General features: G+C 45.3%; 5 protein-coding genes across 8 annotated transcripts in view; 3 read left to right on the top strand and 2 right to left on the bottom strand.

Moving 5' to 3' along the window:
• CILP (cartilage intermediate layer protein) overlaps window positions 1–23,315 on the top strand; it is a 25,496-nt gene extending 2,181 nt beyond the window's left edge. Inside the window, exons 2-8 of the mRNA XM_029575523.1 lie at window positions 4,929–5,092; window positions 11,566–11,835; window positions 12,533–12,706; window positions 14,468–14,782; window positions 15,344–15,452; window positions 17,056–17,213; window positions 18,574–23,315. Of these exons, the coding sequence (XP_029431383.1) occupies window positions 5,026–5,092; window positions 11,566–11,835; window positions 12,533–12,706; window positions 14,468–14,782; window positions 15,344–15,452; window positions 17,056–17,213; window positions 18,574–20,915 (3,435 nt within the window). The 5' untranslated portion in view covers window positions 4,929–5,025 and the 3' untranslated portion in view covers window positions 20,916–23,315. The remainder of the gene's footprint in view (window positions 1–4,928; window positions 5,093–11,565; window positions 11,836–12,532; window positions 12,707–14,467; window positions 14,783–15,343; window positions 15,453–17,055; window positions 17,214–18,573) is intronic.
• A 2,317-nt stretch (window positions 23,316–25,632) lies between these two features.
• LOC115075330 (uncharacterized protein HI_0077-like) lies at window positions 25,633–42,620 on the top strand. 2 transcript variants are annotated; one of them, XR_003852471.1, is made up of 13 exons: window positions 25,633–25,896; window positions 29,095–29,183; window positions 30,741–30,859; window positions 31,633–31,735; window positions 34,135–34,235; window positions 35,853–36,002; window positions 36,794–36,961; window positions 37,044–37,113; window positions 38,440–38,518; window positions 38,902–39,055; window positions 39,764–39,868; window positions 41,547–41,774; window positions 41,943–42,620. XR_003852471.1 is itself a non-coding variant. In XM_029575626.1 (12 exons), exons 1-12 carry the CDS (start codon window positions 25,790–25,792, stop codon window positions 41,631–41,633), a joined length of 1,332 nt encoding a protein of 443 aa, XP_029431486.1. In that variant the 5' UTR covers window positions 25,633–25,789; the 3' UTR covers window positions 41,634–42,620. The 2 variants fall into 2 exon arrangements, 1 of the variants encoding a protein (XP_029431486.1); XM_029575626.1 differs by having other exon boundaries at window positions 41,547–42,620.
• Window positions 42,621–53,036: 10,416 nt separating this feature from the next.
• SLC51B (solute carrier family 51 beta subunit) lies at window positions 53,037–66,622 on the top strand. Of its 2 annotated transcripts, XM_029575467.1 has the most exons (5): window positions 53,037–53,224; window positions 61,013–61,110; window positions 64,820–64,969; window positions 65,071–65,161; window positions 65,612–66,622. In XM_029575467.1, exons 1-5 carry the CDS (start codon window positions 53,115–53,117, stop codon window positions 65,817–65,819), a joined length of 657 nt encoding a protein of 218 aa, XP_029431327.1. In that variant the 5' UTR covers window positions 53,037–53,114; the 3' UTR covers window positions 65,820–66,622. The 2 variants fall into 2 exon arrangements, with proteins under 2 accessions (XP_029431327.1, XP_029431328.1); XM_029575468.1 differs by lacking the exons at window positions 53,037–53,224; window positions 61,013–61,110 and adding an exon at window positions 63,257–63,388.
• A 4,738-nt stretch (window positions 66,623–71,360) lies between these two features.
• On the bottom strand, window positions 71,361–142,056 carry RASL12 (RAS like family 12). 2 transcript variants are annotated; one of them, XM_029575020.1, is made up of 6 exons: window positions 141,933–142,056; window positions 94,439–94,560; window positions 91,365–91,421; window positions 88,832–88,905; window positions 86,743–86,933; window positions 71,361–74,775 (listed from the first exon to the last, which is right to left on the bottom strand). In XM_029575020.1, exons 2-6 carry the CDS (start codon window positions 94,554–94,556, stop codon window positions 74,397–74,399), a joined length of 819 nt encoding a protein of 272 aa, XP_029430880.1. In that variant the 5' UTR covers window positions 94,557–94,560; window positions 141,933–142,056; the 3' UTR covers window positions 71,361–74,396. The 2 variants fall into 2 exon arrangements, with proteins under 2 accessions (XP_029430880.1, XP_029430879.1); XM_029575019.1 differs by lacking the exon at window positions 141,933–142,056 and adding an exon at window positions 100,173–100,739.
• On the bottom strand, window positions 104,661–108,047 carry KBTBD13 (kelch repeat and BTB domain containing 13). Its single transcript, XM_029575018.1, has one exon. It carries the CDS (start codon window positions 107,920–107,922, stop codon window positions 106,591–106,593), a length of 1,332 nt encoding a protein of 443 aa, XP_029430878.1. The 5' UTR covers window positions 107,923–108,047; the 3' UTR covers window positions 104,661–106,590.
• Window positions 142,057–143,285: the final 1,229 nt, after the last annotated feature.

Below are 143,285 nucleotides of genomic sequence, written 5' to 3'. Positions count from 1 at the left end.
ATCCAGTTCAAGCTTCTCTTACTTGTCTATAAATGCATTCACTCTGCAGCTCCTCATTGCCTTACCTATCCTCTCTTCTCTCTCCCTCCACCCTCCACCCTTCTTCCTGATCTCCATTCATCAAGCACGGTTCTCCTGACTCTGACTCTCTGCTTTCCGACTTGCTGCCCGAATGCCTGCAATAAGCTTCCTGAGTCAGTGTGTCAAATCCAGTCTAAAAACTCACCTTGTAGAAGCTGCTTTTAAATCCCAAACAATTCCCTATAATAAATATTCTTCCCATAGACTCCTGTTTGTCATGTGTGTTTGTCTCGGCTAATTGTAGCCTCCAAGGAGCAGGGACTCTCTTATGTGTATCTGTACAGAGCTGCATACAAATGATAGCAGTACCAGTACTAGTAGTAGAGATCCTGTGTGTCCTGTAGTAGATGTGCATTCCCCTGCTCCTTAATCCTCTTTCCAGATGAGGAGAGGGCTGTGCATAGCTCATTCAGTCCTTCTCACTGGGCTAGGACCCCAGACTTGGATGAGATCTCCAAGGCTCTCAGCGTGAAGGAATGCAGACACATTCTGGGCTTTGCATCCCTACTGTGGGAGCACCACCGATTTCCTGATTCCTCTGGCTGTGGTTTTCATAAAACCTACTGCAGAACAACTGGAAGCAGAGATGGAAAAGTGGCATGTGGTAGGTCTTCTATCTCATGCTACACTTTGCTGAATGTGTGATGGCTTTGCCACAGTTTGTGTTGTTAAATTATATCTACCTACTTGTGTCTGAATCACGAGGGGTCACTGGCAATGTCTCTTAAACTCTTTAACAGAGGTTAAGAAAAATCACACAAACTAGAAAGCATTGTCCAAGGAAATAGCTTGGTAGCCCTACCTTTAAACATCTGTTAGCTTAATAAGGAGATCATCTTGATATCCTTTTTCCTTAAAAAAATTGCATTCTAAAGCTAGAAAACTAAGCTCTATATGTCTACTAGTGATTGCTGGCTGCAGTACCAGATGTGCTTGATGAAAAATTCACGAAGTCGGGCATGAGACGGACCTGCAGCACACGACTGACAAATCCCTTGGTCAGCAGCACACATCTGGAAACAGGGGCAGTCCAAATTCACTCTTTAATAGAGTTACACTCCCTGCAAATTCATTCTGTGAGATATCTATATTAACCTAAACTGTGTTTATTCCCAATTCATTGTATGGCATATTTACATTAACAAAATATTTATTCTATATTAAATGTGTCATATACTGTATTGACATTGGCTTGAGCTTTGCTTACTTCAAATTAATTCTGTAATACTTTTACTTTAATTTCTGTATTGTGCACAGTAGAGGGGTCAAAACTATTGTCCCAGATATAAAGGTGCCTCTTTAACTGAGATAAAGGAGTATGTCTATTTATTTAGCTTATATGCAAAATGGATATTATCATATAAGCGAGCAGTAACACTGTTTTATTGTAGAAGAAATTTTAATTAAAAGCTGTTAGTGTCAGTTTAATAAATTGTTCCTCACTAGTTTTCTCCACAGGAAAAATACCGGTTGTCAGATTGATCTTATGCTCCTGCAGCAATCTCAGAGCAAGTCATTTGCCAAAGAAACAGTGTCTGTCACTAATGTCTGTGTTGATTGCATAATAGATTTATTTAGATTAGTTAAATGTATTATTCATGTAATGACCAAAGCCACTCTAAGCAGTGTACAATGAAGTAAATGACTTTTCTGTAAGCCAGAGGCGGTAGTTCCAGCAATGATGTCCTTAACAGAGTGACATCTTTAAAGGAGCACTTCATATTAAGAGAAGCAGCATCTCATGATTGCCAAGCCAAGTTCTGCAAATAATAAGCAGAAAATTATGTGAAAATTGTCATGTGCAGGGAAATTCTCAAAAGCCACATCTGAGAGGAAATAGGGTCTTTTAAAATTGCTTCCCCTATCTGGATATAAAGACAGGTGTGTAACTTTACCCACAGTGAGAGGAGGTGTTACTGGGGGAGGAGTTCACACTTACACACCTAAGCTTATATTTCCAAATATATGCACAAAATATTACCTGGGAAAACAGCAGGTGAAAATATGTGCGTGCACTTTTTCTTAGCCAGTTTTCAAAAGGAAATTTTTGATTTTGAAAATGAGCGTAAAGTCTGCGGGCAGAAAGGACCTGCAAACTCTGGACTTGCGTGGCTAGCTTGAAAGTTGCCCTAGTGACGACTAAAGTATTAATGTGCTTCTTCAAACTGGGAGATCCTCGGAAGTCCTAGACAGAGCATCACAACTGGGGGAACCTTGAACTGCAAACCGTTCCATTCAGCCGCCCCCCAAGCCCGTCACAGAGCTGGATTTCTCTGTCCACCAGGCAGATGTGTGCCCACGTTTCTTGGTGGATGCAGCCAAATTGTGCGACATGAGCCAGGCTCTGTATGGATGAGCAGCTCATAAGGAACAGCTGAGTCAAAACCTGGCATTTCAGTTCCTGGTTCAAAGGATCCCGGGAGCATTTCAATGCCAAAAAAGAACCGCTCCTCTCCAAACACAGCCACAGCTGGCTCACCTGCCCCTTCTGAGCTGGAACGGAGTCATCACCTTGGTGCAGAGCTGCCGCGTTTTTAAAGAGAAAATACGCTCCAGTCCTGAAGTTTGAACTTCAGCTCAGTGCACTGGAGAATCTGTGGTCCTACTTCTTTCACTCTGACATCAGCAGCACAGGAGCGGAGTTGCAGAAAGCCAGGACTGGCCTCTAGTCTCCCTTTGGAAAGTGGATCCCTTTGCAGTTGTGCCAGTGTCTGTGAGACTGGCACATATTGGCAGAACCAGCATGGACAATGTAAGTTAAGCACAAGCTGGTGTGGCATTCCCACATTGTCTGAATTTGTATCACAAAAAAAAAAAGCCTTCACGCGAGTTAACAGCACCAACCAGTCGCCCCACCCTTCAAAATAATCTAACTGAAAAATCTAACTTCGATCTATGGATTTCACTTCCATCCTACCCAGATTTCTGATGCCAACTAAAAACTCAGCAGACTGAGGTCCTCTGTAATCTTATCCCTAGATTGGAAAAGACTAACCGCTAAGAAATTGTAATGTTTAAAAGCTAGGAAGCAGAAAGAACCAAGAAACGTGATCTATGTATAGGACCCAATTTAGTACCGCTAATGTATCCCCCTACTCTGACCTAATGCCCCTCACTGTGATGTAACAGAACGCAGCTCTTCACAATGCACTCACAGTGATGAAACAGAATGCATCTCTTAACAATGCACTCACTGTGATGTAACAGAATGCAGCTCTTGACAATGCACTCACTGTGATGTAACGGAATGCAGCTCTTAACAATGCACCTCACAGTGATGTAACGGAATGCAGCTCTTAACAATGCACCTCACAGTGATGTAACGGAATGCAGCTCTTAACAATGCACTCACTGTGATGAAACAGAATGCAGCTGTTAACAATGCACCTCACAGTGATGTAACAGAATGCAGCTCTTAACAATGCACTCACTGTGATGTAACAGAATGTAGCTCTTAACAAATCACCTCACTGTGATGTAACAGAATGCAGCTCTTAACAATGCACTCACTGTGATGTAACAGAATGCAGCTCTTAACAATGCACCTCACTGTGATGTAACAGAATGCAGCTCTTAACAATGCACTCACTGTGATGTAACAGAATGCAGCTCTTAACAATGCACTCATTGTGATGTAACACAATGCAGCTCTTAACAATGCACCTCACAGTGATGTAACACAATGCAGCTCTTAACAATGCACTCATTGTGATGTAACAGAATGCAGCTCTTAACAATGCACCTCACAGTGATGTAACAGAATGCAGCTCTTAATAATGCACTCACTGTGATGTAACAGAATGCAGCTCTTAACAATGCACCTCATTGTGATGTAACAGAATGCAGCTCTTAACAATGCACTCACTGTGATGTAACAGAATGCAGCTCTTAACAATGCACCTCACAGTGATGTAACAGAATGCAGCTCTTAACAATGCACCTCACAGTGATGTAACAGAATGCAGCTCTTAACAATGCACTCATTGTGATGTAACAGAATGCAGCTCTTAACAATGCACCTCACTGTGATGTAACAGAATGCAGCTCTTAACAATGCACTCATTGTGATGTAACAGAATGCAGCTCTTAATAATGCACTCACTGTGATGTAACAGAATGCAGCTCTTAACAATGCACTCACTGTGATGTAACAGAATGCAGCTCTTAACAATGCACCTCACAGTGATGTAACAGAATGCAGCTCTTAACAATGCACCTCACAGTGATGTAACAGAATGCAGCTCTTAACAATGCACCTCACTGTGATGTAACAGAATGCAGCTCTTAACAATGCACTCATTGTGATGTAACGGAATGCAGCTCTTAACAATGCACCTCATTGTGATGTAACAGAATGCAGCTCTTAACAATGCACTCACAGTGATGTAACAGAATGCAGCTCATAAATATGCACCTCATTGTGATGTAATGGAATGCAGCTCTTAACAATGCACCTCACAGTGATGTAACAGAATGCAGCTCTTAACAATGCACTCACTGTGATGTAACAGAATGCAGCTCTTAACAATGCACCTCACAGTGATGTAACAGAATGCAGCTCTTAACAATGCACTCATTGTGATGTAATGGAATGCAGCTCATTAATATGCACCTCACTGTAATGTAATCCCACCATAATGTGTAACTTCCTAACCTTTGATATAATTCAGCACATTGTAATCCATTTTGAAGCAACTGACCAGCTATGAAAGGCTGAATAGAAAGATTAAATTAAATCATAATGTCCTTGTGCAACCCAGTGCTTGCTGTATTTTGAGCCTCTGTGGTGGGGGAGTCCAAGCTGCTCAGGTGTGACTTGAGACTAACTGGAAGTGTTTTTCACGCAGGAGACGGATGTGAGGGGACATCACAGGGACTTAGCTTAGCAGGCAGACCCTGCAGGAGATCCGAGGCCCTGGTGACAAGCCTGGAAGGAAGGCGAAGATGATTGTCGTAAGCGGCTGGCTCTTTCCTCTTCTGCTGCTGGATGTCACACGAGGTTTCATGCAAGGTCTGTGTTCATAAAATATCCCGATTGAATGTTTAAGAGGGACTAGAGTAAAAGCTTCATCTTTGGGTGTCCTCCAAGGCCAGTGACGCTCCCCATTATCCAATTGACCCCAATGAAAGACGAACGTAAAATCATCATCTATGGTCAGCTCCATTTGTAGATATAGAAAAAAAAAGCTGTGGCAGCTTCCCTTCCCTGATCTAATTGTCTAGAGTCTCGATGCTCTTAATGAGCTGTTTTTCAAGTACCAAGCCCGGGTCACTCAGCTCCAGCTGTATCGGTGAGTTACACTTTTATGTGCAGGTAATCACAGAGGTCACTGACTGAGCTCAGCTTCTGTACTTTTCATGCAAAGAAAAAAAAATCTCATTTGCTAGGCTATGTCCAACACGTACCTGTAAGCAGCGTGCTTTAAATAAGATGAAACCATGGTGTGCCGAGACTCATTCACATGTTTTTCTCCCTGCCTGTTCTTGAATGATATTGAGCGTCACTTGAAACCTCCCCAGGACAAGGAAGTAATGTCCCAGTTAAAGAAACAAGCCTGGGTCTGGCCTGGTGTCTCGGCGCCAGGTTCACTTCCTGAGCCGGACTTCTTATTCTCAGGCTGAATGAGGCTGGGGGTCCCAACCATCCATCTAACAGCGGGAGCATCACCAGGCACGGGTGCAGTGAAGGGCTCTGATTCAGTTCTCTAGTGCCCTGGGTGGCTCTGTGCTTGCACCGGGATCAGGTTGGACAGGACTGGAATTCTGTGTGGCCGTCCTGTCCCAGCTCGCCTCCTCGGGTCCCGAACCTTCAGCGTATCCAGCGACCCCTCTGTCTTTCTGATGAGACTTGCTAATCCACGCAGGGTGGAAGAGTAGCCTAGTGGTTAGAGCAGTGGCCTTTGAACCAGGAAGACCTTGGGCAGTTCATTTCACCCTCCATTACCTCAGGTACAAAACTTAGAGTGAGAACCCTTTGGGGGACAGAGAAATAACTACAGTGCCTGAATGTGGAATATAAAAATCAGATCAATAAATAGTCAGACTGCAGACCAGGGACTGTCACTGTAGCAGGGAGCAGCTGGAATAGGGGAAATGAACGCTCATGGCAGGGGATCCCAACCCTGCTTCCGTTAGAGGAGGGAGAAACTGCTGGATCAAAAAAAAACAACCCAAAAGAAAAGAAGAAGGCAAGCAAAATGACGTTAGGCTTATGAGATGAGACGGAAGGATGTAAATATGAATATCCTGGAGTGAGAGGGAGACTTTTAATTACTCGAAAGCTGTAAATGATGCACAGGAATCAAACCTTTTCCAATGGAAAGGAAGCTGTGGTCCAAGGGGGAACGACTCAGAACCGACATCAGGAAATATTTCTTCATGGAGAGGGTGAGGACAAGAACAGTAAAGGAGTTCAGATGGGCATGGGATAAGCACAGAGGATCCCTGCTGGCTATGAAGAAATGAGGTATCCCATGTTAGCACTAAGTGTAACATCTCTGCATGGAGCAGCAGTTTCAATGCTAAAAACCAGACCAGATGGACCATTAAAGGGCTTTATTTGCCCTCATGCGTTCCTAAATAACAGAACAATCTCAGCGCCAGAGAAGCCTCCAGTTAACTGTTTGGTGTCCCCCTTAAAGTGAGGCCCGTCTCTCTGTACAAATGAGACTCAAATTCTCTCTACATGAGAATGTTCTATCTCTTACAGATGATATCTCTTTAGTTTTCTGAATCTAATTACTTTTTACATCATCAGTTCCTGCAGTGGAAAAGCCTTCAGACTTAGCAGAAGTCTTTCAGGAGATGTGACATCAGTGGACAGCACTGTCCTAGTGATTGATGATGTCATAGCTTGAGCTATGCTTTCTGTTCTAAGTACTTTCAGGAGATGTGACATCAGTGGACAGCACTGTCCTATTGATTGATGATGTCATAGCTTGAGCCATGCTTTCTGTTCTAAGTACTTTCAGGAGATGTGACATCAGTGGACAGCACTATCCTATTGATTGATGATGTCATAGCTTGAGCCATGCTTTCTGTTCTAAGTACTTTCAGGAGATGTGACATCAGTGGACAGCACTGTCCTATTGATTGATGATGTCATAGCTTGAGCCATGCTTTCTGTTCTAAGTACTTTCAGGAGATGTGACATCAGTGGACAGTACTGTCCTATTGATTGATGATGTGATAGCTTGAGCCATGCTTTCTGTTCTAAGTACTTTCAGGAGATGTGACATCACTGCACAGCACCATCCTATTGACTGATGATGTCACAGCTTGAGTCATGCTTTCTGTTCTAAGTACTTTCAGGAGATGTGACATCAATGGACAGCGCCTTCCTATTGGCTGATGATGTCACAGCCTGAGCCATGCATTCTGTTCTAAGTACTTTCAGGATATGTGATGTCACTGGATAGCACTGTCCTATTGACTGATGATGTCTCAGCCTGAGCTGCTCATTCAGAAGATGTGACATCACTGGACAGCAGCATCCTATTAATTGATGATGTCATAGCTTGAGCCGTTCATTCTGTTCTAAGTACTTTTGTCAATAAAGGGCCAGATCCCAGGTCGTCTGAGGAGGCAGGAACCCAAAGGAAAGAGAGAGGCAGAGTTTACTGTAATGGAAAAGCAGTTACTCTGAACTCTGTCCTGTAAACATTTTAAGAAATTATGTTGGAATGTAGCCTGAGAGAGCCGGGAATATACAGCACAGTGCTTGTATTTGTCATTATGAGACATTTAAAGGCAGGGAAATGCATTATCAGAAATAGATCCCATGTTTTCCAATCCCATCCTGTCTGAATTTTATATCCTGAAAATGAATCTGATGCTACATTAAAGTTCTAGTTGCCGAGTGGTCCCCTGGCGAGACTTTAAGCAGAACTGGCTGGTGATGCTTGTAGCAGAGCATGGAAACGAATGTCCTCAGTCCTCCGAGAGCACCCAGGAGAGCTGCTCCATACGTTTGGTGCCAGAGGTGCACGCAGTTCCTGGCTGGAAATGTTGACTGTATTTCTGGCTGCTTTGTGAATGTGATGTCAGGCTCATGTGGAAAAATGGACATGAAATTATCAATCTAGAACATTCTTTGAAAGTCCCTGTTCTATGAAGATTTTTCATGCTATGCTGAGTTTGGATGTATTAGTGTAATCCCTTACACAATAGGTGAAAAATCAGGCCTCACTTGGCTTCTGTCTACATAGCATTCAGGACATGCTGCAGTGACCACCTTAGATGCAGTTTACGCCACTGTCTTACTTATTATCATTGTTTATATAGAGCTACCAGGCATTTGCAGTGCTTTACAGACACATAAGAGACAGTCCCTGCTTCCTGGAGCTTACATTCTAGTCAAGTCAAACAAATATGAGTCTTTGAGTTGAAACAGGGAGGCCATGATTGGGAAAACCAGCTGGGTAATAGCTGGGATTATTAGAGGAAGGAGCAACTTTAACCGAGTAAAACTGCCAAGAGTGAGGCCTTTTAAGAGCCTATATAAATGTATTTATTTATTTATTTAACAGCTTTTCTATACCGTCGTGGAAGAGACGCTAAGTCCTTGATGTATGAAAGCTGCAACATGACTGGACAATGAGTTAAACACAGAAGTATTAGTTTGACCAGGGGTTCCCAACCCAGTCCTCGGGAAACACCCAGCCAGTCGCGTTTTCAGGATCGCCACAATGAATATGCATGAGACAGATCTGCATATAAGCAGCGCATGCAGATCTATTGCATGCATATTCATTGTGGAGATCCTGAAATCCTGACTGACTGGGTATGTCCTGAGGACTGGGCTGAGTCAACACCTTCTATGTGAGACCATCTTATTAATGTAAGAACATCTTATGTGCTGATGATTACTGGCACCAAAGTATGAAATGTTCTGCATCTTTTTGGCATCTTTTGCCTTTTCCAGTCTTGCCAGTAATTGTGCATGTGATCACCACTCCTCTGCGCTCTGCCTGCTCTGAGGATACATGGAGAGCTTCAGCGTCCAGTGCAGTAATACCATTAAAACAAAACATTCTTTCCTTCCCTCATCGTCCGCTGAAGGTTCTCAGAACCAGGCTACTGTCAGGAGAGTGCGGATCGGGAAAAAAACAAACCATTGCTTCTCTGGAAAAGAAATCATCCCACGTGCTTCAGAGACAGAGGGCTCTATTTACTCATCTGCAATGCGCGTCATTAGTGAAGAGGCCTCATTAGCAGTAAATAATGTCCGTTAACGCGCATCACAGATTAGAAATCCTTCCTTACTAAAAGACAATTTTTTTAAATTAGCCAAGTAACTAAACACTTACCTAGGTGTACTCAGAGGCTAACGTTTGCACCTCCATGGATAAAAGAACAAAACATGAATAGATCCTAATGTGAACCCTGATAAGAGAGTAACTTGGACAAAAAGGATATATTTTGATTATTTATTCAATAAAAAGACTCAACAGTAAGCGTCGTTGTGTGAAAAAATATTTGAACCCTTCATTCGGAAATTGGTGGCTACCTCCTTGACCAGTGATGACGTCAGCAAAACATTTCCTGTAATTGTTGCTCAGCCCCTCACATTGCCCTGCAGGGCCCATTCTTCCATGCGGCTCTGTTTCAGCTCTAACATTTGAACCGCTCACAGCAGGCCTTGCCACAACATTTCAGAAGAGTTCGGTAGGGGACTTTGACTTGGCCAAACCAAAACATGAAGTTTTGGTAGATTTACCTGACTCTTTCGGGTCGTTGCCTTGCTGTGTGACCCAACTGGCTCAGCTTCGGTTCCCGGATGGAGGGTCTCACATTTATGGTTCCATCAGTGATGGCCATCCCTCCAGATTCTGATGCAGCCCCACACCATTTTACCTCCACCACTATGCTGGACGGTCAGGATGAGGTTCTTATGCTGGAAGGCTGTGTTTAGTTCTCGCTAAACAAAATGTTATTGTGACCAAAATGTTCAATGTTGACTCATCTGTCCAGAGAACATTATCCCAGAAGCTTTGTGGGTCATCCAGATTCTCTTAGGGGAAAATGAGCTGGGCAGCAGTGGTCTCTTGCTAGCTATCCTCCAATGAACACCATCCCCATTCATTTGTTTTCCCAATTGTTGAAGCATGAACCTTCACATCTGCCACAACGAGAGAGTACTGCCCATCTTTAGGTGTTAGTCTGGGGTTCTTTGTGATTTTGTGGATGATTTTCCAGTTTGCCCAAGGTGATTTGTCAGGACGACTGTTCCTGGGTAGAGTCGCTGTAGTCCAGCATTTTCCATTTGTAGACTGTCTGACAGTGGATGGACAGAACCCCAAATATTTAGAAATGGTCTTGTAACCCTGTCTATAGACAGATGAGCATCAACTACTCTTTCGTGGGTCCTATGAAATTTCTTTTGATTGTGCTTTGAGGAGTTCCCAGTAACATTTATGGTGAAGATAAAACGCAAAAACTTGTAGACCTTTATATAGAAGAGGATGCCCAAATTTAGTCATGCAGATTTACTCCATAGGGTGGTTGACTTGTTACTTAATTATTTAAACATTATTTAAATGTAAGTAGCCAATTAACTGTGTTCCTGATTCCTGCATTCCTTTTCTACCTTGCCTGATCTCTCCATCCTTCCCTGCCTCGTCATATCCAGTTCCTCTCACCTCCCTGCCCATCCTGCATGTCAGTCTCTCCTGTTCTTGTCCTCTCTTCAGACAACACATAGTTAAGTTCTGGAATTCAATGCCAGAGGATGTGATTATGGCAGTTAGTGTAACTGGGATTAAAAAAGGTTTGGATAAGTTCCTGGAGAAGGCCATAAACTTCTATTAATCAATAAGGAATAGTACCTTGGGATCTATTTAATGTTTGGGTACTTGCCAGGTACTCGTGACTTGGATTGGCCACTGCTGGAAACAGGATGCTGGGCTTGATGGACCCTTGGTCTGACCCAGTATGGCATGTTCTTATGTTCTTATGTTTGATGACACAAGACTGCTAGCACCACAAAATTCCAAGAAAACATTTACGAGAATTAATTAGCATGGAGAGCGAATGAAAATTACCCTATAACCATTCCGATTAATTGTTTGTAATAAAGGCCCAATCACAGAAAAAAGTTTGACAATTATGTAACCTAATTTGGGGATAAAAATGGGCAAGTAAAATTCTATATAAAGCTGTGTTATCCGCACAATCATTTGAGAAGAAGTTCATGCTGATGCCTCACATGGCATCCTGCCTCTCCATAAGGTACCTTATTAGTTAATGCTTAAGATGTAGATTATTTTATAGCATTTAAATAAAAAAACCTTTTCTCTACAGCTGTTGGCTCTAAGCGTTTATTTGTCTTTAAAACCACAACAGCTTGACTGTTCATCCTGGCCTTCCTTAGTTCAGTCATGGCGGGAACCAGTGTTGCTGAAAGTGCTATAAAAACTGCAGTGCTCCTTAATAGTGCAGTAATAATTGCCAATGGGGCTGAGAATTGTCCTTTCTGTTGGTTAGACTCTGGGGAATGGACAACGTGGTTTAATATCGACCACCCTGGAGGCAACGGCGACTACGAGCGTTTGGATGCGATCAGGTTTTACTACCGAGATCGAGTGTGCCAGAGGCCAACCAAGATGGAAGTGAGGACGACCGAATGGACTCCGGCGGAGAGAACGGGGGAGCTGGTGCATTCCAGCCTGGAGAAAGGATTCTGGTGCATCAACAAGGAGCAACCCTCGGGCAAGAACTGCTCCAACTACTCCGTGCGCTTCCTGTGTCACAGAGGTAAGGACAGAACAGGAAGCGGCTCCAGTATTATCTCTGACAGAAAAAGTGCTCAATGCTTTGCATAGGCTTTATGTGTGCAAAGTTGGATAGGCAGCATGCACTCTGCACACTTTTAAAGGTACTGGATAGATCCAGTTACAGACATCAGCCGTGGAGGGGTGTGTAGCACACACTGGGACACACCGAGACTGATGCCGTCAGTCTATTTAAAGCTGCTGCTCAGAAGCTAGTGATAGAGCGTTGCTAGTACTGTAGTGATAATCCAGAAAAGATATTTGTAAAATCCCTGCAGCGAAATCATGAACACTCAGGAATAATGAGGCAAAAATAAAGAGCCTTAAGGGCCTAATTTTAAAAAGCATTTAAACTCGGGTTTTACACATTTAAAGGCACATCACCTGTGCAAGTGGGCTTTTGAAAATTGCTATAATATATGCCATTGAATCGTCCAGAGGAGATTCATGTGTAAGTGCACTTTACGCACGTAAATGGCTTTTTTAAATTGCTACAATAGTAGTTACATTTACACGTGCAAACTCCTTTTAAAATGACCTCCTAAATATTCAGCCCCAGACCAGGTAGTGCATGGGGTAGCAGGGCAATTGTAGCCTGCAATGCTTCAGCACGTACACGGAGACACAGTCTTTGTAAACCGTAGATGACTGACGTGGCCTTTTCCATGATTCACTGACAGGTGACGCCAAGGAGGTTTGGTCCCCGTGGTCCACCTGGAGCGAGTGCCAGGTGAAATGTGGTGAAAGTGGGGTGCAAACCCGGAGTCGGTATTGCCTGGCTGAAAGTCAGGGGGAGGTGCACTGCAGCGGCCGCACCCAGGAAGGAAGACGCTGCACAGGAAATGCCTGCACCGGTACTGACTTCACACTGCTTCCCAAATACCACCTCCGATCAGGCGAGATACAGTCAAGTGGTGGCAATAACTGGGGGGTTTTTGATGACCCAGAGACAGCGGCCATGCTATGTCAGATGCAGACATCAAACGTTTATTTACATGAATCACTTTTTAAATGACTTCAGCCTATGACAGGAAGAGTAATCTATTAACAGTAAGAGAGTAAGAGCCAGAGGAATGCTTAGTGCACCTAGAATCTAATCCCAGCTCTGCCACTGACTCTCTGTGGGATCCTGAGCAAGTCACTTTATGTCACTGAGCCTCAGTCTGTATAACTGTGATTGGGTAACTAAGATACAGAACACATCAGTCCTAATGCCTTATAATTACGATGAAACTGTCAATGAGCCACAGGACCAGATGCTGAGTGTTTTGAGGTTATCATGATGACAAGCCTGTGGGGCCATTACTGTTTGGTTATGTAACTTTTGAGGACAGTTTCTTCTTCGTAATATTTGAAATCCACTTGTATAAATAATGTTTAGAGGAGAAAAGACAGAGAATTGAAGCTATGGAAAAAGACCTAGGGACAGAAATATTGAAGGAGAGGAGAAGAGAGTAAGACAGGATTGCAAAGAAACAGGAGAAAGAGACTTGAAAACCGGGACTAGTGCAAGGAAAACAAAAAATAGAAGCCGGTATATTATATACCATATGTATTATATACCACTAGGATACAGACAGCGAATAAGGTACTATATTTATTATATACCACTATGGGTCCCTATGAGATATAGATAGCGCATTATGTTCTGCATCTATTATATACCACTATGAGTCCCTATGAGATATAGACAGCGCATTACGTACTGCATCTACTATATACCATATGTGTCCCTATGAGATATAGTCCGTGTTTTATGTACTGCATCTATTATATACCACTATGGGTCCCAATGAGATATAGACAGCGCATTATGTACTGCATCTATTATATATCACTATGAGTCCCTATGAGATATAGTCCGTGTTTTATGTACTGCATCTATTATATACCACTATGGGTCCCTATGAGATATAGACAGCGCATTATGTACTGCATCTATTATATACCACTATGGGTCCCAATGAGATATAGACAGCGCATTATGTACTGCATCTATTATATACCACTATGGGTCCCTATGAGATATAGACAGCGCATTATGTACTGCATCTATTATATACCACTATGGGTCCCTATGAGATATAGACAGCGCATTATGTACTGCATCTATTATATACCACTATGAGTCCCTATGAGATATAGACAGCGCATTATGTACTGCATCTATTATATATCACTATGAGTCCCTATGAGATATAGTCAGTGTTTTATCTACTGCATCTATTATATACCACTATGGGTCCCTATGAGATATAGACAGCGCATTATGTACTGCATCTATTATATACCACTATGGGTCCCTATGAGATATAGTTCCACTCTGACTTTAGAACAGACTGCAGGTGAGAGATAAGGACTGATTTGTAAGTAGTCACCATCCATTGTCAGATGCTATAGAAAGCAGTCAGCCTCTTCCCTAAAGGACAGCCATTGTTTCTTGCTGGCAGACAGCTGTCTGCTGACCTTAGCGCAGAGGAGAATGCATCACAAATGTGGGTTTCTCTTCCATTAGAAAAGGAAACGTCCTTTGAGCCAGGAAGAAAAGCGCTGTGTTAAAGAGAGCAGATGCAGACTATGCATTGTAATTTGCTTTGCATGCTTGTCTTTTGCAGCCTGCAACATGTCCTGCCCTATGGGCCGAGTTGATGCCGACTGTGAAGGCTGTGTGTGTGAGGGGCACGTGCTGCATGGAGTGGTCCACCTGAAGGATGGTGCGCCAGCTGCCAGAGCCTCCATCTACCAGCGAGCCAAGACGCTGAAACTTTTAACCATGTCGGACAACGGCGGAAGATTCACAGTTTCAGGGCTATGTCCTGACGGCAACACCATACTCCAGATCCAAAAAGAAAAGTACTCAACAGCTACTGTCGCTGTACCCAAAAGCAGCAGCAAAGCAGCATCCATCAGCATGATTTTCAAACGAGCAGGTAAAAGCAGTCAGGAAGGGGGTTAAATATTGTAAAAGCTTATTCACTTTACCTTGCTGGTAAGAGTTAACTTGAAAAATGACGAGGTATGAAAGATGCACAGTGATGGTCTGGGCGCACATCAGGAAGACGTTAATCTTAGCAGAGAAAGATGAAGTTTGACACAGAGAAGCCACTTCAGAAGCTGGCTGCTCTCTGCAGTCCTGATGGTAGATCAGAAAGCTTTGATTGTCTTTCTTATTGCTTGTCATGGGTCTGAACAATACTGCAGGATGAACAATGGTGAGATCCCGTCTTAAGCTCTCTCTTTTGAGAATGATACAGAAGGATGTGAGTATCAAGCATTAGCTCATTCATGGTTGCTTGATGCCAATGCACACTTGAGTTGGGTGAGGCACAGTATGGGGCAAAGCTTATGTGTTCTGGCATCTTGACAGAGCAAATGCCATAAGATGGTTGAACTGACAGGTTAGCCTCAGTGGAAGGTCTACAATGCACCCACATCTTTGTGCCGCAGCAGAAGCGTACTGTAGTTACTATGAATCTTCTCTTTCTTCCCAGCAAAGCCATACATTGTGGAGAATCCAGAAAGTAAAGCTAGACGTACCGGACAGAGTGTCACTTTCTGCTGTAATGCTGTGGGGGAGCCCTCACCCAACCAATATCTCTGGTAAGAAAAAACTCCAGATGGAGGATTAGCGTCCCACGTCCAGGCACAGCTAGGATGCAGAAATAAGAAAGGAGGAAGTGTGCTCTAGACGAGAGCGCACGGGTTCTCACCCCGCTCTGTCACTGTCTCCCTCCATCGCCTGGGCATCGTGGTTAACGCATAGAGCTGTGACCTTGGAAGATCTTGATTCCATTCTATCCACACTTACAGGCCCCGATGCAATATCATGCGCAGAAAAAAAAAACATGCGTCCAAAGCGGACGCAGGCACATCCACTTCTTCTGGGCGCTCGATGCAATACGCAAATGAGCTGCCGTGCTACAAGGGACACACAATGGATAATTTGTGCCTCCCTAGAGCTCTGCATTGGGCGCCCAGGAGAAGTGGCTGGGCATCCACAATAGCCTGGCCAGAGCTCCCTTCCCCCCTGATTGGTTCCTTCACTGGCATGTGATGGTGAATGGACCAATCAGCAAGAAGTGAAGCAGTAAATACATTAATATTAAGTGCCCTGTGTGTGCAGGTTACCAAAAGGGACACTGAACGTGTATATTGTGCACTCTGAAATTTTTTTTTATGTCAAGATGGGGTTTTTTTTGCATGGTGCTGCTTTCTGCGGTTCCTCCTACTTAGCATCGCGACAATACTAAGTAGAAGGAACCACAGAAAAGAAGATTTTTTTTGTTTTTAAGTTGAGCCCTTGAAGTGCGGGAAAACTTTACGCCTGCTCCGGGCAGGCATTAAAATTTTACAGGTTACAAAATGCACCTCAGGAGCATAGGGATTTTTTGTATCGCGGGGTAATAACCTCATCTACATGGAATTTACATGCAATGAGCAGTTTTGGACGCATTGATCCCTTTAGTGCATCGGGAATTATGGACACAAGTCCAAAACGTGCGTCCAAGCGCTCGATAATTTATGCGCTAGGCTCAGTGCACGATACTGCTTCGGCCTGAAAGTGTGTGACCTTCAGTACAAGCCGAGCTGGTATCAAAATGCTGTAAGGCACTCCGGTCAAGGCGCCATATAAAAACAAAACTGGGAAAAAATCCTTTGAGGAGGGAAGATTCTGACCATGTAAAGTGCTCTTATTAGTGCTGTGCTCAACAAAGATGCTACATAAATATTTAGATTTTCTCTCTCTCTCTGCTTATATAATATATTAGTATTCTGTGTATTACCCTTAAAAAAGTGGTCCATAAAAATCCTGACTCTTCAAGACGATTCATAAAATCTCTTGAGGGAATCTCTTGAACTAAAAAGAAGAGCAGGGAGGTGACTTTATCACCACTGAATGAATTACTGGAAAGAAAATTATAGCTGTGACGCTAGGAAGGGTTACGCCGTCCCGGAGCATCGTAACCAGTTGTCTAATGACATTAACTAATTCCAGTATCTGATGATGGGGCAGCTGAGGGAAGGACACATTTTGAAGTTTATATTCTGTTTACATTCTGGATCAGGCAAACTGACCCGCAGGGCCACATTGCACAAAATGGCCTTATCTGGGTGACAGACGTCCACCTTTTGCTCACCATGAAAGGGGTATTTGTGTGACCCAGATCTCTCAAACATGTTCCCATTTTAACATTTGTCACAGGTACCACAATGGAACTCTGCTGGACCCCATGGTACATAAATACAACAGCAAGCTGGCGCTAGCACAGTTACAGATGAAGCAGGCTGGAGAATATTATTGTCAGGCCAGCAATGAAGCAGGAAGCGTGAAATCCAAGGCTGCCAGGCTCTCCGTGATAGGTAGGTACTGCTACTGTGCAAGTTGCATCACTCATAGGATGTCCCAGGAAACCACTCTACTGTGCACGTTGCATCACTCATAGGATGCCCCAGGAAACCACTCTACTGTGCACATTGCATCACTCATAGGATGTCCCAGGAAACCACTCTACTGTGCAAGTTGCATCACTCATAGGATGTCCCAGGAAACCACTCTACTGTGCAAGTTGCATCACTCATAGGATGTCCCAGGAAAGCACTCTAGCTATTTCATCTTCCCGAGGATACTTTGGGGCCAGATGGTATTAAGCAGATTTACCATAGCCATAAAAAGGAGGAGACCCCTTAATACAGCTGGTCCAAAATGCTTGTCTCTCATACACAGTGTAAATCATCAGGCGGTTACTGGTTCACCTCCTGATGCATCAATTTACTCAACAGTAACATGGTAATTATAGAACATACGACTTTTATGATAAATCATGACTGGCAAGGTAAGCATTAACACACTCAAAACTGGGTTTTACCCCTGCAAATGCACTTCCCCATGTAAGTGGGCTTTTAAAAATTGCTACGATATATACCATTGAATGGTCAATAGGTTTTATCCGCGTTCAGTGCACTAACTGCGGGTAAGTGGCTTTTGAAAATTGCTAGGATAGTGTGTAACATTTACATGCATAACTGCATTGAAACTTCACCTGAGTACATAGATGAGCAGTCATACTCTGCTATAACAAAGCCTCTTTTTAATACATTTATTGGTTCCCAGCCCAGTTATTCTATGGAGGTACCACTAAAAGAGCAATAGAGTTTTTCTACCTCACCCTCCCTTTCACAGTCTGACATGCAGCTTCTAAATATTGCATTTTACTCTGGAGATGGCTGCATGCGTTCCTCTAAAGAGATAGGACTATAAAGCACATTGGATCTAATTTGGATGAAAAGTTTCTGAAGTAGAAGTGATTGATATTATTCTTACTAGGACTCCACGCTCTGGTTACATTTCACTGAGGAGTGCCTTGTGCAAAAAGGACATTTAGTAGGGACTTCGATTCACTTAGAAGCTACAGTGCAGCTCTGGCTGTTATTAAACATGCAGATGAGCTTAGAGGTTGAGAAACGGCTAAGAATTTCCAGCTTAGAAACTGCACATTTGATGCAGTGAAGTCATTAAGCAGCAAATCCTGAAAGTCTGTAATCCCTCTGGCTTTCACTTTCCTTCTAAATTAGCTTTTAAAGAGACAGAAAATACAAGCGCCATAATTCCCGCCTTACCCTAAGTTACCATCCACCAAATCTTGCAGCAATGAACTCCAATATCCCAACTAAAATGTTTTATCGCTATTTAATATGTCTTCAATAATATTTATTTCCACAGCAACAAGCAGAGCTTCCTGTGATCCCAGACCTGAAAGTCACCTCATCAGACTGCCCTATGACTGTTTGCAGAATACAACGAATTCATTATACTACGACGTGGGTAAATGCCCACTACGAACGTGTGCAGGAGAGCTCGAGAAAGCCCTTCGGTGCAAGGATTCGGTGACGTATTGCTGCGGCGTGTCCAAGATGGAAGTCAGGAACATCTCGTGCCACGGATACACGCTGCCCACCAAAGTAGCCACAGAATGTGGCTGTCAGAAATGCACAGAGACTAAAAGCATGGTGCGGGGAAGGGCCGTTGCTGCCGATAATGGAGAGCCCATGCGCTTTGGTCATATCTACATGGAGGGGAAACGCGTGAGTATGACCGGGTACAAAGGAACCTTCACCATCCAGATCCCGGCACATACGGAAAGATTGGTCCTGACATTCGTGGATCGTTTGCAGAAGTTTGTGAACACAACAAAAGTTCTCCCTTTCAGTAAAGAGGGCGGGGCAGTGTTTCATGAAATCAAGCTCCTGAGGAAGCAGGCACCCATCACTATTGACGCCACCCAATCCAATGAGATTTCTCTGGGTGATTCATCAGAAAACAACCCAATAGCGGAGTTAGAAATCCCTCCTCTTAGCTTTTACAGGCAGAATGGTGAAATCTATACAGGAAAGGTTAAAGCCAGTGTGACGTTCCTGGATGCGAGAAACCTATCCACAGCCATGGCAGCCCAAAGTGACCTGAACTATGTCAATGAAGAAGGTGATATTTTTCCGTTACGCACCTATGGCATGTTCTCAGTGGATTTCTCTGATGAAACGACCAATGAGACTCTGAATGCAGGAAATGTCAAGGTCTACCTAGATTCGGAGCAGGTGAAGATGCAAGAACATCTGGAAAACATGAAACTCTGGTCCTTAAACCCTGAGACAGGGCTGTGGGAAGAAGAAGGTGCTTTCAAGATTGACAATGGCAAGCGTGGCAAGCGAGAAGAAAGAACGTTTCTGGTTGGTAACATGGAAATAAGAGAGAGGAGGCTCTTTAATCTTGACGTGCCAGAAAGCAGAAGATGCTATGTCAAAGTAAGGGCTTACCGGAGTGAACGCTTTCTGCCAAGTGAGCAAATCAAAGGCGTTGTAGTTAATCTAATAAACATGGAGCCAGAGGCAGGTTTTGCTTCCAACCCCAGGGCTTGGGGTCGCTTTGATAGCATCATCACTGGTGCCAATGGCGCTTGCCTGCCGGCTTTTTGTGATGATCAAAAGCCTGATGCCTACTCAGCATATGTGATGGCAAGTCTTGGAGGGGAAGAACTTGAAGCAGTAGCTTCGGCTCCTAAATTAAATCCCAATAGCATTGGAGTTCCACAGCCCTATCTCAATAAGCTGAACTACAGAAGGACAGATCACGATGACCCAAAAATTAAAAAAACAGCTTTCAGGATCAGCATGGCCAAGCCAAATCCCAATGCAGCTGAGGAGATCAATGGTCCTATTTATGCCTTTGAAAACCTAAGAGAGTGTGAAGAAGCATCATACAGTGCAGCTCACTTCAGATTTTACAGAGTAGAAGGTGATCGATATGACTTCAACACAGTGCCATTTAATGACGATGATCCTATGAGCTGGACTGAGGACTATCTGACATGGTGGCCTAAACCAATGGAATTTCGAGCTTGCTACATTAAAGTTAAGATCACTGGACCCCAAGAAGTCAATGTGAGAACTCGAAACATGGGCGGCACACATCCACGAACAGCTGGCCAGCTGTATGGCATCCGAGATGTGCGCAGTATCAGAGACATGAATCAGCCCAACCTATCTACTGCATGCTTGGAGTTCAAGTGCAGTGGAATGCTCTATGACCAGGATCGTGTTGATCGGACGCTGGTGAAAATCATCCCACAGGGAAGCTGCCGTAGAGAAAATGTCAACAACATGCTGCATGAATACCTCATCAACCACCTCCCTGTGGCTGTAAACAATGACACAAGCGAGTATACAATGCTGGCTCCCCTGGATCCTCTAGGACATAATTATGGCATCTACACAGTTACAGATCAAGATCCAAGAACGGCCAAAGAAATAGCACTAGGCCGATGCTTTGATGGGACATCTGATGGTTCTTCCAGAGTTATGAAGAGCAACGTGGGAGTAGCACTAACATTCAATTGTGCGGAAAAAGAGCCAGGCCAAAGTAGCATATTTCAGGTGCGACAGAGTTCATCAAGTGCACCCTTGAGAGGAAGAACAGGGAATACCAGACAGATGAGGTCCAGCATTACAGGGATTAAAATCCCTGTCCTTAGGGGCTTCAGAAAAGCTCTTCGTCAACTGAGAGACTAAGGATGTACTGGGCAGGAAAAATATTTGTCTTTTATTGACCCAGCAGTTTCCTCCTGCTCCTTCTGGCTTTCCAGCTCAGACAGAACCAGGGCTATGATCTGGATCCATGAACTTAATTTACAACTACGAAGGGGTGGGTCTGTTCTGGTGGCTTAGGTACACAAGCTGTGGACTGCCTTGCAAAAGATCTCTGGCTTGATCCTTGAGTTGGGTCTTCCGCTACCTGGATCAACTGGGACTGAGGATGCTGCAGAGGCAGCACTCACAGCCCCAGGAAGGAGGAAGGCATGGTCATTGCTTAAGGGGTGACAACTGGTGGATGGATTCAAGGCCCATGATTGCAGGGAGCCCTGGTGCATGGCCCCCAGTCCAAGACCGTGACTGCAGCAATCCAACTGGGTACATTATGGGGTGGGGGTGGGGGATATACAACTGAGGGGAAAATCCCTGGGGAGTTCAAGAAGCAGGAAACTTCAGGGTCCAAAAAAGAAAAAAAGCTTCACAGGGATTTTCCCATTTTGCATCCTTCTCTCAAATTACTTTAGTACTGAAAATGCAATCCTCGGCCAGGGACCATGCACCAGGGCTCCTTCCAGAATTCTGCATTCCTGGGCCCTAAGGTTGGCTACTAGGTGTCACCATTGCATGATGACTAGGACTCCCCCAGGAGGTTTGACCATTGTCTCCACAGTATCCCTAGCCCCAGCTGAGCCAGGAATCCATTCCAGGTCTCTCCAATGAGCCATCTCAAGGAAGTACGTTTAACAATAAAGACAGACAAAAACAATATCTTTAAGATGCAGAAGCTGTTTTGGTGCACTTGAAACAGCATTTGCTGGAAGACTATTTTCATGCATTACTCATGATCAAGTTACAGCAAGATGTAGTAACTGTGAAACCAGACAAACTCTTCTCGATTTAAGGAAGTGCAAACTAGAGTTCCAGAAGCTGAACTGGCCCAGGGAAAAGCGGGAGTCTTTGTGGGTTGTGAGACCCTTTAAAAGAGCAAGAAAAAGGACATAAGCTTTCAAGACCTGGATTTAAAGAAGGGAATTATGTGATCTTGGAAGCTCTCTAAAATATTTTGTTGCTTGTTTAATTGATTTACATCTCCTTGGAGTGTCCATAGGTTCAGATGCTTTTTAAACATTAAAAGAATGGATTTATAAAGTCATACCTAGTGCTGTATATTGTCAAAGAAAAGTTAGGAAAGTTAAGAGGTTTTGTATTTTGTATTTTTCTTCTTTAGTGGACTTTCACCTATGATTTCCTAATATTTAATATATTTCTTGATATTTCATCCCCATATTAAATGTATTATTCTTTGCAAATGATTTTTAAAGGCGCTCTGAGGCATCAGAAGACACATCCATTACTTTCCAGACATATCTGTTCTTTACCCTGGTCTCCAGGATTTTTGGCTACGATTTTTACCCAAGTTACCTTTACAAAATCACAGCCTTAACCATGATCACATTGTACAGATAACCCAGAATGCTGCCAATTTCCGTGGTAACAGAACGTTGAATTAGATCGGTGTTGGGCTGGGAGTGGACTCCTGGAACGTTGAATTAGATCGGTGTCGGGCTGGGAGTGGACTCCTGGTACTTCTGAATTCTAGGACTTGCTGTACCTTTGCAAGTAACTTCATTGCCCTGTGCCTCAGTTTACCCAACTGTAACTGGGGGGTAACAGCATGTGTGCCCCGTTCACCTCTTCCTATTGGCAGCTGTCATGAAGGTCCAGCCAGGCTCACCCACCCCAGAAAACATTGCATGTGTGTCTCAGAAGTACTGTAAAGCACATGACATCTTTCAGCAGGAAAGTACAATGTCAATTTTAATTATCGAGATTGTTATAGTTCTGCTTCTCTGACAGTCATTAAAAAAAAGAGACAAATGGATTATTTTGCAAAATGTTGTACTTGAAAGTGTAAATAACACTTTATTTATGCCTTTGCTACCTTAGAATCACAATGTACATTCACTATTAAAGAGAAAACATGGATTCAGTGGCTGCCAGCTGGAAGAGCTTCATGGGATTTCAGATTTATGGGTCTAAATCAGGGGTGGACAACCCTGGTCCTCGAGGGCCACAATATGCATGAGAGAGATCTGTGCACTCTGCCTCGGTTGTATGCAAATTTCTCTCATGATTATTCATTAGGGCTTATCCTGAAAAACCGACTGGTTTGCGGACTTTGAGGACCAGGGCTGCTCACCTCTGGTCTAAATCCCACTGCTAGTAAACAGCCAGCTTCTTTTGCCTCTCACTTTGCGGGACTCCCCTCCAATACTACGGCCCCTCTTAAGAGAAACATTCTATTGAAAGCAATCTGCTTTTTATTTTTGCAATTTAGAACATTTCACATTTGTAATAAAATATATTTTTACACTCTGATCGTACTGCTCGTTTCCTCTTTAACAGTGTAAATGGTGGATTTTTGTTAAAATAAGATCCTTAGAGGTCGCTCTTTGAATATATGGCCGGATTCAGCGGCCGCCACTTAGCCAGATAACTGTTTATCTGGCTAAATAGTTATCCAGCTAAGTGATGAGCAGGCCGGGAGCGCTCCGGGGCATGGCATAGCACTTGATCCAGGGGAAAGATGACTCTGCTGCCTGAAGACTGCCCATGGAGAAGAGGTGTATGCAAAGGGAGATTAAATACTAAAATATTTGCTGCACAAACATTTTCCACAGCTAGCATCCCCTTTCTACACCCACCTCCATCTCCAGAAGAGGCAGGAGAGCATCCTACTAGCTGCAGCCCCATTACTGGAACAAGTCTAGAACTGCTGCTGGGCAGCTCCGACTTCTCTTGTCACCCTCCCCAACCTTTTCCTCGTTCATTTCTTCCTCATTCTCTCTCTTCATTTCCCTTCTCTTACTCACAGCCACCAACTGACAGGGTTTCAAGCAGACAGTTTTTGGCAACTCCTGTTTTTTGAGCTTACATCCCAGTGCATTGTAATTGTTTCCATTTAAAATTAGCATCATGTGTACCAGCATCCATTTCTGCATGGTAGGAGGATGGACTATCAAAATCCCAGGACTAACTAAATCTTCCTCCAGAAATGGAGTCCGTCATTGGCTGTCATGTTTTTAATTCAATTTGTACTAAGGCCCAGGGTTGTCAGAAGGTGTGGGCAAGACAGGTACCTGCCTAGCTTGCCAAGGTACCTGCCTAGGTTGCAAGCTTCTTTTCAAATTCTATTTTTGCCTACTTTATCAGTGTTTTGGGTCTAACTTGCCAGGGCTTATGCTTTTTCCTATTTTCTTCATTTGAATCCTTTTTCCATTTTTTTGTCTATAATACACTATTTCACCTCACCTTTTCACCATGCTAGCAGTCATTCTGCCTTTTTTAATGTGTGGAATACATCTGATCTGGGCTTCCAAGATGGTATTTTTAAATAATGGCCAAGTCTGATGTAAATTCTTAATCTTTGTAGCTGCACCTTTTAAGGTTTCTTCCCTATTTTCCTCATTTTGTCTCCCTTTTAAAAGTCAAATGATAGAGCAATAGTTTTCCTTAATGTCCTCCCTCCAATTATTAAGTAAGATTTGATCACTATTGCCAAGTGGCTCCAATACCATTACCTCTTACACCAAATCCTATGTTCCACGAAGGATAAGATCTAAAATAGCTCCTTATGTCAGTTTCTGAACAAGCTGCCCCATGAAGCAAATAGGAAGGATGATGTTTTGAATAATTTTAAGTCCCGATGCTTTAGCAAAATGTGTGCAGGCAAGAAATCTAGATGTTTAAGCTCATAATGATTCTGTTGTGGCTGAAACTGTTATGCAATCGGAGCTGAAAATTTGCAGTGATTTCTCAAACCTGATTGATCAGGCTCTGTAATATTTTATAACAAATAGGAATAAGTAGACCTTATCTGCAATTATTTATGTTTCCTCCAAAAGCTAATTATTAGGGAAGCTTACTAATTTGGCAACACAGTAGTAAAGATTACAATTATCCCAGTATTGACTGGGTAAATGTCACATCATGACCATGACAGGGAGGTAAAGTTTCTAGAAGAAACACATAATTCTTGAGCCCACTCTTCAGCTCTCTACATCTTATGATTAAATTGATCTAAAGAGCCTTCTAGACACTAAATTATTCATAAAATCTTTTTTAAAAATTAGTAGCGTACCGCCCACTTGTAATTTCACGATGGTCCATCTCTATTTTTGGCCCTAAATAGAAATTGAAGACTCCTTCATGTCTTTCTTCAGTCTCATTACATCGGAGACTCCTTAGAGATTAGGAAGTAAGCTGTAAGGTAGAGCCCCCGCTGCAGTTACCATCATAGCTAACGGAATGGGGTGCACCACAAAGGCCATAGCCCTACCAACTTTTTGTCCCACATGGTATCAGCGACTAGGCAGTTAGGTAGGTTTATTTGCTCCTACCCCCAACTAAAAGATATTCCACTGTCCTTGCCCACTATGAAACGGTGCAAAGGACAGCACGCCAGCCTTCCTTAAACAGGACTGTAAACTTACAGCGTCACACTTCAATTTTAATTTTTTGGAAATAAAAAATTATTTCAGAAAGGTGCACACAAAACGAAGAGCACCTTCTATTAGGGGAGTACAGAATAAGTCCTTTTCATGCCAAAACCTTTGTGATAACTGAAAGCCGGGCGTGAAAGTAGAAAGGTTGCGTTGGATGAGACACCCAGGCAACGAAAGCCTCTGTCAGCCAGCCTGAGCCGCGCTGCCACTGCCACCCTCTCCTCTTCCGGCTCTGACGGATTTCCGGCGGGGAGCGGAAGTGACGCAGGGAAGCTTGCCCGCGGTCCCCTAGAGACCTGCTGCGCGTTGCTAGGGAGGAGGCATCTGCTCTTCCCGTGGCCGATTCTGATGGAGGGCTTTCAGGAGGAATTAGTATGCGCCCTGAGGGACGTGGTGAGCGGCAGTAACTGGCAATGTGTGGGCGAGAAAGAGAAATCCCGACTGGGCTGCACCAAGTAAGAGCTCCTGGGAGAGCCCGAGGGCATTAAAGGGGGTTTAAAAGGAGCAGGGCAAGGAGGGGCGATGCATGGAGGAGTGATGTATGCAAGGGGAGCAGGGCATAAAGTGCTGGATATGATATGAAGGGAGCAGGGCATGGAGCCAAGGGTATGAAGGGAGCCGGGCATGGAGGAGCGATGCATGCAAGGGGAGCACAGGGCATAAAGTGCTGGATATGAAGGGAGCAGGGTATGGAGCTAAGGGTAATGGAACTGTGGGTATGAAGGGAGCCAGGCATGAAATAGATATGAAGGAAGCAGAGCACAGAGCCGACAGGTATACAAGGGGGCAGGGCATGGAGCAGTGGATATGAAGAGAGCTGGGTATGGACCGCTAGGGTGTAGAATAGAGCAGGGCATGGAGGGGCAGGAATGTAAGGGACAGCATGAAGTGGTGGATGTGAAGGAAGAGGAGCAGGACTTTTCATGGTGGGCATGGTATGGCGGGATTTGCAAGCAGCACATATGGAGTAGTGGTTATGATGGGGATTAGAATGACCAAAGGGCTCCGGGTCATTAAGGACAGAGTAAGCCACTCCTGGTTTTGCCCATTTGCATTCATAGTCTTATAGAGAAATCAGAACTGCAAGGCCATGTATTCAATGTATTCATGTATTCAATGGAACAACAACCAGGACTGGCTCAGTTTGTGCTTGATGACCTGGAGCCATGCAACTATGTGTAATATAATTTAACCTGAATTCAAATTCAACAAATAATGTATAATGTGTGAGAGATCCAAATCATACAGAGACCATTTCTCCTGTAGGATATATTTCAACTATAAAGAATCAGAAACCTATGATTTTGAATCTTAAACACCTGCACTCATTTGCACATCTGCTTTGATTCATTCATATCATCTATCATAACTCTGCACATAAAAATCAAAATAATATTAAAAGTTAAATCAAATTTTTAGAAACATACAAATGTCATGTTTATTATTAAGACTTTGTATTAGCCACGATTAAAGGTTACAAATAAGCTACTGTTTTATTATTGCTTCAGTCTGCATACCATTGCCTTTGCCCATGGTTGGAAAATGTCATTAATTCCTGTTTTAATCATCCTTCTCTCTAATGATTAAATAAAACCAGTTGACTTGATCTTCAAATAAAATAGGTTTAACAGGCACTGGCTAAACTGGATGGGCCGGTCCTTTTACTGCAGTGGTCCACTACTGACCAAAATTAAACTAAAACAGGAGATTCAAGTAGAGCCATAAATTAGTAAAATCAGATGGAAGGCAATGACTGCTGTCATGGATAAAAGGCGAGATGAAAGAGGCTATTATACCAAAAAACATCTTTTCAAAAAATGGAAAGAGGATCCAGGTGAAGAAAATAGGAAAAAGCATAAGCACAAATAAATGTGATGAAAAACATTCTTAAGACAGACAAAAAGAGAATTTGAAAATAAATTTGCCATAGAAGCAAAAACTCATAATGATACATTTTTCAAATACATCCAAAGCAGAAAGCCTGTCATGGAGTTGGTTGGACCATTAGATGATTGAGGGGTAAAAGGGGCACTTAGGGAGGAGAAGGCCATAGAGGAAATATTAAATAAATTCTTTTCTTCAGTGTTTACTGAGGAGGATGTTAGGTAGATATCCATGCTGGAAATGATATTTATTGGTGAATATTTAGAGAAACTGAAAAAAATCACGGTGAATCTGGAAGATGTAATAAGGCAGGTTGACAAACTAAAGAGTAGCAAATCACAGAATCAGATGGTATACACCCCAGAATTCGGAAAGAACTCTAAAAATGAAATGGAAGACCTAGTACTTGAAATTTGTAATCTATCTTTAAAATCTTCTGTTGTACCTGAAGAATGGAAGATGGCCAGTGTAACCTCTATAATTAAAAAGGGATCCAGGGGTGATCGGGGAATCTATAGACTGGTGAGCCTGACTTCAGTGCCGGGAAAAATCTTGGAAATTGTTATAAAGAATAAAATTACAAAACATTTAGATAGACATGGTTTAATGGGACACAGCCAATAATAGATTGTAGTTACATAATGTTAGGTTCCATATTTTTTTGGTTCCACCACTGAAGAAAAAGATCTAGGCATCATCATGGATAATACTGTATGTTGAGATCCTCGGCTCAGTGTGTGGCGGCGGTTAAAAAGCAAACAAAATGCCTTCAAGTTGATATTCATTTCCAGTGACCCGGTGGACTTGGTTTTTCCGAGATCAGTTCTGACAGCAGTTTCCTTGATACTATTCATCTACCTTGTCTTTGTCTTCAAATGCCTTCAATGAAATAATAATACACACAAAGTATTTTTCAATGGACAGGAAGTTTCCGTTGACGAGGGTAGGCTGAGGAGTAACATAAGGAAGTATCTGGTCGCAGAAGAAGTGGTAGATATATCGGACTGCCTCCTAATGGAGGTGGTGGAGGCCAAAATAGTAAGAGAATTTAAGAAATTGTGGGATAAGCACCGAGGTGCTTTAGATATGAGGATGTGAGAGTAAACCTTGGGGCAAGTCAAGTCTCCCTTTTGTCACTTGATTACTAGAACTTGACCATGAAACCCTAGCTTCAATCCTCCAGACTTCCACTCATTAACTCTGCTTCCTCTGTACTAGATGCCTGCCTTTTATCAATGCTCTCTAAGGCCCCTGGCAGTCCCTCACCACTGCTATACCTTAAGCTACTCCTTTGGTCACTCCTACAATCCCCTTTGACCTCTAACCACCTCCTTTGCTTAGTGCAGACCTGAACGCCAATGTATAGTAATTCTGTTGTAAATTTGATTGTAATCTGCCTTAAAACCAGCTTAATTAAAGGCAGAATATCAAACTTTTATAAATAAATAAGTCAAATGAGAGATGATTACCCAAGGTCTCTTTCTTGTTTGAGGCACATCAGTATTTAGTTCCAAAACCCTTGAGCAATCCTGAAGCTTTTTCAGACCCCTTTTGTTTCTCCTTCATCTTTGGTGTCCTCCCTGTCGCAGAGCTAGAATTGTAAACAAATTTTATCTGTGGCAGTGTTGTCCACCAAAGCTCTATCTCCTACAAATACATGTAAAAAACAGCAGTAACAAGCTTCCCTAATATGATACAAAGGCAAAAGCTAACCCCCAGTAATCCATAATATTCATGAACATACTGAGTGTGCTTTCTCTGTTCTGCAGACTGTACTCGGAGGACGGGGAACACATAGTTTTAATCCACTTGGAGGGTGATGGATTCTATGCAATGGGTTCTGCCTGCCCCCATGAAGGTATGCTGAATGTCTGATTACTAAACGCTTGCAGAATATTTAGTTACAGGAACAGTTCTGGGAGATTTACAAGCAGAAACAGAAGGTCCTATAGCATTTGTCCAGGTCATTTATTCTACAGTTTTTGCACACAGGTCATTTATCTTATAATTTTTGCAGGCGGGTCATATATCCTTAGTTTTGTACACAGGTCATTTATCCTATAGTGTTTGAAGACAGGTCATTTATCCTATACTTTTTACACACAGGTCATTTATCCTATAGTTTTTGCAGATGGGTTATATATCCTATAGTTTTTGCACACATGTCATTTATTCTGTAGTTTTATATGTGGGTCGTTTATCCTATAGTTTTTGCAGACGGGTTATATAATGTATAGTTTTTGCACACTGGTCAGTTATCCTATAGTTTTTGCATACAGGTCATTTATCCTATAGTACTTGCAGACAGGTTGTTTATCCTATAGTGTTTGCACACAATTAGTTTATCCTATAGTGTTTGGATAAACTACTATAGTTTATCCTATAGTGTGTGTATCCGATAGTGTTTGCAGACAGGTTGTTTATCCTATAGTGTTTGCACACAATTAGTTTATCCTATAGTGTTTGCAGACAGGTTGTTTATCATGTAGTTTTTGAACACAGGTTGTTTATTCTATAGTGTTTGCACACTGGTCAGTTATCCTATAGTTTTTGCAGACAGGTTGTTTATCCTATAGTTTTGCACACAAGTAGTTTATCCTATAGTGTTTGCAGACAGGTCATTTATCCTATAGTTTTGCACACAATTAGTTTATCCTATAGTGTTTGCAGACAGGTCATTTATCCTATAGTTTTGCACACAATTAGTTTATCCTATAGTGTTTGCAGACAGGTTGTTTATCCTATAGTGTTTGCAAACAATTAGTTTATCCTATAGTGTTTGCACCCAGTTTGTTTATCCTATAGTGTTTGCAAACAATTAGTTTATCCTATAGTGTTTGCACCCAGTTTGTTTATCCTATAGTTTTTGCAGAGAGTCTTATAAGCTGGAAATGTTGCAAGAACTCCTGCTCTTTCTTCTCTCTCTCTGCTCCATATCAACTGTTGTGCCAGGCCCTACGTACCTAAAACAACACAGAGGCTGCTGGCACTGTGCAGGCGTATTGAGGTGTAAGCTTTTGAGGAGAAGAATCCGTTTTCTCAGCTACAACTGACAAACTAGACTTCTCCTCCAAAGCTGATGCCTCTGTAAATCTGTGAGTGTACAAGATGCCACCGGCTTCTGTGTTGTCTTTGCTGCTACAGATTACCATGGCTCCCCCTCTGGAAGTTCAGTGTACCTAGGAAGATTTACATGTCCTGAAGAATAAGTGTTAACAATAAAGCAGTTACTGCCCCTCTGGATGCTGAAAAAAAGTAGGCTTGATTGTAAATCTAGGCTACCCTGACATTGCAGGCAGCTTATGTGAAAGAATGAATCAGCTGGAGGTGCTGCAAGCGCATCTTCTGCTTATTTAGCAAAGAAACTGCTGCTTGAGCTGTGCTTCTGTTCAAAGGTTTCTCTTTATTCTGCTAGGAGGCCCTCTTGAGCTGGGCGATATTGAAGACCTGGGCAATGGGAACATAGTTCTGAGCTGTCCTTGGCATGACTTTGAATTCAGTTTGATAGATGGATCTTCTTCATCTGATTTACAGGTAGCCCTGACCATGGCTTTTGGAGCACTTTGACAAAGGAAAAGTAGGAACACAGAGATCAATATTCAAAAACCACATTAAATACATATAAATCAATGAATTTAGACAGATAACTGAAAAGTTACCCAGTTATATTGAGAGCCACATAAGTTGGGGGCTTTCCAGGGGTGGGCGGGAGGCGTTTCCGGGCGGAGCAGAGTTAGCTACATAAGTTAGCTGGTTAGACATAGCTGCCTAACTTTAAGATAGCCGGGTACATTCAGCGATATATTTATCCGGCTAACTAGTCGAGCCGCACAGCAGCTGAAAATGGACCTCACAGAAGCTAATCGGTTTTTTAGTTTTGTGCTGGGATTTGGAAGTTGTATAATAAACTATGGCAGAAGTGCTGTCTACGTTCCCAGAAGTGACGCTCCTTCCACGTCACGGGTGGTACTTGTCCACAAGACGTGTCAGGACTCAGGTGCACTAGTTTGCAGAGCCAGTATAAGAAATTCATTAAATCTAGTTTGATTTCTGTTGTCTTCTATGAGTGCTGCTCACCTAGCCATTTTATAATTTTCTGACAGCACACTAGATAGATTTGAAGGACCCAAACAGACTTTAAAATGCAGATTGCAAGTGTTAAATAGCTGAGCAGTTGTATTCATGGTGTCCTGAAGATTTGTACAATGTAAAATGATATTACTCATTAAAGATTCTCTGGGGGGGGATTTTTCAGGGAATCCTGTATTGATAGCTGTGAAATGTTGCTTTTGATGATTGCCCAACAGAACCAAGTGTATGAGGTTAAGGTGCTGGATGGCAAGGTGTATGTCCGGACCCAGAGCACGCTGTCTCGCAGCCCCTTCAAGACGTCCAACCTTCCTCAGTGTGGTAAGGAGTTCCTCTAGACAAATATTTAGAAAACTTAGGCACCCGCCACAACTGTTTAGGAGCTAGGGAATTTGTGCTCACTTTTTTGAAGGGGAGGGGGATAGTTTTTTCAACATTTTTTGTCTATATTTAGTTTTTTTTTTTTTGGGGGGGGTGACCTTTTTGCTTCTTTTCCTTTTGGATTATTTTGCGCTCTCCTTACCTCTCCTGGCACTCTCCTCTTCTCTCCTCCCTCCCTGCGTCCAAGCACTCTCCTTATCCCTCTTTCTCACTCCCTGCTTCTAGACACTGTCTTGCCCATCCCACCTCCCACCTCCCTCTGCCCAGCAATAGGACCTCACCACCAACCCCCACAGCTTTCTGCAACCTGGGCCTGCCAACAGCAAACAGCAGTCACCAGTTCTCCCCAGCCCAGGATCACCATTCTGTTGGATGCCAGGACACACATTTTAGGTGACCTGGTACCTGGGAGTTTTCCCGTCGTGCTGAATGGACTTTATCCTGCTGGCTAAAGATTTTTGATTGCGGTGCAGGAATTAACAATAGAACTGTGCACATGAAAGGCAAATAGGAGGCTTTTTGCAGTTTGTCAGAGCTGATGGATAATTCACTGCCACCAGCAGCACCAAGCAGTAATTTCAGCTGGGGAAGTCCATAGATTCCATTCCATGCCTTGCTGGGTTTTAATCTGTTTTCTGGTGATACTTTGGCTTGGTAAAATGAGAATCTGAAGGTCTCTAAAAGATGAGTTTTATCTTACTCTTGCATGTTGTCACCTGCTTTACATGTCATGTTGTATGTCTGTTTTTCAAATGTCGAAGTTTCAGGGCAGGGACTGGGGTTCATTTACAGCAGCTGCACAGGAAGTGACACAGCAGGATGGGCCAATCCTCACCCCAGTGATGAGCAAATGGCAGCCATTTTCCCATTCCCCTTATACTAACCTTGATGATGTTTCATTTTAACTAACAAACGAGCAGTGACTGGAATTAAGGCTATTGACTCTATGCACTAATAAACTTGCTTTGATGTGGACAACATCGCGTGAAACACGCAGCAGTGTTCATCAGCACATAGCTTGTCTTTGTGCACCAGGAATAAATAAGCCATGGCTATTGTTCATTAAGAGGTGAATTTTAAGAGTTGCTAATGTTAAAAGGCCCCTATACGTGAATATCTGCACATGCGCGAGCCACCCAATACATGGAAAAAGGGGTGGAGCTAGTGTGTGTTAGTGTCGCTCCGGGCAGGGCCAACATTTACACATGTAAATATAGATTTTAAATCCCGTGCCCGCAGTGTGCATTGGGCTGTTACCTGCACTTATTTACTTCTGCTTTTGATGAGGTGTAAGTCATTTTGGGCATAAATTGACTGGGTGAAGTGGGGAGCATGCAGGCTGAAGAACCAGGAGGGAGATAGACTGGGCAAACTGGCTATTTCCTTAGCTGCACGCATTAAAGCCAACAAATTCTTAAGGAAGATACGTTTACTCGTGTAACCACTTAAAATTAGAAGCACAGATACGCACGCTAGGTATATTTTAAATCATATGCATGCACCTGCATGGACGATTTAAAATTCCTGTGTATGTGTTCTTTTGCTCATTCATTCTAATAACAAGCAAAGCAGCATTTCCTCTTGTCAGAGAACATGTACTCTTGTGTATTTCTGGCTGCTTAACCTCCCTATCAGTTAAAAACTCCTGTAAAAAAATCTGAGCCACTAACATCCAGACGTGCCCTGGTGATCCCACAGCCTGTCAAGGATTCCCTTCAGGATATCCCCAGTGAATATACCTGAGGGAAATAGTAGCGGTGTATGTGCATTGATTGCTGATGCTAGCATGCTGCAAGAGACTTCAGATGAGATCAGTCGTGTAGGGACCTTTGTTTTCACTTTCTATTTTATTTTGCCTGGGAATTTCAATGTTAGAATTAAAAAGAAAGAAGTAGAAAAACGGCTTTTCCACTGATTTTTCTCCTGTTTGTCATATCGGTCATTTTCCCACTGTCTTTTTTTGTTCTAACCCTGAAATTCCCAGGCAAAATAAAATAAAAGCTGTCAATGAAGGTCCCTAGTCATGTGACACTAGTCCATTCTTTCTTCCTCTCCCAGGTGGGAGAAGTGCAGCACAAGAAAAACAAGCATGGGAAAATTGAATTTGGTCGTTTTTAGAACTGTTTCCTTTTAGTGAAGTATTTCCTGTTAAATGTGTTTAAGAGAGCACAGCACACTGGCCACTGCTGGGCTCATTGGACCTTGCTTTGACCCAGACTGTTCTTGTGCTCATTGTCTGAGGACAGCAGCCCATGTTAACATTTTCTCTAGCACAGACTTGTAGTTGATGCCAAGTGAAATCCTTGGACTTGTTGAAATCAACCAAAATTATTTTGCAGTTACAGATACGCCTTCAGAAAGCTCGCAGTCGTGCAGTTCAGACAGCACGCTTTGTTACTGGGCTGCTAAGATACTTTGCACTCCAGATCCTGAAGAGAAAGTAAGATCTATTCATTCTTGTTTCAATCCTGCTTCATAAGTTTGTACATTTATTACTGAAAGGTTTGAGGATATGAAACACCTTCTTTCAGTTACACTTTAAGGCAAGGATTCTCCTCCCTGTCACCGCTTCTACTCATAATAACACAGTCGCCCAGTTATCCCCATTCACTGTGTCACCACAGACCCTATTTTCTTTGTGGTTATCATGCAATTTAATCACAAGTTGTGATTTCAGATTTCCCCTTCACATTTTTTCATGATTCATTGCCTTCCAGTTTTAGTAAAAATGTTTCAAAAAACCAAAATGCACTAGATTTTCAAATGATAAAACAGCAATTGGGTGGCTGAATGGTAGTGCTGCATCCTCTAATACAAATGGACCTGGGTTCGATTCCGAGTCTGCTGCAGAGGTTGCACAGGGCTGTGGGAGAGGGAGCCACAGTCACTGTGCAACAGCAACACCTAGTGACTGGTTTTAGGATCTAAGAGCCCTGGAGCATATCCCCTGGTCCAGGACTGTCGCTGCAGTGGCTGGATTAAGGTGAGTTAGGCGCAAGTCAGACCAGTATTGCAAGCAGACTTATGCGCGTAAGGCACACCAGTATTGCAAGCAAACGTAGGTGCGCAAGTCAGACCAGTATTGCAAGCGGACTTACGCACGTAAGGCACACCAGTATTGCAAGCGAACTTAGATGCACAAGTCAGACCAGTATTGCAAGCGGACTTATGCGCGTAAGGCACACCAGTATTGCAAGCAAACGTAGGTGCGCAAGTCAGACCAGTATTGCAAGCAAACGCAGGTGCGCAAGTCAGACCAGTATTGAAAGCAGACTTACACGTGTAAGGCACACCAGTATTGCAAGCAAACGCAGGTGCGCAAGTCAGACCAGTATTGAAAGCGGACTTACGCACGTAAGGCACACCAGTATTGCAAGCAAACGTAGGTGCGCAAGTCAGACCAGTATTGCAAGCAAACACAGGTGCGCAAGTCAGACCAGTATTGCAAGCAGACTTACACGTGTAAGGCACACCAGTATTGCAAGCAAATGCAGGTGCGCAAGTCAGACCAGTATTGCAAGCGGACTTATGCGCACAAGTCACACCAGTACTGCAAGCAAACTTAGGTGTGCAAGTCACACCAGTATTGTAAGCGGACTTACATGTGCAAGGCATACCAGTATTGCAAGCGGAATTATGCGCACAAGTCACACTAGTATTGCAAGCGGACTTACACGCACAAGTCACACCAGTATTGTAAGCGGACTTACATGTGCAAGGCATACCAGTATTGCAAGTGGAATTATGCGCACAAGTCACACCAGTACTGCAAGCGGACTTACAAGCACAAGTCACACCAGTATTGTAAGCAGACTTACACTTGCCAGGTACACCAGTATCGCAAATGGACCTATGTACACAAGTCACACCAATATTGCAAGTGGACTTATGTACGTAAGTCCACTCTGAAATTATTCCACCAAATCCCACAAGTTATACCTGCTATTTTATGCACACAATTTTCTGATGTGAAATTTTACAAAATGTGCACGAAAATCACACCCAGTCTCTCTTTGAAAATGACTCCATTAATGTGTCCTGTCAATCTGTTGTCAAGGCCACGCTGACACATCAAGTGCAAGAGTTCTGGGATGCTGGGAAGATCACAGAAATTGGACAGATCACACCTCCAGCACACCCCAGCAGGCAAGCGGATCTTAATGTAGTGCAGCCAGGGAGAATCAAGAGAGGAAAAGGAGGCATGATGGTGAGCCTGGGGGGAGGAGAGACTGCATGTTTGCCCTACACTAAGAACAGGCCAGCAGCCACACTCGGGATTATAACTACATTATAGACAGATTTCTTCAACTTTTAAGCAAGTTTCTTTGTATAAAGAATTTTATTTTCATTAAAATGCACTAAAAGCACACTTAGAAAGTGCAATATTCCTGTTAACTGGAAAGCAGTCCAGGAGAACAGCTTGTATTGAAATTTTTCACATCCAGAGCAGAATGCTGTGGGGTACAGGATGTAATTCAAAGCAAACGCTTTGCATAGCAGTAAACTGGAAAAGAGTGCAGATTTAATTGGCATGCTGGCCCTGTACTGTACAAAACGCAAGAGAAACGTATTGTGTTTTGACAAATCAGTCAGAAAACCATCATCCCTGTCTGGCTTTCTTTCCATTTTACCCTCGGTGTGCATGGCAGTAATTCAACGTTATCGTATAGCACGATATGGATTGATTCCAGCCTTCCAAAATTGTTATGTTCAGGAAAAGCTCAGCTTGTGGTTTTGTAAAGCTATTGTAATAGGGCTGAATATTATTTAGAGATTTATTTTAAAGTTTTATGACATCGTATCCGTGCATTACAGCACTAATATGACCACAGCAACGTGGCCCCACTGGCCAGTCGGATTAGAGTTGCTGAGAAGCAGTTTCACAGTGGTTGCCCACCGTTACAGTATCTTCCAGTCTTAGAACGAGAGAGTAACTCTGCGCCCGCCTCATTCCCCCGGCATTGACTGCAGTTTGTTTTCTCCTCTTGCATGACTCAGGCTAGCAGGATAGCACTGCTGCACTCGCTTGCAAATATCAAGCAGTCGGCCATAGATCTCTCTTGGGACATCATCGTGCACTTTGCAACGTTCAGGCTGCAGAACGGAAAACGACTTCCCCGAGAATTCTTTACGGACTTTGTCAAGGTAGCCGTGGACGCGGCTGAGGTGAGAATCCCCAGAAGCGTACACTTTCAGGAGATGTGCCTCTGACGGGCTTGACGCGTTAACGGTGCTCTTCCTCCCTCAGCACTTCAAACTACTGCAGAAAAGGCTACTGGAACTGGGCAGTTTTTTTGGCGCTCTTCCTGTACACAACGGTAAGCGCTGTGACATTTTGTTCTTTAACTGCCTGGTTTCTTCACTATTTTAATTAGAAGGTTTTTGACAATGGATCTTTAGTTTTCTCCGAAACCTGTAAATCTCCATGGTAAAATGTCACCAGCCTTGAGGATTAGAGGCAGCACTGTGCACTGTAGAGCAGTGAATCCTGTGGGGCCAGCAGTGTACTCGAGGGGGAGGACTGACAGCTTCTTTTAAAAATATCTGTTGCATGCTTATTTTAACACGTTCTAAGCGAGTTACAGTACAGAAGAAGAAGAAATGACCACACAAACAACTATCCCACTTTACAAAAAAAATAGAATAAAATTATACTGCAGGAGTATCTCCTGCTGGAGTCTTGGAGGATGCTGGCATGTGGCAGGTGGACTGCAGTGCCTTTGTGGGCTGGGATCTTTGGAGAGAAAATGCCCCGGGGGTCACACTGTTTCCAGCGGGGCTCATCCCGGCTGCTCTGCCTCTGTGGCATAGATTTACAGGGTACCTGTGGGGTGTAGGTGCTCTCTCAGAGGATGTCAAGGCTTAGGGCCAAAGAAGACGAGAGATGCTGGACAGGAACGCCTGAACACCGGCTGCGCTGCAGCTGCACAGTGGTTAACACTTGGTGTTCTGGAAAGGGCACGGGAATGCACAAATAAAGCCGTGAGTGAGCTCTTGTCACTGGACTGACTCAGTACGTCTGTGTCTAGATGCTGAGAACTTGTGATACATACAATCTTTCAGGAAAGCTGTTTTCTGTTCAGTTTTAAGGTTAGTGCAACAGGAGCGCTCCTTTCTCTGCCCAGCGCCCTCAGCACAGCAGCCGAGTACAGGAGGGGCCATAATTATAACTGACCTCGAATATCACAGAAGAGTGAACCCATGTGGATAGTTGTTTGACCTCTGGTGTGCGTGGACTCTTCTGTTAGAGTGCTTTACACCCCCAGGGGAGCACATCAGCCTGGCCAAATTTGGGTTGGCAGCTGGAACACAACTATAAGCTGTGGAGTTAAGGTCAGAGCATGATGTTCCTTTTGCTTAAGTACCGAGGACCTAAAAGTAGGGGGAATAATCTACTAGCAGAGCATGGATAGGTGGCCTTGGGTAGTAGCTTTGCTACTGACGTTCAGTGTGACCTTAAAAAGACCTCTCTAGCATCTTGTGATAATTTAACCGCCTGCTTGATGGTAATATTGTTCTCGGTCTCTTCAAGCCTGTTTCTGTGGCCGTATTTCTTGGTATCCTATGTGTTTATAGTGTTCCCCAGCGATGGCTGCATCCGTGTTGGAAAGTGCTAAATGTAAATACTCTTTTTATTTTGCCAGGTTTGTGGCAGTCTGCTGCAGATACCGCCCATGATCTTCTCGCCCGCTTAGCCATTGTACATATGGTGCAGGAAGCCAGGTAAAGGCGATTTCAGAGTCTCTCCCTCCCTCCCTCTTCCCTTTTACATAAAACTAAAGATGCAAACCGTCCCGTTCCCCTTTCCTGCAGCTTTGCTGGTGATCTTTGGTGTGGAAGGGCTAAGTCCGTATTCACATCATCTGCATGCAGGGCCTGGGCTGGCAGTGCAGGTTCTCTTTACTTCAGTCCACAAACCCTTTTTCAATTGAAATGGTGATTCTTGTAATTGTATTTGAAAGTGAGGTTTGTAATAGGAATAATTTGGGGTTTTGGTCCTGCCTTCTGCCATCGTTGCTGTGTTCTTTTCTTTTTTATCTTCTGCTGCTGGTCTTTGCTAGATATGAGCTGACCACGTGTGCTGCTCTTCTTCTCTTTCCCTGTAGAGGTTTAGACCTTCACCCCCAGACTCTGAATCGATTTGCCATGCAGGCAGATGAGGCGTCTGTCAAACTGCTGGAACCTATCTACAGGGATGAAATAACCCATGTGGCCTTTGGCCTGAAATGGTTCACATATGTTTGCAGCAAGGAGGATCGGGTACATCCGTTTTATTCATCTTTACAGCCCCTCCACACGAGATGGCATGTCTGAGCGACTTTGCGATTAGCAGGGGTCACCGTGGCTGCCTTCCCTCTCTCCCCGGGCTCCAGCGTATCACCTCTGCGACCTGCCCAAACCCTTCTGCTTGCATTGGACAGGACGTCCTAAGGGTTTCATACAGCATGCCTCTGACCTGAGCACAGTCCTGTACTTCTCTGTCCCTTTGCTGACCCGTTACTGTGTAAAAATCAAACGTTCAATGTGCATGAGAGCTCTGTGACATGCAAATACAGAGGTCCAAATCATTTTTTTAGTGACCTACTTTCCTACAAGAATACAGGCCTTCTAAGATCATGATGTCTGTCTCTCTATATACCCGCCCCTCCAAAAAACCAACAACTTTTGAACTGTTCATCCAGATTCCTGCCATGGACTGTAGCGCATCCAATGGACCTCTGCCCACCTGAGCTCTAATCCTTGAAAACAGGTCTATTCACTTCAAATGTAATCTCGGGGAGATCAGAGTACAGTGTGAGTGCTCTGCCATTGGTTAGCAGTCCTAATCATATGCAAATTTCTGAACTAAAAATGGAATCTAGGCCTCATGAAATGTTCTCGCGCCTCCTTCCCTGTCTCCTGGGTGGAGGTAACGAGGACTGGCATGTTAGCTGAGCAGTAATTCTCCATCCTTATTCTTGCTCTTAGGACTGTCTATCCACATTCCTCGAGCTCGTGCCAAAGTACTTCAGAGGAAACCTGAAGCCTCCTTTCAGTGCTGCCGGCAGACAATGCGCAGAGATGACAGAGGAGGTACAGGGCTTCCGAGCCTCACTTTACGTATGGTGAACATCGGGGATCCTCACATGGAGTTTTATCTGAGGAGGGGGTTCTTACTAGCGCTGTACCTCAGGGATCAGTTCTTGAACCGCTTCTTTTCAACATTTTTGTGAGCGACATAACGGAAGGGTTGCCGGGAAAGGTTTGTCTTTTTCTCGAAGATACCAAAATCTGAAACAGGGTGGACAGCCAGGCAGATGTGGAAAAATTGAGGCGGGATCTAGCAAACCTTGAGGAATAGTCTAAGATCTGGCAGCTAAGATTCAATGCTAAAAAATGCAGAGTAGTACATTAAGGCTGCAAAACCCAAGGGAGAGGTGCAGTATTGGAGGTGAAATTCTTCTAAGCACAAAGGAAGAGCGGGATCTGAGGGGGATTGTATCTGATGACCTTAAGGTGGCCAAACAGGTGGATAAAGCGATGGTGAAAGCCAGAGAGATGCTTGGCTGCCTAGGGAGAGGACTGATCAGCAGAATAGGGAGGTGACACTGCCCCTGTATAGGTCCCTGGTGAGACCTCACTGGGAATACTGAGTACAGTTCTGGAGGCCTCACCTTCACAAGGATATAAACAGGATGGAGTCGCTCCAGAGGGAGGCCACTGAAATGGTCAGAGGTCTTCCTTCTAAAGCACAGGGGGAGAGACTTAAAGATCTAAACATGCACACCCTGGAGGGAAGGGGAGATAGGGGAGGTATGAGAGAGACATTCAAAGGTTTCCATGCACAGGGGGTGAGCCTTTTACAATGGAAAGGAGGCTCTAGAACGAGAGGTCATGAGATGAGGGTGAAAGGGGGTGGACTCAGGAGTGATCATAGGAAATATTTCTTTACAGAGAGGGTGGTGGATGCATGGAACGGCCTCCCAGTGGAGGTGGTGGAGACAAAAACAGAATCTGAATTCAAAAAAGCCTGGGATAGACACAGGGGATCTGTAAGGAAGTGATGTTAAATTAATTGGACAGATAGACTGGATGGGCCCTGTGGTCTTTTTCATGTTTCTGTCTTTCACAAAAAATCTGATTTACGAGAAATCAGTTTTCCCAATCATATGCCAGAAATGAGCAGCAATGCCATGCACCCTAGAGGCGGCTGCATGGATGTGTCTGAAGTATTGTGCTGTGATGTATTTTGGGACTCATGCTGCTAATATAAGAGGCCGGTATTCAGCACAATTTGGCTGTATAAGTAGGGAACTTATCTGGGTAAGCGGCAGCGCTGACTATCCAGTCCTGGTCAGCAGCTGCCACTTAACTGGATAAGTACTTAGCCAGTTAACTGGATAGCCGGATAAATGATGGGTGGGATAGGAGCATTCTGCGGAGGATCTACTTAGCCGGATAAGTAGCTATATTCAAACTTACCCGGTTAAGTTAGCTGGATAACATTTATTTGGCTAGCTAGTGATTTCTTTGGGGATATTTAGTAGCACTGTGCTGCTGAATATCCCTTGCAAGTTACTGTTGTAAGCTGCTTAGAATACTAGATAATGCAGCATAGACCTTTTTAAATTAATATATAATTGTAAATGATAATTTTGCACATTTTGACTGTGAAGCAAATAAAAAAAAAAAGGGCAGTTGTAAAAATTGAGATTTTATTGGGAACCATTGCTTGTGTACTTTAATTATAATTTAAGTGTTGATGTTCCAGTGGTTCCTGTCTTTGGTGAAGCCAGCTCGTAAGATGAAGTTAGGAAATGAAGACTCAGCCACCACTGAATGTGAGCAGCGTGATTGACCCTAACACCTCTTGGCCTGGCTTTGGGAATGGGCACACGGATTCTGAGCCTTTCCTGTTCATCCCTGGATCAGTGCAGACTCCTGGGAGCCCGTAATCTTCAGGATTGGATAGCCTTTTAAATCTGGGATCTCACCAGGGGTTTGTAATACATCCATAATTTATTCTGATCCTCATCCAGCAAGAAATATTGGGCGATGTGGAGTATTTTATGCTTCTATAAATTCTGAGTCAGTCTGATTGTCTGATCTGGACTTTAAGCATGAGTGTGACAGAAATCATCCTATGTGGGTTTGTATTTCTCCACAGGATGCTTATTGGGAGATTCATCTTTAAATGTCAATCTTTTGGTTTCTGGTAATGGTAACGGTCACTGATGATATGTGTGCCCGAGTCTGAGACCAACATGGAGACCATGACTCACCCAGAATCCTCTGCTGCCTTGGCCTGCTTGCAGTTCTGGCCATGGGAATCTTAAATGCCCTATTGACCCTAATTTGGAGAAACTTCGGGAGACATCTGGACAGCAACAGGAGATGTCAAAAACTTATGATGGAGGGTCATGGGGTCACAAAAAAGCAGAAGGAAAAGATCAGAATCTCACAGGCTAACGTTTCAACTATGGTAAAACCAGAGTCTTGGAAACCTCCCTGAGGGTGAAAAACTGACAGGACAAAGGACTAACAGAAGACTGATGTAAATATCAGGCAAGTGGGCCTCAATTTGGGAGGGGGATCAGGATAACTTGGGTTTAATTCCTCTTGTTTTAACATGAGAAACTGTGTATGTGATACTCCCATAGGTTCATGCAACTTAGGGATTATTGTATGCTTTACCTATAAAAAGCAGCACTGATTGACCTACAGAGAGAGACAGAGCAGTGCTTCTCCTGGGCATCCAGACAGACAGACAGAGAGAACTGCTGTGACTGTACCTCCCAAGGGTACCTGCATTGCTTACTGATTTGCAATAAAAAATTGATATTTGTTTCTGCTAAATTTGGTATGGTATCCTTGTGTTCAGGGTAAGCGCTTAACACTGGATATTATGGAGAATCAACTTGGTGCTATGGTTTAAAAGCAACATTTAAACATGGCCAACCTAAAAATAAAATGGTTCTCTAAATGGTACAGTGCTATGAATTCTAAGGAGGAAAGAACTGAACTTTTAGTAGAAACATTTTCTCCTTCTCTATGGGATTATAAACCAGGAAATGTGTTTTCAGCCTTTGCATATTCTGTCAAGCTCAGCTGGCCCCTCTGTGTGCCTGCACTCTGAGCTTCTCTCTAATGGGGAAATGAGAGGACCCAAGAACCTAGTCCTCAGCAAAGACATCCAAAGCTTTGGTGAAAGTATATAATGTGTCTTAGCTGTATGTGGGGGTGGGGAACGAAGCAAGTGATTATTAGCCCAGATAAAGAGAGGCGCTTGCCTGGTGGCAGTACTGTGCAGGGCCTGCATTTGATTCTTGGTCAGCGAGATCTGGGGATGCTGCAGAGCTGGCATTTACAGTCCTTGGCGGGGAAGGAGTCCCAGTCATTGCACAATGGTGACATCTAGTGGCCTGGTTTAGGAATATGATTGCGTGGCTCTGCCCAGTGAGCATTGCTGGGATGACTGGGCTAAATGAGTTTCGAGGAGATATAACGTAGGTGTGACTGAAGGCTCCTGGTGCTGCAGGCCAACAGCGTCTGGTTCCAGTTGAATTGGAAGCCCAGAGGAGCAGGAGGAAACTGCCGGGCCAAAAAAAACTGATTCTGGAATGTACACGGCCACTGGATATTTATTTTCCAAGAGTGACTCTTTAAAATTAAATTATATTCATCGTGCAAAGGATGCTTGAAATAGTATTTGCATGTGCAACCACTCCCTTAAAGGTACCTTCTGAATCCAGGGAGTCCAGGTTTAAGTCAATGAGCTCCTCTGCCTGCTACAGGGAAATAAGAACAGCAGCAGAATTGAATCTGCTTCAGAGCACCTTTGGCTCACTTTCCTGATCCGCTGAATCCCAGCTGGAGAACCATAAGCAGAGCAGATGTAAAAGATTTTTGGAAGATTCCACTTATCATAACGCTGCCTCCCAACGCTTTTTGCACAGTTTAAAGATTTAAGGGAGAGTGTAAGGGTGTTACTGCAGTTTAAGAAGGACTTTTTCTTGACATTTTCATAGCATTTTAATCTATCAGAAAACGTGTGATCATTGTCAGGCGGAGAGAGCCGTGCCTGCCCAGGAAACGCATACCTGCCCCTGTCCCTTCAGGGGGCTGGGGCACCCTTAGCTGGAGACAGTGAAAAAGGCTTTTGATATAAGCAGGCAAGTAGGTTCAGGGCAGGCGTGACTTAGGATTCAGTGCTGGAATTTTCTTGCTGTGATATTCAGAAAGAGGGAGCGCCTTGGTATCACACACTGTGGCAGTCGCAGGCAGGAGATTCACAAGCTGTACTCGGAGACACTATCAGTGCAGGAACAGTGGTGCTGACCCTCCCACCCACTCCCCCAGCAAACCTTTATGCCCATAACCCTGTGATTTCCTCCCCCCACCCGATTCAGTTCCCATACCCTCTATCCGGGCTTCTTTCCCTCCCATTGCCCACCGCCCCGCCAGCCTCAGGTGCAGCTCTGGTACAGGTGCTGATAAGTGAGTCTGCGGTCCCTGCCCGCTCTGGGCTTCCGTTTGGGAAGCGGAGCCTGTGAGCGTCAGACCGTGGGCTCAGTCCCCACACACGGTGCACACTGCCTTGTCAGAAGACAGCGCCTGTACAGGACCCGCAGCTTTAAGGTCAGTGGGCGTGGGAAAGAACTGGAAGCCAAGCTGGAGGGGGAGGGCAGCATCAGCGCGATGGTAGGTGGAGAGAAAAAGGGAAGATGGGATCAGAGCCCCCCCCTGGGTGCAGGCCTAGTGTGTGTGTGCGTACGTCCAGGCCTGGCCGTATTGTCACTGATGGGGGAAGTAGTGATTTCTCCCCTTGTCTTCTTGGGTAGTGAGGTGTTATAGTGACGGTCCCCTGCTAGTGTGATATGGACCGTGACTCCCATTATATACTGGTGCAAGTAGACCCATAAGTCAGCTAGTGGATATTATTAACAAGACGCTCTCACTGTAAAGTTCTGTGTCTAATCAAGTTTAATGCTATTTTTATGACTCAAAGGCTTTCTGCCTGACTGAACGTTTGCATTATTGACTGCCCCAATAGAGGTCTGGTGAAATAGTATTAACTGTTAATATATTTGCCTGCTGGACAGCAGGTGGCAGCACAACGATGCAGAACGAGCTGCTCAGTGACCGTGACAATTGGTTATGGCCGGGGACCTTCGTTTTCAGTTTTAATTTTACTCAGATGTTACAAGAAGAACAAAAATAGGAGAAATCACTGGAAAACAATGACATCATTTTTCCAGGTAAATGCAATTTCTTTGGCTCTAGATGGCTGTCAGCAGGTGCTAATGCCTCCTGTCACATAAAGCTTTCCTGATCCCCTTAACACCTGCCGGGGATTAAACCTTTGGCCACTTGAAGTTCCCAGCAAGCACTGCACAGGCTTCACCTGCATCTGAGCATGTAGCTCTCTCCTGGCAACCATCCACCCACCAACTGGGTTTCTGCTTGCCTTTGGGCAAGTACCATACCCACAAGCTACTCCTAGGGTTTTCTGGAGAAACTATAACCCCACTAGAGTCTCACAGTTCCCAGAAAAATACTCGCAAACCACACATCCAAAACACCGGGATCGCCTATTGACTCACTTACTTGGGATATTAGTCAGCCACATACACAGCACTAATCAACTAAAAAGTTTACTAATAAACAGAAGAGTGAACAAAAAGGATTTTAAATAAAATGCATAATAAGTCAGGGAAAAAGAAAAGGAATTTCATAGTAACAGTAATTAAGTGACTGCAGAGCTAAATGTACACCTATCTCAGCCAGCTGTGAGAATTGGGATAAAGATCAGCTCAGACAATGCTCAGGGACTGTCTTTCTGACTGCAATTTATTAGCAAAAGGCTACAGAGCTTAGACTGTCTGTGAAAGTCTTTGCCTGTCTCAGCTGTACAAGTTCCCTTTGTCTGTTTCTGTTAGTCCACAACTGTCTCTCTCAACCATAACTAGGCACCAACCTTCTCAGTTTTTATTTTATTTTCCTTGGGAATTTATCAGTATTTATTACAAGAACAAGATAGGGCACTCGCAAGGGCAATCCTTTGCCTCATACCCCCAGTATTCTTAGAGGTGAATTTTAAGACCCAGGTGCATGCGCACATGTGCACGTGTTTGCCGGCTCTCACACATGGATGTGGTGACTTTATGACATACGCACGTATATGCGTGCCCGTTATAAAATCAGCTATACGCATGTACATGTGCGCATGACTTTATACTGACGCATGCCTGTGCGCGCTGCTGCCGCCTTGATCACGAAAGTGGGGGGATTTTAGTAGATATACACATGCGACGCAGTTACCAGTTTCCCCAGTTCACCCCAGTAAAGGAGAGGTCTTCCTAAACCTCCTAGCTACCTAGCCCTGACTCTTAAAACCCCGCTGACTAGCCTAGTTTTTGTTATTTTATAACTTGCACGCCGTCCGTAGCAGAAGTAACGTTATGTGGTAGTAGGCCCTGGCACGCATTTGTGCGCATAAATACTTAGGCGCAGACTTCGTGTTACAGACGCGGCCCGCTCATCCCCGCCCCCTTTGTGAACGTTTTCATTTGTGCGCGTACCAGGAGATACGCGCGTACTTAAAATCCGCGTGGCACGCGCGTGTCCCTCCAGCTTTGGTGCGCATAGCGCTTTTAAAACCCACCAGTTAGAAAGCAGAGTTTATAAACCTTTCTTTATATCTTACTTTGAATGTTTTAAATATTTTCTTACACTCCCTCATCAAAAGCAGAATTCAGTGCCTTTTCAGTTAATTCCTGCTGACCGTTTGCAATCTAGAAATCTCACAGACTTCACTCAGAAGACGAAGAGCAGGACTGAGAAAGGAAGTCAAGATGCAGGTGCAAGACCCTCATGAAATAAATATTACACAGAAGTGCAGGGCTAGGTGGCAATAATAAAGTGATTTATGCAGAACGTTCCCCATTGGAGAGTAGCGAGAGCTGGTGCTGTGATAGTTTATAATAAACCTTCCTAACCACCAGCCATGACAGCATGACTCTTCAAAAGGCTGGCATTCTTCCAGACTGAATGATCTGCAGGAATTGTAAAGGTTCATTTCCACAAAACAGAGCGTAGTTGCTAGGCTAGTCCACGTGAATACATGAAAGTAAAGATCAATAAACAAAACCAAAAAAAATTCAAATTTTTCATTCATTTATTTTTTTAAATTTATTATTGGTTTTTACATACCATCGTTCGGCATCGCCATCACAACAATTGATGGAACAGTGCATCAATCAGTATAAATTTGTTAAATTAAGTATTTAAAATATTAAATATTAAAAATTATTGAAAGTATTGCACATCAGAATAAAATATACAATAAAATCTTAAAATACAAATGTTATTTATAATAAGAGCATGTTAAAATTGTCATTACTAGAGCAAAAATATCAGTTAAAAGGCGGGATTAAGAATTAGGATAGCAGAGGCCTCTAGGGTGTATTTAAAAATAGGGAGAGGAATAAGTCAGGCGTCTTGATATGCTGGTGAGAATAGCCAGGTCTTTAGGTCCTTTTTGAACTTTTTGAGATTAATTTGTAATCTTTGATCAGGGCGGAGTGCGTTCCAGAGTTTGAGGCTTGCGAGTGATATTGCGGGCTCGCACACTTGTGAGAGTTGGGCCGATCGAACAGAGGGGATTGTTAATGAACCTTTGTTCGGCTGAACGCAGATTTCGTTGTGGAATGTGAAGTTTAATTGCTGCATTCAATCAATCTGTCTGTTCTTCATATATGGTTTTGGGTACTAAGGTAAGAATCTTGAATTCTATTCGTGATTTTATCGGTAGCCAATGCAGTAATATTAAAAGAGGTGCAATATGTTCGTGTTTTTTGGTGCCAGATAGAATCCTTGCTGCCGCGTTCTGGAGTATTTGTAGAGGGCGGATGGTGGAAAGAGGTAAGCCGAGTAGGAGGGAGTTACAGTAATCAGTTAGCGAATAGGAGTAGCTGTAGTACTGTCCTGAAATCAGTTAAATTTAAGAATGGTTTAAGTCATCGGAGTATTAATAGTTTGTGAAATCCGTCTTTTAGTTTTGTTGTGATGTGTGTTTTGAAGTTTAATTCACTATCAATAATGATACCCAGGTCACGTGCACATGTCACAGGGGCAATTTCCGACACTTGGTCTTCAAGTTTCAACGGGGGGAGGATGGTTAAGTTGTTTTTTCTCTGTAGTGGTATGATTACTGATTTTTCAATGTTAATTATAAGTCTCATGTGATTTAGTAGCTGTTTGATTATGGACAGCTAAATAGAGGTTTTCTTGTAAGTTGAGTCTAAGGTATTTTGAATAGGGATTAGGTTTGTATGTCATCAGGATAAGGAAAATAAGTTAAGCCGAGACCAGCAAGTTAAGAGGCAAAGGGGGAGCAGATAAATGTTAAATAACGTGGCGGATAGCGATGAACCCTGCGGGACACCGGTTTTGAGACAAATTTTGTCAGAAAGGGAGTAGTTTATTTTTCCTTGCTAGTTCCTATTTGCTAAGGAGGATGAAAACCATTGGTGTGTTTTTCTGGGAGCCCGATGTCTGTTAGACGGTCCAGGAGTGTCGTGGCTTACGGTGTCGAAGGCGGCTGATAAGTCAAGCAGAACCAATAAGTAACTTTGGCCATTATCAAAACCTCTCAGAACTGTATCGTTGAGGGAGAGAAGGAGAGTTTGGTGAAGGGAACAAAATGTTGTTTTTTTCCAAATGTTCGGTGCACTTCTAATATTCCCTTTACACTAATTGTGAGGTTTTTAAGAGCGTGGTCTTCCCTTGAAAAGTGACTTGCCCAGGGTCACACAGAGGGTCAGTGACAGAGCTGGGATGAGAAGTGAGGCACCAGGAAATAAAATGACTTCCCAGAAAATCATAGTAACATGGTAAAGACGGCAGATAAAGACAAAACTACTTCATCCAGTCTGCCCAGTAAGGTGCTTAGGATAGCAACTGCTGCTCTGTGTAGGTTACCCCCAAGCCTTCTGTTAAGGGAAGTAATTTCCGCACCGTGGAGGTTACCCCCATGCCTTCTGTTAAGGGCAGTAACTGCCGCTCCGTGCAGGTTACCCCCATGCCTTCTGTTAAGGGAAGTAACTTCCGCACCGTGGAGGTTACCCCCATGCCTTCTGTTAAGGGAAGTAACTGCCGCTCTGTACATGTTATCCCTACGTTTCCATTAAGGGCAGTAACTGCTGCTCTGTGCTAGTTACCCCCATGTTTCTGTTAAGGGCAGAAACTGCCGCTCCGTGCAGGTTACCCCCATGCCTTCTGTTAAACTGCTGCTCCGTGCACGTTACCCCCATGTTTCTGTTAAGGGCAGTAACTGCCGCCCCGTGCAGGTTACCCCCATGTTTCTGTTAAGGGCAGTAACTGCCGCTCTGTGCAGGTTACCCACAAGCCTTCTGTTAAGGGCAGTAACTGCCACCCCGTGCAAGTTACCCCCATGCAGAAATGTTACATTTAATGTTAACATAAGTAACCCCATTTCTCTATTTCCCTTCTCTAGCCTCTAAGGATCCAATGTGTGTATCCCCTGCTCTTCTGAATTCCACTCCAGTTCTCCTCTTCACCACCTCTTCTGAGAAGGTATTCCAGGCATCCACCACCCTTTCATGAAGAAATAGCTCCTGGCATTGGTGCTGAGTTGTCTTCCTTGGAGTTTCATGTTTATTTATTTATTTTTATTTATTTAAAAGCTCTTCTATACCGTTGTTAAGTTAGATAACCATCACAACGGTTTACAGCAAGGCACGATAATGAATAAAGTAAGTGGTATAGGTTACAATTAATCATGTGCCATCCTAGTGCGGTAACAATTCACTTCAATAAAATATGTGTGTACATTAAGTTTGTCTGTAGGGAGCATAGTAGACGGAAAGAATTTAACCTTAATGTGCATCTGTAGGTTACAAATAACATTTTCTAGTTTGGTGCATCCTAATCAATCAGCTGTTTTTTTTCCTTCTCTTTATCTTTATAAAAAGCTTGTTTAAATAGCCAGGTTTTCAGATTGGATTTGAATATTTTGAAGTTTCTCTGCAGTCTTATTTCGAGTGGCATGGTGTTCCATAGCACGGGGCCTGCCAGTGAGAGTGCTCTCTCCCTAACTTGCGTGAGGCGTGCTGATTTGACAGAGGGAACAGTTAGTAGAGCCTTATTAGCAGATCTTAGGTTTCTTTGTGGGACCTAAGTTTTAGGTCCCACTAAGTTTTAGGACCCCCTAGTTTTACAGATTTATTTCCATCAGAAAAGTTTGATTTTTGTGTATAATTAATACCTTTCATGTATTTTAAACTCTGCATTATATCTTCCGTGTCTCTGCTCCCCTCCAGGGTAGACATATTTAGTTCCTTCAGTCTCTTCTCGTAGGTCTTCCGGTGCAGACCCCATACTATTTTGGTTGCTTTCTCTGTACCACCTCCATCCTGTCTCTATCTCTTATGAGATGCGGTCTCCAGAACTGAGCACAGAACTCCAGGTGAGGCCTCACCAATGACTTGCAGAGGGGCAGTATCACAGCCTTTTTCTTACTGGTTATGCCTCTTCCACGCAGCCCAGCATCCCCTTGTCACATTACTTCGCTGCCTTCAGATTATCAACCACTATCACCCCATGGTCTCTCTCTCTCAGTCGCCCCTCCCTTGCTGCAGAGCTGGGATTAGATGGGAGGAAGAGGATTTGAACTTGTGTCTCGTTTTTGTTGAATTTGAGTGCAGTGATCCCCATAACACAGCTCTCCCATAAAACTCAGGATTGCCTTCGTTGTCTCGGAAGCGCTAGCCATCATGTTTAAATGCCTGGGAATCTCTCCGGCTGTGGCGTTTCTTGACAGAGGGAAATGCTTTTTCATCGTACCTTGTCAGGAACTTGGAAATACCCAAGGGCAGGTGACTCACCTGTAGAAACCTTTTACTGCTTCACTGCTAATCAGAACGTCTTGGTAGACTTTGGCGCCAGCCACTTTCATGCTCTGACAAACAGTGGGGCTGTAATGTCACTGAAATGCTTGGGTTAAGGACTGATAAAGAAAGGTAATATACCAAGGTCAGAGTGCACTATTCATTCCCGTGCTAGGAATCAGGGAAAGAGAGCCTGCAGCCTGATCCGGCCCTGGATGGTAAGGGTTCTCCTTTATTTGGGACAGGATTTGTTAGAAAATGCAGTGCCCTAGAGGGTTGGGTCTGCAGGAATATCTGGCACTGGGGTAGACATCTGAGCCCTGTGTGTTCTGCTTTGTTCCTTTACCCTCCTATACTGGAGGGAGGTGCGTCTCCTACTTCCTCACGCTGCACTGGAAAGCAAGCCCCAGGTGCCAGGCTTCCTTCTACCCCGCTTGCGAGGACGGGCCATGCTCGGGGCAGCCTGATCGCGCTGGTTACCTTCCTTGTGGTAAATCCCAGGCTTATGTTAAGTGAACACCAATCTGAGAGAGGTATTAAATCGCATCCAGTTAGTGAGCTCTCACTATATTGCTTAGAGGTCGAGCAGGACATGCTGGGTCAGGGCAATGATCCATCAAGCCCGGCTCCACCCTCCCAATCCTACCCCCAGTGGCCTGCCCGGGTCACTTGGAGGTAAGAGGTGGGCTCCCGCCTGCCTGGCTAGTGCTAATGGCTCTGTCCTCCAAAAGCTTCTCCAAGCCCCTTTTAAACTTCTCTAGGCTATGAACTTGGACCACATCCTCCAGCAGCAAATTCCACAACTTAATTGTGCACTGACTGAAATAATACTTTCTCCAATCAGCTTTAAATCTGTTAGCAGTTACTTTCCTGCAGTGTCCCCTTGTCCTAGTGCTGTCTGAAAGAGTTAATAAACCGTCCCACCTCACCTCTGTGCGTGAAGGCGCATCTCTCCACGTCAGGCAGAGGCTGAGGCCTCTCATTTCAAAGGGGTTAGGAGTTAGGAGCCTAAATTGGCCACTTTGAAAACTGTGGGGGAGGCTATGGGGGTGGGTTTAGGGCGGGGGAGAAAATTGGGAGCATGCCCACTGCTTTTCCACACGGGGCGGTAATTTTACAGCTGGTGCGTGCCCAGCTATGAGGCCATTTTAGAGCTGGCGCGCACGTTGTTAAACAGCCCGGGCACACACACGTGTTCCTAATTTTAAGTGGGCGCCTGTCTAGGTGCACAAATCCCGATTCTACCATGTGAGTCCGGGAATTTTATAGCAGGCACGCGTCCACGTCGTTGCCAGTTTCACCAGTTGATCCACCAGTTCACCCAGTTAAGAGCTAGGTCCTCCAAAACCCCCTAAGTTTGATAGCCTGCACCCTCCCAGTCACCCCAGACTCTTTAAACGGGACAAAAATGGCGAATTTATGTTTTGTTCCACCTCCTCCCTAGCAGAAGTGAAGTAATGCGGTAGTGGACCTGGGCACGCGCCGGGGTACGCAAGTATTTACGCGCACGTTACTTAGCCACGCCCAGACCACGCCACTCTCTGTGTGCGTAGCGGGAAATGTGAGCACATCTCGGCAGCTTTTCAAACTCGGTTGGCACAAATAAGCCCGACTTTTGCACACATCCCCTAACTTATGCATATTCTGGGCTTTTAAAGTTCCCTTCTAAGCACCCAGCTGAGGCGTCTACATGTAAGGAAGTGACTTGCAGGCCTACATTTAGGATCCTAAGCATCCCCAGACGTCTGCCTGAATTTAAGGGCTGAGCATTCTTGGCGAGTTGACGGCCGAGCGAGCCCGGTGAGCGGGAACGGTACCCGGATATTCGGCAGAATGTGCTCGAAGTGTTCTGCTAAATACAGGCAGATAAAGCTACCCGGGTCACCTGAGGGCAGGTATTCTTCTGACCAGACTGGTTACCCAGACAAAATCTGGCCAGGGAACAGTGGAAAACGTTCAAGTCTTGCAACTCTTTGAATCTGGGCCGCTGAGTGACCACTGTATAGGGAGACAGGAAGCGGGGGAGCTAATCTTGGAGCCCTACAGTTTTCTTAGGGGTGGGCTGTAACCACAGTGGCCTGGACTCTCTGTTCCTTTTGGGCCAGGAAGAAAAAGCATTCATGGGTCTTCTCCCCGCGTGTCAAGTTATCCTCAGTGCAGTTTTCTTTAAATTGCTTACTTATGATTCAGTTTCGATTGGGCTGGATTCTCGCTCTTGGTGGAAGTAATGTACTGAGGACGGAGTGCGACGCTGCTAAGGCCAGGTTACAGCTGGAACAGTGCGGGTAAGAGGCCGAGAGTTCACTCACCCCGGGGCAGAGGGGCGTGTTTATGATGCACAGCTCGCAGGCTGCATTCATCTAAAGCTCCAGAGCAGGAGCGTGCACCGTAGTTCATAACTGTCCAAAGCATGCCCAGAGCTCCGGCAGATGATTCACGGCGAGCAGCAGCTGATCAGAGCAGAGGAAGAAAGTGAGCAGGCCCCACCAAACTCCCTCACCCCTGCACCACAGCGAGAACCCGAGAAGTCCCCCTCCAGGTGAGTTTATTGCTTGGACTGCTTACCTGCTGATGGCACAGCCTGGATTTTACCAGACACTTTCACTGAGAGGATAAACGGGATTGAAACCACTCATTGCAGTGATGGTCAAAGTGCTGATGTCAAGCTTCCTGCAACCTGAGCAAAGTCTGCTCTGGGGCGGAGGTCAGCGTCAGACACCATGTCCATGCCCATGCCCATTTTAGGTTTGGTTTCTCTCCTATGCCTGCCAATTGGGGTGCCACTTATGAGGGCAAGTCAGGTTCAGGGACCACAAAGGCACCAACTCGGTCGCTGTCATTGTCCTGCTGGACTGGGAGCTATTGCCTAGATTTTGATCAAAGCTGACCCCGTTAATAACCTGAAGAAGAGCTCCATTTCTGTCCAGCTTACTGAGGTCATTTCCCAGAGCTGGAATTTTGCACAAAACTTACAGACGTCATTCTTGTTCACCTGTGCTAAAGTGCTGAAAAACAAATTGCATAGCAATCAAACGCATCTCTGCCTGGAGGAGCTTAGGGTCGAGGTAGCTGATAATTGCATTTAAAGAGCTGGTTTTTAAATTTTTGTTGGTACAATCATAATGGCCATTATTATATATTTTACTTACATTACGGAATTCACAATGGAGTCTATATATTAAAGCACGTGAAAACTAACTTGGTAACCCTAATGCACACGCAAGTAATGCATATTGTACATGGGCTTTGGTTAGCATGGGCATAGTACATAGATAGTACATAGTACACATGAAATATGCCACACACCACATGACTCTCCTTGGTTTGCTGCAAGTATCCTCAACATAGGAGATGATGGCAGACGAAGATCACTGGGCCCCTCAAGTCAGCCCAGTTATCCTGTCCTCACTGCTCAGGATACATCCCAGCTGCCAGCCCCAGAGTGTGGCTCCCTGTGGGATATCAGTCCTTATCCAAATAAGTGTTTTGTTTCTTTCTCTTTGGTTCTCATACAAGTCAGATTTAAAACACAGTGAACTACAACAGCAGCTAGAGATGGTGACCAGTCACCCCTCCTGAAAGCCCTTCCCAAGCAGGATGTGCAAATGAGGAATAACAGAATCAAGGCCCAGCCACAAACGGGCAGGGCCACAGCCATGGGGGAGAGCCCCCAAGAGGTCAGAAAGTATGCATGTGGGGAGCGGCTCTCTCCTCCCCCATGTCTTCTGGCTCCAGCAGCAGCAGCAGTAACAAAAGATGTGCAAGGTCTATGACCCTTCAGGTGCTCACGGGCCCTGTGTCAGCGCTGCCCCCGCCTTCCACATGGGCTTCCTGTTACTGAAACTCGTGCAAGGGGAGCTCACAGGCAGAGGCATTGCTGGATATCTGAAAGATCAGAGGCACAGGCCCACAAGCCTTCCTTTCCTATCTCCCCCCCCTTCCCCCCGAGATTGTGATAATTACCTCAGTTATAATCAACAGCTTTCCCTCTCCCCAAGAACTTTCCTATGAAACCACATAATTGGACATCTCACGCTGTTTCCAAAAAACCTTCTAAGTAACAAAGAAGCCCCCGGCCAGTTTCAACCATCTAAAAATACTACCACTAAAATTATTCTAGAGCACAAATCAATCAAAATTCTTCTCTTTGGGAATGAAGTCTGGGATCTATATAAGATAGGACAGAATCCCACTATAAAACCCTCACGTTCTACAATAACCTGCATTCATAGAAAGGGGGGCAGAGCAAACCATTCAGCATAGAAAAACAGTATTCAAATTCTGGTGTCACCTCAGGAACAGCAACACAAACTCCCTCCACTAACAGGAACATTGTATAATGCAAAATCCTGCAAAAAATGTACTCAGAACCCATAGGAAACCTGCTATACCCCGAATCAAACAGTAAGAACCCTACCTATGAAAAGGCAGCACTGCAAATATTACACCAGGCCTAAAACACCAATACACCTCTTATTAGGAAAACAGAACAAGCCAGGCTGCCATAGATCCCTATATAGAAGCTACAAGCTAGCAGAATGCCTCACCTCACTCACATATACAGAACACAGACAGACCTCACCAAATACAGAATAAAGACACCATAAAGTAGGTGCAGTCAAAAACTGATCTGGAAACCGCAAGAAGCCAGACTCTGTATGCAGTGCAACAATGGAGAAACAGAATCATCACCATTCCTCATAAAACATCAAGAAATGTAAAACATCAATCATAATAGTAAAACCATAATAATAAAAAAATAATAATATTCCAAAACAGCTGATGAACAGAATAGCATCTAATAATTAAAAAAGCATAAAAACTTGTAAACCTTTCCCAAACACCAATAAAATATTTAAAAAAGCAGACACATCAAAGACCACCCAATAATTAAAACTCGTATGGATAAAAATCCCCCACTGTCCATATACAAGTTTGTACTCTCACATGCACATTCTCACACATACTCCCTGTCTCTCTCTCTTTCACACACACACACATGCTCTCATACACACTTCCTTTCTCTCACACACACACACACATTTGCTTTCAACTCCACAGGCTCCCTCACACACATACACACTGGCTCTCACTCCCACATACACATTCTCTCTCACATACACTCTCTGTCACACCCTCACACACATATGCTTTCAACCCCACAGGCTACCTTCCACAAAACAAATATGCTCTCAATCCCACAAGCTCCCTCTCACACATCCACATGCTGACACACATACACATAGACACTCTGAACATAGAGCTGATCTGTTTGGAGAAGAGCTGGCTGAGGGAGGATATGATAGAGGTCTACAAAATCATGAAAGGACTTGAACAGGTTAACATAAATAGGTTATTTACTCTCTCAGATAATAGAAGAACTCCATGAAGTTAGCAAGTAGCTCATTTAAAACAAATTGAAAAAATTCTTTTTCACTCAACGCATAGTTAAGCTCTGGAATTCATTGCCAGAGGATGTGGTTACAGCAGTGGGTGTAACTGAGTTTAAAAAAGATTTATTTATTTATTTATTTATTTATTTTAAACTTTTCTATACCGACATTCATGTGCAAAAGAACATATCAGATCAGTTTACAGCGAACGAGAAACAGCAATAAACGAATGCATTACATCGAACAAGGGATAATTAAACTGGTATCCAGGGTTGCAACTGAGCAATAAGCATACTTAAAGGGTAAAAAACATATTTTAAGTGTACAGATAACAATAAATTAAATTTGAATAACAAGAATGAGAGATGACAAGGAATAACAATACAATATAAATTTGAATAAGTTCCTAAATCCATAAACTGCTATTAATTAATAAGCAATAGTAGCTTGAGATCTATTTAATGTTTGGGTATTTGCCAGGCACTTGTAACTTGGATTGGCCACTGTTGGGCACAGGATACTGGGCCAGATGGACCCTTGGTCTGATCCAGTATGGCATTTTTTATGTTTTTATGTTCTCCCCCAGGCTCTCACTCTCACAGGCTCCCTCACAAACAGACACACACACATGCTCTCTCTCTCTCATATTCACACACATACACACACACTCACACAGGCTCTCACTCTGAGCCTCTCCCTCTCTTCTGGTCCCCTTCTTCAGCTGCCATGGGAAGGGATCTGTGGCGGTCTGTGGGGCCTTCTGTTTAACCTCCATGGCATGGGGTCTACGGCGACCTGTTGGGCCTCCTCTTCAGCCGCTGCGAGAAGGGGGGGTCTGTAGTGGCACTGCTGGGCCTTGCCTTTCATTTGCAGAGTTGCTGAAAGAGACTCAAAGCACTGAGGAGGAGTCTCGGAGCATAGGCACCATGTGGCTTGAACTAACGATGCCCCTGCTCGCAGGCCCCATGCTTTTTATTTTTTTACTGCTGCTAAGTGTGCCAGCAAGAGCAAAGAATTGGCTGGGGATAGGGGGGTTCTGCTATGTGTCAACGGCAGGCCCGGATGGCACCATGGTAGCCTGGAACCTCAGAATTTGCCATACTCCAGGGCTGGCAATGGGGGCAAGATACGGCCATAAGAAAGGATGTTTTAAAAAAAAATGTTTTTAAAGAGAATATAACAAACTGTAACCAGGGCTTTATGATGCAATGTTGTGAAATCACAGATAATAGAGAGCAGTTTTATATGTGCAGAGGAGTCCCGCATTCAGAACCGAGCTACAAACTGTGAACTTTGGATATTTGTGCAGAAATGAAAGGAATGGTAGTTAGCAAGAATTGCCAATGAACACATAGGTCAGTGATCCTGGGCAAATGCTACCTCCAGCCAGCAAGCAGAGAAGCGGCAGGGTCTCGGAGGTTCATGAACATCCTCTCTGGGTCATTCTTCTGCAACTTCCCAAAGCTTGCTGAAAGTCTCAGTTTCTCCTGTGCAAACCTGCACTGCAGCGGAAAGAGAGGCCATTTGGACGAGATCCTGGAGGAAAAGTCCATAAGCCATTATTAAGGTGGAGTTGCAGAAATCGACTGCTTATTCTTGGGATAAGCAGCTTGGAATCTTCTCTACCCCTTGGGATCCTGCTAGGTTCTTGTGGCCTGGATTGGCCACTGTTGGAAACAGGATACTGGGCTTGATGGCCCCTTGGTCTGACCCAGTCTGGCATTTCTTATGTTCTCACACACACTGCACTGCATCCTGACAAACGCTGGGCCTATTTCAGCTGCACACAATCCCAGGTTTAGTAAGATGAGGATGATTTTCAGTGCCATAAATGGTGCAGACTGCAGCAAGCTGTCAACGAACACACAGCTTAAGTTACCACAGCATGCAGGGAGGAATCTGCATGAAAATACCCCCCACGGGGGAGGGGGGCCACATTCCCAACCATGGAGAAACCTGAACCGCTCACACAGGGTGGGGGACATCTTGCTTCTGTGGAATATGGGCAGGAATACAACATAAAAGCATAAGAACATAGGTTTTGCTGTGCTGGGGCAGACCTGTTCCAGCAGTGGCCAATCCAGGTTACAAGTACCTGCCAGGATTACAAAATTCAATAGAGTCCATGCTGCTTATCCAGGGACTAGCAGTGGATTTTCCCAAGTCCACCTTAATAATGGTTTATGGACTTTTCTTCCAGGAATTCATCTAAACCTTTTTTAAACCCAGCTACAATAAAAGCTTCATCATGTCCTCTAGCAATGAATTCCAGAGTTTAATTATGCATTGAATAAAAAATTATTTTCTTCTGTTTGTCTTAAATGTATCACCTAGTAACTTCATTGTGTACCCCCGGTCTTTGTACTTTTTGAAAACGTAAACAACTGATTAACTTGTTCCATTCTGCTCATTATTTTATAGATCTCTATCACATCTCCCCTCAGCTGTCTCTTCTCCAAGCTGAAGAGTCCTAACCTCTTTAGACTTTCCTCATAGGGGAATTGTTTCATCCCCTTTATCATTCCGGTTGCCCTTCTCTGTACCTTTTCTAATTCTGCTATAAGGTTTTTGAGATGTGATGACCAGAATTGCACACAGTACGTAAGATGAGGTCGCACCATGGAGTGATACAGAGGCATTATGATACTCTCTGTTTTATTCTCCGTTCCTTTCCCAATTACCCCTAGCATTCTATTTGCTTTCTTGGCCACTACCACACATTGGGCAGAGAACTTCAACATTTTAGCCACAATGACGTATAGATTTTTGTTCCTGGGTAGTGACTGCCAGTATACAACCTTGCATCCGTAACTATTATTTGGCTGCTTCTCCCCTATGTGCATCACTTTGCACGTGTCCACATTAAATGCCATCTGTCATTTGGATGCCCAGTCTCGAAAGGTCCTCTTGCAATTTCTCCCAGTCCTCTTGTGATTTAAGAACTTTGAATAATTTTGTATCATCTGCAAATTTGACCATCTCACTCATTATTCCCATCTTTAGTTCTTTTACAAATATTTAAACAGCAGCGGTCCAAGTAAAAATCCCTGGGGCACTCCTCTAGTCACATTTCTCTAATGAGAAAATTGACCATTTAACCCTACTCTCTGTTTTCTTTCTTTTAACAAGTTCTCTCAGTCCATAATAGGACTCTGCCTCCTATCTCATGACTTTAATTTTACTCAAGAGTCTCTCGCGAGGGACTTTGTCAAATGCTTTCTGAAAGTCCAGATACACTATATCAACTGGCTCACCTCTAGCCACATGTTTATTTACAAAAAAATGTAGCAGATTAGTGAGGCAAAATTTCCCTTGGCTAAACCCATGTTGGGCTTGTCCCATTAAACTATGATTATTTATATGTTCAGCAATTTTATTCTTTATAATAGTTTCAATCATTTTTTCCAGCACTGATATCAGGTTTACCGATCTCTAGTTTCCTGGATCACCTCTGGAACCCTTTTTAAAATTTTACATTACATTACCACCCTCCAATCTTCAGGTACCATAGCTGATTTTAATTATAGATTACAGATTAATAATAATAGATCTGCAATTTCATTTTTCAGTTCTTTCAGTAAGTACTCCTGGATGTATACCATCTGGTCCAGGTGATTTGCCACTCTTTAGTTTCTCAATTTGCCCTAGTACAGCTTCCAAGTTCACTGAGGTTTGTTTCAGTTCCTCTGAATCATCACCTTTAAATATCACTTCTGGCATGGTTATACTTCTAGCAGAAACAGTAATGAGAATCGGATGAAAGAAAGCCCTTTATTATACCGCCCGACTCTGGCCGAGTTTCGCTCTTTTATCACAGAGCTGCCTCAGGGGCAATTCATTCAAGCAGGACTTGGAAAAGTCAATAACGTATTAATTATCAGCGCGGATGATTTCACTCCAAAGTAGTTAGACTTTCACGTAGCGATGCTGTGTGAAGTCAGTAAATCCGATTCTCATTACTGTTTCTGCTATACGGCTTACTGGATCGGTTACCGATTTGTTCTATGGTTATACTTCTTACATCTTCCTCAGTGAATAGCAAAGAAAAGAATTCATTTAATCTCTCTGCTATGATCTTGTCCTCTTTAGTGCACATTTTATCCCTTCATCATCTAATGGTCCAATCTCCCTCGCAGGCTTTTTGTTTTAAATGAACCTGAAAAAAATTTTATTATGAATTTTTGCTTCTGTTCCAATTCTGACTTAGCCTTCTTTATCAATGCTTTGTGTCTAACTTGCCAGTGCTTATGCTGTTTCCTATTTTCTTCATTGGGATCCTTTTTCCATTTGTTTGAAAGATGTTCTTTGTTATAATAGCCTCACTCACCTCACCTTTAAACCATGCCGGCAGTTATTTGGCCTTCCTTCCACCTTTTTTAATGCATGGATATATCTGATCTGGGTGTGAATACATCCTGCTTTACTTATGCATGTAAAATATATGCACGTATAGTTTTTAGATAGGTAGGATTGATATATGTGGTTTCAATGTATTGCATGTATTCGTGAGTATACCTGTATATGTGCATATGTTGAGGGGTAACGATATGTGTATTTTACGAAAGACACATATATCATACGTGCAGGTTATAAAATACTATGGTAAAACCAAGCACAGTATTGAATGCATTTGTTTTATAAGTTATTCTCTAAAGATGTAGATTTTGGTTGTGTAGCATAAAATAAAACCCCTTTTATGAATTAGGTTTGACTGTATCACTTGCACGTTAATAGCATATTCTCTCTCTAGAAAGTACTGGTGTGAAACAGCTTCTGTGTAGGTTGTATTTACTCTTCTGCCAGGTAAAAGCATCCTAACCTGTGTGAAAAGGTATAAAATGCATTTTATTTCTCAGTGGATGCAGTCTAAAGATGCTGTAATTTCAGTTATCCCAAAAAGGAGAGATATACATCTTGGGTTTCTCTGTCTGCAGATTTCAGTACTGTCGCTTTGGAAGGCCTCACGCACACTTCAACATGTTATGTACCAACGTGGCATTGATCTGGATGACTGTATGGAGCCTGGTGCCAGGTAACGGCTTCCAGAATTTGGCCAGTTTCTTCTGTTCACATCTGTAAACATCGGTGAAAACATTTGCATTTGCAGTAATGTGTCTTGCATCTTCATGGTACATTCATAAATCAGCCTACTTCTCCTCAACCTCCCCTCTCATGCCTTATAGTGCTTCAGTGACTGTTATTGCTACTACATTTTTCTGTAGCACTACTGAGTGTACACAGCACCATAAAGATACACGGAAGAGGCAGTCCTGGCTCTGTGAAGCTTATCACCTGCTCAAGCCTCACAGACAAGACAAACAGGAGATCTCAGGAAATGTATCTTTTCATTTTATTTTTGGGTATATTTAGTAATTGTATTACCACCATTAGCAAAGTTCATTGCAAAGTGCAAACAAAGAATAAGCTTTGCTTAAATTCTAATAAAACAAAAACATGATGGGTGGTAAAGGTGCTGGGTCCTACAAAACAAAGTTTGTTGTTGTTGGCAGAGGAAAGATGAACTCAGTTCATTACATCAGGATCACTTTGGATACTCCTTTTAGCACAAAGAGAATTTTCTTTTTCTAGGAATTTGCCAGATTCTCCCATATTTGAGTAATGCTGTCACAATCAGACTGTGGTAATAGTCTCTGATTCTACAGCAGCCTGCGTAGTGGTAAAGTCTGAGGCCACACTTTACCAAGTATTTTCAGAGTGAACCCATGCCCACGATGTTACATCTTCTCCAAGCACGGCATAACTTGGGCGGGCTCGCGGGTAAATGGATTTTTGAAAATTGCTATTTTTTATGCTTAGAACTCCTTTGAAAATTCATTCCAAAGGTTTTACCCGTGTACTTGGACTTTTGAAAATTGCAATAACATGTTACTTTTATGCACGGAGCTACTTTGAAAATTGACTCCATAAAATCAAAAAGTGAATCAAGCTGCAGCCCGACCCACCTGCTATGCCTTTTCTCAGTGCATGTGAAGCCGGCCCACGTGCAGTCAGCCCAGGTCAGGGTACATTCACATGGGTGAGTCAGGAAGGGATGGAGCGTGTTTTGTGATGGTCTCCTCCACTTCATGATTCTGAATTTTTTTCGGGTGTATCTAAGAGCATGGGTATGTCCTGCCTTTTGTTATTTTGATGTAGCAAGTTATTTATTTATAAACATTTGAATTTCCACCTTTACCAAGCAGGGTTTCAAGGCAGATTACAATCAAAGCTGTAGTTAAATTCCTGCTACATTAGCATCCTAGTTTACAATACACACAGGGAACATTTATTTATTTATAAACTTTTTTTATACCGGCATTAGTAGAGAAAACATCATGTCGGTTCACATTTTAACAATAGGAAAACATGACGGGGGGATATGTAAGATATAACCAGAGATGGGAGGAGGATTGCAGTGGTCATCTAGGAAGTAGCAGAAGGTATGGTAGCAATTAGGCGTAAAGAGGCAGAGTACTGAAAGATCCCCGAGCGCAGATGCATTAGAAAGTGATGGTTATGCTATTGTATTGATGTATTTGACATGAATGCTATTGTAGGTGATGGTTTTTGATTGCATTTATATAGACATTATTATAAGCCTCCCTGGATCCTTTTTGGAGGACAGCAGGAAATAAATCAAAACTGAAATGAAAATCAGGTTTTATATGGATAAATTGCTATAAATTTTACCCCATATGAATTTGTGAGCAATGCAATTAAAAATTGCAATCAATTCAAAATGTTGCAGGCCAGGGTTTTGTCAGAGACTAACATGAGGGAACCCATAGGGCCCGATGTTCGGCCTAATAAACTCATCCAGCCAACTTTGCTCAGATATTCAGCAGCAAGTCCAGCAACCATGGATAAGTCAAAGTTAGCCAAATATGTCTGTCTGTCTGGCTACCTATTTTCCACTTTGCTTCATGACTCCGGTAGCAAATTCAGGGCGATCTCTGGGACAAACTGTGCCATCATCTTCCATTTCCGCCAGGTATTTTCACACTTGTTGACTTTAACTAAGAAAATCTTCAGGTTGGGTACTCGCATGTCTGAGTCTAAGATTCACAGCTCGGATGATTCACAAACCTGCTGGGAGCTCTATCTGGCTCGAGTTGGACTCCGCTCTCATGCCCCATGCTGGTTCCATCTGCTCAGCTCCTTCTTCTCTGCCCCAGCCCTCTCTGGATTCCACCATCAGGGGATCTCCAACATGCAAGGGGGGGGAGAGCACATTCCTATTCAGCCTCTCTCCCCTCTCCCCAGCAGATGTGCTTATGGCGGCAAGTTTCAGTGGCCTACACTGTTGCACAGTATGTGGGTAATTTTATAGCTAATTTTCAGTGGGAAAATGGCTTGCAAGGTGTGCCCAGAATAAACATCTTCATGTAAAGAAAGCACACTTTTGTGAATAAGGCAGTGTGATAAATCCATAGGGCGTGTACACCTCAGGGAGCAGAGGACTCCCACGAATATTAGCTGAAACAGTGCCTCTAGTGGTTTAAAGGAGGAACTGCTTCTGTGGAACGACATCTTCTACAGCTCGGCCTGTAGGAAGCTCTCTCATTTTGCCTATTACTTTATTTATTTAGACATTTTCTATACTGTCGTTCCATATAATTATCACAACAATTTACAGAAGTAACATTCATAATTATTAATCAAGTCTTGACGATTTACATTGTTAGTGTTCATAAGCAATGATTAACATATCTCGAATAAAATGAAATGTTCCAATGCATATTAAATTGCTTACTAAAGATTTAAGGCAGTGAATATATGATGATCATATAACAAATATCACATGATATTCTGTACATTGTTTTAAGATTCTCACGTTCACTCATTATGTTGTATTCCTCATGCTCACATTAATATCTCTCCTCTGCCTTGTTATTGTAATTCATTACCTTCTGATGTTTTAAACTTAGGCTGTATGCATTTTTGAATAGCCCTGTTTTTAGTTCACATTTAAATCTCTTCCTATCTGGTATCTCAGGTAGAGAATTCCCAAGCTTTGGACCTGCTATATGGGAAACACATAATCTCTTACCTGAGTCAGATGTGTACTCCGTATAGTGGGAACAATCGATAGTCCTTTGCTTTGAGATCTTAGTATTCGCTGAGGTGTTGTATGGTTATAATGTCACACCGATCATACTACAGGGTGGCCCACGGAAAAGTAGCCTGCCTGCGTGGCACTGATATTGGAGGCGGGCTACCTTTCCATGAACCACCCTGTATTATTACTAGAATGAATGGTTTTGAATATTACCGTTAATACTTTGCAATAAATGTGATTGCACAGGCAGCCAGTGTAGTGAGATCAGTGATGGTGTAAAGTGATCACATTTTCTGGTTCCTAATAAAAGTCTAGTTGAAGCATTTTGTAGTAGTTGTAATAGTTTTAAGAGACCTGCAGGGAAAGCCAAGTAATAGAGAGTTCCAGTAGTCTAGATTTGAGAAAATCAGAGTTTGCAATACAGTACTGAAGTCTTTGAATGTTAATAAAGGTTTCAACCGATGTAAAACATGTAACTTGGCCTAACCTGTATTTATTAATTTATTGATGTGCTTTTTCATTGTAAGGTTTTCATCCAGCTGGTTAGCTAAATTCTGTACTTGGGTTTGAGGGAGTAATTTGAAAAGTACCCAGGCCTAGTACTTATGCTCCAGCTGTTAGAAATGAAGGTCAGTGGGTTCGGTCCTGGCTATTATATCACAGCATGTTTATGTCTCAACAGCAAAGTCCCAGGAAATCAGAAAGGGGGTTGAATCTGCAAATGATCCCAACACAAGGTTGGGTAGTGCTACGGAGAACAACGTGTCTTCAGGGATGGGCCTGACCGAGGAGCAGCTGCAGCACCTCTTGTGGCTTTTCCGGACAGAAGACGGTAAGTAGGATCGTGCTTGCAAGCTTGCCACAGGACCAGACTGATTCTGATTCCCTGATTTCTCTCCTGACCCTCCTGAAAATGTGGGTTTTTTTCTGTAGCTTCCGCATGGAATTACTCTATCCTTGGACTTTCGTTTGCTGGACTGCTCCTGGGCTGTCTTATTCTGGGAATGAACATCATGGCAAACCGGTGAGACTCATCGATGATGTTGGCTATTATTTAAGGGACAGTACCCCTGGACTTCGATGTTAACAGTTGAGAGATGGGCTGGAGGCTTCCCTAGCACCAGCCTGCGGAGCAAATTTCCAACAGCACCCAGGCGCCGCCGCTCACGGCACGCTTGCTTTAGGATCAGATCCCCAGGGCAGCGGGACGCTCTCCTCGAGACAGAGCCTGAAGCCCATGTGTTGAACGTGCCCACGTGCTAGGGGAAAGCAGCACGCCTGCGTGCGACAGCACCATCACGTGCGCTGTTTCCTTACTCCGCCCCCTCACGCAGTGCATGAATCAATGACGTAATGCGGCTCGGTCCCTGCGCTGACGTTTGTCCCCCACGTGACAGCTTTGTAATTAATTCTAGGGAGTTGAACGGGGCGATCCGGGGAATCTGATTCCGCCCCCTTTGTGTCTCTCTCCTAGGAATCGGAAGCTCCTGCACAGGTATAAGACAGAACCGGAAGCCCCCCGGACAGCTGAGGCAGGCAAGAAACAAGCCACCGAGCTTCCGAGGGACAGCAAGCCTTTAAAGAAAGAAGAGGATGAGCAAAACCTAGGAGACATCACTATACAGTGGAAGGATGGAAATGTTACATCCCTGTACAATAATACCCCTGAGGAAGATGTATAGGAAAGGGCTCACCAAGTCAGTAGCTGCCTACGTCTGAAGGGCACTTGATGCACATATTACTATTGCTACTTAACCTTTTTATAGCGATACACGACCTGCGCAGCGCCGAACAAACACACAAAAGAGACGGTCCCTGCTCAGTAGAGCTTAGAATCTAGTGAAATGCAGATCTGTGTGAGATGTCGTGCTCTGATGAGAACTGTTACATTCGATTCCAAGGGCACGGTGTAATTGAGCTCCTTCACTGGGTTGTGCTGTGAACTGTGGCAGCGGGATGTCATCAGCCGCCCTGTCACTGGCTAGGTATCGCGATGACGTGAGGCTGTGACGTCACTGGAACCTCTCAAGGAGAACACAGACAAACCGAAAACCGGCGTTCGGTGTCATCTTATAAACCATACCTGCTAACCCCCAATGCCAAAATCGCATGAAGGAAGTAGGAAACTACAAGATAATGCTAAAGACACTGAAGCGATGATAACACATTAATGGCTCCTTGTGAGTCGCTCAGGGAGGGTAGAGAGCACTCAGATTTGCCATACCTTCATTTTAGGGGCATTTGTCTTGAGAGCGCACCTGTTGATAAGAGAAGCTAACCAGGGGTCATTCTCATACCTGTAATATCTGTGTGATGTCTCCGTGCCTGACTCCCCTCTGACATGCAGTATTGTTCTGTTCCACAAATACCAAAGCTATACTGAGCCCAATTTGTCCAGGGCTTTCTCCTGGGAAACAAAGAAAGGTCTTGACAAAATAAACCCTATCAGTTTTCCTTGTAAATAAAGGTTTACTCCTGCTTTTCACTGCGTGTTGCACACGTTAATTAAACTGAAGCACAGAAGAAGGGTGGATGTTGTACCAGTGGCACCACAGAGTGCCAGCTGTGCAGAAATTCCAGATTCCTGGCCTTTCACGCACATATCGATTAAATAATTATGATCCACAGGTGCCTACATATATGACTATTGCTTTGTTTTCAAACCACCATTTCCAAGATCTTTGCTGGTGGGATAATGGAGCTTTGCAGGAAGTGGGATAGTACTGGACATCAGCCAATCAGAAGGCAGGATTCGTACCGCCCTAGTCCGCTGGTCTCTGCTTCCTAACCCATCCCCTCCTCTCCCCTCCTCCAGCAAAGGGAAGAGCGAGGCTGGAGCGGACAAGCGTTCTGATTTTTGTTTGCATATTTCTATTACAATTTGTGGTCTTTTATTTCATATATTGTGAGGGGTTTTCTTCGCTCTGCATGTGTGACCAGCCTGAAGTATTTCTCCTAACATGGAGTGTGTATGAACTCCCACTTGTTCTGTTTGCTAATAATTCATTTTCACTGCCTTTCCAAATAATGCTCAAGGAGACTTACAGCAGTTTTACAGTTCAGGCCCTGCACGTTCCTTCCTCAAAGGGCTTACAGTCTAACTGGGTGCTTGAGGCACTGGGAGGTAAAGCGACCTGCCGAAGGTCACAAGGAGTCCCAGCTGGAGGTGAACCCCGCTTTCCCTGCTTCTCACTTCGTTGCTCTAACCTTTCGTCTGATCCCTTGCCCTGCTGGGCAGAAGAGGAAAGCTTTTCCGGGGCCTGCTCTAATATCTGCTGCGTTCCTTTTCCACGGGCAGGGTGGCTGTATGAGTTCCTGGAGTTAGTACTGACTTAACATAGTAACAGCAACTGAAGACCAAACTGGGCCACCCAGTCTGCCCAGCAAGGTGTGGAGAGTTTTAATTGCCGTTCTGTGCAGGTTACCTCTCGTGCAGAGCTGTTACCCTTTACTGCTTCATTTCCATCCTCGTGGCCAGTGGTTCCCAAACCTGTCCACGGGGACCCCCCAGCCGGTTGGGTTTTCAGCGTGAGACACATTTGCATGCTCTGGCAGCAGTGTACGCTAATCTATCTCGTACGTAGTCCTTGTGCATATCCTGAAAACCCGACCGGCTGGGAGTCCCCCAGGACAGGGAGGGCATCAGGGTCCCATGCCCTTTTTGAATTCGTTACCTTTCTGGTTTTCTCCACGCTTTCCAGGAAAAAATCTTTGCTGATGTTGTCCCCAATGCTACCATCTTGGAACTTTGCTATCATAAGCCTTAGTTCTACATCTTCCTTTCCACTGGGAAGTCAGTAACACGTTTCAGGTATTTAAAAGTCTGTAACACATCCCCTGCACGCCTTCTTCTCTGCTCTCCTCTAGCAGGTACAGATTTAGATTCTTCAGCCTTTTGCTGCAGACTCCCTGCCATTGTGGTCGCCCTTCTCTGGACCGCCTCCATCCTGTCTCTGTCCTTTCTGAGATCCGGTCTCCAGAAATGAACGCAGCACCCAGGTGAGGCCTCAGCAGTGAGGGGTTCGGGGGCATCATCACCTCCTTTCTCCTGCAGGCTCTGCCTCTCTCTTTGCAGCCCAGCGTCCCTCTGACCCCATTCACTACCTCTTCACATTGTTTCCCTGCCTTCGATCATCAGATACTATCACTCCAGTGTCCCCCCCTAATTGTGTGCAACTCCTCTGGATTACTGCACCCCCAAATGCATGTTTCTGAACTTCTTGGCATCGAATCGCAGCTGCCAAACCTCTGGCCACTCCTGCAGCTTTCTTCGATCACTTCTCATGCTCTCTGCTTCTTCAGGGGCGTCCGCTCTCGTGCAGATCTTAGTATCATTCACACTGATATAGCTTCTAAGTGGCTTTTCTGCAGGGTTTTGTGTTACTTCACAATGTGCCTGGTAATGGAAGGACTTTGTGTTGCTATCGGTGAGGTGACAAAAGAATTTGAACATTTTGTTAGACGGTGAGTAGTAAGGGGAACCCTCCTAGTCCAGCCTAGCCAGCCCGTTATTTCAGAGACTATCTTCAGCCAACGTGGTATGGACATCTTTTAATATATACATTTTAAGTATTTCTTGATTTTTTAAATATTGTTGAAGCCTACCCCCAAGAAGCATAGATAACACATTCATCAGACATTGTGGCATGATTTCTGAAAAATATTGAGGTCAATATGCAAAGCCTTTGTCCACATAACGTTTGGAGTTACCCAAACCAAAAACGAGATTTTAAAATCCTCTCCCTCCCGCCTGGCTACATTTCGTCTGGGTATCTCGTTGCCTAAACAAAATTTACCCTGGTCTGAAAGAGGCAGGGCTGGGCGAACTCTTGGAGCACAGTTACACTCTGTCCAGGCAGCACGACATCTAGCTCGACCCAGACAAACCTAACTGGGCATGTGTGGTCAGACAAATCCCTGGCCTCAAGGTCCCTTATCCGAGTATGTTCCACTCGCCCACTGAACATCCGCCTCAATTGCATTATCTGTGCGTGTAGATGCAAGAAGTGACATTTATTATTTAAAAATAGGAGGGGCACAGTCCACTGCGCCTATACCATGGGCTATGCACCACTTCTTAAAGGGAAGGCCAAGTCAGACCTTTAGGGACCTTTAGGATGGGCAATTTTCCAAAGTCCTTTAACCCAGGGAAATTGTAAAATCCCCTCCCTGTGTCCAACTCTGTGGTTTTTTACAGGTTTGCCCTGAGAGGGCTTATGAATGCTGAGTTTAATTATCAAAATCTCAGGGGGAAGCTTATGAGCCTGAAAGTTAATGGGGGGGTGAAGGTGTGCTCAGGGTGCCCTGCGCCCCCATTCTGGGAGGTTCGCATTCACTGCTCAGGTCCTGCAGGTTTTGGGACGTCAGCTGTGTTTGCTGACATGGTCATGCTCAGCCCGGTACCTCCTGCACCCCCCTGTAGGAAATGTGTATTGTGCAGAAAAGAAGAACCCGAGCTGCAACGTTTTGTGATGGACGAAGGTAATCCACAAGAATATAAAATGAGTTTCAGCGCACGTTCTACGTTGGGAGTTTATTGCAATACCAGAAAGTCTTTCTACAGTCTCTGCAAGAAACGCGTGCAATCTGGAATAGCAGTGACAATAACAGTCTCTTACAGTAAGACGCACGTGCTCTGCGTGCCTGGCTGCTTGGAAGCGAAGCGCTGCAGCTATGTGCTCGAGAGCTGGCATAAACCAAACTCAGTGCCAGCAATAGGAGAACGGGCAGTGTTCGACCCTCACCTCCTTCAATATGGAGTTGGAGCTTCAAAGCACTGCTCAGGATTGATGGCAGGTCGAGTTTATTACAGGACTTTTCCTTCCACCTCTGTATAAGGCTTTCGTCAGGCCCCAGATGGAGCATGGGTGGGCAGCCACCTTCGATGGAAATGATACACAGTGGGACTGGCCCAGTGGCTGAGTGGCAGCGCTGTATGCTGCTGCGTACAGGGACCTGGGTTTGATCCTGGGTCGGGTCCTTGGCTCTCCAACAAGCCAATACAGAAAAACGTGCGGGAGAGCGGGCACGCGATTCAGGAGGGTGGCTTATGCAAATTAGTGTCCCTAGCGCCTCCTTTTTGACAGAAGCGGCGGCTGTCAGCGGGTTTGACAGCCGACGCTCAATTTTTCTGGCGTCGGTTCTCAAACCCGCTGACAGCCACGGGTTCGGAAAATGGACGCTGGCAAAATTGAGCGTTCATCTTCCGACCCGCGGGCCTCCCAAAAAGTTGGACGCACGTTTTCGATGCGCTATTACCCCTTACCGAATAAGGGGTAAAGCTAGCGCGTCGAAAACGTGCGTCCAAACCTGGGCTAACAGTGCGCTCCGGTGGAGCGCACTGGACTCTATCGGCCTGCAAGTCGGCTGGAGCTGGGACGGTGTGGATGCAGCGTTCACAGCCTGAGTGGGGGAATGGAGCAATGGTGACACCTAGTGGCCAGATTTAGGGCTCAGCGCTCAGGGCATCTCTGAGGGAGTGGCAGAGATTGTAGAGCTGATGGCTTTCTTTTTTCCTGCGATAATGTTTCTAATATTGAAGAGTTACAGAGGGAGCCCTCTTCCTCCTGCTGCTCCTGAGCACTGTCATATGAAATACGGGAGAAATCCCCACCTACTTGCAAACAAAGGATCAGATGCCAGGATCCCAGCCCCGGATTTCAGTTGACATAAGGACTTCTATAGACTGAAAGATTGTGCAGCCTGGGGCAGAAGGGGATTTCACCTCTATAAGCCGGTGACCTTATGTTATTTCATCCCCTGCTCCTTCTGCCTCGGCCTGATCAATGGAGCAGAGGCTGTAAGTTAGAAGAAGGTCTCACCTAAAGTCAAGCATCTTAGGGGAAAGGATTCTCAGCTCAAAAGGAGGTGCAAAGGGGGAGCGACTTGCCAGGTGAGGCTGTCAGGGTTTCAGCAAAACAACGCGAAGTGAAAAGTGGCAGCGTTTTGTTAAGGAGAAATAACTCAGGAGTTTTACAAAGCAGTTGGACGGTGGTGACCCAGGGTCTTCAGCTGAGCACTCTGGGTCAGACCGAGGGTCCATCAAGCCCAGTATCCTGTGTCCAACAGTGGCCAATCCAAGTCACAAGTACCTGGCAGGATCCCAAGGGGTAGATAACATTCCAAGCTGCTTATCCCAAGAATAAGCAGTGGATTTCTGCAACTCCAGCTTAAAAATGGTTTATGGACTTTCCCTCCAGGAACTTGTCCAAACTTTTTTTAAACACAGCTACACACATAGCTTTCACCACATCCTCTGGCAATGAATTTCAGAGCTTAATTTTGCATTGAGTAAAAAATATTTTCTCATATTTGTCTTAAATGTATCACCTAGTAACTTCATCACATGGCCCCTGGTCTTTCTAGTTTCTGATGGAGGGGAGAGGAGGAATTTGTCTCTTGTGCTGCAGAGCTGGCCACAGATTCAGGTTTTTATTGCCAGAAACCATGGGGCGCTCACCGGCACAACCACAGAGCATGCAGCCAGACTGCTCGCATTAGCTGTACAAAGCTCCCTTAGTGCACTCTGAAGCTTGCAACTGGAATCATTTGTGTGGCGAGATGGGCTGTGGGGGGGGGGGACTGGACACCCTTTAAATCTCCAGCCTTTACAGCTGCTCTGAATCTATTTAATAAATCCAAATCTCCAGCAACTGTTCCTCAGCAATGTTCAAGGCAAATCTCTGGGCCGTCCAGATAGTCCATGGATGGGTCTCTTTCTGACATTCACTGTTTCGCCAGCAGAGGACTCTGCAGCTATTACAAATATTCCCCAGAGATTGGTCAGATTAAAGTTCTCAACTCTTCCTTATTTCACTATGTGGCAGTGTCAGCTAACAGGATCACAGCACTCGGAGGAGCACAAAAAGCATCGTTTCAGCACAGTGTGCGTTACACCCTGACACCCATGAAGCTGGGGTAGGCTAGAACCCAGAAATATTCTTTGGCACATATTGCTCTCACCGCATCAGCCCATCTGCTCCAAAGCTGGAACAAATCACCCAGGTATGGTACAGGCTGGTGAGGTCCTCAAGCTTCGTCTGAGTTTTAATCTTTGTGATGACGTAACTCTTCATACGAAACAGCCGTCACATTGCCCTGCAAGCGGGCCTGGATTTCCAGTTAGGCAAAGTAGGTGCAAGCCAAGGGACAGTGACTTCTGCCGACCAAAAGTGACCACCACAGAAGTGCTGTGCAGTCGTATGGAAGGGGAGCTTTGATCTTCCACGAGGGAGGACTCCCTGGCGAGGGGGACCCACCCTTCACCCCCATGCCCAGGAGCACGCTGGTCGTTAAATCCAGCTCTGCTTCCGTGCTCCTGCGGCCTCTCTGCAATGGCCGTGCTTTGCCAGCAGGAGGTGCTCTCCTTGTGCCTAATCAGCTGAGCTACAGCGGCCGGTCCCAGCTAAGTGTTGCTAAGGGCTGGCCTTTAATGTGTTTCAACAGGAGACAGGATCCTCCTGATCTCCCAGATACTGCAGGCATCTGCCACCTGTGGCTACTTCTTTTCACGCTGTTTTCCTCCTGGAGCACATTCAGAAAATGTGTTTACAGCAAAACTGCAAACTTCAGAAGTTTGACCTGTGCAAGTTTGATTTCTTAGTGCAGGGGAAAAAAAACCCCAAGCTTTTTGCAGCTTCTAGCTCTCTGGTGTTTGCTTTGCTTTTATTCTCACACAACACTGGAAACAGATGTTTTTCTCATAGTGAGAATTCCTTTTATGGGCCTACTGGATGTGATTTAGGCAGTTAGTGTAGCTGGGTTTAAAAAAGGTTTAGAGAAGTTCCTGGAGGAGAAGTCAATAAACTGTTATTAACCAAGCAGACTTAAGAAATAACCACTACTTATCACTATGCGAAAGCATCATGGGATCTACTTAATGTTTTGGGATCCTGCCAGGTACTTGTGACTTGGATTGGCCACTGTTGGAAACAGGATGCTGGGCTTGATGGACCCTCGGTCTGACCCAGTATGGCATGCTCTTATGTTCTTATGTCCTAACCTACCTTGGTGATCCCACAACTACAGGCGTGGTTTCAGAATAACTGTGATGAATATGCATGAGATGTAATTGCATACAATGAAGTACATGCAAATGTATCTCATGCATATTCATCGTGGATAGCCTGCAAACTCAACCTGCACAGGTTTGGGAAGCTCTGATTAGGTACATGCAGCCACCTCTGGAGTGAATGGCAGGATAACTCCAGTACACAAATTGCATAAAAACTTTCCAAACAGGTGAGGCAATTGGGAATTGTTATTACTCAATTACAGCAGAGTAAACTAAGGCACAAGGAGATAAGCGACTTTCCTAAAATCATACTCAGAGTGAGTGGCAGAGCTGGGATTAGAACTGAGGCACAGGGAGATAAAGTGACTTGCCAAGCTCACACAGAGAGTCAGTGGCAAAGCCGGGATTAGAACAGAGGCCCACAGTGTCCAGGGTCAGTAGAGAGGCAGAGGTCTTTTGCCGACTCCTAGTGCAAAGCTTAACCACTAATCCTGCCTTCCTTCTCACTGCCCAGTGTAGACAATCAGGTCACCTCTCAAATTGTTCAAAGCCATGCCCTGTACTTTTACAGTTGCCACTAATGTAGCCGAGAAAAATATTTCCTGCATTTCTTATCAAGCCCTCAGTGCAAGCAAAGTCACTGCAAACAGTCTCTCGTTCAGCGAAAAAAGAGAAAGAAAAGGTTTACAAGGATGAGAAAAACGTCATCCGTAACTGTGTTTCTGGGTTCCAGGAGCTGTTCGTTTCTTTTACCTGCTGCTGGCGTTTTTAGTGACAAGGTCCAGGAGCCACAGACGTCCGCAACAGGAGCTCCCGGGACACAGTCGTAACCCGATCCCCAGAGTAAAATGCAGAGAGAAACTCAGCTTTCAGTGCCAGCATTAGAGAAGCCAACGGATGGAACAGGCCCTGGCCTGCTAACTCCCTTGACCAGCTCAGTCCTGCTCTGCCCAGCGAGGTAGGGGAAGCAGAAGGTCTGCTGACAGACGTATTCAGGCCTTGAGACCCAGATACGGGCAAGGGAGAGTAAGTGTAGGGAGAGCACCTCCTGCAGGTGCACCTGGTGAATGCAGCGCTGCCAGGGCCTTCCCCCGGATCGTGCCTGATCACCTGCACTGTTCACCCTGATCCAAGGGCAGAGGAAGCCCCCGCTGCAGTCCCAGTACGGGCCTCTCTGCATGAGGATGTCTGTCTTGCAGGGAGGCGATCTCCGAGCACCTGAGGGAAAAGCTCTGACCACAGAAAATTAAAATATCTTGAATCCTTTCAGTAAGGTTAGCGTGGGGGCCTTGCGCTTGCTCTGTGCCCTGGATGACTTCACGGTGATGAGTTTCGCCTGCGCCACGGGTGGGATCTCCTTGAAGCTGACGGTGGACAGGGTGCTGAAGGTGGGCATGCTGTGCTTGGTGCTGACGGCGGTGGCCGTGGGCAGGCTCGGAACGGCTTTCTCCTCTGTGATGAACAAAGGTCGAACGGCCAGGCTCCTCTCCGTCTCTCTGCGCACCCCTCGCACTGCTTCGTAAAACACCTGTTGCACAGACTCGAAATCCAGGCAGGCCGACAGCTCATAGAAGAGGCAGCCGTACCTGGTTGCCAGGGTCGTGCCCTCCGACTTGCTCACCTGTCTGGAGAAATGGAAGGGAAGACAGTTAGTCATGCTTTGAGCTAACTTCATGTCATCCGAAGATTTCCGTCTAATCCTGTCTTTCTAACCTGACACCATGTCAGCGGGACACCTTATTTCAGCTCTGATTTTGCATCCTGCTCCTGGTTCTGGAGCCCGGCAGTGCACATTGGGATGGGATTTAGAAATCCAGGAGCAGCTAACGATCTCATGGCGACATGGAGGGAGCTCGCCAACACCATTTCATGTAGAAAAAGTAGTGCCTGCTTTAATGAGGCTCCTTCCCTCTCATAGCTGCCCCCAGCGAAGTCCCAATCCGGCCGCTGTCCTTCCATGAAACAGGAACTGGCGAGAGAGTCCTGCCTGCCTCTTCTTTCTCCCATTTCAGACTCTGGTCTTGTGTCCAAGACTGAAAATGTGTGTAACAACCTGCAAGCCCTCCCACTGGGGATTCAGTCCTGTTACATGTTACATGTTACAACCATGCCAAAGCAAGAGGACTTCAAACAGGAAACACAAACAGGCGGACAGCTTATCAGTCCCACCAGTCCGAAGCTGGAAGATGGGCACAGCCAGGGCACAAGTAACCCCCATGCCAAGGGTCATAAAATGACGGGAAGGCTTTCAGGAGTTAGGCCACGCAGCTGGTGAAGTGGATCTGACTAAAGACAGCAGGAAGTGGATCACAACTCTTCCGCAGGAAGCCTTCCTTCTTCCCTCCATGACCCCCTTAGTGCTGGCACAAAGAAAGCATAGGCAGAGGCTTCCCACTTTCAGAGAACCAAACCCTTAACTTTATTTTTTCTAGTCCCAATGCCAGGAACAGGTAATAATCATACCGAATAATCAGAATTCAGGGGATACAACAATCAGAAGTAAAATCATTTCCCAAAAAACATACAATATGATACTCCCTATGACTTAGTGTAGCTGTCACCCGGCCGTTCATGAATGGCAAATAGATTTCCCAATCTCCCCCCCCCCCCAAACTTTCTAAAAGGAAACACAGATTACATTCTCCACCTGCGAGAGAGTCGGTGGGACTGTTAGATGATTGAGGGATTAAAGAGGATCTTAGGGAAGATAAGGCCTTCATGGAAAGACTAAAGGAATACTTTGCTTCTGTGTTTACTACTGAGGATGTTGGGGAGATAACCTGTTCCAGAGATGGCTTTCAAGGGTGGTGATTTGGATGAATTGAATCAAATCACAGTAAACCTGGAAGGTGTAAGTTGTTATATCTACAATGTTACCCTTTCCCTTAGTTATTTACTTACTAGTTTGTATTTATTACTACCTTGTTCTATGTACAACGCTTGCCGTTTTGTTTTGTTTACTGTAAACCGACGCGATATCCTCGGATGAACGGAGGTATATAAACTCCAATAAATAAATAAATAAATAAATAAATGGCTAGATTGACAAACAAACAGTAGCAAATCACCTGGACCGGATGGTATACACCCCGGGGATTTGAAAGAACTCAAAAATGAAATTTCAGACCTGTTAGTAAAAATTTGTAACCTATCATTAAAATCATCCATTGTACCTGACGACTGCAGGGTGGTCAATGTAACCCCAATATTTGTAGGAGGACCTTGTGAAACTGGAAGATTGAGCATCCAAATGGCATATGACATTTAATGTGGACAAGTACATGGTGATGCATTTAGGGAAAAATAATCCATACTGCAACTACACAATGTTATGTTCCATATTAGGAGTTACCACCAGGATAAAGATTTTGGCATCATAGTGGATAACACATTGAAATCATCGGTTCAGTGTGCTGCAGCAGTCAAAAAAGCAAACAGAATGTTAAGAATTATTAGGAAGGGAATGGTGAATAAAAACGAAGGATGTCATAATGCCTTTGAATCACTCAATGGTTAGACTGCACATTGAATACTGTGTACAATTCTGGTCGCCGCATCTCCAAAAAGATATAGTTGCGATGGAGAAGGTACAGAGAAGGGCGACCAAAATGATAAAGGGGATGGAACAGCTCCCCTATGAGGAAAGGCTAAAGAGGTTAGGGCTGTTCAGCTTGGAGAAGAGACGGCTGAGGGGGGATATGATAGAGATGTTTAAGATCATGAGAGGTCATGTGAATCGGTTATTTACTCTTTTGGATAATAGAAGGACTAGGGGGTACTCCAAGAAGTCAGCAGGTAGCACATTTAAAATTAATTGGAGAAAATTCTTCTTCACTCAACGCACAATTAAACTCTGGAATTTGTTGCTGAAGGATGTGGTTAGTGCAGTTAGTGTAGCTGGGTTTAAAAAAAGAGGAGAAGTCCATAAACTGCTATTAATCCAGATGACTTAGAGCAGTGGTCCCCAACCTTTTTTGCACCAGGGACCGGCTTCAAGCAAGACCATTTTTCCATGGCCCGGCAGGGCGGGGCAGGGGCGGGGCTTTGGTCATATGGGGGCGGGGTTATGGAGGGGGTTGGATTTTAGTGCACACTTATTTAATTATGACATTTATAATGTGAATGTGACTCAACTCACCATCATCTAATGCTACCTAATCAAGTCTTTTAACCCAAATCATGGGTTATCTCACTGTTTTTCCTATTACGATTTTTTTCAACTGTACCTTAATTTTTGAGCTCTTTCATCTTTTGTATTTATACTGTACTCACACTCCATTTACTCTATCTCTTTTATATTTATTTTCTATATAATATTTATTACTATATTACTATGTTTAATTGGTTATCTATTCTATTTGTTCCATCATTATTGTTCTATTGTTACCTGTTTTATTGTTCAACTGTTCTATGTAAAGCCCACTACTCTTTTTGGGCATTTAAAAGTTGTATGTAAACCGGATTGATTTGTAGTTCCTACAAGAACTTCGGTCTATAAAAATTAAAAATTAAAAATAAATAAAATAGGTTCTCACATGCGTGACACACTGACCCATGATCGTCACGGGGCTAGATGTAAAAGTACAGTTTGTATCCACGGGAACCCCCCTGACCCACAATAATGGATGTAAAGCAGAATTATGACATTCCCCATACAACTCACCCTACAAAAAAGATATTCTGGTTCTGGTGTCATCTCAGTAACAGCAACTCAAACTCCTTCTATTTCCAGGCTCAATAGCCCTACTTATGAAAAGACAGCAGTTTACCACCAATGCATGTCCTCTTGAGAAAACACAACAAATAAGACTGATACAAATGCTTACATGCTAGCAAAATATCTCATCTCGGTAACAGACACAGAACCGACCTAACATACTCCCAGGATCTATAGTAATGCACATAAACTAATCCACACACAGTTACACCTGTATTATGGAATACACTCAAACAGGAGCAACCCTATCTATGAAAAGGCAACACTATAAATATTAAATCAGGTCCTAAAACCAATACACCTCTTATTAGGAAAACAGAACTAGCAAGCAGCTATAGATCCCCACACAGAAATAATTGTAAAACTATACTAATAAGCAGAATAAATGTTTCAAAACAGCTATGAACATCCAACAATTAAAAACTCATAAAAACTATTAAACATTCTCCAAAACACCAATAAAATATTTCAAAAAAGCAGACATCACATAATATTAAATAATTAAAATGGCAGTCAATCAAGAAAATTAAACTTAAAAAGCCATCTTTACTTACCCCCTCCAGCAGCTGTCCTACTCCCCTTCCCTGCAGGCCATGGCACACACCAGAAGCAGCAGTAGAAGCTAAGCTCTATACTTATGGTCCTCTTCCTTAGTGCCCATGTCTCTCACACACACACCATACCAGTCATGCCCCCATGACCAGTTTCTGTCTCTCACACACCAATCATCTCCCAAACAGTCTTTGGCACACACACACCAGTCACCTTCCTGAACAGTTTCTCTCATGCCATACACACACACACACACACAGGCTTCCCACTCCCGTGTTCTACTTACATATATGGGCTTCTCACTCTCATAATCACTTTCTCTGTCTCTCTCTCTCTCAGACACACACACCCACACACACACTAACCAGTCTCTCACTCCCATGCTTGTTCTCTCCACATGCACAGGCTTCTCATTCCCATAATCACTTTCTTTCTCTCTCTCACACACACACACACTCACCAGTCTCTCACTCCCATGTTCTCTTTCAGATATACAGGCTTCTCCCTCCCATGATGTGTCTCACACACACCCAGGTTTCTCACTCCCATGCTTGTTCTCTCCACATGCACAGGCTTCTCATTCCCATAATCACTTTCTTTCTCTCTCTCACATACACACAAACACACACCAGTCACCTGATCTCTCTCATGCATACACACACACACACACACACACAGGCTTCCCACTCCCAAGTTCTCTTTCAGATATACAGGCTTCTCCCTCCCATGCTGTGTCTCCACACACCCAGGTTTCTCACGCCCATGCTCACTCTCTCCACCTGCACAGGCTTCTCATTCCCATAATCACTTTCTCTCTGTTACACACACACACCAGTCTCTCTCATTTCCATGCCCCCTCTCCACCTGCACAGGCTTCTCATTCCCTGAATCACATTCTCTCACATTCACACACACCAGTCTTTTTCTCTCACACACACCGTCACCTTACCAACCAGTCTCTCTCTCTCATGCATGCACACTCACCCAGGCTTCTCACTCCCACAACACCAGGCTTCTCACTCCCATGCTTTCCCACATACCCAGACTTCTCACTTCCATGCTTTTTCTCTCACACACACACACATCAGTCACCTCCCTGACTAATGTCTCACACTCTGACATGACCAGTTTCTCTCACTCACACACAGGCTGCTGCTTCTCTCTCTTTCTCTCACTCACTTCCTCCCCCCCCCCCCCGGAGCACAAACGGTAGCTGCTCCTCCTCCAGCCCCCGCAGGCCAAGAAAGAAGCCTCCCATCGGCCGCGGGAGGCTCCTGCTGCTCTCTCCTTTCCGGCTGCTGCAATAGCTCGGGGGCCGACGCTGCAGCCGCCGCTGCTGCTTCATCACGCGGCGCGGGCTTTCTCCTTCCCGCGCACCGCGTATCACTTCCTGTTCCGGGTCATGGGAGGAGGGGAGGGGGGCAGGCGTGGGTGCCAGAGCTTCTTCTCGGCAGCGAGAGAGAGCGGGAGCGCGCGACACACCTGCCGGTGCTTGGCGGCGCCGCCAAAAACCTCCCACGGCCCGGTCCCGGTCCGGTGGTTGGGGACCCTGCCATTATTGGCCTTAGTAGCATGGGATGCATTAAATGCTTGGGTACTTGCTAGGTCCCTGTGACTTGGATTGGCCACAGGATGCTGGGCTCGATGGACCCTTGGTCTGACCCAGTGTGGCAGCTTCCTATGTTCTTATAAAAGAATGGCATGTTATAAAGCTCCTTTCACTGTGATTCATGATGCTGTTATTGAATAAATAGTGTTGTAAAGCTCTTTCCACGGGTTTTCCTAAGCAGCTTTTTTATACAGATTTCAGTGCATTGAAAATACTGCTGCACATCTCTTAATGAGTTTGAAATCAAGAGACCACACCTCTCCAACACTAAAGAAATTTCACTGATTTTATGATCGTTCTTTTGGTCTTTAAAATTATTAATGGGCTGGCCCCAGTATAACTTAAGGATCACGTGTGCCATTATGAGCCGATCAGACCTCGGTGCTATTCGATAACCTTACTTTGTGTATGGTGAAGCATGAGGAGAAACGCTGGACCTCATCTATGCTACCTGATGAGCTTAGGAAAGTAAATGATTCTCTAAGATTTTGAAAATTTTGTAAGGCTTGTTTTTTTAACATAGCTGTTCTGGACATTTAATGATTTTCATAATAGCTTTGTTATCTGCTGGTCTGGATTATTATTATTAAGTTGTAGTCATGTTTTTTAAAGCTTTGGCCAGTTCTCCGATGCTAATTTTATTCTGTGCTGTTTTATTTGGCTTGCATGTTGCATTGTGGGTTTTGGGTGTTTTCTGTATCTGTTTTTGTAGTTTCTTTATATGGTGTACACTTAATTCATTCTGTTTCTTTTACCAAGATTTGTATTATGTGTATAATATGTGCACCACCTGGAGCCCTGCTGTGTTGGTGATTAATAATGTTAATAATCATGTGTGGGTCTTATAAAGAGCTCATCTCTAAACCATGTCCTTCTTGATTTCCTTTTGACTAGCTCTGTCTGTTGGTTTTTTGTTTTTTTTTTTTTGTGGGCTAGCACGGACTCCATGTCTACTTTCTGGCAGTTCTGAAAGAGTTTTAATATTAATTTAGCTGAAACGTCTCACAGGTGGTGCGTAATGGTAAGAGTGGCCTCCGCTGCAGCAGCCCATTTCCTGTTGTTGGAAGAAATAACTATCTATACTCTCTGACAGAAATAGGTGCTTATGTAATTTCTTTATAAAGCTTCTGTTCTTTCCCCATGAGCGTGCCAGAAGGCTTGTACAGCCAGCTGCCTAAAAACCCATAAATATTTGTCTTTATGGTTAATAAAAGCCAATTTAACTAGGCTCTGCTAGAAGTTTTCCCATTGCTTTTCCCTCAATGAATTGTTTTTTTACAAGCTTATCCGAACCCCCACACCACCAACCAACGTACATGGTGATGCGCTGATCCTTTAGGTGGAAATATGAAACAAAATGAGCAAGTAACTCTGCAGCTCAGTAAATCACTGGAAAATGGGAAAAGCAGAAAGTGAGGAAGATGGAGCCAGCCCCATCCGGGGAGAGCAGAGATGGGACTGAAGAAGGGAGCAGAGAACTTCTGCTTACATTAGGGAGGAAAGAAGAGACAGCAGGAAACCCAGGGACAGCCACAGACAGGCGCTCCCCGGCAGTGCCAAAGGACGTTTGTATGAGAGTCAAAGGCAATGTGCTAAGGACAAAGGGAGGGAGAGGAGGGGCTGACAAGAAGGAGGTTAGCCCTCTGGACTCTGAATCCAGCAGTCTGTCTTCAAATCTGGCTGGAACCTAGAATTTATGTTCATCACTATTAACAAAATGTCCTTTATTCAGTGTAACAACTGTGCTGCTTATGGAGAATTAAGGATTGTCCAATTTGCCTTCAGCTATCTGTCATGAAAAGGAACTATTCACCTGAAAGAGAAACTACCCGGGTTTCAAAGATCCTCCCCTTCCTCGCAGTATCCAGAATATCTCTCCCAACTCCCACAGGGGAGTCAGAAACCCAGGCGTAAATGGTTTACAGTGGGTTCAGGTAGAACAAGGCCTGTGAGGCACACAATCTGCCCCCACTCGCACAGAGAAGTCGCACATCCAGGATTCAGAAACCCTGGAATAATTGGATAACAGTGGGCTCTGGCAGAATAAGGCCTGTGATGAAGAGACACTCACTCTCCTAGTGGTTAGAGCAGGGGGGGCTATGAACCAGGAGACCAGGGTTCGAGTCCTGCTGTCGCTCCTTGTGACCTTGGGCAAGTCATTTTACCCTCCATTGTCTCAGGTACAAAACGTAGATTGTGAGCCCTCTGGGGATAGGGAAATACCTGTAGTACCTGAATGTAATCTGCTTTGAAGTGCGAAAAGCAGAATATAAATGTAAATAAATAAAAATTATAATAAAAAATTATATAACACCTTTTCTGCATTGGAAAGTAAAGAAGCCCCAGCAATAGAATATGAAGTGATGTCCAAAATGGAAGTAGTCACCCATAAAACGAAAGTATCTTATGCTGGGAGAGTCAGTCATCAGAGGATCCAATTTGGGAGCTCACTTTGATGGGAGCCTTCCAGGATCCTCAGCCAGCAGAAATACCAACCAGCTAGTCAAAGCAATTATGGAAAAAAGTAGGACTCTGATATTAAGGTTATCCACCTGGGGACCAGTGACCTCGCTAGAAACCGTGTCCATAATGACTTCCAAAATCTAGGGGAGAAGATTAGACGCATGGCAAAGACCATTGCCTTTTCAGAAGTATCTCCTGTCCATGGAAAGGGAAGGCGAGGGCTCTGCCATAAAGATAATTTAAATTCCTGGCTCAAAGCCTGGTTTGGGATACGTTGGAGGCTGGGGCCGTGTGTGGAGCAGTAAAAGGTTAAACGGCAGGGATGGCCTACATTTGCCTGTGGCAGGAAAGAGGATGCTAAGTGAGAAATTCAGATCCTACATTATCAGGCATTTAAACTAGGGAGCTGGGGTGGCAGGTGGCCACTGAAATTGGCAGGGTCACCCCCGAGAAATACAGGAAGTGGGAAGAGAGAAAAACAGAGAACTCATCAAAGACATCTAAAAGGTGGGAAAGAAGGGAGAAGTGGTGCTTGTTGGAGATTTTAATCTGCCGGATGTGGCTTGGAGCCTCCCCTTCTGCGGACTCTACAAGCAGCAGAGAGATAGTGGATGCCCTTCATGGCACTCTGCTCAAACAAATGGCAATGAAACCCATGAGAGAGGGTGAGATACTCGACCTGGTGCTCACGAATGGTAATTTCTGTAATGTCTAGGTAGGTTCCCACTTGAACCCCAGTGATCATCAGACAGTATGGTTTCATATCACAAATAGGAGACAGAGAAGTCACATGAGGACCCAAGTTTTGAATTTCACAAATTCGGATTTTGTCAAAATGGGGACGTACCTGGAGGAAGAACTGGAAGACTGGGAGAAAATGAGTGATGGGGAACAACAGTGGGCCAAACTAAAAGGAGCAATTACAAAGGCAACAAATCTATGTGATAGGAAAGTAAACAAGAGTAAGAGAAATAGGAAACCGATCTGATTCTCAAAGGAGGTGGCTGAAAAAATAAGGCAAAAAAGAACAGCGTTCAGGAAGCTAAAGGATCCCAAACAAGGGAACACAGGGAGGAATATCTGGTGAAACTGAGGGAGACGAAGAAAGAAATCAGGAAAGCAAAAGGTCAAGCAGAAGAAAGGATTGCCAAAGAGATAAAATGAGGTGACAAAACATTTTTGAGATATATCAGCAAAAGAAGGAAGGTCCGAAGTGGTATAGTGAAACTGAAAGGTGACAAGGAGCAAGGTGTAGAGACAGATGAAGAAATTGCAAAAATATTAAACAAATACTTCAGTGTTCACTAAAGACCTTGGAGAAGGACCACTGCTGGTTGACAAGACCATAAATGAGAATGAGGTAGACAACTTCATTTACAGAAGAGAATGTATGGGAAAAGCCAGGAAGACTGAAAGTGGACAAAGCCTGGAGCCAGGTGAGCTTCATCCCAGGATACTGAGAGAATTCAGAAATGTGTGGCGGGTCCACTGAAGGACCTGTTCAATAGATCCCTGGAAACGGGAGAGGTGCCGTGAGATTGGAGAAGAGCGGTGGTGGTCCCATTTCACAAGAGTGGGAGCAGAGAGGAGGCTGGAAACTACACGTCAGTAAGCCTCTCCTCGGTGGTGGGAAAATTAATGGAGACTCTGCTGAAAGAAAGGATAGTGAACCATCTACAATCTGGTGGGTTGCAGGACCCGAGACAACATAGATTCACCAGGGGAAGATCCAGTCACACCAATCTTATTGATTGCTTTGATTGTGTGACTAGAGAATTGGATCAAGGAAGAGCACTTGATATGATCTTCTTGGATTTCAGCAAAGCTTTTGAAATGGTCCCAGATAGGAGGCTTGTGAATAAAATGAGAAGCGCGGGAGTGAACGCCAATATAGTGGAATGGATTACAAACTGATTGAGTGTTAGGAGACAGCGGGTAATGGTAAATGAAACCTACTCTGAAGAAGCAGCGTGCTAAAGGGACCGGTTCTGTTCAATATCTTTGTGAGCGACATTGCGAAAGGGATGGAAGGTGAAGTTTGTCTATTTGCGGATGATACTAAGATCTGCAACAGATAGACACAGGATAGAGAAGGGCAACCAAAATGGTGTGGGGTCTGTATCAGAAGACTTATGATGAGGCTGAAGGATCTGAATCTGTACACCCTGGAGGAGAGGAGGTGCAGGGGAGACATGATATAGACCTTCAGATATTTGAAAAGTTTTAATGATGTGTGAACTTTGAACCTTTTCCATTGGAAAGGAAACAGTAAAACTAGGGGTCATGAAATAAAACTCCAGGGGGGACGACTCAGACCCAACATTAGGAAATATTTCTTCACGGAGAGGGTGGTAGATGCCTGGAATGCCCTTCCAGAGGAGGTGGTGAAGATGAAAACAGTCAAAGAATTCAAAAAGGCATGGGATAAACCCTGTGGATCCCTAAACGCAGGAGGTGGAACTGAAGGAAAGGGCGCACGGGGGTAACTTGCTGGTGCAGCGATTACTACCCTTAACGGAAGGCATGGGGATTATTACCCTCAATCAATAGCCTTGATGCTTTTGACGCAACTGTAACATTGCTCTCTGCTTTGACGAGGGGGGGAGGGGACCTGGATACAGACCACCACCATGAGCCCTGACTTTTACGGTGTGGGGGTACTGACACGCAGACATAAAGGAAAATCACAGGACAGCTTCTACGGCCAAGTCCCAAAGCAAGGAACGTCAAGCAGCACTGCCTGAATGATGACGAGAAGGCTCCTCTCCCGGTAATAATGATGCTAGCAGTAATGTATGCGTTTGACAGTTGCTTAATTCTGATTGATTGTAATTATTACTACCCTAATCATAAGGCCTGGGACTAACTGCTCGGAGCTGCAGATACTACCATAGGAAGCTGGCTGGGCAGACTGGCTGGACCATTTGGTCATTTTCTGCCGTCATTTCTATACGTTAGAAGGAATGTCAGCAAGGGAGTGAGGGTAAGAGGGAGGAAAGGGTGACGGAGAGAGAGAGAGGAGGGAACGAAATAGGAGTGAGGAGGAGAAATGAAACGTCTGCGTCCCTCCCGGAGATCTTCCTGAGACTCTCTGCCTGCCCTGCCTGCCCTTCCCATCCGACACTCGAGCTCTAACTGAAAAGCATCTTCCATTTTCCTCACAGGAATGTGAGCACTCACCTGCCACAACCCTTGCCCTTTCCAACTTTCAGAGGGTTTTGACTTTCAGCAGCTTTTATCTTGGAAAAGCGGTACTTTATATATAAATTTGAACATTAAATTACATGTTAAATAAATTGTTAACATAGTAGATGAGGGCAGGTAAAGAAGAAGCTGTTTATTTATTGAGTGACCAATTCTTTATTCTTCCAGTCTGCCCAGTTATCTCCACTTGGGAAGAGCATCGTATAAATGCCCCACTAGCTCTATCTCCACCAGTCCTGTTCTGACCCCTGCCCTCTATTTCTGACCTCCACCCTCTTCACTCATAGGCTCTCCCAGCCTTTTTCTTCCTCCCAGGTCTTTACCTGCAAGCTTTGCTATAAGCCAGCCGGCTATGAAAACTAGTGAGGTTCTGGTCCAAAACATCTGCCCACATTAGGGTTCCAATCATGGCCACTTTGTACACATTATCCCAGCATTCTTGGAAGTCCAGTGCGGCTGCAGAGGTCGGAGCACTGGAGTTAGGACTCCTGGGTTGTAAGTGCAAGATTTACCACTGGCTTTCTGGACAGCATTAGGCAGGTCACCATCTCTCTCAGCGCCTCAGAGAGAGTGCTTAGCTGTAATAGTACAATAACTAGAACAATAATATTGATCCATCTCTTCTTCAGATGTTGGGTAGTGTGCCAGCCACGGGGGCCGCATGCGTGTCTGCTGGATTAAAGGCTCAGTATCCCATAATGGTAAGCCCCAACCTGGCAGATTCAGGTCTCCTGTGTGCTGAGGTTCATGGGGGTGATGCGCTCAGAGCCCGAGGAGAGAAGAGAGATGGCTGCCTCTAAAGGGAGCAGTGCGGAAGTAAGGCATTGTTAAGATGTCTATGCTTATGGCCAGGGACACAAGAACACTTAGACTCAGTAAAAAGTATAATGTATTTTTATTAGTCAATATAAGTGTTCTTGGGAGTAGACATCTTAACAGCATGCAGGAGCTGACCCGGCCCAGCCCCTAGCCAGAACCATGCGGGCAAGCATGCTGAGCTGAGGAGAAGAGCTAGAGCACAAAGGCTATCTGGGGCAGGACTTGTACCTGTATCGTTCCATGTCCAGTTTGTTCCCAAGAAGCAGCACCGGGTAGTCCTGCTGGATGCCTTTGGTGTGCAGGGAGATTATCTCCAGATACTGACGGCAGCCTTCAAAACTCCTTTTGTTCTCAATGCTGTAGACAACCAGGAATGCACTGGCCCAGTGCAGGTAGCGTTCACAGTTCACGGGTCCATCCTGGCAAAGAAGGTCAGCAGAGCGTTAGCGGTGGCCTGCCCCATTCAGCTGGATTAGCTCTGATCGGGCTCTTGCGCATTGCTTCAAAGCAAAGCCTACGTGTAAGGTTTCAGTGCATGAATGAGTTCATTGTCTGATGTGCAGAGGAGATTATGGGACAGAGCTGCACCTGTCAGTCTGCACGGAACAGGGGTGGGAATCTCACCGTCCGGTCACTGGATCTTTACATTTATAACCTATAGCAGGAAGTACTGGCAGCCATGCCCACAGGGGACCATCATTATTTCTTTAAGAGTTTTATGGAAATACAATCCAACCAACGTGCAGGAGACAGAAACAGCATCCACACAAAAGAGAAGGGAGATGCAGAGAAGAGAATACAGTCCACGGCTCAGTTAGTGAATAAAGTCATTTCTCCTTTTTATTTTTCTGTGAATTCAAAGCGACGCTTCCAAAGCTCATTACAATACGAGACAGACCTCAACGAGCTTTGGAAGCGCCGCTTTGAATTCGCAGAAAAATAAAAAGGAGAAATTACTTTATTCACTAACTAACAGGCCGATACAGTAAAAATCGCGGGAGAGCGAGCGAGCGCGCGCGATTCAGTAAATTAATTTATTTAGATTAGGGCCCACGGTAAAAAGAGGCGCTAAGGACACTAGCGCGTCCCTAGCGCCTCCTTTTTGACAGGAGCGGCGGCTGTCAGCGGGTTTGACAGCTGACGCTCAATTTTGCCGGCGTCGGTTCTCAAACCCGCTGACAGCCACGGGTTCGGAAACCGGACGCCGGCAAAATTGAGCGTCCGGTTTTCAACCCGCGAGCCGTGGGTCGATTTCAAATTTTTTTTAAACTTTTTTTAACTTTTGGGGCCTCCGACTTAATATCGCCATGATATTAAGTCAGAGGGTGCACAGAAAAGCAGTTTTTACTGCTTTTCTGTGCACTTTCCTGGTGCCGAGAGAAATTAGCGCCTACCTTTGGGTAGGCGCTAATTTCTGAAAGTAAAATGTGCGGCTTGGCTGCACATTTTACTTTCTGAATCACGCGGGAATACCTAATAGGGCCATCAACATGCATTTGTATGTTGCGGGCGCGTTTTCGGCGCGCTATTACCCCTTACTGAATAAGGGGTAAAGCTAGCGCGTCAAAAACGTGCGTCCAAATGTGGGTTAACAGTGCGCTCCACCGGAGCGCACTGTGCTGTATCGGCCCACCTGTGTCGTGGACTCTATATCTTCTCTGCATCTCCCTTTTTAAGATTTTTATGGCCATTTTTTAAATAGTAGCAGGAAACACATTACTGACTATTTCAGGCTGAGTCTGGCCTTGTTTAGCTTTTGAAATGTCACAGTTTGGAACCACTGCTGTGGTGGGACTGGAACCCAGGGTAGGTAAAGCACATTCCAGGTCACAAATCTTTTATTAGATGTCTTAGCTTTAGCACTTCATTTGGTGCAAACGCTCTGCTTTGATGCTTTGGCAATCTTTACTGGCCTTCCTGGGTGTCAGGTGACTTTTCAATATGCATTTTGTCTGACAAGGTTTTTACCTCTTGTGATCCTGCCCTAACTAAGGGCGGGCGGGGAGGGGGGCACTGGTGGAGGAAGGAGCTGGGTGATGGAGAGGAGGAGAAGCAGAGGAAGAAGGCTCAGGCTGCGAGCCCTCCAGTACCTGAACGTGGGAACGGAAATTAAGAAATAAAGGCTACAGCAGGGCACCCTGGGCCCCAGAACAATGGATGAGGGCAAAGGCGAAATCCAAGAGAGGTGCAGGGAGGGGTAAGAGGGAGGGACATGGGATGTTTCTCGGAGGGAGAACCTGTCTAGCCGGGTAACATCTCAGCAGCTGAGGCCTCTGCAGCTGAGGTGAAATCCTGGAATTCCCCTCCGGGGCTGTACCTGGTCAGCCGTGTCCATCACTTTCAGCAGAACTGGGTGCTGGTCGACGGTTTCTTCTGAAGTGTAGATATCCTCTGGAAGAGAGATTTGTCATGCTTAGCGTCACACAGCACAGGCGTCTGGTGCCTGCGGTCTGTCTGCAGAGTGCATAGAAGTGCAAGAGCGAGCGCGCCAGAGGCGGTTGTGTGCACTCTGCGTCCTGCAGCGCTTGCAGTAGAAAGGGGGAGGAATGGCCTCCTCTGTCCACAGCAGCACTATTCATAGACTGAATTTCTTTGAAAATGTGTTGCAAAGAATTTTTTAGCAAAGAAATTTGATTAGAATTATTAGGCCTTTAGCCAGCCCTGGGAAAATATCCATATCTGGCCAATCTCAGCCGTAAATCAGTTCTGCATTTAGTCACTTATAAATGGGTGCAATTATTCCAAAATAAATTCAGTGGAGGAAGAGAGCAGAACATACGCACGGCACTTAACATTCTCTAATGAAATTAGATTTCTATCTTTACCTTTCTAGTCTGTGTTACAGATTTTTTTCGCACGCTCGTGAGTCTGTGGCTGGAAGCAGCACTATGGTTGCACACTATCCCAGGGATGGACTAGGGGAGAGAGGGGAAGATAGGGCTCAGGCTTAGAAAGGGGTCAGGCAGGGTCTGATCAAGGGTAAGGGTGAAAGGTACAGAGAGTAGGAAGGCCCATGGCTTACCCTTAATCAGTCTCTGACTATCCGGCCATTAAGAACAAAACAACCAGTGAGAAGCCAAGTCGTTAATGGGCAGTCCCAGTAGCAATGCCCTGCACCGTTTCCTGGGGGAGGGGGAATCAGAGCGGCACCCATTGCAGTAGGGACAGGAAACATGCTTTGGGTCACACTGAGCGGCAACTGATCTGGTGCTGCTGGTGTGAGGACAGGAGGGCAGCAGAGGGCAACGCTGGTGCAAGTCGGGTCCAACCATCCTGAACTGGAGAATATGGCAGAGGCTGGCTTGCTGGCACTCAGGCCTGCCCGGTTTAAGTGCCGTGGGCCGCCGGGCTCTTAGGAACGGAGGCTTGCCTCAGGTTACAAGTTTTGACGTGTTATCGCTTTGTTAAAATAAATCTGCACCTTTGTAATTCCAGCAAGGACTTGTTTATGCTTAACGGGCACTGGCATGGGCTGGGAACTAGCTGGGGGCTAGAGATGGTGAATCGGCCATTGTTTAAACGCAACATAAAAGACAATAAACAAAACCTGGCAGTGTCATCCAAGTTTTGGGTAATACTCTTAAGGTTAGAGGGCAGTCCTGGCAACCTCCTGGGCTGTGAGTTTCAGTCCCAGCTCTGATTGTATCTGTGACCTCTGCCCTCTGTCATGGTTCTGTCCTTGAGTGACTGACTCAAGGTCACTGACTCTGCGTGACCTTCTCGCTAATCAGGTAAAAGAATTGCCTGATTGGTCCCTCTCCCCCTTCACGTGCTGTCATGCCAAAAATGGAGCATCCAAAGTTGACTGTCAGTCAATGTACTCCAGAACCTACGCTTCCAAAATGGTTTGATTGTCATGGGCACTGCTAGAAAAGTGCAAATCGTAATTATTTTCTATGGCTCGGCACAGACTTGGCCTGGTTGGTTTAAAAATGCTTTTAGTAAAAGAAAGTTCTGAAAGGGGTGGATTGTTTGTTTCTTTATCCAAATCAAGGCATAAGGTTGCTGCTAACAATGAATATACCTATTTCTTATTTGTGTAGCACTAGCAGGTGCAGGGAGTGCTCTGGAAGTGTACAGACAGACAGACATGAAACAAAGACAGACCTAAGGGGGTGGGGATTTCTTTGAGTGCAAATCAGCGAGGCCAGCTTAAGGGCTCTCTCTGAGGAAGGAGACGTTGGGTGTGCTAAGGGATTTCATCTCCTCTTTTCAATGCGCTGTGAACCATATGTGCTAAGTGCATTTTCCCACAGACACAAACCAGGAGCAAGCAGCACATCTGGCCTCTGTATACAGGCAGTGCTAAACATAGATGGACCACAAACAGACGGTGCTGTAAGAAGGAAAAGCAAGAAGACATTGGAGGCCACTTTGACCTGCAGAGTGAGACGTATGAACAGAACAATGCACTTTTCTGAAGATCTGATGTCTTTCGGCGTGTGGAAACTCACTCCACATGTCTCACTCTGCAGGTCAAAGTGGCCGCTAACCCCTACACTACTACCTAAACCTCACCTTGAGTTACTATAGAGAGTCGCTCTCTCTCTCTCCTTCCAACCCACATGCTCTGCAGACACATCTTTTGTGCTCCTAAATTCACTTTCAGCCATCTTGCTTTTTTAATATTGCATAAGTCGCAGCAGAGTCCTGATCTAGAACACACAAGTATTTCACTCCAGTCCATGACTTCTTTTTGTGATGTTACTGCTTGGTTAACTCGACTGAGAACCTCTCTCTTTCAACCTGCGATAAAGAAATGAGCACAAAGTGCCCTGTAAAAGTAACTAGAAGAGAGAATATCTAAATAGGCAGACAAAGGACAATGGAAGGCCAAAGACACGACTTACCCAAATTAGGATCATATTCACTGATAAATCTCTTGGTTAGAAACTTCACAGTCAGCGCTAGAAGTGATGAGAAGATGTGAAATCTGTTACACATAAGTTACAACACACCGGGTAAGCCTTGCAGTTTGTCTGGAGGAGCAAGAGGTCATCAGCGGAGCAGCAGGGAGGAGGCCTAAACAACCTGTTAGAGAAGTAAGCAGGGTCTGAATCCCACTTCTGCCCCCCGGACACTCCTGGTGAGCTTAGGAAAGCTGCTTTACCTCCTGTTGCTTTTTGGAGCAGGGAATGATTGTACCTGAATTCTTACAACCCTTTGGCAGGTGTCCAGAAAAAGAAAGCGCAGACTCGGGCTCACTGTGAGAAAGCTAGTCTGTCGATCAACGCACCCCCCTAAGAGAAACGCGGCAGTGCTTGCCCTTTTTTCTTGTAAGGAGACCTGGGATTCGGCCAAGCCTTTTGCTGAAAGCTGAGAAAGCTCCATGAGAAAGCAGAACGCTGGCTGGGGAGAGGCTCATGCAAGCTTTCCTCCCGTTCTCGGTCCCTAGGACAGCAATCCTGCCATCGCAGGAAAAGTTAGAATTTCTTTTTTTTTTTTTTTTTCCCTGTGTTCCTTGGAACATCTGCTTGTGAGTTTTTCTTTCCCAGTGCTCTCGCAGTCCCAGACAGAGCCAAAAATTGTTGTATAGCTATTTTCCACACAGCCAAGGCATGATTCATTAAAAAAAATATTTTCCATCATATAAGTAAGATGTATCTAAAAGAGCACACTGTGTGCTCTGAAAGCTTTAACATTCATCCTTTCCTCCTTAAAAAAAAAACCAAAACCCACTGAATTTATAAAGCAGGCACAAATGAAGCAGGGCCAGATCCTCAACAAATTGTTTGTTTTTGCAAGATATAAGGTTTATAAAAAATGTAAGGAGGTTGTAATTTCCTGTAAGGTTGCTTCCATTAAACACAGCAAGTGAAAGAAACAAAGCCTGGCCAGCAAAGGCAACGTGTGTTTACCTTCAGACATTTTTTAGGTTCTCGTTCCAAGCAAACCGAAGCTTTCAGATGAGTTTCCTACTCACCTCAGGGCACAGGAATGGGGCTTACATAATCCCCATTGCAGAAACCTGTATGTCCTGCAAAACTCTTAATTCCTGGCTTTATTCTGCCCATCCGTGATTTTACTCCTAAACCTCCCTCCTGATCTCTATAAAGATAATTACTGCATGTCTCTACTATGGAGAATAACAGAGCTGCACTTTTACTGCGATGAATGTAACGAAGCGAGCTGCTTCAGAGGGCATATATGGGAGGATTTGGCTGTGGCAGGCAGGGGGTATAAAATGGAACAGTGCATTTACATTTACCCCTGCTAAAATGTATTACTCATTTAACACAAAAAGGTCCAAGCAACATGCAAAAGGAAACATTTGTAATTTCAAAACTACATAAAGCAAAAACATATATTAGCTTGTCATTAGTCCTGAGCGGAAAGGAGCACCTTCAAAATAGTGATGGTCAAGCTGCCGTAGTTAATAATAGGCTTTTTTTAAACAAGAAGGTTTTCAGAAGATCTCTGAATGTTTTTTATACCCACTGAGTCGTAATTCCAGAGCAAAGGATTTCCATAAAACTGCAGCTGCAGTCAGAAAGAGACCTGCACATGTCAAAGAAGTCATGGATCCTTGTATTGCTCTGAAATGCAGACTTGTTTTCATCTGTTTGGTTGCTTATCTACATGATTTATGCTTACTATGTATGACATTTCATTCAATAACAATAAAAACATTTTTGTTTACAAGAAAACAAGCAGGTTTTGGAGGAGATTTCTAGCTTCCCTGCTGAGATTTTCATCAGATGTCAACATCTCCTTGGGGAATCTTAGCATACAACTCCCACCCTTAAAATGACAATGAGACCACATTTGTCTCGGACTTTCCCACTCCATATCACAAGAGAAAGGGGCTGCATTAAGAAATGTAAATATCAGTAGAGAAGGGAGATTTGCATAGGATTGTTATAGTCTAGAGCAGCAGTTCTCAGCTGCTGTGTCGCCTCACTTCCCGGACCCCCATTGGTCCAGCTGCTCCCCTTTACCCCAGTGAGATATAAACTCTGATAGCCTGGGGGGAATGTGCAGGAGAGCTGGAGTCAGCGGCACCAGCAGCAGGGTCTTTTCTTCACAGCTGTTTTGAAAGAATCTATTTTTTTTATTAGTATGTTTTTTACTGCTATTGATTTTATATTTCTTGATTTGTTTTATGAGGACTGGTGATGTTTCTCTTTTTCCTTTGTTGCACTGCATACAGAGACTCTGGCTTGTTGCAGTTCCCAGTTCAGTTTCTGTCTGCATGCTTCTAGTTATGTGTTTTGGTCTCTTTATTCTTTGTTAGGTGAGGGTCAGCACATGTGATTCAGGTGAGGTTTTCTGCTGGGGGGTAGTTTCTGTGTAGGGCTCTATAGCAGCCCGCCTTGTTCTGTTTTCCTAATGGGAGGTGTATTTGTGTCTTAAGGCCTGGTGTAATATTTTCAGTGTTGCCTCGTAAGGTGGTTACTGTTTGAGTGCTGGAAGTTGGTGCTGTTTTGGTATGGGAGGGTTACACTATTTATGTAATTTCTGTTCAGCGAGAATACTTATCTTTCCCTTGTGTCATTCTTAACAATAAAAATAATACTGGACCTTTATTTTTTTTTTTCCACCATGGATTGTAATGAGCAGCGTGTTACACATGTGAGCGTTGTCCATTAGGTTGAGAACCACTAGTCTAGAGCAAGGGGGTGGGAGGAGAGTAGTTTGGGGGAGACTAATTCTCACACCTATATTTTTCTGCTTATCCCTGAGGGAACACTGCGCTGGGATAGAAAATCCAGAAAGAACCCACTCTGCTTCCCAGGATGCAGTTTGGAGACAGAAAAATTCATCGGCTGCCCCTGGCTGTTCCATCCAGAGTCAAATGGATTGTGGCCTGCTGTCCTACCAGCAAGGTAGGCCAAGTTAGGGATTGATCCATGCCTGCTATTGCAAAGGATTCCTGTTACAGAAGGAAGTTTCGATGTCACATGGCCCAGCTTTCTGCTCTCACCTGATTTGCCCGCTCCTCTGCATCCAAGCAGAGCGATATTGCATTCGGGGAGGTGATTCTGCGCATTGCGATCATTGGATGCATTCACAGCTCGAGGTTTCCCAAACATCGAGGACATCCCTCTGCCGTAAGGAAGACAAAGAGCAAAATCAGCATCATCATCATCATCATCACCGATATGCACCCAGCAGGCGCCTGTCTGTGCCAGGAAGTGCAGCGCAGATGGGCACGAGAAGGATGGCATCGGTCACCAACAAACTCCAGCTCATCAGGCACAGGGAACGTCGCCAACTCACCCCGAACAAGCTGATCCAGTCCTGGTTTTGCCCCATTGCATGCAGGGAGCTGTAGTTCTGATTGCCCCATTCATGTCCCTCAGATGATCAGAATTACTCCTTTCTAGTTCCCCAATACGGTTTATTTCTTATCTTGTGCACTATTTTTGGAACGTAAGGGGGGCACTGCTACCTGAATTACTGACTGCTACTAACGACTTATAATTTCTGTACACCCACGCACGTGCTGAACAGATACAGATAAGTAACATGGAACTTACAGACAGACAGACAGACAAATAAGAGACATCAGGAATTTTATTTGGTATAGAACGAATGGTTTCAATCAAGAAGCCTGTGATTAGGGAAAGGCAAGTTCACGATGGGAAAGCTGCTCTGTTTGGCAGGTCCTTCCAGCCTGAGATTGTTATTTTATTGCATGCACTTGTACTTTTTGCCTTTTCGTGGTGACTCAAGGCGAGTTACATTCGGGCACTGTGTTGCCTTGCAATCCTTTAAGGGAGTGACTTGAACTTTTCCTATCACATTTATTTATTTATTTATTTATTTATTTACTTTTATATACCGGTGTTTGATTTTACATATCACATGGTGGACTTGTGCATTAATGAACATTTATTGACCCATTTTTACTTTGTCACATGGCTTACTATGGCTGCTCTGTTTTCTTACAGCTTTGCCTTGCAAGAGGATTCTCGAAGCTGCAATGCAAAAATTATAAAGAAATAGCAATCATGATAATAAATAGATGGGATATGAGCATGGCCAGAGAGGGGGCACGGCTCGTCCACTCAGGAAGCCTGTTCCAGGTGGAACGCCCGGAGTCGGAATCGGTGGTTGATGAAGGGGGAGATAAGAGAGGAGCTGCCAAGCAAACACACTTGTAGGTTAGCAGGAGAAGTTTGAACTGTACGAGGGGGTAGAAAGAGGGGTTCTGTGGCCGTAGCAAAACTGGAAGAAGATAAGTCGCACAGCTGAATTCTGAAGAGACTGTAATGGAGAGAGCTGGTTCGGCAGGTGAAGACAGAGTGGGCGAGGATTTTAGTGGTATTCAGAAAGGAAGGGATGGATTTTGGTGAGGTTGCAGTGAAAGAAGGAACGGGTTGTAGCAGTGTTTTGGATGTGTGCAAAGAAGGAAGGACAGCAACTGAAGGGAAGACCAGGAGGAAGCAGGTCTGGGGGGAGAGAGAAGGAGCTCTGTCTTGGTCACGTTGAGTTTAAGGTGGCGGTGGGACATCCAGGCAGCAGCACCAAGGGAAGGGGTGGAAAGAGAGAAGAGGTAGCGGCGGAGGCGTCTCCAAGTGTAATGGGAGAAAGGAGAGGGACAAGAAGAAGCTGAAAGCCAAGGAGGAGATGGGGAATATTGGGTGTTGGACTTGATTCTCCGTTACATCTTGCAATGCTGTCTCGGACTACTTACCTGAAACTCGGAATGATAAGGCACTTGGGGCCATTTTTAGACATGAATGCTTTTAAAACTGTGATGCATTTGCTTGTTATTGCCCAAATAGACTACTGCAATGTTTCGGGTTTAGGTTCTCCTGAAAAGCAGCACATAGATGTCAGGTCAGGACTAGAATCCGGTTTAAGCTCCTTTCCTTGGTGTTTTCTACCATTAGGGGTAATCCCCCATCCCTCGTTTCAGGGGTAGATTACAATGGTGTCATCCAGACAGGGACATTAGAGCTACCTGGATGGGAGATAATATTAGAGGGATGGGGAGGGGTCTGTTATGGATTCATTTGCTATCAAGGATGCTTTCCAGCCTCTACCTGTGAGATTGGGCCCGAGATTAATTTTTTAACCTTTAGAAACAAAGGTGAAACTGGGGCTTCGTCCCACTGATCTTCGTTTTTTCCAGCTGGAGCGGCCTGGCCTCTGTGCTGGGTTGCAGAATTTCCTGCTTCCCGTATTTCAGACCTTTTTTTATGTGGAATTTCTTTTTTGATGGTGGCTGGCAAGTGCAATCTGTTAAAATCTCTCTAATTGTGTCTGTTCTGGGTTTTATGATTCGTGGTTATTGATTCTACAGGTTTGATCCTGTAAACCACTTTGGGTGGTTTTCTAACCGGGAGATGGTTAAAAATAAATAAATAAATAATTGGAGAGGCAACGGCACGTGAGGATTGCGGGAAGAGCCCTGGTCATGGCCAGGAAGACATCAGAGGAGACCTGGGATGCAGAGGGAGAGGGCCAGATTGTGATGAATTGATGAGGATGGCTCCAGATACAAGAAACGTAAGGCGGCAGAGCCTGTGGGCACCTGCAAGTAATTTGGATTCTAGGGGTAGGAGGGAGATGAGCGGACAGGATTTTGGCAGGAGCGCTGGGATCACAGCGGTTTGAACAGCTAGAAATGTGTGCTGCCCCTTCAGCTTGGGTGAAGTAGGATTTGATTTTAAAAGAATGCTTCTATCTGTGCCCTTCAAAGTATAGGCTGAATCTCACGCCCTGGGACACTTCTCGGTTCTCTCAGGAGTTTAGGGCTTAAACGTTTACATTTTTTTTTTTTTGTGGCTGAGGGCTGTGCACGTCCATCCACGCCCCTGTGGTTTTAAGCCTCCAGTGCTCAGGGTCACTCTTAAGTGTTTAAGCAGAAGTCCGACCGCAGCACAGCTTTGGCAGGACGATCAGCGCAGCAGTACTGGGAGCGACCGAGCAGAGTGGGAGGAGCTTGTTGTGTTCGGAACTCAGAGGTTATTAATCTCCCTTTTTTAAGCTGAATTAGATTAAACCATTGAGAAAGGTATTACCAAAGGAAACGTTTAGGTGCGCTCTACAAGCATTGGTTTGGGGGCCAGTTAGATTATTGCAGTTCCCGTTATGTAGGTTAACCTATTAAATGATTGAACGCGTTACAGCCGCCGCATGCATCCTAATGGGTTTGCGTGGGAGCGACCGTATTCAGCCTACTTTAAGGCAACTGCCAAATTTGGGATCTAAATTTAAGTTGATCATTTTGGTGCATAAGTTTATGACATCAGATTGTAGATTTATTTTACAGAAAAAATGGAAATGGTATAAACCCAACCATAATTTTAGGTCAGCAAATAAAGCATTGTTAAGGGTGGTGACGAATAATGTTTTTTTTCCTTTGCAAGAGACGAAGGTCACGGTTATGTGGAATTCTCTTCCTGGTCAGCTTTAGAGTGAGGGTCATGTTTTACGGATCTACGTCTTCAGTTGCTATATTGTGCTATTATTGTTTAATTCTGAATGTTGTAACCTCACTGAGCACTCTGTGAGTGGAGGGGGCAGGAAGTGAGCCTTGGCATAAATGAAATGAGTTCATGATCTCCGTTGCAGGTCTCTTTTCAGCTTCCCGCATTGCCTTTCCACCAGTCCCGTTCTAGCTCAGACGTGAGAATGCGTCTTTTCAAAGTTTGCTCTTCTGGACATTTCTTGAGGCTCAGTTCATGACGAATGTTGTGCTATGGTCGGTGCACGTTTTGTAAACACAGGGAGTAATAAATATTGCCCTAATTCTCAGGTTGCTCAGTTCTCAACCAGCCCTGACTGTGTTGGTGTCAGATGAAGGGGCAGAAGATGCTCCCAGTGCCCAGCTCAGTGGCAGAGCTGAAGAAGTAACCCCTCAGGGTTCTTCAAACTGAGTCCTAAGCGGGCATGTGGTGGCCCCATTTGGCATGATAGGCGTGCAACTATCTGCAAGGAGATGAGCGATGCTTCTTACCTGAATCTACCTCCTCCGCTGCCAACTTCAGTCTAAAATCTGAAGCTCCCAGGGCCCTGCCTGCAGAGGATGAAGCAAACGCAGGCAACACTGCGCCCCTTTTATCCGCAGGAGGCAGAGATGGGGGAGGATTGCTCTGGGGGCAGGAAGGGGATTGCACTGGTGGGAAGGGAAGTGCCTAGGGGTGCCTCAGGTATAAATCCAGCCCCAGGTTCACTGTAATCTCAAATACAAACTTTTAAGGCAGAATTGGACCAATACAGAGGCGATTTCAGGATTTATAATTGTTTGTGGTAGCGAGCAGGGAGAATTTGCTGTACAGAAACATACAGTGCTCACCCAGACAAACTTACAGTTCAAATACAGAGGCACAGACAGCATACACAGGACACCTACAGCGCACACGCATAGGGCAGGAAGGCAGAGCCGGTAGGCAGTTGGATTGGGTTTTACAGTCGCATCTTATGATGGTAAATTCACATGGTTACAAATCTACATTCCTCTCATTACCTCCCCCAATCCCATAATCTCATCCCCGGTTCTTCCAACATAAAATTAATTACCCCATCCTGCTCTTCCACAAAGTCCATGCTTGTCTTATCACTGCCTAATTCTATTCCTGCTTCTAGCTCCAAAACTCTCCCATACTTTCTCTCACATCCCAGGAACGTTTCTTTCCAGCCAGCTCACACTCCACCCCACCACCACCACTCCTATCCTTTCATCCCTCCTCCAATCTGAACCTGAAAACTCCCAAACAATTGCATCCCTACGTTCAAGCCATCAGTCCCGTCCCTACATCCCCCACAAAATCCATATCTACACCCCTCCACCATTGTCATCCCTACAACTCATCTAAACCCATTCCTACACTCTCCACCTACCACAAACCCATCCCCTCGTACCACAAGTCCCTTCCCCAAAGAGTTTACAGTCTAAGTGAGCACCAGAGGCAATGACTTGGTCAGATAGTATCAGTGGGAGAAGCAGGATTTGACCCTGGCTTCCCAGGTTCTCAGCTCCTTGCTCCAACCAGTAGCCCACTCTTCCTCCCAATCCCATTCTTAAACCTCCCCATCAATCCCATCCCTCCTCAAGCCCTCCCCTACATCCCTTCCCAGACTTGCCAATCTCATCCCTTCACCACTCCACCAGCCAGTGGTTGTTAACCCAGTCCTTGAGTAACCCCCAAACCAGTTTGATTTCCAGGCTGTCTACAAGGAATATGTTTGAGATGTGTCTGCTTACAAAGAAGGCAGTGCATGCAGATCTAGTTAATGAATATTCATTGTGAATATTGTGAAACCCGGACTGGCCAGGAGGTGGCTGAGGAGCAGGTTGAGAACTGCCGCCTCCAGCAGCTTCATCCTTCCTTTGCCCTGCCATTCCCATCCGTATGTGCTTCCCAGAAACTCAAGCTTTCTTTCTTCTCTCTTGCCCCACAGGCCTGGGAACTGAAGGCTGGAAACCCGCCGCCCCCGCCAGGGGACATTCTCTGATCTTTCTATGGGATTCTTTAGCGTAGACTGCAGCTGTCGAGTTATCGTCACTCCCATTTCAAGCAGGGGCATTTTCAGCCCTAAAACCATACAAAGGGGGTTTCAAGGGGCTTTATTATTTCTTCAGTGTACCAAAAAGGCAGAATAACTGTTTCTTCTAAATTCATTTGCTAAATATAAAAGCTGCCGAAACCGCCTGCCCCAGAGAGTGACCCCCCCCCCCCCATGCCCATGCAGAAACCGCTGACCTGAGGATCAGACTGCACAGCAGCAAGGAAAGCGCTGGCCGTTCAGAGGTTGCTGGTCATTGGTCCATGGCTCCTGGAACGAGTCCTCCCTCTGCCTCGGATCACTGAGGATGGGGCAAGGTTAGCAGAAGCTGCGTCAGGCCACCCTGCACTCGGGCTCCTAGCAGCAAGCTCCCCCTCAAGGCTCCAACTCCTTCAAGCTTCGAGTCCTCCTGGGAAAGCTTCTACTTCCAGCCCTGGGGGCTTTCTCCCCTGCCCTCTCCTGTTCCTCTTGCGTCTCTGGCTGATGCTCCTGTGATTCCTCGTCCTTCAGGCGATGCTCCTGTGGCTCCTCCACTCTTGAGGCATCTTCCCTAGGGCTGCTCCTTCTGGGCCTTTACCTTGTCCTCCTCTGGCCACTCCCAGCACTGCAGCAGCTGTTTTAACGATGGGCAGATGTTATCCAGGAGTTTGGGATAGGATCTGGGAAGAGCAGTTATACTCCACAAATCAGGGCCATCAATACTCTGCACAGTGACCACTGAGTGCGTTCTCTCTCCCTTCTGTGCCTAATCTCCCTAAAACTGCTTCCTTCCCCTCTACCCCCCTCCTCTCTCTCCTGCCGCGCACTGCTGCTCTGCCCAGCTTGGTCTGCAGCCAAACTCCATGTAAGGAAAATATTTTCTGCATCCTTTCTCTGCTAGACACTAAAGCTGAAAGCGATCTTGCATCCACCATGGAGCACAGAATCTGAGCCCAAGGACAGACAGCGCTCCTGGAGGACCTGGGTTTGATTCCCAGCTCAGGTCATCCCAACCCCCCCCCCCCCCCCCCAAAGCCAGTTGAGGCTGGGGGTGCTGTGGAGGTAGCATTCACAGCCCCTGGGGAGGGAGTCCCAGTCATTGCAGGATGGCGACACCTAGTGGCTGGATTTAGGGTTCTGGAAGGGGCCATGCTGTGTGGCCCCTGGCTGACGGCTGAGGGGAGGGGGGGGGGAATCCCTGGGTAAATGCAAATGAAGGTTCGTGGCACTAAATTCCAGCCACGGTTCTGACTGAGCTGAAAGCCCAAAGGAGCAGGAGGAAACCGCCAGGTCCCGCAAAAGAACTTTCTTGTGCCCAAGTCCGGATCTTCTGGGAAAGTGAAACCTGTGGTGCCGAGAGAATGCCCTGAAGGGAATGCAAAGGAATTGGCTTGCGTTCTAGGCGTGGGATAGCTTTGAGGTTGCGATGCTGCTATTAAGAAAGCACTAGAGCGTGGAATCTATGAAAGCTAATCCATTGCCTCTCAGCCCCTGCTCCTTGGACCACCAGTGCTCCCTGGCAGCGTTTTTGCCAGTCCGCAGAGTGGCAGTCATTAGGGATGTGCAGAAGGGACGGATTCGGTATTCGTATTCGTCGGGTCCCAAACCCATTGCATCCGTTTTCGGAGGGAACCCGATTCATCCCTTAGTTACATACGGTATTCGTTTCCCATTAAAGTTGAAAAGACCCCCATCCCAACCCTTTAAATTTAATTAACTACAACCCGCCGGCCATCCATTGCTCCTACCATGTGACAGGGGCCGACCAATGGCACCGGTAGCCCCTGTGACATAGTGAGGGCAAAGGCTATCGGCGCCATTTTGAATACCGGCAGCCGATGGCCTGAGTGCAGGAGATCGCTCCAGGACCCCCGCTGGACCACCAGGGACTTTCGGCAAGTCTTGGGGGGGTCAGGAGGGTGGGGAGTTTATTTGTTAGTGATACGTTGCATTCGTGGGAGTTCGCCATATGTTTCGGGAACCCACGAATGCAACGAATAGGGACATATACGTTGCAGATTGGGCATTCATTCAAAACGAATGCACATCCCTAGCAATCACTGCAGGGAGGAAATAGGCCCTCGTTGTAGTCACCCAGGTGCTGGCACCTACCCAGTCACCTGCAGCCAGGAATGGGACATTCTCTACTACCTTAAACCACCAGGTCAAAATGTCCTGACAGCAGCTTCTCTCCGGGCCCCACAGCGCTGCACACTCCTGCTTCCAGGTCTAGGGACAGACTGCTGGCGCTCTCTGGCTCTTCGCTACCACTGGCACTAACCAGCTGATCAGGCTGGCAAACTAAACGTGAACCCAGGCTGTCCCCAAGCTGTAAATAAGAAGAAATCTAAGTTTGCCAGCTATGCAGCTCAAAGGCTGCGGGATGCACCATGCCCCTTAAAGGGGCATCATCTACCTCCACTGCCCCTGGCTACACTGTCCTCTGGAATGAAGCAGGGAGTGGCTGGGCTGAGACTGGGGGAGATCCTGAAGTGGGGGACATGCGTGCACTCCTCCCCCACTGCACGTTAGTCAGGGCGGGTGCTCCCCCTCCCCCCATGCTTTTCATGCCTTAGGAGGGAACTCCCACTCTCTTCATGAGTCTCCCCCATCTCTACCAGCCAGCTGGTCCACATCAGTTTAGGAGGTCAGTCACAGATTGAGAAACACCGATCTAAGCCCTGTGTATTAAGGACATCTTTATTAAGGCACTTCCATCTCTGCTATCCTATTTAGAATATTCCTTGTATTGTATAATCAAGACCACAAATGGGAAGAGGAGTGTTTGCTGCCAGCCTCTCTATTAAGGACAACGTAAGGGTGGAATTTATTTGCTCCACAGCAGATGAGATGATTGCATATTTGGCAGAAGACAATTTCTGAAACTGAATTTTTAAATGCGTGTCTCCCTAACAGGGTCTTAGAACTGTTTATGATGAATGAGGATGGAAGGTACAATAAGCAAACCTTCCCATTCTGACAGCCCTTACATAAAGCAGAAAACAAATCTCCTTACTGTCCTCAGTACACAGGTGGCACCTCTTTGGATAGAAAGAGTTAAATGAGCCGGTAACCTTCTATGCTGGAAACTTCAAGAGATGAAGCCTCCCCCTTGTCCCAGGGGTCACCTCTGCTTTAGGCAGGATAAGTTACTTGTGCTTTATTCATCGTCTGTTGTTATAATCCGAGTGTTATTTTTGTAAACCGCCCTGAGCTACTCTTTTAAATAAATAAATAAATAAATAAATAAAACAAGCCCTTGGGAAAAATAAGTTATGTAATCTTTGTGTCATCTTTCTACATTGTGGAGATTTACAAACAAGCCAAAACCACGAAACGGTGTGGTCGGATTAGTGTCTGTGTAGTAGAAGCCAGGGACTGGAATAGCTGGGGATCCAGCAGGGCAGGACTGAGGGGCATTGACAGAATTATGTCTGGGTCTAAAAAATACCAGAATAGCAGGAGGTGGTGCACAGGAAGAAGTGAGGTGCATTAGTAAAGCTGCATGTGGGGCTCGTTAATGGCATCGTAGTTGGTACCGCAGGGCAAGACTGAGATGCACTGGCAGAACTGTGTGTGTGGCTCTCAGAACAGAACTAATGTGCATTACCAAGGCTGTGCATGTGTGAGGAGGGAGTCTGTAATGGCAGGGTAATTCTAGTTTATTTAAAGAAAGGTATATTTACATATGGACAGTATTTGGGGTGCTACAGGGCAGTATTAAGGTGTATTAGCAGAGCTGAGATTGCCACGGAGTTGGCACGGATGTGTACTGGTGGTTTCTAGTGACGTGGATACTTGCATTGGTAACTAGGCTGAGACCAGACATCATTGCACGTGGATCAGCAAGCAGCGGTGCCAGCAGAGCCGACATGAAAAATCCTGCACTCCTGTGGCAAAGCAACGATGAAAGGGGCCCTGCTTCTGATCAGGTGACACGTTCGGATTGACTTCAGAGCCCCCACGTAGAAAGCAGAGAGTGCTGCGCAGAACTAATTGCTGCTTGTGGCTTAAGTGTTTTGCTGTTTGTCCTTTTTTTAAAAAATATTTCTGTCACATAAAGTCCATTAATGGGAGCTCAGAGGACAAATACCTGAAGCACTGTGCAGTGTAAATGCTTCCTCAGCCAGCAGGAAAAATGGAAAAGAAATGATTTTAGAAGGCCCAGGAATGTAAATGTTTATGCAGTGTGCAAACATCTTGCAAGGAGCATCATAAAACATCCTATTATTGGACCTGGAGGCAGTGCACTGCTATTGGTCCGCAGCTATGGTTTATACTGCTGCTAAGCTCTTGCACATCAGGGCCATCCGACCGCAGTCCCGTTGCCGTGAAAAGATGCAGCCATTCAGTTTTACCTCTGCTGGACAGCGCATGTGCCGCACCAGAGTAGACTTTTAGAGGGAGCAGATAACGGTTTGAGCTGGGCCTGGTTTCACCCCCAGTGCCCCATTGAATTTGTAGTTCTCCAGCGCCATCAGTGCAATGGGGTAAAACCAGGGCCGGCTCGGCCTGTCACCGATGACCTGGAGCCTTGCTGTAATTTACGCCAGAGCCTCCCCGTGGAACGAGAGTTCTTTCAGCAGCTCCTTCTCCTTTCCACTCCTCATCCCCTAACCCCACTCAGTTTAGCTCCAAGCCACAAGCATGACCACACAGTAGCCAAATAATTCAGCACTTCTGGGCTTTTTTTTTTGTTTCTATAACTTACTGTTTATTGATCACTTGTGAAAAGTCAACCAAGATGTACAGCAGCGTTTTGCAGCCCTCTCCTGGGGGCCCACCTAGCCAGTCGGGGTTTCAGAATATTCCCTACGGAATAGGAATGGGATAGATTTGTATACCCTGGGTCTCCCATCTCATGCACATTCATTGCAGTAATGCTGCTAGGTGGGCCTCCAGGAGAGGGTTGGGAGGCACCGGTATACAGTATATAATATACATACCTGATTAAAAATGGATTGCTCTATAACACAGCGTTTATTTATTTATTTAGTTTTCTATACCGGTATTCGAAACATCATCATATCGGTTTACAAAGAAAACAAATACAATAACATCCATCAGTATAAAAAAATAAACAGAGCATACACATCATACCTAAAATACAAATATACGATGCAGAACAGCATGAGAGTGTGCTACGGCACTGGGATGAGGACACAGCATGTGATTTATTTTATTTATTTTATTTAAAAGTATTTATATACTGCTTTTTAAAATAAAATTTTATCAAAACGGTTTACAACAAGTTAAAATAAAATGAAATAAAATATAAATAAAATGTGATGCATGGGCTGCCTCGCACCTGGTGGCTAGATGTACAATTTTGGGATAGAGGACGCAGAATGAGTTTGGTTGCATCTGGCCACGTTTCTTTATTTGAATCAACCCTCCGAGATCCCTCAGCAGCTGATCCCAAGGTAATTTCTGCGAACAGTCAATATTTTATTGCAGCAAAAACAAACTATGGGGATGGAGTCTTAGTTAGCAGGAGCTGCATGGATTGCTCATGCGTCCTGAGGTTTGGTTACAAGGATCCTAAGAGAGAATGGAGGAATAGCCCAGTGGTCAGAGTGGAGGGTTCAAATCCCACTGGTGACCTTGGGCAAGGTCACTTTACCTTCCATTGCCTCAGGTACAAACTTAGAGCCTGATTTACTAAGGCTTTTCTCCCCTTCCGTGTCTATGGGGAAAATGCTTACTAGATAAGGTCCCTAGATTGTGAGGCCTCTGCAGACAGGGAGTTAACGACAGTACCTTGTGCTACCAATGAAAAAGTGTGAGCTAAATCCATGGCTTATTTTAAGAAGGGTTGGCTTCTTCCATGATTTTCCCAATGGTCTGGTGCAGGACCATTTCTTGGATCTTACTGCTATAAAACACAGCTTCAGGCAGCAGACAATGCTACCTCAGCTCCAGCCTATGGAGATCTCAGTCAGAAAACCCTGCTTCCAGGTACAAACTTAGAGCGAGAGCCTTCTGGGGTCAGAGAAATACCCTCATGCTACCAATTAAGTCTAAAGAAATAAGTGAAATGTTCAGGAAGCCGGCTAGTGTGCAATATTATGTATTTTAATGAACAAGGGTGTGGCAGCTGGAATTAATTGCACAAAGATGCAGTCATGCATTTAGGGTAGAGGAACCAAGGGGAGCACTATGTAGTGGGGAGTGAGATACTGGTGTCGACCCCCTAGGTGAGAAAACAGTGTATTTGGGGGGGGGGGGGATGCTAGAGTGCATAGGGAGAGGCTTAGTCAGTAAAAGAAAGCACAAGATAACGAGTCTGACTGTCTGTACAAGTAATCAATGAGAAACTTAGAATGAACATTGAGTCCAAGGGAGGTCTCCCAAAATGATAGTGAGACTTAAGGGTCTAGATATGTCGTGTTCCCTGGAGGAAAGGGGATACGGCAGAGACAATGAAATACCTTAAGGGTATAACTTTTCATTGGAAAAGAGGTCCGAGGACATTGGACCATGGTATGGAGGAGTAGACGGGGTGGTTGCTTCCCAGAAAGGTTGGTAGATACGTGGAAGAGCCTCCCAGTGGAGGTGGTGGGAACTAAAAGAGGAAAGCAGTCGTGAAGCTGCAGGTGATGTGGACTCTGTGAGGGCCTTGGACATTGTGTAGTTTTAGGTGACCTTGGGGAGTCTGAGAAAGAAGGTATGCAACGAACCTCCCTTTGGAAAACCAGCTTTCTCCTTTTTGGGTTTCCATTTCTTATCTTCTATGGAATATATGAGGGTTACCATCCTGTTTAAGGTAAACACAGTGTCTCCTCTGACAACAGACGTGAAGAGAGCACCTTTGCTGTTCACGTATTGGCCAGGCAGAGCAGTCCACTGCTGGCTGGAAAGGTTGAAACATTCGATAATGCAGTGCAAGAAGTCATCCGAGGGCCCGTTCCTCATCACGTAGAGGTCATCCCTGTGGGCCACCATGCAATGCCCATAGCTCTGAGACCTTTTTAAGTCAGCTATGGGGAGCCACATGTCCTTCCTGCTCTCATACTCGTAGATGATTGTGGTGTCTAAAGGCTTCCATAGACAGACGAATATCCTCCCCATGGTTTTAGCACAGGGCGCACCTGCTATAGGCTGGGGCAGATCGGAGGCAAAGGTCCAGGTGCCACTGGACACATTATATTTCTCCACTGAGTTCAGTGAGATTTTGTTATATTCCCCACCAATTGCTAACAGATATCCTTCATGACCTATCAGTGAAATATCGTAACGCAGCTGTTGAGGGCTGGAGAACTGACTCCAGCTGTTGCTGTCTGCATCGTAGCAAAAGCTCAGGTCCACAACCTGTTTGCTGGCACCGCGGGCTCCTCCAACAATGTACATTTTATTATCTAAGGTGGTGACTCCTGCCAGGAAAGTGCTGGCTTGCTCTGGCAGGCAGCCCAAGGTCCTCCACATGTTTGCATCTTCATCCAGGTAGCAGATGGTCCTGGAATAGTCCTCCAGGAACTCAAAGGATGGAGTGTGCTGTCCAACTGCTAGAAAGGTGCTGGGCAAAAGGGACTCAACGTAATCCACCAGGTCTGTGGGCAGACAGTCTAAATAGTCTCCAAAGTCGGAATAAATGTCTCGTATGAACAGTGCTGCAGCATGAAAGAGATCCAACAGCCCGTAGGTTGCTGCAGCTTGGAACATGACAAGGCAGTTGTCGGAGTTGATGGAGTTCATCAGATATTTGGCTAATGCTTTCACTTGCAGGAATGCTGCACACTCCACAGCCTGCAGGATTTCCTCACAGTTCAGGATAGGTCTCTCTCCTCCCAGGACCCTCAGCATGGTTAGGAATCCCAGGGCCGTGAAGCCCTGGATCTGCAGCTTGTCCTGTGTGCTCTCTCTCATGCCAGACTCAAAGAGGGCTCGGAAGTACTCACTGTGCCTCACCAGAAGCGTCTTCTCCACGGCGAAGAGCTTCTCTTCCACCTTGATCTGCACCTTGGCCATGTTCTCTCTGTGGCCAGTTGGACCTTTGGAGGATTAGCTAACGTGCAGACAGCACGCACGTGAGAAGAAACTGTGACCGACTCCGATGGTGTGCAGAACAGCTCTGCTCTTGCCCGACTGATTGATAACGCTTTCTGACCCAGTGCAACAGCTTAGAAGTTGCTATTTGTAATATAAATATCTTGAGCTAAAGATAGTTGCTGGTCATGTGAACAGAGCTGAGCAGTGTTTGACCCTAGCAAAGCAGCTCATTCTGCTTGCTTTACAGTCAGCGATGATTCTTGCCTTGTCTTGTTCAGGAAGGATTCCCTCGCTGAGAATTAAAGCCCTCTCTATAAACAGAAAATGGTAGACCCCTGCCCCGTAAGGCCTTGAATCCAGGAGAAGCAGGAAGCAGCAGGCATCTGAGAAGAAGTCCAGGCCCAAACATCCATAGTGGGGTTTGAGGAGGAATCCGAAGGTAAATGGGGGGGAGAGAGAGAGCCTTGGCAAACTAAGATGGGGGAGGGAAGCGACTCTGCAACGGGGGAGAGCGCTGAGGGGTCAGGGCACAAGAAATATGAAAGCAGGGCTGGATTCAGACCATGCAGAGCCCTGACACTGCAGAGAGGGGCAGAAGGAGAGGGCAGCATCACGACTAATGAGGAGAGAGAGAGAGAAGGCAGCTGCGCTACTCAAGTGAAGATTTCAGTGGGAGAGTTAGAGAGGAAAGGTCAAGCTCTGGACATGGCTGGCTGACTGATGGCGACTGGGGAAGAGGACCTGGGTGGAAGTTAAAACGTGATCATTGGGGGGGTTTTTGTGTGTGCAGATCTCCCTCCATTACCTAACGGTCAATCCGAGCCTGGCTGAGCCTGCGTGGGCTCTTCCAGTGCTTGCTTAGAATGGGAACATAGTTTTAGCATTAATCAGCAAAGGGTTTTTTTTTTCCATTTGGTGGTAAATGGGACCATGTGATTTAATTTGTTTTACTGAAGATACCTGAGCGATAGCACTTGCAGATGTAGAATAAGCCCTCAGAAGCAGCCCTGCCAGTAAGGATGTTTTACTATTTATAGAGCACTGTCAGTGTGCACATGGTTGCAAGATCCCTTATCCAAAGAGCCTGCTATCTAACTTTGTCCATAGGAAACCTAAATAATTGGCAAACAGTGAGTGGTGGAGGTGGGAACTTAGGTCTGCAAGGGATGGTGCTCTGCACTCCCACCAGCACTAGGTCACAGTGAAATTGGTGGGATTGGAACTTGCATCTAAGTTGTCCCAGTTCTGTGATGTCAGCACTAGATCACATGGTGAGTGGGGGAAGTGAGCTTTGAAGCTGGATCTGTGGGTTTCACAGCTCTGCATTCTCATCACTAGTTTACAAGGTTAGTGCTGTGGGTGGAATTGGAACCTGGATCTGTGGGTATCACAGTTCTGTGTCTCATCACTAGGTCACATGGTGAGTGCTGTGGGTGCAATTTGAACCTGGATCCGTGGGTATCACAGCTCTGCATTCTCATCACTAGGTCACAAGGTTAGTGCTGTGGGTGGAATTGCAATCTGGATCTGTGAGTTTCACAGCTTTGCATTCTCATCACTAGGTCACATGGTGAGTGCTGTGGGTGGAATTGGAACCTGGATCTGTGGGTATCACAGTTCTGTGTCTCAGCACTAGGTCACACAGTGGAATTAAAGGCAGAATTGGAACCTAAGTGTTGTAGTTAGTACGCTTCACTTCCAGCCCAGCTCACCAACAGGCCAATACAGTAAAAATCGTGGGAGAGCGGGTGAGCACCCGGGGCACGCACAGGCCATTCTCCTGTGCATGCGATTCACTAAAATAAATTATTCAAATGAGGGCCCGCGGTAAAAAGAGGCGCTAGGGACACTAGCGCGTCCCTAGTGCCTCTTTTTTGACAGGAGCGGCGGCTGTCGGTGAGTTTGACAGCTGATGTTCAATTTTGCTGGCGTCGGTTCTCAAACCCGCTGACAACCACGGGTTCGGAAACTGGACGCCGGCAAAATTGAGCGTCCGGTTTTCAACCCGCAAGCTGCGGGCCGATTTTACTTTTTTTCTTTTTTTACTTTTTAATTATTTTTTGCTTTGGGACCTCTGACTTAATATCGCCATGATATTAAGTCAGAGGGTGCACAGAAAGGCAGTTTTTACTGCTTTTCTGTGCACTTTCCCGGTGCAGAGAGAAATTAACGCCTACCTTTGGGTAGGCGCTAATTTCTGAAAGTAAAATATGCGGTTTGGCTGCACATTTTACTTTCCGTATCGCGCGGGAATAACTAATAGGGCCATCTACATGCATTTGCATGTTGCGGGCGCTATTACTTTCGGGGGGGTTGGACGTGCTATTACCCCTTACTGAATAAGGGGTAAAGCTAGCTCGTCGAAAACGCACGTCCAAACGCGGGTTAACAGTGCGCACTGTACTGTATCGGCCTGTAAGTGCTGAGATGGAGCAGAGCGAGAGACGTAAGGGTCACTATGATGTTTCTTAAATTTACTGCCTAGAACTGTACAGCTGGGACTTTTGCATTTCCTGGAATGCTATTTTCCTCATTAAAACTGGTTTTATGACAGTAACAAGATAAAATACTGCAGAAGCTTTCAGCTTCTGGAATGGAAGGAAACACAGACAGGAGACTCTTCTGCTTATGCCAAGGCTCATACACAGCTGCAAAAAACCCCACATTTTATGAAGGGAGTGTGTATGTGCTCTCTGGATTTTCTCAGCTCTGACATATCATCACCCTGAGTGGTGAAAAAACAAAGTTAAACGTTTCCAAACCCAGGAAGAGTTCCTGGCATGAGGGGACTCGGCTCAGGCAGGGCTGAAAACCCTACGGACACGGGAAGGGACAGCTGGAAATGCAGGAGGCTTATCTTTAGAGGGCAGGGCAGGCAAACCCATCCCCCACAGACCTTGATCCTTGACCTCTCTTTTAGGGCAGACTCACCTGCACCAGGCCCTATTTCATGTGCAAGCAAAACTCCATAGCCACTGAGATGCCCCCATGCTAAGCAAGGCAGACTTGCCAAGTGCCAACCACAGGGGCAGGAGGCAGGAACTCGCTGACTTCCCCCTGTGGATTTAGCGACATTTGCTTGTGATGTTGTAAATTGATACCTGCTTGTATGATTTATCTGAGCTAGGCATTACAAAGAGATGACAGCACACAACATGTAATTAAAGAAAGCTTAGCTTAGTTTGAGAGTGGAGTGGAAGCTGGAAGGGGAGAAAGAGAGAGAGAGAGATAAGGACCATGATGGAGAGATTGGAAGGAGAATGGTGCGAGAGACCCAAGGAGTCAGATGACCTTCTGTGGCCAGGGACTCACATATTTCTGTGGCAGGGGCTTGAACCTCGGAAAAGCTCTCAGCTATTCTGGGACAGGCCTTTGTTTTGGTTAACGAGTGCCGATTTTGGGCCTGGTCCCATAGTTGAAGCTGTGGCGGTACACACACCGAAGACCCAAGCTCGCCAGAGTTTGTGCGTGCCACAGGGGAGGGGTGACTCTAGGAGGGAGAGGCTCTTGCTATCCCAAATGCAGTACTGGGAGTTAGTCTGAAAGGAGACCAGTGGGGGTTCCAGTGCCCAGCCACCATGTGCTCAGGGGAGGGGGATGACCACTCGTTTCATGCTATCCAGCAAAAATAAAAACCCAACAAATTCGCCCAGATTTCAAGGATTATCTCTCATTACAGGCAGACAAAAGCGTGGAGTAATCAACAGTCACGCAGGCACATGAGGCAGACAGAGAGGTGCGTGGCTGTTCCTTGTGGCAATAAATGAATAAGAAGGTGATCAAATGCTGCTTTATTTAGTGACTCCAAAGAACAATCTTGCATAGAAGTACAGTCCCCCGTCAGGGCCATGTTTCACCGGGTGGGACAAAGGAAGGTGCGCAGCTTAAACCAGGATTACAGAGCACACATTTCATAAACAGCATAGCAGGACATTACTATTGAGACAAGGGTTGTACGTTCCTAACTGCAAGGAGTCTGCTCTAAAGGAGCTGTGAAGCTTATGTGGAATTTTATCTTGGTCTCTGGATTGGGTGGACGGTTTTACCTTCGCCTGAATTCATGCCCAGCTTGGGGACTGCTAGAAGATACAATAAACTCTTGATTTTTGGCTTACTTTGCAGTTGTGAGATGCACCTTTTATGGGAATTTTATGGGAATTACTTTGTTTCTCTGGCCTTTGGGTTCACCGTGGAATTTTCCAAAATGTCCCTTAATGTAGATTTTGAAAGTTGACCTCCCTTGATATTAAAACTTGTTCCTTTAGGGGAAAAAAAAAAGTGTCCTTCAAGACAATTTGCTCCTCTCCCCTAAATTCTCCCACGCCAGCTCTGTCCATTCCCACGTCCAGCAGCTCCTGATAAATGAGAATGACCCCCATCACCTGACAGCCAAACCCTAAGCTAATGAGGATCAGGGCCTGGGAGCTGAGGGATGGAGAACTATTGACTCCCGCTCCATGATGAGAGAAACGCCCCAGAATCCTCTGCGCGGTAAATCTGATTATAAATCTGTGGCCTGTAACGTGATTCTTCAGCAGCTGGGATCTTCCTGCGCCTTAGTGAGACTCTGGGTAGACTGGCTCTGCCTTCCCACACTTGCTTGTCAGCTCCTTAAGGACCAATATCAGACACGTGAATGTAGCTTTCCCTCCAGCAGAATACGCCCCTCCTCATCATCCTCGTCCGATCATCCTGCAGCAGGCGTTACAGAGCTGTATGGCTGACTAGGCTGAAAGAAGACCAGAGATTGGGCTTCCAGGAAGGCACCGGGGTAGCCTGCACAGGGCAGCAGTTGTAACCCCCGGTGTGATGGAGCCCTCAGTTGCGCCGAGTATTTCTATATTCAGAAAGCAGTCGAGTGAAGGTTAGAATAGGGCATGTAAAACTGGCCCCCAAACCCTAAACCACCACCAAAACCCCACCTCCAGTTATTAGCTGGCCCTCCTATAGTGATATAAATAGTTTGAATACTGTGACAGCCTCCCCAGAGGCTCTCTCCCTCCCCCCCCTAAAAATATGCAACCTTTATCAAACACATTTTGATGAATGACACTGTTAGTTTGGTGACTGTGGCGATTATCACAAAACCTGGTGCTAGGACTCGTCTTTGTCTTGTAAGAATCAAACATGGCGTTGGGAAGGCCTGACATGGCCTCCTAATGGAAGAGGAGGAGGTCAGTAGTGTATATGAGATGGCTATGGGGGGGAAGGATTGAGAGATTAGGTAAAAGATAAGATGGAGGTTTGGGGGAGGGGCAGGCACTTGGTATTGGGTTGCATATAGGATTTTATTTATTATCTAAAGTGCATGAATCTCAGCTGAGTACCCTGGATGAGCTAATGTGGGCTTTATTTGCTGTCATTTTCGGCATAACTGTGATCATCAGGTGCACCACAGCTCGCTCTCTCTCTCTGCTACATCAGTCTGTACTGATTACATTTCCCATGCTAGAAATACTGCTATTTAAACTACATTTCCTATGATGCATCTTTTCTGGTGAAGAGCCTGCTCATTCTGTCAGCCAACAGAATGAAACAGTGACAAGACCCATTCCTTCTCATCTCAGCTAGAAAGACTGAGCCAGTCCTGGTTTTGCCCCATTGCATCTCTGGACTTGTGGTCCTGCTTTACTTAGGGAAACTGAGCCTACAAGTCCAGAGATGCACTGGGGCAAAACCAGGACTGGCTCAACATTTCCAGTGGCCATGGAGCTAGCTGAAGGAAGGGGTCATGCCCCTATAATATGAAGGGATGTGATTATTTTATAATATGAAGGAAAGTGATAATCTTATAATATGAAGGCAAATGATTATTTTATAATATGAAGGAAAGTGATAATCTTATAATATGAAGGCAAATGATTATTTTATAATATGAAGGGACGTTATTATCTTATCACATGAACGGTAATTGTATCTGATGATCTTAAGGTGGCCAAACAGGTGGATAAAGCGATGGTAAAAGCCAGGAAGATGCTTGGCTACGTAGGGAGAGGACTGGTCAGCAGAATAGGGAGGTGACACTGCCCCTGTAAAGGTCCCTGGTGAGACCTCACTTGGAATACTGAGTACAATTCTGGAGACCCCACCTTCACAAGGATACAAGCACAGGAGTTGAGCCTCTTTCAATAGAAAGGAGACTCTAGAACAAGGGACATGAGATGAGGTTGTACTCAGGAGTAATCTTAGGAAATATTTCTTTACAGAGAGGGTGGTGCATGTGTGAAACGGCCTCCCAGTGGAGGTGGTGGAGACAAAAACAGAATCTGAATTCAAGAAAGCCTGGGATAAGCACAAGGGATCTGTGAGGAAGTGATGCTAAATTAATTGGACAGATGGGCAGATTGGATGGGCCACAGAGTCTTTTTCTGCTGTCATGTTTCAATGTTTCTATGAAGGGTTGTGATTATCTTATAACATGAGGGGAAGAGATTATTTTATAATATGAAGGGGCGTAATTATCTTATAACATGAAGGGAAATTATTATTTTATATCATGAAGGGATGTGATTATCTTATAATATGAAGGGAAGTGATTATTTTATAACATGAAGGGAAGTGATCAATTTATCAAATGAAGAGACCTGATTAATTAATAGCATGAAGGGATGTGATTATCTTATAACATGAGGGGAAGAGATTATTTTATAACATGAAGGGATGTGATTATTTTCTGACATGAAGGGAGTGATATCTTATCACATGAAGGAAAGTGATTATTTTATAACATGAAGAGATGTGATTATTTTCTGACATGAAGGGAAGTGATTATTTTACCAAATGAAGGGAGTGATATCTTATCACATGAAGGAAAGTGATTATTTTATCACATGAAGGGATGTGATTATTTTCTGACATGAAGGAAAGTGATTATTTTATCACATGAAGGGAGTGATATCTTATCACATGAAGGAAAGTGATTATTTTATCACATGAAGGAAAGTGATTATTTTATCACATGAAGGGAGTGATATCTTATCACATGAAGGAAAGTGATTATTTTATCACATGAAGGAAAGTGATTATTTTATCACATGAAGGGAGTGATATCTTATCACATGAAGGAAAGTGATTATTTTATTTTGTATTTTTAAACACTAAGCAGTGAGAACCTATACTATGTTTACTTGAAAGGCTTGGGTTTTTTATGCTTTTAAATTTAATATTCTGAAGGTCTGGTTTTCTTCCCAGAATGTAGTAGACACATTAAAATATCTGTTTCACTTTCCCCAGAATCACAGCTTTATCATGTTGAAGTTGCCATGGAGCAAGAATTATGAATATTTATCATATAGGTCAACAACTTAAGGCAAAGGAAGTAAGCAGACCATTCCAGCTTCAGCACTAAAGCCATTGCTAAACAGTGTCATCTTGAGATACTCCATCCGAGGCTTGCACTGCTCGCCCCATGGAAGTATTTACTGACAATAAAAATAATTACAGTAATCCCAGCTGCACATTAGCATGTTAACGGCCTGGCATCTAAGCTCCATGTCCTCTTCAGATTATGGTGCATGACGTTATGACCGTCCTTCTCCCAGTCTGCTCGGTTAAAAAAGAAGATACTGGTTCCCGAGTGAGACTAAAATCTCCATCCACTCCACTCTGCTTCTGTCATTCTTACTTTCATTCAATTTCATTTCCAAATTTATATTCCGCATTTTTCAAGAAAACTTGGACAAAGTGGATCACACCAGCTCCAGTTCCAGAAGATACACAGGAAACAATATACAAGAGACGCACTTAACACATGACCACACAGCATGACAAAAACAACACATGGCTCCCACAACCAGCCAAGTTTAACCACCCTTTGAAATCCCCTTACATTTTTCTCCCTTTGAAATGCATTTTTATATTTTATTATAGCTGCCACACTATATTTACCAAAAAATGCTAAAAAAAAAAATGCAGAGTAATGCATTTAGGCTGCAAAACCCCAAGGGAGAGGTTGAGTATAGGGGATGAAATTCTTCTAAGTATGAAAGAAGAGCAGGATCTGAGGGGGATTGTATCTGATGATCTTAAGGTGGCCAAACAGGTGGATAAAGCAATGGTGAAAGCCAGAGAGATGCTTGGCTGCATGGGGAGAGGACTGATCAGCAGAATAGGGAGTTGATATTGCCCCTGTATAGGTCCCTGGTGAGACCTCACTGGGAATACTGAGAGGGAGGCTACTGAAATGGTCAGCGGTCTTCCTTCTAAAGCATAGGGGGAGAGACTTAAAGATCTAAACATGTACACCCTGGAGGAAAGGCAAGATAGGGGAGATAGAATAGATACATTTTTTAAATGCCTCTAAGGTATCAATGCAAAGGAGGAAAGGAGGCTCTGGAATGAAGGGTCATGGGATGAGGGTGAAAGGGGGTAGGCTCAGGAAGAATTTATTTGCAGAAAGGGTGCAGGTGCATGGGACAGCCTCTCCATGGAGATGGTGGAGAGGAGGACAGTATCTGAATTCAAGAGATCATGGAGCATGCACAGAGGATTTAGGAGGGAGAGGAAAGGTTATAAACTGAGCAGAAGATGCGGGTGGGCAGACTGGATGTTTTTCTGTGCTAATGAATCAAAGTCATTTTATGTAGGCAAATATTATGAAGCAGAGAAAGCAAAGCGAAATTATTAAGAATTAATTTACAGTGCTGGCCTTAGAGCCAATCGCTGAGCCTGGTGTCTGTCCCGAATGCTTCTCTTCCTTCTCATTTTCAGACCAGCCAAATTATGCAAATTCAGACCAGCCAAATTATGCAAATTCAGGGCCGGTGCTTAGCTCTGTGCCGTGACCCCCTCCCCTCCCCCCCACACACACTCTTCATTCAGTCTGTGTCTCAGGCCTGTGAAAAAAAAAGCCCAGCTCCTTTCAGCAACCTAAACTTTAAACACTGTCACCCTTGACCCTCCGGGTCTTCACCCCTCCCCCTGGAACCCATTGCCCTAGGCAAATCTTATACCTTTGCATCCCACCTCCTGCTCTCTCCATGTACACAGATAAAAATTATGCATTTATAACAACAGATTTTACATGAAAAAGAATATTCAAAGTACTGCCTTCTGAGTAAAAAAATTTCACAAGTATTTGCCTGCATTTCTTTGGTGTCAACCAGAAAACCCTACAAAAAAAAGACACTTGGAACCCGTAATGCATTAGGGCTACTGTAATGCGTGTTAGGTGTGGGCTTGACCCTCAGAAAGCCATGAGTAGATTACAATTAAAATGTAATAAACCTCCCACACCAAAACAGCACTAACTGCCATCACTTAAAAATGTAACAACCCTACCCATGATAAGGCAACACTGCAAATATTATACCAGGCCCTAAAACACCAATACACCTCCTATTAGGAAACAGAGCAAGCCAAGCTGCTGTAGATTCCTTCATGCTAGCAGAATCTCTCATCTCAATCACACATGCAGAACATAGGCAGACCCTCACCAAATACAGGAAACCCCCCCCCCCCATAAAGTATAAATAGAAATATGCAGGCAAAAACTGAATAGGAAAACCGCAACAAGTCAGTGTCTTCAGTGTAACAATGGAAAAACAGAAACCATCACCAATCCTTACACATTAAACAATAAAATCAAGAAATATAATAAATACATTAATCATAAACATGCTAATAAAAATATTTCAAAACAGCTGGTGAGCAGAAGATCCATTAATTTAAAACTCATAAACAATTTGTTTTAAATTTCTCAAATACCAATAAAATATTTCAAAACAGCAGACACAAAAAGCATCCAGAAATTAAAACTAATAAGGATAAAATAATTCATGCTTGCCGTACCTGGAAACTTTTGATTTCCAGTCACTCAGATTGTCATGGATTAGTGAGAGAGGGATGCATAAACTTCTCCTCTCTCATACACATGCATATATATGCTCTCTCCCTCATACACGCACAAGCTCCCTCTCTCTCAAACACATTCTCGCTCACACACATGCTCACATATGATCCCTCATACATACATACACATGTTCCCTCTTACATACACATACACACACAAGATCCCTCTTTCTCACATATACATGCTCAGACACACATACACACACTCACAAACACGGCCCTGCAACTTCCTTGTTTGCTGTGCGGCTTTGTGGCTCCTGCTCTTCTTCACCACACATCTGTTCCCAATCCGCCGTGCGGCCCCGTGCTCTTCCTCTTCTTTGCTACATGGCGGATTGGGAACCGTCGTGCGGCCCTACAGCTCTTCATCATTGCCACGTGGCGGGTTGGGAACCGCCAGACAGTGACACCAGCAGCTCACTTGACCTCAGGCCGCTGCCCCCTCCAGGCTGCCGCCCTGTGCACCTACACGGTTTGCACAGTGGGTTGCGCCAGCCTTGTGCAAATTACCATGTTTTTAAAAATCTATTGTAACCCTCCTGTCCACCTTCTCAGCTTTGAGGAGCCTAGGGTAACTCACCTAAAGTGAGGGAATCAGTCTCAGATGGGTCATGGGCTGGGGGCAGCGGACCTGCAGGGCCAAACTGAGCTAAGGACACTCACACAGATGCCTCCACTACAGAGGGTGCGCACCAACAAGAAAATAATTTATTGAAATACATTATTCAAACGCCCTCCCTCTTCTGTAGGTGGCCTGCAGCTCCCCGACCCTGCTCAGAGACTCCAGTCAGGCACAGGGGCTTCCTTCTGGACCTGAAGGCCCTCCGGCTTCCTGAGACACCTGGGGGGCATCTCTGCCCAGCTCCTTCTCCTTTTCCTCGAAACCCCGGAGAGGGTCACAGCTACCTCCTTCTCCCGGCTTGGTTGACTCTGTAGAAGCCCCAGCCCACGCCCTAACCTTTCCAAAAACCCTGCCCAAAGGGGTGGCACCAATGGGTCAGCGAGCTGTGACCACCTGATGACCTTCCACTTCCACTCTCAGTATATGAATAGCTTTAGCAGTTTCCCTTAGGAAGACACAAATATTATACACCTTGGCCACACTATTACATAGAAACAAAGCTCATGGAAAGCCTGAAACAGCAGAACTCGGCCATCCCTGCCTCATCGTTGTTTGGGGTTTTTTTTGCCTTTGTGTTATGGAACGAAGAATTTGACACTTTCGCCAAGAGGTTTTTTTTCTGACAAAAAGATCAGGTTTTTGACCTATTAAGGATGTTCTGCCCTAGCAGCCCTGTCTGACCTTTTGGGGTCTCAAACTGGTTTGGTTTTCAGGATATCTGCCATCAATATTTATCAGATTCATTTGCATGCAAATACATGTCATGAATATTCATGAATGGTATCCTGCAAGCCAGAGTCGGAGGCCCTTGTTCCCTACAGTGTTCTGGAGATTCCTGGAATGTTTTCCCTTGCTAGAGAAACACAAAGCTTGTGCCCATTGCCCACAACTACAATGTGACAAGTTTACAAACCTGGGTAACCTTGTAAAGAGTGAACAGAATTAACTTGTCCTGGATGGGCTAGTGGCCATTGCAGGCTGGAAGGAGAACTCTCGTAAAACTCTCCCATAAAACAAACACTGCACTTAAAAATAAACAGAGAATGAAAACTCCAGTCTGAAGGACTCGCAGAAATCAACCCCAGGACAAGACACCCATCTCCTGAGGGTCATCAAGGGATGACGCGCTGTATCCAGGAAAACAGACGGGGCTGCTGGGATTCACAGGGTGCTGGGAAAATTGCAGTTTCAGCCTCCAGCTGGGTTTTATTAGGAAAGAAAGCTGGAGACCAACCAAGTGCTATCAAATGGGCTTTGCACCAATTCTCAGCCATCTCACTACTGTCGGCTTTTTACTTTTATTTTCATGCTGACATCTTCGTCCTACTGCTTTGGGCTTCCGCTCAGTTGGATCCTGACCCACCTGGTTGGCCATGGGGAGGATACTGAGAGGGCACTGAGGACAACGAGATGGTGGAAGAGAAAAAAAAAGATCTGCATCAGGAGAGCTAGCGTGCGGGGCGGAGGAGTCTCACTATGGGGCTGACAGCTGGGATGTGCCCTCAGCCGTGTGGACAGAATAAATGAGCAGAATGGATGGGCCGGAGGGTCTTTTTCTGTTACATTTTACACTTTTATGAACCCAAAGTGGTTTACATCACAGATAAAAATGCAATAAGCAATACACAATAGCCCCTAATATACAAACTAGCCTCATCCCCCACTCTCACTGGGGGATAGGTCAACTTTGTGGTACTAAACTAAAGGTCATTCCAAATAATCCGCAAAGCCCCAAGCACACCTGCCCTTCTAAATACCAAGCCCCTTCACCCTATCACATCCTGAGTAACAATGCCAGCTCCCCCTCCTCCCAAGGTTACTCTATCACCTCAGGTGAGGAGGCCATGAGCCTTCATCTTAGGGGTTTCCTCCTTTTAAATCCTGACCTCCTCCTCTTGTCTAGCCCAGCGATTGCCGGGACATTCCTAGGCCAGGGGCCACTGACCATGGCTCCTTCTGGAACTCATTAAGAATATTCTTAATCCAATCAGTAGGTGTCGCTGTTGAACTATGGCCAGGACTCCCTCCCTGCCAAGCACTGTGAATGCTGCCTGTACACTGTGCTTAACCCCTACCAGCTCATGGAGCCTAAACCTGGCTTGAGAATCAAACCTTCGTTTCCTGCACAGCAGGGCTCCCACTGAGCTACCAGACTAGAATGGAATTTGTTTGAATGACTGTGAAGTGAGGGAGATTTTTACTGTCTATTTTATATATCTTTCACATTTATTTTAATATTTATTGATTTATATATTTAATATTTATTGATTTACATTCTTTTGTTCAATAATATGTTGATTGTTTAATGTAACACCGCACGTTATCTGTTTAATACTCTGTCTATTGTTTAATGTAACGCCTTACCGGCGACAGTTTTGTTCTATGGAAACCGACTTGATTTGATATGTATATCGAGAATGTCGGTATATAAAAACTCTAAATAAATAAATAAATAAATTTCCCGTAACTTATGTTTAATATTTAATACAATTTGATATACCGCCCAACAACTGCAGCATCTAAGTGGTTTACAATAAAATGTTATATATTATATATACATAATAATAATCATCCCAGCCCTTATCATGTCTGCCATGAAACAATCGAAGACTATGGAAGGCTTGAATGTTGCTATAACATATCTTCTTTCAAGCAAGCAGAATGGCCATGGTGTTAGTTCCCTTACAATCAAAGAAACAGAGGTCAACACACAAGTTGTAGGTGAGACCTTTTTATTGCACTAACTTAATACGTCTGTGCTCCCATTGTCAGATCAGTGCCTTGAATGAAAACTCATCCCAGACATAGCAAGTCAGCCCAATGAAAAGGTATGGCCTCTAACTACTTCGTTGCCCCGTATTCCTTTGAAAAAAACAAAGACTCTATAGAGAAGGTTGATTGTACCTAGAACATGTCCAGCATGAAATAACGGTGCCTTTGTAGAAAGGTCAATTGTTGTGTTAGAAACATGACCGCAGGTCCACATTCAGTCACAGTCCGGATAGCAAAGTTAGCTGGAGGAACTTTGGAGAGATCTTAAGTGGTTCAGCTGCACTATTGAATAGATAGCCAGCTAACTTTATCCGGCTAACATTACGACGGCTCTTTATCCTAACCAGAATTAGCTAACTCTGAATACTGTAGATAGCTGGATAGCTTAGCTGGCTACTGTAACTCCTCCCTGAAATGCTCCCTGAATGTCCCTAAGTTATCTGGCAAACTTTTAGGCAGATAATAAGATAGCTGGCTAAAACGTACCCAGCTAAGTAACCAAATATTCATTTAGACAGATAACTTCTGAATTATCCATCTAAATGTTTCTGAATATGGACCTCCATATGGCCTATCTAGCTTGCCCATCTGCCCAACTAATTTAGCTTTATAATTTCCATCACTCCCTCAGAGATCCCCTGTGGTTATCCCAGGCTTTCTGGAATTCAGATTCTGTTTTTGTCCCAACCACCTCCACTGGGAGGCCGTTCCATGCATCCACCACCCTCTGCGTAAGGAAAGATTTCCTAAGATTACTCCTGAGTCCACCCCCTTTCACCCTCATCCAATGACTCCTCATTCTAGAGCTTCCTTTCCGTTGAGAAAGGCTCACCCCCCTGTGCATGGAAACCTTTGAATGTCTCTCTCATATCTCCCCTATCCCCCCTTCCCTCCAGGGTGTACATGTTTAGATCTTTAAGTCTCTCCCCCTATGCTTTAGAAGGAAGACCTCTGACCATTTCAGTAGCCTCCCTCTGGAGCGACTCCATCCTGTTTATATCCTTGTGAAGGTGGGGTCTCCAGAACTGCACTCAGTATTCCCAGTGAGGTCTCACCAGGGTCCTATACAGGGGCAGTGTCACCTCCCTATTCTGCTGATCAGTCCTCTCCCCATGCAGCCAAGCATCTCTCTGGCTTTCACCATCGCTTTATCCACCTGCTTGGCCACCTTAAGATCATCAGATCCAATCCCCCTCAGATCCCGCTCTTCTTTTGTACTTAGAAGAATTTCACCTCTAATACTCTATGTCTCCCTTGGGTTTTTACTCTGCATTTTTTAACATTAAATCTTAGCTGCCAGACCCTAGACCATTCCTTGAGCTGTCCTACATCCCTTCTCATGTTAACTACACCTTCTTCACTGTCTACCCTGCTGTATATTTTGCTATCATCTGCAAAAAGACAAGCCTTTCCTGACAATCTTTCCCCTATGCTGCTCACGAAAACGTTGAAAAGAACTAGCCCAAGGTCCAACCCCTGAGGCACACCACTAGTGACGCTCCCTCCTCAGAGAAAACTCTGTTTACCACTGTCACCTTCCTCTCAGTCAGTCACTCTAGGGCCCGTACCAAGGGTGCTCAATTTATTTATGTCCCCCTTGGAGAAGCATGAAAGTGGCCTTACTGGAATCCATGCACACTACATCTAGTGCTCTCTCTTGTTCCAACTCTCAAGTCACCCAGTCAAAGAAATCGATCAGATTCATCTGACAAGACCTTGCTGCCTCCATCCTTGCAATCTGTTCCATTCCAGAAACTGTTTTAGCAGTGGTTCTATTAATTTGCTCACCCCAGAGGTCAGACTAATTTGCCTTTAGTTCCTATCTTCATCCTTACTTCCATTTTTATGGATAGGAACCACATCTGCCCATCTCCACTCCTCCAGATTGAATGCCGACTCTGAAGAAGCACTGACAAGGTCACCAGCGGAGCTGCCAGGACATCTCTAAGTTCCCTTAGTACCCTCGGATGTATCCCATCCAGCCCCATCGCCTTATCTACTTCAAGTTTAGCCACCTCCTCACAAACACACTGTTCTGAAAATCGATTGAGGTTTACCCCACTTCCCATCTTTTTGTGTTGTTTTATGTGGTCCTGCTCCGGGCCCTCCCACTGTGAACACGAAACAGAAATATTTGTTAAGCGATTTTATCTTTTTCCTCATCAGCCTGTGCATATTCATCCCTTTCACCTGAGTCTCACAATGCCAAGTTTGCACTTCTTTACATCACTAACATAACTAAAAAAAAAAGTCTTGTTCCTCATTTTACCGTATTTGCTATTTTTTCTCCATTTGAATTTTCGCATTCCTGACTGCTTTCCCAGCTTCTCTTAGCTTTTCCAGATGTTGTCGCCTCTCTTCCTCACAGAGTTAGATCCACTACATGCTAAGTGCTAGGAATTCCTAATACAAATACAAAATTTCTCTGAGCAGTATCCTGATAAAATCTTTCCTGGATCAAACCTAAGCATTTAGGGGTTGATTTTAAAACCCATGCGCCCGCGTCCGTCTGCGCAGTTTCCCGGCATGGGACGTGCCAGTTTTATAACATGCATGTTATAAAATGCGATAACCGTGTGAACATGCGTGCCCAATTTTGTAATCGTCGCGCGCATGTGTGGGCAGGTCGCAACTCACTCGCGCCGGGGGGGGGGATTTCGATCGGGCCTTTTCCCAGTTCCCTCCCAGTCTGCTCCAATTAAGGAGGGATTGGGAGGGAACTTTCTATCCTCCCTTTTCCCTTCTCCTCCTCGACCCCTAAACTAACCCTATGTACCCTTTTTTTTTGTTTGTTTCAGTATTTACTTTCTCTTCGTCGGAGAAGTAAGTACGGCGCGCCAGCTGGCTGCCGGTGCACGCTTCCCCAGGGTGGGGCTTAATGGCCACTGTCCTGGTTGGCTCCCGGCCCGCCCCTTTTCGCTGGCCCAGCACTTCTGCGCGTACCGGGAAGTACGCATGCGGCCGGGCCCTTTCTAAAATGCGCTCAGCACAATCAGGGCCCGGCCACACGCCTATCCCCTGGTATTTGATTGCAGGCCATGGAAAATTCGGGCAATATTGGGAATCTGACATGCAACCTGAACTTCAGACAAATGGGCCAGACACAGTGAGCCATTTTACCATCTATTGCATAAAAGCTCATCTTTGCACCATTTTAGAGAGTGAGGATGCAAAGTACATTGGATAATTAGCATATGCACCCAGTTCATTCCAATTACAAACCTCCCAGCCCTGTCTCATTGTCTCCCAGTACACTTTTCCCATTTTACAAACATGAGGCTTCCAACGCAGTGTGTGAGGTCTCCTTTCGGCCCTGAGCCTCACTAAAATTCAGAAATGCTCATTTGAGTAACCTAATCAAACTGCATGGGGATTGGGTGATTTAATACAGTAATTGGAGCAATTTTCTAAAACCTTGCTAGCAGTGTTCCCTCTCTTGCTGGAGCTTTCTCCTTAGGATTGCTGACTATGGGGCTGTGGTATGTGCCTCATTAGATGGTGACATATAATTACACTTAGCTTATTGTTCTCTGAAATGAAAGCTGCTTCTTTAACCTTTCTTCCTATATTATGGAATAAGGATGAGATACTTTGTTGAATTTTCTTCCCTTATCTGATCAAAATATTCTGTGCATTTTTTTCTTCCCTTATTACCTCATCTGCCTCATTTCAATTTTTTTGTTGAAATGTAATTATAAATGCTTATAAATAAAAAAAAAAGGGGGGAAAAGTCTAGAAAAATCCAGGATTTTGTATCACATTGACAAAAAAAAATCATATTTGAAAATATTAGCAAGGAAAACCCCTTGAAGGACAGGTTTTTCAGTATTTTAGCACTGGTCTTCAGCATATACATCTCCCATACATTAAAAGGATGGAGCTGGAGAACAGGGGAGGGCTTGCCTGACATTGGCCCCCATTCAAATGCACCAGAGGGAGGGGGCATTTTGAAGCAGCATCCAAAGAAAATGTAAAGATTTTGTTCCCTAATGCACCCTCCAGAAACGCCGCTCACCCCATCCACCCTCCTGGGGGCTTCCTTCAGAGCAGATAGGAATTTCGTTTGAAAGGATCTTCTTCCTTACGTTTCATGGATTTCCAAATGTGCCCTGCATCACCGAGGAGTTCCCTAGGAAGGATTTTGGGTGGGAGAGTCCACTTCCCTCTACCCTGGGGTTTTGTGAAATGGTTTTCGGAGTTGTGATTAGAAAACTGGGGGACAGCTGTGACGGGTAAGATCGCACCTTGCCTGTGGATTCAGGGAAGCATGGAAAGTGTGCTCATTGAATTCTTTTGTGTGTGCGTCTCCTTTAATAGGTTTGTGCAAGGGGGGTCCTCTATTGGGACGATATTATCCCGAGGAGCCGTTGAATTTTCAGGGACTCACAAGGCTGCCAGGGGAACAGGCGAGGGATCCATCCTGAGATCTTAAGGCACTTGGTCACGGGCCAGCAGATTATGGAGTGAGGGAGGTCCCAGAAGACCTGAGCGTGAAGACGTCCAGAGAGGTTTATCTTTATTAAAATGTGTTAATCGCTAATGCAATTGCTCTAATCGATGTACAAGGAACATACATAATGCAACTAAATGAACAATAAATAACAAGGCAAAAGTCAAAATATACCAAACAACATACAATGCCCTCAGACAGACAAAAAACAGTAAAAAAAAAAGGATTTAGCCTCATCACATTGCATAAATCAACTTGTCTAAAAAGGTCCATAGCCTGGGGAACCCCTAGCTTGACCTGGGAGGTTACTGTGAAATACAAAGGTGCTATGAAGAATTAATCATCTTGCACTGGATTTGTGAACCTGATATCTGGTGAGGGGTTTTCATGGCGTAACAAGGAGAAAGGTTTTCAACCATTGAGATTTGATGCTGTGAGAGCCTGTGAACCCCTGATTTAATCACAGCCTTTTTAAATTCTTTTGCAAATGACTGCTGGTAACCCCAGAAAATAAGTTTGAATATCTCTTTGGAGTGTATCCCTATTTTATCTACAGGTGTCAGTTTCTAGAGGACAGAACTGGGAGAGACCCATCTGGTTTCAGTTCCCTCCCTGTGCAGCTGAGGAGTTCTGACCTTGTCTCTGGGCCCGGCTTCACTACCCCATTACAGAACTTTACCCAGAGACTGGCGCTGGACCTCTCATATTTTGTGTGTCCTATCCGGGGGCTGCACACAATTGCAAATAAGGACCCTAAGGCCCATCTAACCTGCCCAGGGTCATTCCTGGTGCCAATGCACAGACCCCAGGTGAGCTCTTCATACCTTTACTCTTCATAAAGGGGGATCCTCCGTGCTTACCCCAGGTTTTACCCCTCACTCCACCCCCCTTTAATTGGCTTCATTTATCCAAGCTTAAATGAAATCCTGAGAGGTCAGAGGCTGTCTGGCTTACGCTTGATGTGTCTCATTTTTCATCTCCAGTTACAAAATGTTGTTGGTACTTTGAGAGTCAAGATTGATGCTCGGCTTACTGCTGAAGCACAAGTTTCAAAGTAACTTCAGAATCCCTGCATTGTTTCTGTGTCGTGTCCGTATTTGGGTATCGCTGACAGGGAACTATAAGTCACTCTCTTGTAATTAATTGATCAGACTACTGCAGTGCCTTAGGTCACTGCCTCTCATCTTCACTATCTATCAACTTCAGTTTCGTCTAAACACAGCTGCCAGGATCATCTTTGGGAAAAGGACCTGGGACCGAGTGACTCCACTGCCGCAGAACTTGCACGGCACATCCAATCTAAAATTGGGGGTCTCGTTTTTAAAGCCTTCCACCCTCTTACATCCCTTCTCATGACCTGCGTGCCCCTCAACAGGAGCTTCCGAAATGCCCACTTTCAACCCAGTTAAGATTTGTAGGGAAATGGACTTTCTTTCTTATCCCCGTCTCTCTGGAACTCTCTTCCCCTTCCACTGCGACTTGAGGAAGACGACAGCAAATACAGATCTTCAGAGGGTACCAAAAATGCCAGGAGGCAGGTGGCATCTTATAGACCAACCAGTAACCAATGTATTGAGCATGAGTCAGATGCATCAGACAAGAGGGCTCTGTCCACAAAAGCTCAGGCCTCAACAAATTACTTAAGTCTATAAGATGTCACCCACCCCGTGTCATTATAGCAAATTCAGGAAGGGTCTAAAAATTTCTCTATCAGCAAGGCCTTGGTAGAGTTTTTCTATTACAATAATTACGACTGCATTCCATTTTTACATTTGTTGAAGTCACAGATATCTTATTTATTAATTTTGTTTGGCTATGTATGTTTTATTTTACATTGTATTTGTTTTAACTGTGTTTTTAAGTTTTGGGTTTGATTCTTATTGTTATTCTGTCCTTTTATTCTGTTTCTCATGTTATGTTTAATTTAATTTACCCCTCACTCCCCCACAGATGAGGATCCTCTGTGCTTATCCCAGGCTTTACCCCTCACACCCCCACAGCTAAGGATCCTCTGTGCTTATCCCAGGCTTTACCCCTCACACCCCCACAGCTAAGGATCCTCTGTGCTTATCCCAGACTTTATCCCTCACTCCCCCACAGCTAAGGATCCTCTGTGCTTATCCCAGGCTTTATCCCTCACTCCCCCACAGCTAAGGATCCTCTGTGCTTATCCCAGGCTTTACCCCTCACTCCCTCACAGCTAAGTACTTTACCCCTCACTCCCTCAACAAGTTAAAATTATGCCTAAACATGAATAAAACTGAATGTATCCTCATTGGAAGAAACGTCTCAGACCAAACCATTGCCCTCAACTCTCTTCTAATCAACAACATATCCATACCTCTAAAAAGATCAACAAAGGACCTCGGCGTATGGATCGATAAAGATCTCAACCTAAAAACACACATAGCAGCCAAAACCAAGGAAGGTTTCTATAAACTTCATGTACTAAAACACCTAAAGCCGCTCCTCCACCATCAGGAATTCCGAACAGTTCTACAATCCCTGATCTTCAGCAGCTTAGACTACTGCAACTCAATGTTATTAGGTCTCCCCAAATCCACCTTAAAACCGCTGCAGTTACTGCAGAATGCCGCTGCAAGAGTACTGACCGGAAATAAAAAATCGGATCACATCACCCCAATACTAAAAAGCCTACACTGGCTACCAATCATTCAAAGAATTGAATACAAAACCCTGACGATCATCCATGACGCTTTACACAATTCAGTTAACTCCGCAGTCAGTAAAATGTTCCACCCCCACAAACCTCAACGGAACACCAGAACTTCTGAAAAACGTCTACTCGAAATACCCACATATCCCATGGCTAAGCTTACTAACACCAGAAATAGAGCTCTCTCCATAGCGGGGCCTAAACTCTGGAACGCCCTACCATGCTACCTCACCACTATCATCGAAAATAAATCATTCAAAAAAGAACTGAAAACCTGGATCTTCAGCCAGACTTTCAATGATGATTTAAGCAATCCACAATTGTGATGCCTCAAGCTTCCCATCCTTCTCCCCTCTTCTCTTCTCCGCTTACCTACCCCTTCCTCCTTCCATTACCTACCCCATCCCCCCCTCATTTCCTACTTTTCCCATTCAGACTTTCTTGTATTCAGAGCACGAGTTTGTACATACCTCCCTCGTTTTTCGTTTCTATTTTCTTTTTCGTTATTTGAATTAAATTATTTTTTAGTTATTCCTGTTACTTCCTTCTCCATATGCTAGTTGCATATACTTTTGTTTCTCAAATTGTTCTATGTATCATTGTTTCGTTCCAATGTAAACCGGGGTGAAGGCATGTGCTAAACCTCGGTATATAAAAGCTTCAAATAAATAAATAAATAAATAAGGATCCTCTGTGCTTATCCCAGGCTTTACCTCTCACTCCCTCACAGCTAAGGATCCTCTGTGCTTATCCCAGGCTTTACCCCTCACTCCCCCACAGCTAAGGATCCTCTGCGCTTATCTCAGGCTTTACCCCTCACTCCCTCACAGCTAAGGATCCTCTGTGCTTACCCCAGGCTTTACCCCTCACTCCCCCACAGCTAAGGATCCTCTGTGCTTATCCCAGGCTTTCCTTAAATACATTACTGATTTTGTTTCCAACCAAAGATGAATACTGAGTATTTCATAAATAACTATTTTAGGGAACATGTACATTTATAACATTTGGGACTAACATACAGGTTAGGATACTGATAAGTTACCAGATTCTCAAAGATAAACTCATTGTTCCATAATCTATCAACATTTTTTCATTTTAAACTTCTAAATTACAATTCTTCCAAATACTTGTGTAGGGTCCAGCCTGCCACAGTGCTGTCTTTTGCTGTGCTCTCTGTTAGGGGTCACCCTCTTCTTGTGCCTAAGTGCTCATTGTCTGCTCCTGATACTGTTTTTGCCTGCCCTCAGAGGCTGGTCCTGTGCCCACACCATCCTTTGCATGATGTTGCTCCAGATTCTCTCCTCTCGTAGCCGCACACTGTGATCTCTGGAAAAGTTGTGCTTCTTAGGGTTTTGGGGTTGTTGGGGGGTTTTTTTTTTTGGAACTCGTAGTTTTCTTTTGTACCTTTGAACTTAATTGGAGCCAATGTTGGGATCCTGGTGCCATGAACTTTCATTCACAACTACCCCGGGGATTTTCCCCCTAGATTATAATCCCTGCCTCCCGCCATACCTAGTCTGGTCATTGCAGTGACCGTGCGCCAGGGTCCCCTCTGGAGCCCTGCAACCATGGGCCCTGAATCCAACCACTAGGTGTCACCCTCGAGCGATGACCACGACCTCCCACCTCCAGGGGCTGTGAACGCCGCCGCCTCCAAGCCATCCTCAGTCAATCTGGAAAAGGAGAAGACTGGACTCAACGATCAAACTCTTTTCCCTTGGCCGAGAGGAGTCCTTACCTTCCCCGACCTTCGCTGCAGTCTGCTTATTTCCTTTAAACAAAGGTTCACTTTTGGAGTCTTAAAAAGAAGGTGACCTCATCTTGGCACTGAGAAATGTAATAGCAAAAAGAGGTCATGAAGAGGACTGGCCTTATAAGGCTGTGCTGGAGAGAGGGTGAGGAGGAGATGGGAGCACCATACTCTGAGTCCCAGAATGACCTGCTAGACAGGAGAGCCACATCGCCAGGCAGAGGGGACTGTGCATACACGATTAAGAAACTGCAGTGTAAATGAGCTCGTGGACAGTGACTGCACTGAGACTTATATTCCAAGAGGAAACCCTCCTAGCTGACGCTCTCATTCGTGTACACAAGGTGGAGACCACAGTAAAGGCAGAGATGCTCTATTATTTTTTTTCTGCTGGCATTTTCATCCTGCTCTTTTGGGCTTCCAGCTCAATCGGCATCAATCTCTGCCGGGCCACAGTACCGTCAGCCTTCCCTCACAGCTACCCAGAGTTTCCCCCCCCCCCCCCATTGTGTAGCCCCCTACCATCTGGCCCAGCCACGGAAGCAATAGTCCTTGACAAATGGCCACAGACTGGAGGCTAGCACATGTGCATCCCGAGTCTAGCTGGCAGCTGTCTCCAGGCTGGAATGGCTGTGAGCTTTCCCCATCTCGTAGGGCTGTGAGCGTGGCCTCTGCCAGGTCCCCGCCCCGGGGAGCTGAGGCACTGAACCCAAAGCTCAGGCACTAGCAGTATTTTTACTGAAGTTTTTCTTAATACACAAAAACCAGAAATAGAAACGCAATATAACATCAGATGTGCCATACAGGGCTTTAAAAGGAGGTTAGCTTGGATTTCAAAATATAAGCTCTAATCAGATCCCAAATGAAAAAAAAACAACTTTCCTCTTCTCCTAAATGTTTCTGGCTACATATGTTTCATGAGTCCCGTTCCAGCAGCTTAAAGAGAGATCAAACAACTTCTTAGTGTGAGTGAGTAATGCTCCCCCAGACACATAATCTGCTGAACAGAAAGAGCAGAGTTTCAATTCAGTAAGACCTTAATCTGAGGCCATGAAAACCCCCAACACCGGCCTTGCAGAAGCGCCACAGGCTGGAATTAGGGCTGGCAGCCTCGTGAGCTTTCTCAGGGGCACTTTATGCTCAGGACAATGACCACAAGTGACCGTGACCATTTTTCTTCACTTAGATTAATTCTAGCGTGACATCCCAAGCAGGAATATGTAGAGCTGCTTTGGAGGAACGTATAAAACCAGAAGCTACATGGCCCAGTGAAATACACCTTTTTTTTTTTTTTTTTTTTACACAGAATAAAAATATCAAGAGGTTCATTTTGCACAGAATGAGGACAGCTGGACAGTACTGTGCCTGGGCCAGTCTATTAAATCAGGGACTGGAGGTGCTTGATCTCATGAACGCTCTGTGCTCGCCCGTGCTCTGGGTCCCTCTGTCCTTCCCTTAACCATGTCATGCCCTCCCTGGGCCTTCCTGCAGCTTAGGGATGCCGTTTGCGGAAAGTGTTGTCTGGGCCTGGGCTAAGCCTTGCAAAGTGGCTTGCACGCGTGGAGCTGGCTGATTTGCAGCTTGTGTACGTGCAAAGGATCAATGGCCAATATCGATCTTCAAGTGTCACTGACAAATCTGCTTTCCAGGATTTCCACCATGAATATCCAAGGCTCACCTCATGCCTGCCTTTCTACCTTAAAGAAGAATTTGGTTAACAAATAGACCCCGGGATTCATCATTTCGCGATAATTATAGCGGAATGATGAGTTGCGAAAAAAAAGGGGTTGATAGTGTGCAAGGGGCTGTATTGAGCGGTGAGTTTTCGCCCACGCCTCACACTATCGCCCCCCATAGCGCCACTGAAAAAGGCGGTGTTATTCCCCGCGGTGCTCCTACTGGCGATAGCGTGTAAAACATCATCGCCCTAACCCCTCCCCTTTCCCTCATTTGCGTGTTAAAGTCGCGATGATGAATGATGACCAGGCCTGTGCGGAGCCCCCCCAAGAACTGGTGTTGCACACGGTAAACACAAGGCGTCTGATGGTGCCCAGTCGCTTATTGGCCACGACACAGGCCCCCAGTCCACCGAACGCAACACTATGTACTATTTTATACATATTATGTTATTTATTGTATTTTGATGTGTTGATTTTATGATGCATGGCTATTTATTGTATTATTTATATACTTTGTGAACGGCTTTGGGTTGCACTCTGCCTATATATAACCATAGAACAGGACTTCCCAAACTGTGGGTCGGGAACCCAAATGGGGTCACGAAACCTTTGGTTGGGATCAAATGGCAGCTGCAGCATTAGTACTGCAAGTCAGCGCGGGGCATGTGAGCCAGCACACACTCACGGGCCCTGCAGTGATAATTGAAGGAGCGACTGGGGCCACTGCAAGAGATGTGACCTTGCACTGGCTCATAGGCCCCATGCTTGCTTTTCATTATTAATGCAGCTGCTGCTTGCAGGCCACTGTTAGGCCTCCCATCATGGCTGGTCCCATGAAGCTTGCCATGGAAAAAACGTTGCCTCTGTCATTATCCTGCCTTCCCTTTTCACCACTTGTCATCCACCTTTGGCCTGGGGTCCAAAGGAAAACATCACCAGAGGCTCTGGTCCAGAGGATGTGTAGAGGGAGGAATCAGATGCAGCAGGGGTTTGAGGCAGGCTTGGCTGTGGAGAATGAAATAGGGAGAATAGAAGAAGATTGACTGAAGGTTGTAGGAGAGGACCTGGGGAGAAATGAGAAGGATCAGCTATGGGGGGGGGGGGGGGGGGGAATGTGATAAAAGGTTGGGGAGAAGTTGGTGAGGAGTGGATGGGGTGAGATCAGTTGGTGGTTGAGAGAGAATCAGCTGGGAGGACGAGGGGTAGGCTGGGGAAGTGAGAGGTGATCGGCTGGCGCTGCTTCTCTCACTATTACATGTTCACTAATCTGAGTAACAATTTGTAAATTCTCACAGCCTCAGCTGAAAAGCTGAGCTCTCAGGTCTCCATCATCTTTGTTAACCAGTTGTAACGCCTTATTACATTTAGCACAGGAGGGCTTTTCTTTTTTATTACCAATTAAAACAGCCTCCAGAGAATCCTGTTTTCGTATCCCTGGGTTACATTTGAATTTTTCAGTCATGCAGTATCTGATTTGCAGGTTTGCATAAAACTGAAACTGGCTTTGTAGCTCCTGAAAGCTGTGCAGGATACGAGAATCCCCCAATAAACAGCTACCGGATTCGCTAAAGCCCTTTCCTTTCCCGCGCTTTATAAACTGGCTTATCAATCCCTGGGGTAGATTGCGGCTCACCCTGTATGGAACTATATGTGGGTGACGTATTCGGTGCCTGCGCCGGTTTATATAACAAGGCCTTAGGGCACAAATCATTTCTTTCTGCAGGGATGTCGCATTACTCGATCTGAATCAAAGGAGACAGAGCCCACCCGGTCCTGTAAAAGCTCTGCTGGAGAATGGATTGAGGTTTCATACAAGCAGACTACAATACGCCTCAGCACAGAGGCTCAATTTACTGCCCCATTGTTTAGCAGGTTTCATCAAACCTTCCCAAGAAATTGTAGCTTTTTCCCATTCCATAAGAACAGTTTAATGTGTTTATTCATTTCTCTAATATCTTTGTTTTGTAAGCAAATTGGGAGCATTTGCTGCCTATAAAGCCCAACTGGGAATGATCATCATTTTTAACAGTTTAAGGACAGGGGGCGAGCTCTCCAGTTATGAAAAAAACGGATCATGTTTTGTAATAAAGAGAGAAACATTTACCTCATAAATTCTGTCAGTTTGCTTAGGAATTTTAATCCCCAAATATCTCAGTTCACTTTCCACCCATTTCAATGGAAAGCTAACGCCCCAGTCAGCTTTCAAGTTACCGCTAATTTCCAGGACTTCAGATTTGTCCTGATTAATCTTAAGTCCTGCAAATTCACCAAACTTTACTTTGCTAGTGTAAAACTTTCAGCAAAGATTTTTTAGATTCTGTTAAAAAAAACCCATAACATCGCCTGCAAAAGCCGCTGTTTTAAAGGATTGCATTAACAGGAGATCTATAGACAAGATCTTTAAAATCCTATAATGGCAAGTGTCCTTAGCCTAGGTTCATTTCAGTTAAGTTCCCGCTAATACCTTTTAATTTCTTGTTAACGTGTTTTTTTCAGCTAAAGTTAATGCTAAGTTTTAATGTAAGAAACAATAGGAAAACATTGATGTTTCCAGCACCACTTACTCTTTCTGTAAACCGAAGTGATATGTCAGATCGAATGTCGCTATATAAAAATAAATAAATAAATAAGATATAAACCAAAGGAGCGAGAGAGGGCAGACCCCTCTATTTACAAAAAAAAAAAATAAATCAGATGATTTATACTCATTGGTGATAATATTAGATGAGGGGGACCTATGCAGCATACCTCAGCATGGGTTGCTGCCACTGCTGGAATATTGCCTCGCTGACAAAAGGACATGGCTGTACCAATTTAATTATATGTGAGCTTGCTGTCCTGCCTTTCACAAAACCTACCTGATTCTCAGAAATAATATATGGGAAAACCAGGCCTAACCTATCACCTAATTTTAACCTAACCTAATTTTAGCAATTATCTTTAAATCACAGTTCAACAGAGATATTGATCTGTATGAAGCAGGTAGTGTAGGATCCTTCCTTGGCTTAGCTAAAACTGAAATGTAGGCTTTAATTAAAGACTGTAGGAAAGGCTTCTTGTCATAATGCCTCTAGAAAAAAGTTATTTAGGGATTCAATGACTTGCTGATTTAAAATCTTATAACAATCATAAGTAAAGCCATCTGGTCCAGGAGCTTTACAAGATTTACTGGTCTTAATAATTTCTGCAACCTCATAAGTCTGGATAGGTCTATTTAAGAACTCTAATTGCTGCTCGGTTATTTGTGGCTATTTCAGGTCCTGAAAGAAGTTTTCTTCTGCTATGGGTGGCGTGTAAGTTTTAAAATAAAAAACTCAGGGCTAGTCAGTGGGGCAGAGCTAATAGGGTAAAAGGGAGGCTGTCTAGCTGGGGGGGGTTAGGATGTCCCATCCTTCACTGGGGGATAGGAACTGTGGAAATGGGTATTTGTGTCACTGAGCATGCTTAGCAAAATCTCCCTCACTTATTCGGTAGAGGCGGCTTTGCGCGCACATGCATACATCCATATAAAATCACACACACATGTACGCGCGTACAGCAAATTTTATAACCTGTGCGCATATACGCGAGTATGTTATAAAATAGCCACGTCCATTCGCGTAAGCCGGCATACGCGCATACAGATACGCTCGCGCGGTTGTTTACAAATTACCGTCTAAATGTTTTAATAAGTAAAGATTGTTTTACTAATTCTGCCTGTTTCGCTCCCTGACATAGATGATGACACTGCATCCACTACCACCCTGTGCCTGCTCATAAAACAAGACTTAGATACCATTGCCGCTCTGTCACTGATGGCAGACCACCCCTTCCTTCTGTGTCACATGGAGAGTGGCCCCACTGCTATTACAGGTCAGACCCCAGAGCCAATGTGGTGACGGAGAAGGGAGAGAGCAAATTACTTGAGTCCTGCCATGAGCAATGCTGAGGACAAGTGTAAGAGAAGCCGGCAGTGGTGGATGCACTTAAAGCCACTCACCCTCCTCAGGGAAGTCACAGGAGCACCATGCAGCAGGCGGTTTACTGGAAAGTTACAGGCATGTTATAGCACGAGATTCTCACCACAATCCAAACTCTCTTCACTTTACAGTCTGGTCCCAAATTTAGGAGTGCAAGAGAGAGAGAGAGAGCGTGGGCGACACTGAAGCTACGGTCGATGCAGACAAGAGGCGCCAGGCTGCGCTCCCAGGGCCATCCTGTCACTGTGCCCGCGTCATCAGTTCTTCCAGGGCCCTGTCCCTGTGGTTCTCGTGGAGCAGCAGCGCTGCCTTCACCTCCTCTCGCCGAAAGCCCATGTCACTGAACTGGAGCTGCAAACGCAGAAACTCGGCTGCCTGTCACAGTGCAAAAAGCAGACGGGGAAGCCGGTTACTCCATGAGCGCCCGGGGAAGAGGAGCTCAAGCAGCAGTAAATCTCTACACGAGGAGCAGCACGATTCCTGGACCCATGTCACAAAGTTAACTGCGTGCCCTCTCCGTTCCCGCAAATGTTTTCCGTGTGAGTTTTCCTCAGCCCTGCTAGCTGCTCTCACTGGCTGCCTTCCCTACAGCTCTTTCAATTAATGATTTTTTTTTTTTTTTTAAGGAGAAAAGGCTTTATTTCTGGAGCCTGTGTCTTGTGACTACTACAGGGACCAGGTATCTCCTCCGTTACTTAAAGGTGCCCCCAGCAGGGAGACAGTTATGCAGAAATACTGGGACCTTTTTCTCTTTGGCAAACATGCGCGGTGCATTTATGGGAACAGATGAAAGGCACCATGCCCGGTTCACCTTGGGGCCTATCTGATGCTGACGTAACATTGCTTTTCTCATCAGTGCACAGAGATTAAATTACCGAGGCATTAATACAGGAGAACCGCCATTAAGTAAGGCTGATTATAGGAGACGTGCAAGGCAACCCAGCACAAAAGTGCAGCCAGCGGTAGCCATTGCCACTCTCCCTCCCTCGCCCTCTGCCCCAGGGTCTCCAGGGGGACGGGGGATGCAGCCGGGCTCTCTTCACCTTTAGGGGGTGAGCTGGGTCGGGCAGAAGATTCTGAGGCTGCGCTAGAACAGCACAGGGGACTGGGCAGGCATTGCAGGAGGAGCTGCACAATGCAGAGGTCTCCTGGAGATAACCGAATCCTACGAAGCGCCGCCCCGGCACCCAGGAAAGCTCGGCCTAGCCTTGGAGGGCTTCAGATGAAGCTGCTCATGTGATACCTCAGCATGGGTTGCTGCCATGCGGCTCAAAGCTCAATTAAGCACATGAAGGGGGTTAAGGAGCTTCTTTTCGCTTTTGCTCTCTTTTACTTTACAGAGGCTGGGAACGGGCACTTCAAAAGCAAACTAATGAAATCTCATTCACTTTTTTGGTTTTGTTTTGAAGCTGCCTTTTAAAAAAAAAAAGGACACTTGGTCTGGGTTCTCCTCCCACCCACCAAACTAGCAAAAACCTAAAAGGCCTCTTTAGCCCCCCCCACCCCTCCCACTCCTTCTTACCCCATTTACGGGCGGGACTGACCTGCAGCCACTCCTGCCCCCGGCTCTGGGCTTTCATAATGGCTGCCGGAGAACCCGGTCTGGGCACCGTTAGGTCATCAGCACATTCTGCAGGAGGGGACAATTCTCCTTCATTTTATTTGTTTATTTCATTTTGTACAAATGAAAGAAATGAGAAGCACAGCATTTTTCCTGTGCCCTCGTCTGGAACGATCTGGGGATTTCCCCTCATCGTATCCTCTCCCAGGTCACTGAGTCCAGACATCATGACGACAGCCCTCAGCCACGGGCCACGCACCAGAGCTCCTTCCAGGCCCTGCCACCACGGGCCACCGAGTGTCCCCACTGCATGATAAGGGGCTGTGAGTGCTGCCCCTGCAGCGTCCCCAGACCTGGCCAGCCCAGGGCACAACAGATCTGAGGCAGGATGGGGAATCAACCCAGATTCTGCCACCTGCCAGTGCCCCTGAGCCAGTGGCTTCTAAGATGCAGAAAAGAGCATTAAGTCTCTCCTAGCCACGTAGAAGTGAGAAAGTTAACAATACTGGAGGTGCGGCAGACGAATGGTCAACCCGCCAGCCCTACATTATTGGATCAATAGGCCACAGAGCTGCCCAGAACCTGATCTCATCCCATCCCCAAGCCATAACAACAAGCCTGATCTTACCCCGACCTCCACCTCTCCCCCACGACAAAAAAGGCTGCCCCGAATCCGTAGACGCCAACCTCCGTGGCTTCCAGCTCAACTGGAACCTGCCCTGACTGGATCCACGGTGCCATGAACCTTCATTTGCAACTATATGGGATTCCCTCCACTCCAAAGTTTTTATTTTCACATCCTCTACCCTCAATAACCCAGCCACTCTCGACAACCTAGAGGATCCCAGTGCGATGGCTGGGACCTCCTCCTCCTCGGGGGTTGTGACCGCTGCCTCCACAGGAGCTCCTGCTAACCTGAGGAGCAGATACCAAGCCCAGGAACCAAGCTCCTCATTCCTGCAGGGCAGCACGCAACACGGTCCCTAGGGCACGGGGCGGATTATCCACCCACCTACTCATTAAGGTTGGTTCTGTTGTTAGCTGTGACCCTTTCTGCACTGTGCTTATCCTCGTTCTGCACGTTGGACAATGATCGTGGAAGACCCTCGGCAATCACACGATAACCTCATTCCTCTCACCTTCCTGTCTGAATCCTGGAACATCTCCATGGCTTCTTCCACCAGGCCCTCCTCATAGCCCTGGCCACGGAGCCTGTCGCAGGCACTGAGGTAGCCGAGGACCTGCAGGACGAGCAGAAAGCCATGAGTCTCCAGCACAGTAGATGGATACAGTTCATTGGGTTTTCTCAGAGATGTGAGTGCATCTGTTTCAGTGACGCCGAGAGGAAATTCATCACAAATCTCATTGCTCGTCAAGCTCAGAGCTCTGACAGAACAAACCGGTTGTCAGCCTCTGTCCAAAGCTCCAAGAAATCTTATGGGCTCATTCAATCATCCGTTCTTTTTATAAATCACTTCCCGGCAGAGGGGTGCAGAAACAGAGGCTCCCAGCAATGCTCCTGCACAGCTCCTCAGAAAGCTTCGCTCATGGAAGCGCAGAGCCAGTAATGGGTTAGGGCAGAACCGAGCGGAATGCAGGAGACCCCGGAGCCCTCGGAGGCGCACAGCAATGCTCCTGCACAGCTCCTCAGAAAGCTTCGCTCATGGAAGCGCAGAGCCAGTAATGGGTTAGGGCAGAACCGAGCGGAATGCAGGAGACCCCGGAGCCCTCGGAGGCGCACAGCAAGGGACGGCAGTGCAATGCGCCATCAACCAGGACATATGTCCCAGCGCGGAAAGGAGACAGAATGGGGGGTGGGGAGAGAACCTCCTTGTGATGAGAAATTTAACCCAACCAGAAAGAAAACTGCTTTTCAGGTGCCAGAAAGAGTCACCTGAGAGCCTGCTAAGCACACAGGGTGGTGAGGGGAGGAGAAGAGACAACAGACGGCAAGGGCTCTTTTTGCCCTCTGAGTTCGGATTTCCCACAAAACCAGCGCAGGCCCAATCTGTCACTGGTTCCTCCAAGAAACCCGTGACGCATGAGGTCCTTGGTCCCCATCGCGCACTGGTGGTCGCCGCATGTGTGGAGCAGGTCAGTCCCTCACATATTGAAAGTTCTGCCCGATGGGGAAAAATTTGTAAAGCCGGTTTAACCTGAAATGGCCGCAGCACTGAGGTCCAAACCTCTGGCCACACCCGGCACTCCTACCCCCCCCCCCCCCAGTATAGCGTGCGAGAAGCACCGTTCCCCTTCCCCCACCCCGGGACTGAGCTGCTGTTACGACTCAGTCAATGGTCTTTCCCGGCTTGCATTCGTGTTCCTGGTGAGATGGCAGCTCCCATCGGCGCCTTTGAGAATCGCTGACCCAAAAATTAAAAGCTGTGTTTGTCAAGGTCACAGAAGACACACAGACAGGGCCAGATTTAAGATTATGGTTTTCATAGGCAGAGGAAATCAGAGATCAGCAGTGGGCTTCCCAGTTTTAGGAGATCCTCAGAATTTGGCCTGCACTCGGGCACACAGCAGGCTGCGTGTTAAGGGGGTCATTATGTAGCCAGCCACACAGATTCAAAGCCAGTTCCTCGTGGACTCTGAACCGGTTTTCAAAGGAAAATTTAAGCGTGCACTCCCTTTGAAATTTATCCCAGAAAAACTAAGGGCCAGATATTCAAACCTACGCGCGGGCGTAGATTTGTGCCTGCAACCCGGCACCCACAAATCTACGCCCGATTTTATAACATGCGCGTGCACAGCCGCGCGCATGTTATAAAATCCGGGATCGGCGCACAAGGGGGTGCACACTTGTGCACCTTGCACACGCCGAGCCCTAGGAGAGCCCCGATGGCTTTCCCCGTTCCCTCTGAGACTGCCCCGAAATCGGAGCGACCTCGAAGGGAACTTTCCTTCCGCTCCCCCCCACCTTCCCCTCCCTTCCCCTATCTAATCCGCCCCCTACCTTTGTTTTCGAATTTACACCTGCCTCTGGGCAGGCGTAACTTGCGCGCGTCAGCCAGCTGCCGGTGCGCGAACTTCCAGCACAGCCACTGTGCCGGAGGGCTCGGTCCCGCCCCCGGACCAGAGCCCCGCCCACACCCACACCCGCTTCCCGCCCCCGGATCAGCACCCTGCCTATGACCCCACCCCCTTCCCGCCCCCGGATCGGCACCCCGCCCCCTTCCCGCCCCTTTTTCAAAGCCCAGGGACTTACGAGGGATTATTTGGCCGTTCGTTCAAGCAGAGTTCAGTAGCTGTGCTGATCTGGGATTCTCCGCAGGTTCTGGTTTCATTTATTGCACCAATATATTGGCTGCACTGTATGTGTTAATTGTTATTTTGATATTTTACTAGTGTAGAGAACCTTTGGTTTCACTCCCTTTAAGGAATGTACCAATTAATTGGGGAGGATCATGGCATATGTTTGTGAAGAGGTTTGGGTTTTGCAGATGGTGTGTCCCAGCTGTTTATCATCCCAAAGCACCTTCTATTCTGCTGGATTTTAGTTTGGATTTGGTTAAAGCAGGAGCTCTCTGCCTCCTGTCTTGTATTTTTTTCTTCTAATTTATGGGAAAGGAGTAAGGAATTTTCCTTCAGGGCTCAGGCTCCTGTTGATGCTTGCTTTAACTCTTTTAATCCAATTCTTGGAGCATTCCCTGTGAGAGCCTGGTCCCCCTTGCCGCAGTGGATTGGGACATCCCTGTATTCGAGGCTGGATTTGGGGTAAGGAAGGCCTGTAGTGCGCTCTCTCTCCTCCTGAGTGTAGACCTGACAGTGACCCGATGCAGAGGAGGTTTAACTTGGAATTAACTGTCTTTTTTTCACTATCTCCTCTGTTTTGGATCTTTCCCCTTTTGGGGTTCAAAGACTATTTTTGTGCCACTGGGAGCTGATGGCCCTTGGTACCCGGGACTCAGAAACCAAACCATTGGGAGAGTGGTGTCTTTCCTTCTGAAAGAACCAGAAGTGTGGAGAAAGGATCCCGGCCATTGGCAGAAGGAGAAGCAAACTAGAGGACACCCAGTGAAGTTAAACATGAACTTTGTAGCTGCAGGCGCAGGCTGGATGGGCCATTTTCATCATTATCTGCCCTCATTTACTATGCTAAGGAAGTGGGAGGCGAGCAGCCTGCTCCCTCCAAGACCTCCAGGTGTTCCCGGCTGCAAGCCAGCAACAGGAGAAAGAAACCTCACTTAGCCAGCCCCATAAATCTTAGCAGTTCTCTGAGTAGCAGCTGGGGTAAGGGCCATCGCTCATCCCCGGGAGGAAAACAGATCAACCATTTCGGACCTGCTGGGTACTTGCAACCTGCACAGGCCACTGTTGGAACACAGGATGCTGGGCTCGATGGACCTTGGGGTCTGACCCTTATCTCGGGAGATATTCTGCAAGAAAAAATTCTCAATGTTTTCTTTTTCTCAGATTTCCTGTAATATTGAGAAACTGATGCAGCGCACGAAGCGCACTGAACTTGATACTGTGAGTGTCCTCTGACTGCAGTCTGGACTTGTGGCTCTGGTTCTGTTCTATCGCTCCCCTGTAACAGTGCAGCCAGGCAGGCGGGAGGAGCAGTATTGTGGGCAGAACACGTTTCCCATGTGGGGGAGTAAGTGCTGGTGCCGGTGCTGGTGAGATAGTTTGGTACAGAATGACCCAGTGGCCCAGTCACTGACCTTCTCCAGGCTCTGCCTCCCAGTCTGCAGTGCCAGGACAGCTCTGCGGATCGGATATCCCAAGGCAACAGCCGACTCAATGATGTGCCGCTCCTCCTGGCCCAGAGCCCACAGGAACGCACTGGTGCCGTCTGGGTAAATTCTGTGGGAACTCGAAGATCCTGGGGGCGGATGGCAGACGTAGGGACTCGGAGACTGCAAAAGGAAACCAATAGGGGCCAGTTTTGCTATGTGCGGGAAAGGCGCTATCTCCACAATTTGAGGCTTGGCTACAAAGGTTCCCATGAGGGCTGAGAGAGCCATGGCACATGCGTATGGGAGTAAAATCCTATTCTGAACACATCAAAAACATGACAAATGCCTGCTCGGAAAGGCAAGACCAAGGCTGCTTTAAAAAGAGGTCTTCAGCGACCGCACCAGTGAACAATGGGACTCCCACTCTGACAGCACAAATTTGAACTACTACATCATTTTGAAAACTGTAATTTGATTGCTTAATTATACTAACCCCCAGAGCTGTAGCCTGCAGAAATAGTGCACATCTGATTGCAGACTGAGACTCAAGACATCTCTTCTGTAAGAGAAGTCACCCAGAACAGCTGCACTTTAAAAAGCCTTCCCTTTCAAATCTAGACTGGGTCTCCACTGTTTGCTCCTGGCTGGGAGAACGGAGATTAAATAACTTTCTTTGCCAATTCTCTCCTCTAGCGGGGAATGCAGTGCTGACACCAGTCAATCACAGTGGATCACGTAATATTTACTGTGCAAATAGATGTCAAACCAAATCCTTTTGTACTGGGAGACACAAGATACTGGCAGCGGCTTGGTTCATGCATGTCACGATTCCCTTACTGGAGTTAGCACGATGCATGTCAGCTTACAAATGCGAAGCAAGTTGCACATCACAGTCGTGCTTGCAGAAGGCATGGCCCAGTGGCTAGAGCAATTGGGCTGAGAAGCAGGGAAACCAGAGCTGAAATCCCACTCCCCTCACCAATGCTCCTTGTAACCTTGAACAAATCCCTTTATCTCCTGTTGTCTGAGGTACCTACTCGGGGGCTGATGTAATCAGCAGAGCACTGATGTTCAGAGCACAGTTTCTTAATATACAAGCTAATTGGTTTTTTACACTCCCAGTGCAGTAAGCTAAAGGTTTGCTAATGCATGATGTATTAAAAAATGCACAGAGGACAGGCTTAGCATATAGCAAAACATGATTTATGTGCATACATCATTTATTATATGCAGAAAATATGGTTTATGTGCACAAATCATGTTTTCTGCATGTAAAATAAGACTTATGCACCAAAAAAATACTTTGTGCACAGAAAGCATTTTTATTGCATTCCTAAA

The sequence above is a fragment of the Rhinatrema bivittatum genome, chromosome 13, assembly GCF_901001135.1.
Source record: "Rhinatrema bivittatum chromosome 13, aRhiBiv1.1, whole genome shotgun sequence".
Lineage (NCBI taxonomy): Eukaryota > Metazoa > Chordata > Amphibia > Gymnophiona > Rhinatrematidae > Rhinatrema > Rhinatrema bivittatum.
This window is presented reverse-complemented; position numbering and strand designations above follow the sequence as displayed.

Bases quoted from the DNA above. Each gene is read 5' to 3' on its own strand.
- LOC115075330 (XM_029575626.1), top strand. From the start codon at position 25,790: ATGGAGGGCTTTCAGGAGGAATTAGTATGCGCCCTGAGGGACGTGGTG. The intron at 30,860-31,632 runs GTAGCCCTGACC...ATTGCCCAACAG, and splicing joins CTTCTTCATCTGATTTACAG to AACCAAGTGTATGAGGTTAA. The intron at 34,236-35,852 runs GTAAGATCTATT...TCTGTTGTCAAG, and splicing joins CTCCAGATCCTGAAGAGAAA to GCCACGCTGACACATCAAGT.
- SLC51B (XM_029575467.1), top strand. From the start codon at position 53,115: ATGATTCACGGCGAGCAGCAGCTGATCAGAGCAGAGGAAGAAAGTGAG. The intron at 53,225-61,012 runs GTGAGTTTATTG...CTCTGTCTGCAG, and splicing joins CCCGAGAAGTCCCCCTCCAG to ATTTCAGTACTGTCGCTTTG. The intron at 61,111-64,819 runs GTAACGGCTTCC...ATGTCTCAACAG, and splicing joins TGTATGGAGCCTGGTGCCAG to CAAAGTCCCAGGAAATCAGA.
- RASL12 (XM_029575020.1), bottom strand. From the start codon at position 94,556: ATGTCCTCGATGTTTGGGAAACCTCGAGCTGTGAATGCATCCAATGAT. The intron at 91,422-94,438 runs GTGAGAGCAGAA...CATCACTTCTAG, and splicing joins CAGAGGAGCGGGCAAATCAG to CGCTGACTGTGAAGTTTCTA. The intron at 74,776-86,742 runs GTACAAGTCCTG...CCATTTCTCCAG, and splicing joins CTGGACATGGAACGATACAG to ACAGGTGAGCAAGTCGGAGG.
- KBTBD13 (XM_029575018.1), bottom strand. From the start codon at position 107,922: ATGGCCAAGGTGCAGATCAAGGTGGAAGAGAAGCTCTTCGCCGTGGAG.